Below are 144179 nucleotides of genomic sequence, written 5' to 3' on the forward strand. Positions count from 1 at the left end.
TCCTGCCACAGTCAATATAGAGATTAACCCCCCCCCCACCTAACACAGTTAATATAGAGATTAACCCCCCCCCACCTACAACGGTTAATATAGAGATTAACCCCCCCCCACCTACCACAGTTAATATAGAGATTAACCCCCCACCTACCACAGTTAATATAGAGATTAACCCCCCCCACCTACCACAGTTAATATAGAGATTAACCCCCCCCCACCTACCACAGTTACTATAGAGATTAACCCCCCCCCCACCTACCACAGTTAATATAGAGTTTAACCTCCCCACCTACAACGGTTAATATAGACATTAACACCCCCCCCCTCCTGCCACAGTCAATATAGAGATTAACCCCCCCCCCACCTAACACAGTTAATATAGAGATTAACCCCCCCCCCACCTACCACAGTTAATATAGAGATTAACCCCCCCCCCACCTACCACAGTTACTATAGAGATTAACCCCTCCCCACCTACCACAGTTAATATAGAGATTAACCCCCCCCCCACCTACCACAGTTAATATAGAGTTTAACCACCCCACCTACAACGGTTAATATAGACATTAACACCCCCCCCCCTCCTGCCACAGTCAATATAGAGATTAACCCCCCCCCCACCTAACACAGTTAATATAGAGATTAACCCCCCCCCCACCTACAACGGTTAATATAGAGATTAACCCCCCCCCCCACCTACCACAGTTAATATAGAGATTAACCTCCCCACCTACAACGGTTAATATAGAGATTAACCCCCCCCCCTCCTGCCACAGTTAATATAGAGATTAACCCCACCCACCTACCACAGTTAATATAGAGATTAACCCCCCACTTACCACAGTTAATATAGAGATTAACCCCCCCCCACCTACCACAGTTAATATAGAGATTAACCCCCCCCCCACCTACCACAGTTAATATAGAGATTAAACCCCCCCCACCTACCACAGTTAATATAGAGATTAACCCCCCCCCACCTACCACAGTTACTATAGAGATTAACCCCCCACCTACCACAGTTAATATAGAGATTAACCCCCCACCTACCAGAGTTAATATAGAGATTAACCCCCCCCCACCTACCACAGTTAATATAGAGATTAACCCCCCCACCTACCAGAGTTAATATAGAGATTAACCCCCCCCCACCTACCACAGTTAATATAGAGATTAACCCCCCCCACCTACCACAGTTAATATCGAGATTAACCCCACACCTACCACAGTTAATATAGAGATTAACCCCCCCACCTACCACAGTTAATATAGAGATTAACCCCCCCCCCACCTACCACAGTTAATATCGAGATTAACCCCCACCTACCACAGTTACTATAGAGATTAACCCCCCCACCTACCACCGTTAATATAGAGATTAACCCCCCCCACCTACCACAGTTAATATAGAGATTAACCCCCACACCTACCACAGTTAATATAGAGATTAACACCCCCACCTACCACAGTTAATATAGAGATTCACCCCCCCACCTACCACAGATAATATAGAGATTAACCCCCCCACCTACCACAGTTAATATAGAGATTAACCCCCCCCCACCTACCACAGTTAATATAGAGATTAACCCCCCCCCACCTACCACAGTTAATATAGAGATTAACCCCCCCACCTACCACAGTTAATATAGAGATTACCCCCCCCACCTACCACAGTTAATATAGAGATTAACCCCCCCCCACCTACCACAGTTAACATAGAGATTAACCCCCCCACCTACCACAGTTAATATAGAGATTACCCCCCCACCTACCACAGTTAACATAGAGATTAACCCCCCCACCTACCACAGTTAATATAGAGATTACCCCCCCACCTACCACAGTTAATATAGAGATTACCCCCCCCACCTACCACAGTTAATATAGAGATTAACCCCCCCCACCTACCACAGTTAACATAGAGATTAACCCCCCCACCTACCACAGTTAATATAGAGATTACCCCCCCCACCTACCACAGTTAATATAGAGATTAAACCCCCCACCTACCACAGTTAATATAGAGATTAACCCCCCCCCCACCTACCACAGTTAATATAGAGATTAAGCCCCCCCACCTACCACAGTTAATATAGAGATTACCCCCCCCACCTACCACAGTTAATATAGAGATTAACCCCCCCACCTACCACAGTTAATATAGAGATTAACCCCCCCCCCACCTACCACAGTTAATATAGAGATTAACCCCCCCCACCTACCACAGTTAATATAGAGATTAACCCCCCCCACCTACCACAGTTAATATAGAGATTAACCCCCCCACCTACCACAGTTACTATAGCGATTATCCCCCCCACCTACCACAGTTAATGTAGAGATAAACCCCCCCACCTACCACAGATAATCTCGAGATTAACACCCCCACCGACCACAGTTAATATAGAGATTAACCCCCCCACCTACCACAGTTAATATAGAGATTAACCCCCCCCCCCACCTACCACAGTAAATATAGAGATGAACCCCCCCCCCCCACCTACCACAGTTAATATAGAGATTAACCATCCCACCTACCACAGTTAATATAGAGATTAACCCCCCCCCCCACCTATCACAGTTAATATAGAGATTAACCCCCCCCCCACCTACCACAGTTACTATAGAGGTTACCCCCCCCCCACCTACCACAGTTAATATAGAGATTAACCCCCCCCCCCACCTACCACAGTTACTATAGAGGTTTCCCCCCCCACCTACCACAGTTACTATAGAGATTAACCCCCCCACCTACCACAGTTAATATAGAGATTAACCCCCACACCTACCACAGTTAATATAGAGATTAACCCCCACACCTACCACAGTTAATATAGAGATTAACCCCCCCCCACCTACCACAGTTAATATCGAGATTAACCCCCACCTACCACAGTTACTATAGAGATTAACCCCCCCACCTAACACAGTTAATGTAGAGATTAACCCCCCCACCTACCACAGTTAATATAGAGATTAACCCCCCCCACCTACCACAGTTAATATAGAGATTAACCCCCCCCCCACCTACCACAGTTAATATCGAGATTAACCCCCACCTACCACAGTTACTATAGAGATTAACCCCCCCACCTAACACAGTTAATGTAGAGATTAACCCCCCCACCTACCACAGTTAATATAGAGATTAACCCCCCCCACCTACCACAGTTAATATAGAGATTAACCCCCCCCCACCTACCACAGTTAATATAGAGATTAACCCCCCCACCTACCACAGTTAATATAGAGATTAAACGCCCCCCCCCACCTACCACAGTTAATATAGAGATTAACCCCCCCACCTACCACAGTTAATATAGAGGTTAACCCCCCACCCCCCCCCCACCTACCACAGTTAATATAGAGATGAACCCCCCCACCTACCACAGTTAATATAGAGATTAACCCCCCCACCTACCACAGTTACTATAGAGATTAACCCCCCCACCTACCACAGTTAACATAGAGATTAACCCCCCCACCTACCACAGTTAATATAGAGATTACCCCCCCCCCCACCTACCACAGTTAATATAGAGATTAACCCCCCGCCACCTACCACAGTTAATATAGAGATTAACCCCCCCACCTACCACAGTTAATATAGAGATTAACCCCCCCCCCACCTACCACAGTTAATATAGAGATTAAGCCCCCCCACCTACCACAGTTAATATAGAGATTACCCCCCCCACCTACCACAGTTAATATAGAGATTAACCCCCCCCCACCTACCACAGTTAATATAGAGATTAAGCCCCCCCACCTACCACAGTTAATATAGAGATTACCCCCCCCACCTACCACAGTTAATATAGAGATTAACCCCCCCACCTACCACAGTTAATATAGAGATTAACCCCCCCCCACCTACCACAGTTAATATAGAGATTAACCCCCCCACCTACCACAGTTACTATAGAGATTATCCCCCCCACCTACCACAGTTAATATAGAGATTAACCCCCCCACCTACCACAGTTAATCTCGAGATTAACACCCCCACCGACCACAGTTAATATAGAGATTAACCCCCCCACCTACCACAGTTAATATAGAGATTAACCCCCCCCCACCTACCACAGTAAATATAGAGATGAACCCCCCCCCCACCTACCACAGTTAATATAGAGATTAACCATCCCACCTACCACAGTTAATCTCGAGATTAACACCCCCACCGACCACAGTTAATATAGAGATTATCCCCCCCACCTACCACAGTTAATATAGAGATTAACCCCCCCACCTACCACAGTTAATCTCGAGATTAACACCCCCACCGACCACAGTTAATATAGAGATTAACCCCCCCACCTACCACAGTTAATATAGAGATTAACCCCCCCCCCACCTACCACAGTAAATATAGAGATGAACCCCCCCCCCCCACCTACCACAGTTAATATAGAGATTAACCCCCCCCCCCACCTACCACAGTTAATATAGATATTAACCCCCCCACCTACCACAGTTACTATAGAGGTTACCCCCCCCCCCACCTACCACAGTTAATATAGAGATTAACCCCCCCCCCACCTACCACAGTTACTATAGAGGTTACCCCCCCCACCTACCACAGTTACTATAGAGATTAACCCCCCCACCTACCACAGTTAATATAGAGATTAACCCCCCCACCTACCACAGTTAATATAGAGATTAACCTCCCCACCTACCACAGTTAATATAGAGATTAACCTCCACACCTACCACAGTTAATATAGAGATTAACCCCCACACCTACCACAGTTAATATCGAGATTAACCCCCACCTACCACAGTTACTATAGAGATTAACCCCCCCACCTACCACCGTTAATATAGAGATTAACCCCCCCACCTACCACAGTTAATATAGAGATTAACCCCCCCCACCTACCACAGTTAATATAGAGATTAACCCCCCCCACCTACCACAGTTAATATAGAGATTAAACCCCCCCCCACCTACCACAGTTAATATAGAGATTAACCTCCCCACCTACCACAGTTAATATAGAGATTAAACCCCCCCCCCACCTACCACAGTTAATATAGAGATTAACCCCCCCCCACCTACCACAGTTAATATAGAGATTAACCCCCCCCACCTACCACATTTAATATAGAGATTAACCTCCCCACCTACCACATTTAATATAGAGATTAAACCCCCCTCCACCTACCACAGTTAATATAGAGATTAACCTCCCCACCTACCACAGTTAATATAGAGATTAAACCCCCCCCACCTACCACAGTTAATATAGAGATTAACCCCCCCCACCTACCACAGTTAATATAGAGATTAAACCCCCCCCACCTACCACAGTTAATATAGAGATTAACCCCCCCCACCTACCACATTTAATATAGAGATTAACCTCCCCACCTACCACATTTAATATAGAGATTAACCCCCCCCACCTACCACAGTTAATATAGAGATTAACCCCCCCACCTACCACAGTTAATATAGAGATTAACCCCCCCACCTACCACAGTTAATATAGAGATTAACCCCCCCACCTACCACAGTTAATATAGAGATTAACCCCCCCACCTACCACAGTTAATATAGAGATTAACCCCCCCCCACCTACCACAGTTAATATAGAGATTGACCCCCCCACCTACCACAGTTAATATAGAGATTAACCCCCCCACCTACCACAGTTAATATAGAGATTAACCCCCCCACCTACCACAGTTAATATAGAGATTAACCCCCCCACCTACCACAGTTAATATAGAGATTAACCCCCCCACCTACCACAGTTAATATAGAGATTAACCCCCCCCACCTACCACAGTTAATATAGAGATTAACCCCCCCCACCTACCACAGTTAATATAGAGATTAAACCCCCCCCCACCTACCACAGTTAATATAGAGATTAACCTCCCCACCTACCACATTTAATATAGAGATTAACCTCCCCACCTACCACATTTAATATAGAGATTAACCCCCCCCACCTACCACAGTTAATATAGAGATTAACCTCCCCACCTACCACAGTTAATATAGAGATTAAACCCCCCCCCCCCACCTACCACAGTTAATATAGAGATTAACCTCCCCACCTACCACAGTTAATATAGAGATTAAACCCCCCCCCCACCTACCACAGTTAATATAGAGATTAACCTCCCCACCTACCACAGTTAATATAGAGATTAACCTCCCCACCTACCACAGTTAATATAGAGATTAACCTCCCCACCTACCACAGTTAATATAGAGATTAAACCCCCCCCCACCTACCACAGTTAATATAGAGATTAACCCCCCCACCTACCACAGTTAATATAGAGATTAACCTCCCCACCTACCACAGTTAATATAGAGATTAACCCCCCCCCCACCTACCACAGTTAATATCGAGATTAACCCCCACCTACCACAGTTACTATAGAGATTAACCCCCCCACCTACCACCGTTAATATAGAGATTAACCCCCCCACCTACCACAGTTAATATAGAGATTAACCCCCCCCACCTACCACAGTTAATATAGAGATTAACCCCCCCCACCTACCACAGTTAATATAGAGATTAAACCCCCCCCCACCTACCACAGTTAATATAGAGATTAACCTCCCCACCTACCACAGTTAATATAGAGATTAAACCCCCCCCCACCTACCACAGTTAATATAGAGATTAACCCCCCCCCCACCTACCACAGTTAATATAGAGATTAACCCCCCCCACCTACCACATTTAATATAGAGATTAACCTCCCCACCTACCACATTTAATATAGAGATTAAACCCCCCTCCACCTACCACAGTTAATATAGAGATTAACCTCCCCACCTACCACAGTTAATATAGAGATTAAACCCCCCCCACCTACCACAGTTAATATAGAGATTAACCCCCCCCACCTACCACAGTTAATATAGAGATTAAACCCCCCCCACCTACCACAGTTAATATAGAGATTAACCCCCCCCACCTACCACATTTAATATAGAGATTAACCTCCCCACCTACCACATTTAATATAGAGATTAACCCCCCCCACCTACCACAGTTAATATAGAGATTAACCCCCCCACCTACCACAGTTAATATAGAGATTAAACCCCCCCCACCTACCACAGTTAATATAGAGATTAACCCCCCCCACCTACCACAGTTAATATAGAGATTAACCCCCCCCACCTACCACATTTAATATAGAGATTAACCTCCCCACCTACCACATTTAATATAGAGATTAACCCCCCCCACCTACCACAGTTAATATAGAGATTAACCCCCCCACCTACCACAGTTAATATAGAGATTAACCCCCCCACCTACCACAGTTAATATAGAGATTAACCCCCCCACCTACCACAGTTAATATAGAGATTAACCCCCCCACCTACCACAGTTAATATAGAGATTAACCCCCCCCCACCTACCACAGTTAATATAGAGATTAACCCCCCCACCTACCACAGTTAATATAGAGATTAACCCCCCCACCTACCACAGTTAATATAGAGATTAACCCCCCCACCTACCACAGTTAATATAGAGATTAACCCCCCCACCTACCACAGTTAATATAGAGATTAACCCCCCCACCTACCACAGTTAATATAGAGATTAACCCCCCCCACCTACCACAGTTAATATAGAGATTAACCCCCCCCACCTACCACAGTTAATATAGAGATTAAACCCCCCCCACCTACCACAGTTAATATAGAGATTAACCTCCCCACCTACCACATTTAATATAGAGATTAACCTCCCCACCTACCACATTTAATATAGAGATTAACCCCCCCCACCTACCACAGTTAATATAGAGATTAACCTCCCCACCTACCACAGTTAATATAGAGATTAAACCCCCCCCCCCCACCTACCACAGTTAATATAGAGATTAACCTCCCCACCTACCACAGTTAATATAGAGATTAAACCCCCCCCCCACCTACCACAGTTAATATAGAGATTAACCTCCCCACCTACCACAGTTAATATAGAGATTAACCTCCCCACCTACCACAGTTAATATAGAGATTAACCTCCCCACCTACCACAGTTAATATAGAGATTAAACCCCCCCCCACCTACCACAGTTAATATAGAGATTAACCCCCCCACCTACCACAGTTAATATAGAGATTAACCTCCCCACCTACCACAGTTAATATAGAGATTAAACCCCCCCCCCACCTACCACAGTTAATATAGAGATTAACCTCCCCACCTACCACAGTTAATATAGAGATTAACCCCCCCCCCCCCACCTACCACAGTTAATATAGAGATTAACCTCCCCACCTGCCACATTTAATATAGAGATTAACCCCCCCACCTACCACAGTTAATATAGAGATTAACCCCCCCACCTACCACAGTTAATATAGAGATTAACCCCCCCCACCTACCACAGTTAATATAGAGATTAACCTCCCCACCTACCACAGTTAATATAGAGATTAACCTCCCCACCTACCACAGTTAATATAGAGATTAACCTCCCCACCTACCACAGTTAATATAGAGATTAAACCCCCCCCCCACCTACCACAGTTAATATAGAGATTAACCTCCCCACCTACCACAGTTAATATAGAGATTAACCTCCCCACCTACCACAGTTAATATAGAGATTAAACCCCCCCCCCACCTACCACAGTTAATATAGAGATTAACCTCCCCACCTGCCACATTTAATATAGAGATTAACCCCCCCACCTACCACAGTTAATATAGAGATTAACCCCCCCACCTACCACAGTTAATATAGAGATTAACCCCCCCACCTACCACAGTTAATATAGAGATTAAACCCCCCCCCCACCTACCACAGTTAATATAGAGATTAACCTCCCCACCTACCACAGTTAATATAGAGATTAAACACCCCCCCACCTACCACAGTTACTATAGAGATTAACCTCCCCACCTACCACAGTTAATATAGAGATTAAACCCCCCCCCACCTACCACAGTTAATATAGAGATTAACCTCCCCACCTACCACAGTTAATATAGAGATTAAACCCCCCCCCCACCTACCACAGTTAATATAGAGATTAACCCCCCCACCTACCACAGTTAATTTAGAGATTAACCCCCCCACCTACCACAGTTAATATAGAGATTAACCTCCCCACCTACCACAGTTAATATAGAGATTAACCCCCCCCCCACCTACCACATTTAATATAGAGATTAACCCCCCACCTACCACAGTTAATATAGAGATTAACCCCCCCACGAACCACAGTTAATATAGAGATTAACCCCCCACCTACCACAGTTAATATAGAGATTAAACCCCCTCCCCCTCACCTACCACAGTTACTATAGAGATTAACCCCGCAACCTACCACAGTTAATATAGAGATTAACCCCCACCCCCCACCTACCACAGTTAATATAGAGATTAACCTCCCCACCTACAACGGTTAATATAGACATTAACACCCCCCCCCCTCCTGCCACAGTCAATATAGAGATTAACCCCCCCCACCTAACACAGTTAATATAGAGATTAACCCCCCCCCCCCACCTACAACGGTTAATATAGAGATTAACCCCCCCCCACCTACCACAGTTAATATAGAGATTAACCCCCCCACCTACCACAGTTAATATAGAGATTAACCTCCCCACCTACAACGGATAATATAGAGATTAACCCCCCCCCCCCCTCCTGCCACAGTTAATATAGAGATTAACCCCCCCACCTACCACAGTTACTATAGAGAATAACCTCCCCACCTACAACGGTTAATATAGAGATTAACCCCCCCCCCACCTACCACAGTTAATATAGAGATTAACCCCCCACCTACCACAGTTAATATAGAGATTAAACCCCCCCACCTACCACAGTTAATATAGAGATTAACCCCCCCCCACCTACCACAGTTAATATAGAGATTAAACCCCCCCCCACCTACCACAGTTAATATAGAGATTAACCCCCCCCCACCTACCACAGTTAATATAGAGATTAACCCCCCCCCACCTACCACAGTTAATATAGAGATTAAACCCCCCCCACCTACCACAGTTAATATAGAGATTAACCCCCCCCCCCACCTACCACAGTTAATATAGAGATTAACCCCCCCCCCCTCCTGCCACAGTTAATATAGAGATTAACCCCCCCCACCTCCCACAGTTAATATAGAGATTAACCCCCCACCTACCACAGTTAATATAGAGATTAACCCCCCCCCCACCTACCACAGTTAATATTGAGATTAATCCCCCCCCCACCTACCACAGTTAATATAGAGATTAACCACCCCCCCACCTACCACAGTTACTATAGAGATTAACCCCCCACCTACCACAGTTAATATAGAGATTAACCCCCCCACCTACCACAGTTAATATAGAGATTAACCCCCCCACCTACCACAGTTAATATAGAGATTAAACCCCCCCACCTACCACAGTTAATATAGAGATTAACCCCCCCACCTACCTCAGTTAATATAGAGATTAACCCCCCCCCCACCTACCACAGTTAATATAGAGATTAACCCCCCCCACCTACCACCGTTAATATAGAGATTAACCCCCCCCACCTACCACAGTTAATATAGAGATTAACCCCCACACCTACCACAGTTAATATAGAGATTAACACCCACACCTACCACAGTTAATATAGAGATTCACCCCCCCACCTACCACAGTTAATATAGAGATTAACCCCCCCACCTACCACAGTTAATATAGAGATTAACCCCCCCCCCACCTACCACAGTTAATATAGAGATTAACCCCCCCACCTACCACAGTTAATATAGAGATTAACCCCCCCACCTACCACAGTTAATATAGAGATTACCCCCCCCCACCTACCACAGTTAATATAGAGATTAACCCCCCCCCCACCTACCACAGTTAACATAGAGATTAACCCCCCCACCTACCACAGTTAATATAGAGATTACCCCCCCCACCTACCACAGTTAATATAGAGATTAACCCCCCCCCACCTACCACAGTTAATATAGAGATTAAACCCCCCACCTACCACAGTTAATATAGAGATTAACCCCCCCCCCCACCTACCACAGTTAATATAGAGATTAAGCCCCCCCCACCTACCACAGTTAATATAGAGATTACCCCCTCCACCTACCACAGTTAATATAGAGATTAGCCCCCCACCTACCACAGTTAATATAGAGATTAACCCCCCCCCCACCTACCACAGTTAATATAGAGATTAACCCCCCCACCTACCACAGTTACTATAGAGATTATCCCCCCCACCTACCACAGTTAATATAGAGATTAACCCCCCCACCTACCACAGTTAATCTCGAGATTAACACCCCCACCGACCACAGTTAATATAGAGATTAACACCCCCACCTACCACAGTTAATATAGAGATTAACCCCCCCCCCACACCTACCACAGTAATTATAGAGATGAACCCCCCCCCCACCTACCACAGTTAATATAGAGATTAACCATCCCACCTACCACAGTTAATATAGAGATTAACCCCCCCCCCCACCTACCACAGTTAATATAGAGATTAACCCCCCCCCCACCTACCACAGTTACTATAGAGGTTACCCCCCCCCCACCTACCACAGTTAATATAGAGATTAACGCCCCCCCCACCTACCACAGTTACTATAGAGGTTACCCCCCCCCCACCTACCACAGTTACTATAGAGATTAACCCCCCCACCTACCACAGTTAATATAGAGATTAACCCCCCCACCTACCACAGTTAATATAGAGATTAACCCCCCCCCAACACCTACCACAGTAATTATAGAGATGAACCCCCCCCCCCCACCTACCACAGTTAATATAGAGATTAACCATCCCACCTACCACAGTTAATATAGAGATTAACCCCCCCCCCACCTACCACAGTTAATATAGAGATTAACCCCCCCCCCCCACCTACCACAGTTACTATAGAGGTTACCCCCTCCCCCCCACCTACCACAGTTAATATAGAGATTAACCCCCCCCCCCACCTACCACAGTTACTATAGAGGTTACCCCCCCCCCACCTACCACAGTTACTATAGAGATTAACCCCCCCACCTACCACAGTTAATATAGAGATTAACCTCCCCCCCCACCTACCACAGTTAATATCGAGATTAACCCCCACCTACCACAGTTACTATAGAGATTAACCCCCACACCTACCACAGTTAATATAGAGATTAACCCCCCCCCCACCTACCACAGTTAATATAGAGATTAACCCCCCCCCCACCTACCACAGTTACTATAGAGGTTACCCCCCCCCCCCACCTACCACAGTTACTATAGAGATTAACCCCCCCACCTACCACAGTTAATATAGAGATTAACCCCCCCACCTACCACAGTTAATATAGAGATTAACCCCCCCCCCCCACCTACCACAGTTAATATAGAGATTAACCCCCACACCTACCACAGTTAATATAGAGATTAACCCCCCCACCTACCACAGTTAATATAGAGATTAAACCCCCCCCCCACCTACCACAGTTAATATAGAGATTAATCCCCCCACCTACCACAGTTAATATAGAGATTAACCCCCCCCCACCTACCACAGTTAATATAGAGATTAACCCCCCCACCTACCACAGTTAATATAGAGATTACCCCCCCCACCTACCACAGTTAATATAGAGATTAACCCCCCCCACCTACCACAGTTACTATAGAGATTAACCCCCCCACCTACCACAGTTAACATAGAGATTAACCCCCCCACCTACCACAGTTAATATAGAGATTACCCCCCCCCACCTACCACAGTTAATATAGAGATTAACCCCCCGCCACCTACCACAGTTAATATAGAGATTAACCCCCCCACCTACCACAGTTAATATAGAGATTAACCCCCCCACCTACCACAGTTATTATAGAGATTAAGCCCCCCCACCTACCACAGTTAATATAGAGATTACCCCCCCCCCACCTACCACAGTTAATATAGAGATTAAGCCCCCCCACCTACCACAGTTAATATAGAGATTACCCCCCACCACCTACCACAGTTAATATAGAGATTAACCCCCCCCCACCTACCACAGTTAATATAGAGATTAAGCCCCCCCACCTACCACAGTTAATATAGAGATTACCCCCCCCCCACCTACCACAGTTAATATAGAGATTAACCCCCCCCCACCTACCACAGTTAATATAGAGATTAAGCCCCCCCACCTACCACAGTTAATATAGAGATTACCCCCCCCCCCACCTACCACAGTTAATATAGAGATTAACCCCCCCACCTACCACAGTTAATATAGAGATTAACCCCCCCCCCACCTACCACAGTTAATATAGAGATTAACCCCCCCACCTACCACAGTTACTATAGAGATTATCCCCCCCACCTACCACAGTTAATATAGAGATTAACCCCCCCACCTACCACAGTTAATCTCGAGATTAACACCCCCACCTACCACAGGTAATATAGAGATTAACCCCCCCCCCTCCTACCACAGTAAATATAGAGATGAACCCCCCCCCCACCTACCACAGTTAATATAGAGATTAACCATCCCACCTACCACAGTTAATATAGAGATTAACCCCCCCCCCACCTACCACAGTTAATATAGATATTAACCCCCCCCCCCACCTACCACAGTTACTATAGAGGTTACCCCCCCCCCCCACCTACCACAGTTAATATAGAGATTAACCCCCCCCCCCACCTACCACAGTTACTATAGAGGTTACCCCCCCCCACCTACGTCAGTTACTATAGAGATTAACCCCCCCACCTACCACAGTTAATATAGAGATTAACCCCCCCACCTACCACAGTTAATATAGAGATTAACCCCCACACCTACCACAGTTAATATAGAGATTAACCCCCACACCTACCACAGTTAATATAGAGATTAACCACCCCCCCCCACCTACCACAGTTAATATCGAGATTAACCCCCACCTACCACAGTTACTATAGAGATTAACCCCCCCACCTACCACAGTTAATATAGAGATTAACCCCCCCACCTACCACAGTTAATATAGAGATTAACCCCCCCCACCTACCACAGTTAATATAGAGATTAACCCCCACACCTACCACAGTTAATATAGAGATTAACCCCCCCCCCACCTACCACAGTTAATATAGAGATTAAACCCCCCCCCACCTACCACAGTTAATATAGAGATTAACCCCCCCCCACCTACCACAGTTAATATAGAGATTAACCCCCCCCCACCTACCACAGTTAATATAGAGATTAATCCCCCCACCTACCACAGTTAATATAGAGATTAACCCCCCCACCTACCACAGTTAATATAGAGATTACCCCCCCCCCACCTCCCACAGTTAATATAGAGATTAACCCCCCCCCCACCTACCACAGTTACTATAGAGATTAACCCCCCCACCTACCACAGTTAACATAGAGATTAACCCCCCCACCTACCACAGTTAATATAGAGATTAACCCCCCACCTACCACAGTTAATATAGAGATTAACCCCCCCACCTACCACAGTTAATATAGAGATTAACCCCCCCCCCCACCTACCACAGTTAATATAGAGATTAAGCCCCCCCACCTACCACAGTTAATATAGAGATTACCCCCCCCCACCTACCACAGTTAATATAGAGATTAACCCCCCCACGAACCACAGTTAATATAGAGATTAACCCCCCCCCCCACCTACCACAGTTAATATAGAGATTAACCCCCCCACCTACCACAGTTACTATAGAGATTAACCCCCCCACCTACCACAGTTAATATAGAGATTAACCCCCCCACCTACCACAGTTAATCTCGAGATTAACCCCCCCACCGACCACAGTTAATATAGAGATTAACCCCCCCCCACCTACCACAGTTAATATAGAGATTAACCCCCCCCCACCTACCACAGTAAATATAGAGATGAACCCCCCCCCCCACCTACCACAGTTCATACAGAGATTAACCCTCCCACCTCCCACAGTTAATAGAGAGATTAACCCGCCCCCACCTGCCACAGTTAATATAGAGATTAACCCCCCCCCCCCCACCTACCACAGTTTCTATAGAGGTTACCCCCCCCCCACCTACCACAGTTAATATAGAGATTAACCCCCCCCCACCTACCACAGTAAATATAGAGATGAACCCCCCCCCCACCTACCACAGTTAATATAGTGATTAACCCTCCCACCTACCACAGTTAATATAGAGATTAACCCCCCCCACCTACCACAGTTAAGATAGAGATTAACCCCCCCCCCCCACCTACCACAGTTACTATAGAGGTTACCCCCCCCACCTACCACAGTTAATATAGAGATTAACCCACCCCACCGACCACAGTTAATATAGAGATTAACCCCCCCCCACCTACCACAGTTAATATAGAGATTAACCCCCCACCCATCTACCACAGTTAATATAGAGATTAACAGCCCCCACCGACCACAGTTAATATAGAGATTAACCCCCCCACCTACCACAGTTACTATAGAGGTTCCCCCCCCCCACCTACCACAGTTAATATAGAGATTAACCCCCCCCCACCTACCACAGTAAATATAGAGATGAACCCCCCCCCCCCACCTACCACAGTTAATATAGAGATTAACCCTCCCACCTACCACAGTTAATATAGAGATTAACCCCCCCCACCTACCACAGTTAATATAGAGATTAACCCCCCCCCCCCAACCTACCACAGTTACTATAGAGGTTACCCCCCCCCCCCCCCCACCTACCACAGTTAATATAGAGATTAACCCACCCCACCGACCACAGTTAATATAGAGATTAACCCCCCCACCTACCACAGTTAATATGGAGATTAACAGCCCCCACCTACCACACCTAATATACATATTAACCCCACCCACCTACCACAGTTAATGTAGAGATTAACCCCCCACCCCCACCTGCCACAGTCAATATAGAGATTAACCCCCCCACCTTCCACAGTTAATATAGAGATTACCCCCCCCCCCCTCACCTACCACAGTTAATATAGAGATTAACCCCCCCACCTGCCACAGTTAATATAGAGATTAACCCCCTCCACCTACCACCATTAATAGAGAGATTATCCCCCCAACTACCACAGTTAATATAGAGATTAACCCCCCCCACCTACCACCATTAATAGAGAGATTATCCCCCCCAACTACCACAGTTATTATAGAGATAAACACCCCCCCCACCTACCACACCTAATATACATATTAACCCCCCCCCCACCTACCACTGTTAATATAGAGATTAACCCCCCCCACCTACCACAGTTAATATAGAGATTAACCCCCCCCACCTACCACCATTAATAGAGAGATTATCCCCCCCAACTACCACAGTTATTATAGAGATAAACACCCCCCCCACCTACCACACCTAATATACATATTAACCCCCCCCCACCTACCACAGTTAATATAGAGATTAACCCCCCCCTCCTGCCACAGTCAATATAGAGATTAACCCCCCCACCTACCACAGTTAATATAGAGATTTACCCCCCCCCCCCTTCTGCCACAGTCAATATAGAGATTAACCCCCCCACCTACCACAGTTAATATAGAGATTATCCCCCCCACGAACCACAGTTACTATAGAGATTAACCCCGCCACCTACCACAGTTAATATAGAAGATTAACCCCCACACCTACCTCAGTTAATATAGAGATTATCCCCCCCACGAACCACAGTTACTATAGAGATTAACCCCCCCACCTACCACAGTTACTATCGAGATTAACCCCCCCCACCTACCACAGTTACTATAGAGATTAACCCCCCCACCTACCACAGTTAATATAGAGATTACCCCCCCACCTACCACAGTTAATATAGAGATAACCCCCCCACCTACCACAGTTAATATAGAGATTAACCCCGCCACCTACCACAGTTAATATAGAGATTAACCCCCCCACCTACCACAGTTAATATAGAGATTAACCCCCCCACCTACCACAGTTAATATAGAGATTAACCCCCCCCCCACCTACCACAGTTAATATAGAGATTAACCCCCCACCTACCACAGTTAATATAGAGATTAACCCCCCCCACCTACCACAGTTAATATAGAGATTAACCCCCCCCCACCTACCACAGTTAATATCGAGATTAACCCCCACCTACCACAGTTACTATCGATATTAACCCCCCCACCTACCACAGTTACTATAGAGATTAACCCCCCCACCTACCACAGTTAATATAGAGATTAACCCCCCACCTACCACAGTTAATATGGAGATTAACCCCCCCACCTACCACAGTTAATATAGAGATTAACCCCCATACCTACCACAGTTAATATAGAGATTAACCCCCCCACCTACCACAGTTACTATAGAGATTAACCCCCCCCCCACCTACCACAGTTAATATAGATATTAACCCCCCCACCACCTACCACAGTTACTATAGAGATTAACCCCCCCCCCACCTACCACAGTTAATATAGAGATTAACCCCCCCACCTACCACAGTTAATATAGAGATTAACCCCCCCCCCACCTACCACAGTTAATATAGAGATTAACCCCCCCACCTACCACAGTTAATATAGAGATTAACCCCCCCAACCTACCACAATTAATATAGAGATTAACCCCCCCACCTCCCACAGTTAATATAGAGATTAACCCCCCCCCACCTACCACAGTTAATATAGAGATTAACCCCCCCACCTACCACAGTTAATATAGAGATTAACCCCCCCACCTACCACAGTTAATATAGAGATTAACCCCCCCACCTACCACAGTTAATATAGAGATTAACCCCCCCCCACCTACCACAGTTAATATAGAGATTAACCCCCCCACCTACCACAGTTAATATAGAGATTAACCCCCCCACCTAACACAGTTAATATAGAGATTAACCCCCCCACCTACCACAGTTAATATAGAGATTAACCCCCCCCCCACCTACCACAGTTAATATAGAGATTAACCCCCCACCTACCACAGTTAATATAGAGATTAACCCCCCCACCTAACACAGTTAATATAGAGATTAACCCCCCCACCTACCACAGTTAATATAGAGATTAACCCCCCCCCCACCTACCACAGTTAATATAGAGATTAACCCCCCACCTACCACAGTTAATATAGAGATTAACCCCCCCACCTAACACAGTTAATATAGAGATTAACCCCCCCCCCCACCTACCACAGTTAATATAGAGATTAACCCCCCACCTACCACAGTTAATATAGAGATTAACCCCCCCACCTAACACAGTTAATATAGAGATTAACCCCCCCACCTACCACAGTTAATATAGAGATTAACCCCCCCCCCACCTACCACAGTTAATATAGAGATTAACCCCCCACCTACCACAGTTAATATAGAGATTAACCCCCCCACCTAACACAGTTAATATAGAGATTAACCCCCCACCTACCACAGTTAATATAGAGATTAACCCCCCCCACCTAACACAGTTAATATAGAGATTAACCCCCCACCTACCACAGTTAATATAGAGATTAACCCCCCCACCTACCACAGTTAATATAGAGATTAACCCCCCCACCTACCACAGTTAATATAGAGATTAACCACCCCCCCCCACCTACCACAGTTAATATAGAGATTAACCCCCCCACCTACCACAGTTAATATAGAGATTAACCCCCCCACCTAACACAGTTAATATAGAAATTAACCCCCCCACCTACCACAGTTAATATAGAGATTAACCCCCCCCCCCACCTACCACAGTTAATATAGAGATTAACCCCCCACCTACCACAGTTAATATAGAGATTAACCCCCCCACCTAACACAGTTAATATAGAGATTAACCCCCCCACCTACCACAGTTAATATAGAGATTAACCCCCCCCCCCCACCTACCACAGTTAATATAGAGATTAACCCCCCACCTACCACAGTTAATATAGAGATTAACCCCCCACCCCCACCTACCACAGTTAATATAGAGATTAACCCCCCCCCCCCCCCACCTACCACAGTTACTATATCTAGCTAGCTGAATACCTAACTACCTATCTATCAATGGCCTGGCATTCGGTACACTGTGCTGCCAAGCCAGTGCACAGGACTGAAAGGTGGAAGCACTGCATGGACATGAGTCAGCCCCCAGCAATATTGGGCCATGGATCTCATTTGCATTAGACCAGCGAGTGAACACTGATTGCAAATGGCATTGTTACCTTCACTGGAGGTACCTTTTGCAGAAGAAAGGGTGATGAGGGGGGAGGGGTGATTTGCTGAGGACGGCGGTGGTTGGAGACAAGGTTGATCAGGAGAATGGTCACTTGAAAAGTGGACGACAGGGATTGAGCAGGACGGGGAAATCAGCAGCGGATCTGCTTGATGTAGGAATTGGTGTGGCTGACGAGGTCGAGTTTGCGAGAGGGACAAGCAGTGGCCCGTGGAGCTAATGTCGAGCCTGGAGGAGAACCTCTGCCCTGACCGAATCCACATTCAAGCAAACATTTTTAAAACTTGCTTTTTGTGACTGTCTGTAGCTGCCCTTTAAGTATTGCCCATTAGTTAGCATGTGCACTTAGTTCTTCTGAAAAGGCAGCGATCAGAGCAAACCAATTGTGTGAATTAAGTATAAAATGGGGATTAGAGTCTTAATCTACAGGTGCCTCATACTTCCTGGAATGCCTGTTTTTGATGCCCATATTCATATTGCAGGGCTCAGAATGTATGTGAACAAACTGCACGCCATTTCGGAAAGCTACGTCACCATTTGATGCCGATGCCTGTAAAACATACTTCCAAGTGTCGGATTTCTATCACTTCCTCAAGTCGTCCCTGAGCCCTCAGCCAATAAGTTACCCGTGAAGAGCAATCGCTTATTTTAACGAGAGTGTGAAAACCGTGTTTTATAACTGAAAGCAAATATCAAATTAGCCAATGTTTGTGGCAGTGAAATGAAGACAGGAAATGAAAGGAGGCTTAGTATTTATGAAGAAACAAAAATGAGAGAATAGAGAGTTTGAATGTTGAATTCTGAAGCTCCGGTGTGTGAGAGCACTTGTTGTTAAAATAAGTAAACGGTAGCTATCATTAGCAGAGATGAATTAATTCCTTGCATACTTTACATTATTTGAATTAACATGTATTACAGTGGGCTAGCTTCTGGGGCATCAATTCCTTTTGCTTTGGTCAAGGTCCGACACCCTCAGCTACAGTGTGGGGCTGTAATGGTATAGTGGTTAATTTCTGTGTTGTAGACACTGTACCCTCCAAGCCTGGCAGTGGCCGCACATAGAGTGGGACGGACCCGGCTTTCACAGTGGCGGCACAGTGGCGCAGTGGTTAGCACTGCAGCCTCACGGCTCCAGCGACCCGGGTTCAATTCCGGGTACTGCCTGTGCGGAGTTTGCAAGTTCTCCCTGCGTCTGCATGGGTTTCCTCTGGGTGCTCTGGTTTCCTCCCACAAGCCAAAAGACTTGCAGGTTGATAGGTAAATTGACCATTATAAATTGCCCCTAGTATAGGTAGGTGGTCGGGAAATATAGGGATAGGTGGGGATGCAGTAGGAATATGGGATTAGTGTAGGATTAGTATGAATGGGTGGTTGATGGTCGGCACAGACTCGGTGGGCCGAAGGGCCTGTTTCAGTGCTTTATCTCTAAACTAAACTAAACCACTGCCATGTGATGTTGACTCAACCCAAAACGGAGTAGGATGCCTCAGGCTTCATTCCACCCTTTGCTGAATTTTGTACTAGGTCAGGCACATGCAGAGCAGGGAAGGCCCAGGTTCTATCCCATTTTGTACTGAGTGACCAGATCCACCCTCCATTTTACTGAGCGCTACACAGATCAGAAAGCACTGTAAATCCATCCATAGCCTGTAACGTTAGTTCAATTGATCCAGTCTTTCACTGAGCCAAATATAGAGCAGGAAATGCCCCAGTTCCATCCTCGACCTGGGCAGTTATCTAATCTCACCCACTGTCTAGATAAGACTTACACAGATCTCGGAAAGGATGATAACTGATGACAGGCTGTGTGCTGCTGAGCCTTACATAGAGCAGCAAGGACCCCGAATTTATTAAAGACCTGTAGCAAATTTGATACTGGGTCACAGGCACACACAACAAGAGTGGCCTGCAGTCCATCTACAGTCTGCGCAAATTTAGATGATCTCAACCAATGTGGTACTTGGCACAAGAAAGAGGAGAGAGGCTCCAACTTCTAACCGCAAACACATCACCTGTCCTGTCATCTATATTGTTTTAATTAAATTAAACTTATTTTGCTTCATTAAGTTCTAGTTCCACTGTTCACCGAGCACCCTCATTCACCAAACTCCTTGCTTCACGTTCTGTGCATTCAAGCAGCACTCAGAGACCCCTGAATTTATACTCACCGAAAAACAGCTTTGCCAGAGCTCAGAAACCAGTTTAAGCTAGCTATCTAATTGACTAGCTACAGCTAATCTCAGAGAACTTGTATACCCTTGTGTAACACTGTAAGAAACTTAACTTGACTCTTAACTTAAACAGTAATTTTAGTTAATTGCTAAAGCAAAACAAAAACTAGACTTTAAAGAGATTCATACTTAAAATTCGGTCACTTACTGAACACCCTTCTTCACACTCAGTGCAGACAAGCAACACTCAGAGATCCCTGAATTTATGAAACAACGACCTTTGAGGTCCTACTCTTGAACTTCTTACCTATCTCATAAAAATCTGACCATAGGCTCTCAATACTTGCTCTCTCTATGTCCTTGGTACCAACTACTGGCCCATTGCCTTCTCCCTGCAGAATATACTGCACCCTCTCCGTGACGTCCTTTACCCTAGCACCAGGGAGGCAACACACCATGTGGGATTCACGATGAAGGTTATTGAAGTGCCTTTCTGTGCCCTTGACTATGGAATCCCCTACAAAAGCTGCATTTCTACTCTTTTCTGTGCTATTCTGTACAGTCCCTTGCCCATTGGTGCCATTATCTGGATCGCATTTTTGCAGGGTATCGTCACTCCCAGCGGTCTTCAATGCCGTGTACCTCTTTGATAGTGGTACAGACTCGCAACACTCTGATACCTCCTGCCTCTTCCTACTCTTCTGGATGGCCAGCCATGTGCTATCCTGATCTCTACTTTGTAGGTTGACTGCCGCCTGGAAAGTACAATCAGGAAACCCTTGCCCCCTGATGTTCCACAGTGCCTCCAGCTGCCCCTCAAGCTCAGAAATCCTGAGCTCAAGCTGAAGTAGCTGCAGACATTTCCTACACACATGATCCTCCAAGACGTGTGAAGTGTCCTGGAGTTCCCACATGACGCAGGAATGTATTAAAAAAATCCTCTATTCCCTCTTTAACAATCTAGTTAGTACCCTGTTTAAACTATTAATTTTAATTAATACCTGCTTTGTGTCTATACTGTTATTATATCACTTACCAACCCCCGATTGAATGTTTGTAATTCCCACCTCCTAATTGGAGCCAAATGCCTAGTTTAGAAAGAGAAAAGAGGAAAATACTCACCAACCAATCACTTACCTTCTTCTCCGTGACGTCACTATTTGATTTATTTCAGAATGCAGTCGGCCAGATCAGAAGTCACTCATGTCCCCCTGGGTCAGATACTTTATCCTGCCGGCATCTTGCTCTGCTTTCCCCCTGGGTCAGATACTTTATCCTGCCGGCATCTTGCTCTGCTTTCCCCCTGGGTCAGATACTTTAACCTGCCGGCATCTTGCTGTGCTTTCCCCCTGGGTCAGATACCTTATCCTGCCGGCATCTTGCTGTGCTTTCCCCCTGGGTCAGATACCTTATCCTGCCGGCATCTTGCTGTGCTTTCCCCCTGGGTCTGATACTTTATCCTGCCGGCATCTTGCTGTGCTTTCCCCCTGGGTCAGATACTTTAACTGGCCGGCATCTTGCTGTGCTTTCCCCCTGGGTCAGATACTTTATCCTGCCGGCATCTTGCTGTGCTTTCCCCCTGGGTCAGATACTTTATCCTGCCGGCATCTTGCTGTGCTTTCCCCCCGGGTCAGATACTTTATCCTGCCGGCATCTTGCTGTGCTTTCCCCCTGAGTCTGATACTTTATCCTGCCGGCATCTTGCTGTGCTTTCCCCCTGGGTCAGATACTTTATCCTGCCGGCATCTTGCTGTGCTTTCCCCCTGGGTCTGATACTTTATCCTGCCGGCATCTTGCTGTGCTTTCCCCCTGGGTCAGAGACTTTATCCTGCCGGCATCTTGCTGTGCTTTCCCCCTGGGTCAGATACTTTATCCTGCCGGCATCTTGCTGTGCTTTCCCCCTGGGTCAGATACTTTATCCTGCCGGCATCTTGCTGTGCTTTCCCCCCGGGTCAGATACTTTATCCTGCCGGCATCTTGCTGTGCTTTCCCCCTGAGTCTGATACTTTATCCTGCCGGCATCTTGCTGTGCTTTCCCCCTGGGTCAGATACTTTATCCTGCCGGCATCTTGCTGTGCTTTCCCCCTGGGTCTGATACTTTATCCTGCCGGCATCTTGCTGTGCTTTCCCCCTGGGTCAGAGACTTTATCCTGCCGGCATCTTGCTGTGCTTTCCCCCTGGGTCAGAGACTTTATCCTGCCGGCATCTTGCTGTGCTTTCCCCCTGGGTCAGAGACTTTATCCTGCCGGCATCTTGCTGTGCTTTCCCCCTGGGTCAGATACTTTATCCTGCCGGCATCTTGCTGTGCTTTCCCCCTGGGTCAGATACTTTATCCTGCCGGCATCTTGCTGTGCTTTCCCCCTGGGTCTGATACTTTATCCTGCCGGCATCTTGCTGTGCTTTCCCCCTGGGTCTGATACTTTATCCTGCCGGCAACTTGCTGTGCTTTCCCCCTGGGTCAGATACTTTATCCTGCCGGCATCTTGCTGTGCTTTCCCCCTGGGTCAGATACTTTATCCTGCCGGCATCTTGCTGTGCTTTCCCCCTGGGTCAGATACTTTATCCTGCCGGCATCTTGCTGTGCTTTCCCCCTGGGTCAGATACTTTATCCTGCCGGCAACTTGCTGTGCTTTCCCCCTGGGTCAGATACTTTATCCTGCCGGCATCTTGCTGTGCTTTCCCCCTGGGTCAGATACTTTATCCTGCCAGCATCTTGCTGTGCTTTCCCCCTGGGTCTGATACTTTATCCTGCCGGCATCTTGCTGTGCTTTCCCCCTGGGTCAGATACTTTATCCTGCCGGCACCTTGCTGTGCTTTCCCCCTGGGTCTGATACTTTATCCTGCCGGCAACTTGCTGTGCTTTCCCCCTGGGTCAGATACTTTATCCTGCCGGCATCTTGCTGTGCTTTCCCCCTGGGTCAGATACTTTATCCCGCCGGCATCTTGCTGTGCTTTCCCCCTGGGTCTGATACTTTATCCTGCCGGCACCTTGCTGTGCTTTCCCCCTGGGTCTGATACTTTATCCTGCCGGCAACTTGCTGTGCTTTCCCCCTGTCAGATACTTTATCCTGCCGGCAACTTGCTGTGCTTTCCCCCTGTCAGATACTTTATCCTGCCGGCATCTTGCTGTGCTTTCCCCCTGGGTCAGATACTTTATCCTGCCGGCACCTTGCTGTGCTTTCCCCCTGGGTCTGATACTTTATCCTGCCGGCACCTTGCTGTGCTTTCCCCCTGGGTCAGATACTTTATCCTGCCGGCACCTTGCTCTGCTTTCCCCCTGGGTCTGATACTTTATCCTGCCGGCATCTTGCTGTGCTTCCCCCCTGGGTCTGATACTTTATCCTGCCGGCATCTTGCTGTGCTTTCCCCCTGGGTCAGATACTTTATCCTGCCGGCACCTTGCTGTGCTTTCCCCCTGGGTCTGATACTTTATCCTGCCGGCACCTTGCTGTGCTTTCCCCCTGGGTCAGATACTTTATCCCGCCGGCACCTTGCTCTGCTTTCCCCCTGGGTCTGATACTTTATCCTGCCGGCATCTTGCTGTGCTTTCCCCCTGGGTCAGATACTTTATCCTGCCGGCATCTTGCTGTGCTTTCCCCCTGGGTCTGATACTTTATCCTGCCGGCATCTTGCTGTGCTTTCCCCCTGGGTCTGATACTTTATCCTGCCGGCATCTTGCTGTGCTTTCCCCTTGGGTCAGATACTTTATCCTGCCGGCATCTTGCTGTGCTTTCCCCCTGGGTCAGATACTTTATCCTGCCGGCATCTTGCTGTGCTTTCCCCCTGGGTCAGATACTTTATCCCGCCGGCATCTTGCTGTGCTTTCCCCCTGGGTCAGATACTTTATCCTGCCGGCATCTTCTGTGCTTTCCCCCTCAGCCCGATACTTTAACTGGCCGGCATCTTGCTCTGCTTTCCCCCTAGATCTGTTCCTTTATCCTGTTACCATCTCTCTGTGCTCTGTCTTTCAGGCCCACTCATTTCTACAAATCCATAAAAAGGAAAAAGTAGCTAAGAGGAGCATTGGTACCTTCGTGTGGTGAATGAATACTGGGAAACTAGGAAATGAACAAGTATTTTGTATCCGTCTTCACAGTAAAAGATTCAAAATGTATCCCAAGAATAGTAGAAAATCAGGAGGCAAAAGGGAGGATGAACTTCAATCAATGACGATCTCTGGAGAAAAAAAGTTGATGGTAATACTACTGGGTGTAAAGGCTGACAAGTTCCCTGGATTTGATGGACTGTATCCTAGGGTCTAAAAGGAGAGATAGTGGATACAGTGGTTGTAACCTTTCAAAATTTGCGAGATTCTGGAAAGGTCCCAGTGGATTGGGAAACTGCAAATTTAGCAACTCTGTTCTGGAGAGAGACAAAAACAGTAAACTCTCAGCCAGTTAGCCTAATTTCCATCATTGTGAAATGCTCGAATCCATTATTAAAGATGCAGTAGCAGTACATCAAGACTCTCACAATGCAATCAGGCAGAGTCTACATGGTTTTGCGAAAGGGAAATCATGTTTGACAAATTTATTAGAGTTCTTTGAGGATGTAACCAGCAGGGTGGATAAAGGGGAATCAACTGATGTAGTGTATTTCAATATCCAAAAGCATCAGATAGGTGAGAGCTCATGGGACTGGGAGGAATATATTAACATGCATAGAGGAATGGCGAATTAACACAAAACAGAGAATCAGGATAAATTGGCCATTTTCAGGATGACAAACTGCAACGTGTGGATTACCATAGGGATCAGTGCTGGGCTCTCAACTATCTTCAGCTGAGTTGATGATCCATCTCGGCCTCCTCCTGAAGTCCCCAGCATCACAGATGCCAGACTTCAGCCAATTCGATTCACTCTGCGTGACATTAAGAAATGACTGAAGGCACTGGATACTGCAAAGGCTATGGGTCCTGATAATATTCCGGCAATAGCACTGAAGACCTGTGCTCCAGAACTTGACACACCCCTAGCCAAGCTGTTCCAGTACAGCGACAACACTGGCATCAACCCGGCAATGTGGAAAATTGCCCAGGTCTGTCCTGTACACAAAAAGGCAGGACAAATCCAACCCGGCCAATTACCACCCCATCAGTCTACTCTCAATCATCAGTAAAGTGATGGAGAGGGTCATTGACAGAGCTATCAAGCTGCACTTGCTTGGCAATAACCTACTCAGTGATGCTCAGTTTGGGTTCCGCCAGGGCCGCTCAGCTCCTGACCTCATTACAGCCTTGATTCAAACATGGACAAAAGAGCTGAACTCAAGAAGTGAGGTGAGAGTGACTGCCCTTGACATCAAGGCAGCATTTGACTGAGTATGGCATCAAGGAGCCCTAGCAAAACTGAGGTCAATGGGAATCAGGGGGAAAACCCTCCGTCGGCTGGAGTCATTTCTAGCACAAAGGAAGATGGTTGTGGTTGTTGGAGGTCAGTCATCTCAACTCCAGGACATCACTGCAGGAATTCCTCAGGGTAGTGTCCTAGGCCCAACCATCTTCAGCTGCTTCATCAATGACCTTCCTTCAGTCATAAGGTCATAAGTGGGGATTTTTGCTGATGATTGCACAATGTTCAGCACCATTCACGACTCCTCAAATGATGAAGCAATCCGTGTAGAAATGCAGCAAGACCTGGACAATATCCAGGCTTGGGCTGATAAGTGGCAAGTAACATTGGCGCCACACAAGTGAGAGGCAATGACCATCTCCAACAAGAGAGAATCTAACCATCTCCCCTTGACATTCAATGGCATTACCATCACTGAATCCCCCACTATCAACATCCTGGGGGCTACCATTGACCAGAAACTGAATTGGAGTAGCCATATAAATACCGTGGCTACAAGAGCAGGTCAGAGACTAGGAATCCTGTGGCAAGTAACTCACCTCCTGACTCCCCAAAGCCTGTCCACCATCTACAAGACACAAGTCAGGAGTGTGATGGATTACTCTCCACTTGCCTGGATGGGTGCAGCTCCAACAACACTCAAGAAGCTCGACACCATCCAGAACAAAGCAGCCCACTTGATTGGCACCCCATCTACAAACATTCACTCCCTCCACCACCGACGCACAGTGGCAGCAGTGTGTACCATCTACAAGATGTACTGCAGCAATGCACCAAGGCTCCTTCGACAGCACCTTCCAAACCCACGACCTCTGCCACCTCAAAGGACAAGAGCAGCAGATGCATGGGAACACCACCACCTGCAAGTTCCCCTCCAAGTCACACACCAACCTGACTTGGAACTATATCACCGTTCCTTCACTGTCGCTGGGTCAAAATCCTGGAACTCCCTTCCTAACAGCACTGTGGGTGTACCTACCCCATATGGACTGCAGCGGTTCAAGAAGGCAGCTCACCAACACCTTCTCAAGGATAATTAGGGATGGGTCATAAATGCTGGCCTAGCCAGTGATGCCCACATCCCATGAATGAATGAAAAAAAATTATGATCTATGTTAAATGATTAGGATAACGGGACTGACTAATGTACCCAAATTTGGCGATGATGCAAAGATAGCGAGGAAAGAAAGTTGTGAGGAGGATACTAAGAGACTGCAAATGGATATAGATAGGTTAAGTCAGTGGACAACAATTTGCAAGATGTAGTACGTTGTGAGTAAATGTGAGGTTGTCCACATTGGCAGGAAGAATAGAAATGCAGAATACAATTTACATTGAGAGAAAGTGCAGAATGCTATTGTACAGAGGGAGCTATGTGTCCTTGTACATGAATCACAAAGACATCAGCATGCAGGTAAAGCAAGTAACTAGGACGGCATTGGAATATTGGCCTTTATTGCCAGGGGGATGGAGTATAAAAGTAGGGAAGTCTTGTTACAACTGTACAGGTCATTGTTGAAACTGCATCTGGAGTATTGTGTGCAGTTTTGGTCACTTTACTTAAGGAGGGATCTACCTGCATTGAACAAAGAACAAAGAACAGTACAGCACAGGAACAGGCCATTCGGCCCTCCAAGCCTGCGCCGATCTTGATGCCTGCCGAAACTAACACCTTTTGCACTTTCGGGGCCCATGTCCCTCTATTCCCTTACTATTCATATCTTTGTCAAGATGTCTCTTAAACATCGCTATCGTATCTGCTTCCACCACCTCCCCTGGCAGCAAGTTCCAGGCACTCACCACCCTCTGTGTAAAAAACTTGCCTCGCACATCCCCTCTAAACTTTGCCCCTCGCACCTTAAACCTATGTCCCCTAGTAACTGACTCTTCCACCCTGGGAAAAAGCTTCTGACTATCCACTCTGTCCATACCGCTCATAACTTTGTAAACCTTTATCATGTCACCCCTCCACCTCCGTCGTTCCAGTGAAAACAATCCGAGTTTTTCCAACTTCTCCTCATAGCTAATGCCCTCCAGACCAGGCAACATCCTGGTAAACCTCCTCTGTACCCTCTCCAAAGTCTCCACGTCCTTCTGGCAGTGTGGCGACCAGAATTGCACGCAATATTCTAAGTGTGGCCGAACTAAAGTTCTGTACAGCTGCAACATGACTTGCCTATTTTTATACTCTATGCCCCGACTGATGAAGGCAAGCATGCCGTATGCCTTCTTGAGTACCTTATCCACCTGCATTGCCACTTTTAGCGACCTGTGGACCTGTACGCCCAGATCTCTCTGCCTGTCAATACTCCTAAGGGTTCTGCCATTTACTGTATACCTCCCACCTGCATTAGACCTTCCAAAATGCATTACCTCATATTTGTCCGGATTAAACTCCATCTGCCATTTCTCCACCCAAGTCTCCAGCCGATCTATATCCTGCTGTATCCTCTGACAATCCTCATCATTATCCGCAACTCCACCAACCTTTATGTCGTCTGCAAACTTACTAATCAGACCAGCTACATTTTCCTCCAAATCATTTATATATACTATAAACAGCAAAGGTCCCAGCACTGATCCCTGCTGAACACCACTCGTCACATCCCTCCATTCAGAAAAACACCCATCCACTGTTACCCTCTGTCTTCTATGACTGAGCCAGTTCTGTATCCATCTTGCCAGCTCACACCTGATCCTGTGTGACTTCACCTTTTGTATCAGTCTGCCATGCGGGACCTTGTCAAAGGCTTTACTAAAGTCCATATAGATAACATCCACCACCCTTCCCTCATCAATCATCTTCGTCACTTCCTCAAAAAACTCAATCAAATTAGTAAGACACGACCTCCCCTTCACAAAACCATGCTGTCTCTCGCTAATAAGTTCATTTGTTTCCAAATGGGAGTAAATCCTGTCCTGAATAATCCTCTCTAATAGTTTCCCTACCACTGACATAAGGCTCACCGGCCTATAATTTCCTGGATTATCCTTACCACCCTTCTTAAACAAAGGAACAACATTGGCTATTCTCCAGTCCTCTGGGACCTCACCTGTAGCCAATGAGGATGCAAAGATTTCTGTTAAGGCCCCAGCAATTTCTTCCCTTGCCTCCCTCAGTATTCTAGGGTAGATCCCATCAGGCCCTGGGGACTTATCTACCTTAATGCTTTGCAAGACAGTTCAGAAGGTTCACTGGGTTGATTTGTGGGGATGTGGGGGTTGCTCTATAAGGATAGGTTAAACAGTTTGGGCCGATACTCATTGGAGTTTCAAAGAATGAGGTGATCATATTGAAATGCATAAGATTCTAAGGGGGCTTGAGAGGGTGGATGCTGAGAGGATGTTTCCCCACATGGAGGAATCTAGAATTTGGGGCACAGTTTCAAAGTAAGGGTCTCCATTTAATATGATTTGAGGAGGAATTTGTTCTCTCAGAGGGTCGTTAGGGTTTGGAATTATTTTCCTCAGTGAGTCGTGGAAGCTGAGTCATTGAGTCATTCATCGCTGAGTTAGACAGATTTTTGATTGACAAGGGAGCCAAGGGTTAGTGGGGGCAGGAAAATTGAGTGAAGGCCACAATTAGATCAGCCAAGATCTTATTTAATGGTGTTGCAGACTCGAAGTCTCAAGGGGTGAAATTACCTACTCCTGTTCCTATTTCTTATGTTCATATCCTGCAACTGGTCTCCCTGTGCTCACTCTCAGGTCCGCTCCTTTATCCTGCTGTTGGTCTCAGTCTGCTCACGTTCTCAAGACTGCCGTTTTATCCTGCTGTCTGTCTCACTGCGCTCTCACTCTCGGGCCTGCTCCTTAACTAGGCAAGCTGCTCACCTCATTAATGCCTCCGGGCCTCAACTTTCATGTCTCGCTGTCTCTGGCTTCCTTCTCTCCAATCACTCCATGTTCTGTAAAAGCCAAAACTGCACCTCCTCTCTCAGGGCACAGAATACTTCATGTGTGAGTGTAATCTCCTGTTATTATACTGGCTTCTATTCCAGAGAGGCGACTCAGGTCCTGCTAACTAAAGAACCAGTTAACATAGAAACATAGAAAATAGGAGCAGGAATAGGCCATTCGGCCCTTCAGGCCTGCTCCACCATTCAAAAAAGATCATGGCTGATGGTCTAATTCTGTACCCAGTTCCCACTTTCTCCCCATATCCCTTGATCCCTTTGGCATTAAAAAATATATCTATCTCCTTCTTGAATATATTTAATGACTCGGCCTCCACTGCCTTCTGCGGTAGAGAATTCCACAGGTTCACCACCCTCTGCGTGAAGAAATTTCTCCTCATCTCGGTTCTAAATGGCATACCCCGTATCCTGAGACTGTGACCCCTGGTTCTGGACTCCGCAGCCACCGGGAACATCCCCACCTGCATCTAGCCTGTCTAGTCATTTTAGAATTTTATAGATTTCTATACGGTCCCCTCTCATTTTCCTAAGCTCTAGTGAATATAGGCCTAATCGACCCAATCTCTCCTCATACGTCAATCCTGCCATCCCAGGAATCAGCCTAATAAATCTTCTTTGCACTCCCTCCATGGCAAGAACATCCTTCCTCAGATAAGGAGACCAAAACTGCACACAATACTCCAGATGTGGTCTCACCAAGGTCCTGTATAACTGCAGTAAGACATCCTTGCTCCTGTACTCAAATCCTCTTGTAATGAAGGCCAACATACCATTCACCTTCCTAACTGCTTGCAGCACGTGAATGCTTGCTTTCAGCGACTGGTGTACAAGGACACCCAGGTCTCGTTGCACCTCCCCCTTTCCCAATCTATCACCATTCAGATAATAATCTGCCTTTCTGTTTTTTTTCCAAGCAAAGTGGATAGCCTCACATTTATCCACATTATATGTGGCATCTGCCGTGCATTTGCCCACTCACCCAACTTGTCCAAATGACATTGGAGCCTCTTTTCCTCCTCCTCACAACTCAAATTCCGCCCCCCACCCCCCCACCCCCACTCCCCCACAAACAGCTTTGTGTTGTCTGCAAACTTGGAAATGTTACATTTAGTTCTCTCACCCAAGTCATTAACACATATTGTAAATAGCTAGGGTCCTAGCACTGATCCCTGCAGTTCCCCACCAGTCACTGCCAGCCACACGGAAAATGACCCATTTATTCCTACTCTCTGTTTCCTGTCTGTCAAACAATTCTCAATCCATGCAGGTATAGTACCCCCAATCCATGTGCTTTAATTTTGCACACTAATCTCTTATGTGAGACTTTATCAAAAGCCTTCCGAAAATCCAAGTACACTGCATACACTTGTTCACCCTTATCCATTCTACTAGTTACATCCTCAAAAAACTCCAGTCGATTTGTTAAGCATGATTTGCCTTTCGTAAACCCATGCTGACTTTGTCCAATTCCGTTTACGCTTTCCAGGTGTTCTGCTATCACATCCTTTATAACAGATTCTAGCATTTTCCCCACGACTGATGTAAGGCTGACTGGTATGTAATTCCCTGTTTTTTCTTTCCGTGCTATTTTAAATAGTGGGATTACATTTGCTACCCTCCAATCTGTAGGAACTGCTCCAGAGTCTATAGGATTTTTGTGGTGAAAGGGATCGGGCTTTCTAAAGGTTTTATCTAAAGTCAGAAGGAATAATTTTCTGTAAGATAACTGACTATTGTGTTGTTCAGATCATTACATTTTATCCTCCCGTAAATGCAACAAGTTTCAGAACAATGACATTTAAAATGGATAATACAAACCTCACCGTTCAGCTGGTGATGGAAGTGGTCCTTACACTAATTTATGATATATTATGTCTTGACCTGCTGAATGGAACCAATATTTGCTGACACCAACAACGTTCAGTTTACAAATGACCAGATATGTACCAACTCCTTAATAGTCTTTCAATTGCAAATAGATGAAGAATTTACCATCAAAGTGGAGCTGGGATTTACTGACACAATGACCGTGCTCTTTTGCTGCAACACATGAGATCGGGTTTCCAATTCCAGTTGGGTGAGCCAGTCTTGGGGAGCTCTGCACATGGTAACTATTCACTTCCCAAGAAATGACTTCCACATCTGACCTGTTCCCAGTGATGATTCTGTCATTGAATTTCCAAGTAATGTTTGCTGGTGGATTAGCACTGATGGTGCAGGTGCAATTTTTCCAATTCTCAGAGCTGATGCAGGTCGGGCATTGTCCAAATACAATTAATTTAATTGTGGATCTAACCGTAATGTTTCTGGCAGATTTCACTATAGTATGAAACACTTTACGTTGCACCCGTTGAGAGTCATAGAGTCGTACAGCACCGAAACAGGCCCTTCGGCCCACCGCGAGCTTATTATATTTTCATTTATAACAGGTTAGCATGTTACATAACAACTTCATATTGAATTCGAACTGTGCTCCATCGCAACATTTTTTTTCCTGGCTGATGTTGTGGGGCTTTCTTCAGTGGAAGGTAGCTCAGAGTGGCAATTCAGTATAAGACAGTCAAAACTCTGCCTCACACGCCAGTGTTTTAAAATATCAGGCAATATTCATTTATTCACTAGGTGACAGCTTCCGTGGTAGAGAACGTTGACATTTTCCTTCGAGAGATGCCCATTTAACATGTCGACATTTCAAAGGAACAAGTCTCTCATTGCTAACTCAACATTAATAGTATTAACAGAGATTGGTTTACCATAATTTTGTCAAATTTTGTTTGGGGGGAATATTTGTGATCATCAAGGTGCTGCATGTTAGTCCTAAGGATAGAAAGGTGTCTAATCCAGGATCTAATATTCATTATGAACAATTATATACGGAGTAAATATACTTCACTCCTAATCAGAACCTAATCAGAATCTGAATGGATTTATATTTCACAGTACCATCTTCAACTCCTGTCATCCTGAGCGCGATGACCATATTACCTTCTATTATTAGAGAGTGAGTTTGTTTTCGGCCAAATATGTACGGATCTGATGGCACTGTCCCAAACTCATGCCATATTGGTTCTTTGTAGCAAGCAAGTAAAAGGCATTTGAGATTTTTATCGTGAGTTCATGAGATCAAATTTAGAAATTTATACATTCTTACATTGTGCAGAAATCTGTGTGGTTCTACTTGCAGTAAGCGTGTTATTTTCATCCAGGCACTAATATTCATCATCATTTTCAGAATATGATGTTGTGCAATGTCTGCATTAGTTCACCACTGGAAGATCTGCCAATCCCTTTACCACTGTTCATCCTCTTAAACTAACCAGAGGATTCCACCGGGTTGTGCAGTATAAGAATAATGAGCAGCCCACTACCTCTACTACTGAGGGATTGATAGTTGAATTTTCCAGTCCATCTGACACATGCACTAATGCAAAATGTGAATGCCACATAAACATGATTTCGCTTTTAATGGAATCAGTATATTGGGAAAGAAGGTTACAAACTTATAGTTTTTACTGCCAGTCATTTAAAGTTGCATAAGAATGGCGATCTGATATCAAAGCAGAAACCAGTTTTAGAACCTTACTCTGCACAGTGTTTATATATCACTGTTTGCTGAATAAACTCAACATGTCACTGATGGGGATTGACTAAGTGCCATTTCCATTAATCGATTATCCACGTTAGTACTCACATTACACATGCCCATGTTTTCTCAATGCATTCCGTGCTGTGGTTCAAAACACCTGTTATAGTGTATGTAACGGAAGTACAAATAATCAATCTTTATTACATTTAGACAAAACACTTACATTTAATCTCCAAGGTAAGCATTTGTGCAGAAGACGTTTGGAAGTCACCAATTATAATTGTGCATCCCAGAATTGCTCCCTGATGAGCAGATGATGGAATCAATGTAAGCACAGATTAAACTGTCTGACAACCTGAAATGTCATTGATCATTTCTACTCCATCTTTCGTATCCCATGGAAGAGGAAGGGACATGTTAACATAAGAACTAGGAGCAGGAGTAAGGAAATGCAGCCCCTCAAGCCTGCTCCGCCATTCAATACGATCATGGCTGATCTCATCTCGGCCTCAACTCCACTTTCCTGCCTGTTCTCCATAACCCTTCAACCCACTTCTAATTAAAAATCGGTCTATCTCCTCTTTAAATGTACTCAATGTCCCTGTATCTGGGGTAGTGAATTCCATAGATTCGACCCTTCGAGAGAAGTAATTTCTCCTCATCTCTGTTTTAAATCTGCGACCCCTTATCCTAAAACTATGACCTCTTGTTCCAGATTGCCCCACAAGAGGAACCATCCTCTCGACGTCTACTTTGTCAATCCCCTTAATCATCTTATATACCTCAATTAGATCTCCTCTCATTCTTCTAAACTCTGGAGAGTAAAGGCCTAAACTGCTCAATCTCTCTTCATAAGACAAACCTCTCATCTCTGGAATCAATCTAGTGAACCTCCTCTGAACTGTCTCCAATGCAACTACATCCCTCCACAAGTAAGGGGACTAAAACTATACACAATACTCCAGGTGTGGTCTCACTAATGCCTTGTACAGTTGCAACAACACTTCGCTACTTTTATACTCTATTCGTTGAGCAATAAATGCCAAAATTCCATTTGCCTTCCTTATTACCTGCTGTACCTCATACTAGTTTTCTGCGATTCATGCACGAGGACACCCAGATCCCTCTGCACCGAAGCACTCTGAAGTTTCTCTCAATTTACATAATAATTTGCCTTTCTGTTCTTCTGACCAAAATGGATAACCTCACATTCTCCCTGTTAAACCCCATCTGCCAAATTTTGGCCCATTCACCTAACCTAGCCATGTCCATTTGTAAATTTCTTATTTCTTTATTGCAACTTACTGTCCTACCTATTTTAGTGTCATCTGCAAATTTGGCTATAGTACCTTCTATCCCTCCATCCAAGTCATTAATATAGATTGTAAGTAGTTGGGGCCCGAGGACCGACCCCTGTAGCAGCCCTAGTTACATCTTGCCAACAAGAAAAAGACTCATTTATCCCGTCTCTCTGTTTTCTGTTGGTTAGCCAATCCTCTATCCAAGGTAATAAATTGCCCCAAACCCCATGTGATCTTACCTTGTGTATTAACCTTTTGTGTGGCACCTTATCAAATGCCTTCTGGAGGTCCAGATATACTACATCTACAGGATCCCCATTATCCACTTTGCTTGTTACATCTTTGAAGAACTCCAGCAAATTAGTCAAACACGATTTACCCTTCATAAAACCATACTGACTCTGATGGATTGCGTTTTGACTTTCTAAATGTCCTGTTATTACTTCCTTAATAATGGATTCTAACAATTTCCCAACGACAGATGTTAAACTCACTGGTCTGTAGTTTCTTACTTTCTGCCTCCCTCCCTTTTTGAATAAGTGCATTATATTAGCTTTTTTTTCCAATTCACTGGAACCCTTCCCGCATGCAATAACTTTTGGAATATTATAACCAATGGATCCACTATCTCCGCTGTAATTACTGCATTTCACTTGCAGCTTGCTATTCGGGCAGTAGTCGGGGACTGAACAGGTCAGTTGTGGTTTGCATCCAGCAATCATTTCCTGAAACCCTGAAATCCGTGGCTTTTCTGTAGGAGCAGGAGCAAATTCACTTTAGATTCATTTCAATTTCAGAGTGGGAAACAGATCTGTTCTTTTTAAATCGGAGAAAGAGCCTTTGAAAATCCTATATATGTGTTTTGCTTGTTATGCATGACAGGAGTATTGTCGGGGCCCATAGCCTTTGCAGTATCCAGTGCCTTCAATCGTTTCTTGATATCATGCGGAGTAAATCGAATTGACTGAAGTCGGGCATCTGTAATGCTGGGAAATTCAGGAGGAGGCCGAGATGAATGATCAACCCGGCACTCCTGGCTAAAAATTGTCGCAAATGCTTCAGCCTTATCTTTCGCACTGATGTGCTGGGCTCCACCTCCTCCAGTTAGTTGTGTAATTGCCAACTACTGTTCATGGCTGGATGTGGCAGGACTGCAAAGCTTAGATCTGATCCGTTGGTTATGGGATCGCTTAGCTCTGTCTATCGCATGCTGCTTACACTGTTTGGCAAGCAAGTAGTCCTGGGTTGTAGCTTCACCAGGTTGACACCTCATTTTGAGGTATGCCTGGTGCTGCTCCTGGCATGCCTTCCTGCACTCTTCATTGAACCAGGGTTGGTCTCCTGGCTTGGTGGTAATGTTAGAGATATGCCGGGCCATGAGGTTACAGATTATGATTGAGTACAGTTCTGCTGCTGCTGATGGCCCACAGTGCCTCTTGGATGCCCAGTTTTGCATTGCTAAATCTGTTGGAAATCTATTCCATTTAGCACAGTGGTGGTGCCACACAACACAATGGAGGGTATCCTCAATGTGAAGGTGGGACTTCCTTTCCACAAGGACTGTGCAGTGGTCACTTCTAACAATACTACCATTGACAGATGGACCTGCGGCAGGCAGATTGATGAGGAGGAGGTCAAATATGTTTTTCCCTCTTGTTAGTTCCCTCACCACCAGCTATGTCCTTTAGGACGTGACCAACTCGGTCAGTAGTGGTGCTACCGAGCCACTCTTGGCGATGGACATTGAAGTCCCCCACCCAGAGTACATTCTGCACCCTTGCCACCCTCAGTGCTTTCTCCAAGTCGTGATCAATGTGGAAGAGTACTGATTCATCAGCTGAGGGAGGGCAGTAGGTGATGATCAGCAGGAGGTTTCCTTGTCCATGTTTGATCTGATGTCATAAGACTTCATGGGGTCCGGAGTCGATGTTGAGGACTCCCAGGGCAATTCCCTCCCGACTGTATACCACTGTTCGCCACCTCTGTTGGGTCTGTCCTCCTGGTGGGACAGGACATACCCGAAGATGGTGATGGCAGAGTCTGGGACAATGTGTGTCAGGTGTGATTCCGTGAGTATGACTATGTCAGGCTGTTGCTTGACTAGTCTGTGGGACAGCTCTCCCAACTTTGGCACAAGCCCCCAGATGTTAATAAGGAGGACTTTGCAGGGTCGACAGGGCTGGGTTTGCCATTGTTGTTCCTGATGCCGAGGTCAATGCCGGGTGATCTGTCTGCTTTCACCCTGTTTTATTTACTTCGTAGCGGTTAGGTACAACTGAGTGGCTTGCTACGCCATTTTAGAGGGCATGTAAGAGTTAACCACATCGCTGTGGGTCTGGAGTCACATGTAGGCCAGACCAGGTAAGTACAGCAGATTTCCTTCCCTCAAGGACATTAGTGAACCAGATGGGTTTTTACAACAATCGACAATGGTTTCATGGCCATCATTAGACTAGCTTTTAATTCCAGATTTATTAATTGAATTCAAATTTCACCTTCTGCTGTGGTGGGATTCGAACCAATGACCCCAGAGAAATACCCTGGGTCTCTGGGTTACCAGTCCATTGAAAAGACCACTTTTCCACCACTTACCCTGCAAAGGCGATGGGCCCTGAAAATATTCTGGCAATAGTACTGAAGACCTATACTCCAGAACTTGCTGTGCCCCGAGCCAAGGTGTTCCAGTCCAGCTACAGAACTGGCATCTACCCGGCAATGTGGAAAATTGTCCAGGTATGTCCTTTACACAAAAAGCAGGACAAGTCCAACAAGTCAATTCCCACCCTATCAGTCTGCTCTCAATCATCAGTAAAGTGATGGAAGGTGACATCAACTGTGCTATCAAGCGGCACTTGCCTACAAATAACCTGCTCAGTGATGCTCAGCTTGGGTTCCGCCAGGGGCACTCAGCTTCTGACCTCATTACAGCCTTGATTCAAATTTGGACAGAAGAGCTGAATCAAGAGGTGAGGTGAGAGTGACTGCCCTTGACACCAAGGCAGAATTTGACCGAGTATGGCAACAAGGAGCCCTAGCAAAACTGAAGTCAATGGGAAGCAGGGGGGAAACTCTCTGCTGGTTGGAGTCATACCTAGCACAAATGTAGATAGTTGTGGTTGTTGGAGGTCAATCATCTGAGCTCCAGGACATCACTGCAGGAGTTCCTCAGGGTAGTGTCCTAGGCCCAACCATGTTCAGCTGCTTCATCAATGACCTTCCTTCAATCATAAGGTCAGCAGTCAGGTTAGTCGCTGATGATTGCACCATTTGTGACTCCTCAAATACTGAAGCAATCCATGTAGAAATGCAGCAAGACCTGGACAATATCCAGACTTGGGCTGATATGGCAAGTAACATTCACGCCACACAAGTGCCAGGCAATGACCATCTCCAACATAAGAGAATCTAACCATCTCCCCTTAATGTGCAATGGTATTACGGTCACTGAATCCCCCACTTTCAACATCCTGGGGGTTACCATTGACCAGAAACTGAACTGGAGTAGCCATATAAATACCGTGGCTACAAGAGCAGGTCAGAGGTTAGGAATCCTGCGGCGAGTAATTCACCTCCTGACTCCCCAATGCCTGTCCACCATCTACAAGGCACAAGTCAGGAGTGTGATGGAATACTCTCCAGTTGCCTGGATGGGTGCAGCTCCAACAACACTCAAGAAGCTCAACACCATCCAGGCCAAAGCAGCCCGCTTGATTGGGACCCCATCAACAAAGATTCACTCCCTCCACCACCAATGCACAGTGGCAGCAGTGTGTACCATCTACAAGATGCACAGCAGCAATGCACCAAGGGTCCTTAGACAGCACCTTCCAAACCCGCGACCTCTACCAACTAGATGGGACAAGGACAGCAAATGCATGGGAATACCACCACCTGCAAGTTCCTCTCCAAGTAACACACCATCCTGACTTGGAACTATATCACCGCCCTTCACTGTCACTGGGTCAAAATCCTGGAACTTCCTTCCTAACAGCACTGTGGGTGTACCTACCCCACATGGACTGCAGCAGTTCAAGATGACATCTCATCACCACCTTCTCAAGGGCAATTAGGGATGGGCAATAAATTCTGGCCTAGCCAGCGACGCCCACATCCCATGAATGAATGAAAAAAAACAAGTGAGTTCTCGACTCTGGATTATTCCTTAAAGCTATAAAGTATTTTACTGCATCACTGTGCAATGTATGACCATACTTAATTAATCATTCCTTTTTCACCAAAGTTATTCAAATCATCACAGAAACATTTGCGCGTTTTGAATATGAACCATTGTGTCTCTTAATAGTATCCCTGCATCCTGTGTTTCAACTGCCCCTTGAGAGCGAACAGTATATTATAGTAGTTACCTAATTTGTACACATGAAGATTCACATTGAAAGAATGGACTGAAATGTGCAAAAAGAACAAAGGGAAAACTCACCTGAAACAGAAAGAAAGACTTGAGAATGTTTTATGCACCTATGGAAGATTTTACAATTCCGTTTTTTATGTTTTTTGCTAGTTTACATTCATATTCTATTCTCCCTTTCTTTATCAGTTTCTTGGTCCTCCTTTGCTGAATTCTAAAATCTCCCAATCCTCAGGTTTACTACTATTTCTGGCAACTTTATTGGCCTTTTCTTTTTATTTTACACAATCCTGCACTTTGTATGTTAGCTACAGTTGACTGCCTTTACTTTTGGGGGTTTTGTGCCTTAAAAGAACAGTTGCTGTAAACACTGTCATACTTATTATTTCCATTTTCCTAATCCATCTCAGGCAATTTTCCCCTCATACCTCCGTCATTTCCTTTGTTCAAATTGAACTCCCTCGCTTTCAAACATAATGTAAAATTCTATTCTATTATGATCACTCATCCCTAAATGTTCTTTTACAAGATTATTAGCCCTTTCTCATTCCATAATACTAGATGTAAAATAGCCTGTTCTCTAGTCAGTTCCTCAACATATTCCTCTAAAAAACCATCCCTAACACACTCCAAAAACTCGTCCTCCACAGCACCATTGCTCATTAGGTTTACCCAGTCTACGTGCATATTAAACTCACCCATAATTACTGTATTACCCATGCTACATGCTTTTCTAATCTCCTGATTAATACCATGCCCCACACTACCACTACAGTTTGGTGGTCTATAAACAATTCTTACCAATGTTTGCTGCCTCTTGCTGTTTCACAGCTCCACCCAAACACATACCATATTTTGTTTTTCTGATCTGAGATCCTCCCTTACTAATGTACTGATCCCATCCATTATCAGCCCAACATGGACTAAAATCACTCACCATGACAGCTGCCAACTCCGTCTCCTACCCAGGGTAACTTAAGTTGATGAATTGTAACCAGGGGTTAAAAACCTGTCTCCAGGTGACATCAGAAAGGGAGCCAGGAGCCAATCACACAGCAGCCAGCACAAGCCCCACCCACTGGCAGTAATGCAAGATCACATGACCAGGCTCTGCTTCCAGCGCAGGCTCACTGGACTGGAGGGACGATGACAGAATCAACCCAATACAGTGAAGGCTGTGTCAGGTACCCCAGTTATCATCTAAAGATACCCCTTGTAAGGAGTACAGCCTCCCATAATTGGCCTTCATCTCCCAACCTCGTAATGTGAAGTCTCAAAATTCCATGTCTGCCCCACCACTCTTTCTTCATTGAACTAAAGAAATGGCAAACTGATTTTTTTGAAACAGGATGTAGCAAGGAGATGCTCTGCAGTTTATGGAGGAAAATGTTCCAAGGACAGTGCTGGTGCATTTCCATTTAAACTGGTCTCTTTGGCTTCAGTCTCTTGTTTCTTGCCCTGCTCTGAAAATGAGCAGTCGGGAAATATATGACATCTGAAGGAGGAACAGGGTCATCAAAGGGAAACTAAAATAAAAATTGAGGAGGTAAACGGTGGAATATTACCTGGCAGTATTAGTCCAGAAGCAACCACAAGAAATGGGGAATAGGAGAGAATCGGAGCCACAGGGCTGATCTATCAAGGTTGCAAATGGAACCACAGTGCTAGTGCTGCACCCTTCCAGGGTCAGTTGCTGTGACTGGGACGTTTCGTGCTGTCATGTCATTGTGTGGAATATACCAGATAAAAAGCCAATCTGGGTGCATGAATTAAATGGTCAATCATGGTGTCAGACAGTCAAATCAAGGAGGAAACTACTTCCCCCAAAGATCAATCTCCAGCACTTGTTATCCATCTTTGGGAAAGGTGGCAGGACATTTACCATCTTTTGTTGAGATTTTGCCTGGTATAGTTTTATTTTCCATTGAGCATTTATTTTTATACCAATCCAGTATCTAACAGCATCGTGGGTTGACACCTCTCTCTCTGTTTCTGCCCGACTCAGCTATTTTGATTGACAGCTCTCTCCCTTTCAAGATGCAGATGAGCAAACACTTTTTTTTTCTCGCAGAGTTGTTATTCTGTGGAATTCTCTTCCCCAGAAAGCAGTGGGTATGGGTCATTGAGGTTATTCAAGGCAGCCTTAGATACATTTTTGATAGGCAAGGGAGTCAACGGGAATGAGGGCCGGACAGGAGAGTGGAGCTGAGACCACAACTAGATCAGCCATGATCTTATTGAATGGTGGAGCAGGCTTGAAGGGTCAAATGGCCTACGCCTGCTTCTAAATCCGAGCTTCTTACGTTCTTCTCTGTTCCTGACCACGGTAGCTGCTACGATTCTCTCTCTCTCTTCTTGCCCATTGAGGAGCTTTGATTGACAGCCCTCTCTGTGCCTGTTCCTGCCCACTGCAGAAGATTTGATTGACAGCTCTCTAGCTCTCTGTTCCTGCCCACTGAAGCTGCTTTCATGGAATTAGAGAAAGTTTACACCACAGAAACAGGCCACCTGGCCCATTGCGTCGTCACCGGCGGAAAATGAGCCACCCAGTCTAATCCCACCGTCCAGCTTTTGGTCCGTACACCTGCAGGTTACAGCACTTGAAATGCATGTCCAGACACCTTTTTAAATGATTTGAAGGTTTCTACCTCTCCTCCTCTTTCAGGCAGTGAGTTGCAGACACCCACCACCCTCTAAGTGAAAAATATTTCCTCATCTCCCCTCTAATTATTCTACCAATAACATTAATCTCTGCTAAAGTCAATAGGCCCTTCACCTCCACTCTATCCAGGCTCCTCACAATTTTGTGCATTTCAAGCAGATTTCCCCTCAGACTTCTCTGTTGCAAGGAGTACAACCCCAGGCTATCTAATCTTTCCTCATAGTTGTATGTTTCCAGTCCTGGCAACATCCTCGTAAATCTCCTCTGTACCCTGTCTAGTGCAATTACATCCTTTCTGTAGTGAGGTGACCAGAACTGCACACAAGTTGTGGCCGAACCAATGAGTTATACAGTTCCAGCATAACATCCCTGCTCTTATATTCAAAACCTCGGTGAATAAAGGAAAGGATTCCACTTTCTTAACCACATTATCGACCTGTCCTGCTACCTTCAGGGATCTGCGGACATTCACTCCAAGGTCCCTCACTTCCTCTACACCTCTCAGTATTCTCCCATTAATCGTGTATTCCTTTGCCTTGCTTGACCTCCCCAAATGCATCACCTCACACTTCTCTAAGTTGAATTCCTTTTCCACTTTTCTTCCCACCTGACCAGTCCATCACTATCTTCCTGTAGCCTACAGCCATCCTCCTCGCTATCTACCACATGGCCAATCTTTGTGGTGTCTGCAGACTTCTTGATTATGCCCCTACATTTATATCCACATTGTTAACATAGACTGCAAAATGCAGGGGACCCAGTACTGAGCCCTGTGGAACGCCACTGGAAACAGCCCTCCAGATGCAAAAACACCCGCCAACAATTACCCTTTATTTCCTGCTACTCAGCCAATTTTATATCCACATTGCTATATTTGCCTGGATCCCATGGGCTTTTTTTTTTAAACCCATCTGCCATGTGGAACCTTGACAAAAGTCTTGCTAAAATCCAAGTAGACCACATCAACCACACTACCCTCATCACTCTTCCTTTTCATTTTTTTCAAAAAATTTGATCAAGTAGGTCAGACAAGATGTTCAGGTAGTCTGACCTGTTGATGAAGGGAGCAAAGGATCGGTCGGCCCAGTTCCCAAAGAACATGGCCTCGCTCTTGCCGCCATTTACTTTGGCTCCTGAGGCCAGTTCGAACTGGTCGCAGATGATCATCAATCTGTGAGCAGAAAGTGGATCCGAGCAGAAAATGGCAACACTTCCTGGGATTGTCAGCCCTCTTATGCCTGCATCCTTCCTAATGGACTCAGCAAAAGGTTTGATGCAGCAAACAAACAAGATGGGAGAGAGGACAGCCCTGTCTGACTCCAGATTGGATCGGGAAACTTTCTGATTCCCACCTATTGATTGAGACTGCGCTACTGATGTTTGTGCACAGCAGTTTGATCCAATTGCAGATTCCCTCCCCAAACCCCATTTCGGAAAGCACATCCATCATGTAGGTGTGCGATATCCTGTCAAAAGCCTTCTCCTGGTCCAAGCTGATGAGGGAGTTGTCCACCCTCCTGTCCTGTACATAGGCGATCGTATCCTTGGTTTTATACCCCTTTCTCACTCTGGCGCCTTGGCATATCAGGTAATGTTTTGAATTGGGTGATCCGATTGGGTTTCAGTGCCTGATCAATCCGCCCTGGCTATGCAAGACCACTTGCATGTGATTATAACCTGTTCTCAGTAGGGGGAGCTCTTAGGTACATATGGATATGATAGCTGCATCTTGGGAAGGCAAGAAGGAAACCATTCACACACATTTCAAAAGGCCATTGTCCATGAGTGTGGTTGTAGACAGGCTGTTTGATGTCTTAACAGCCCAGGCTTCCACATCAGTGGTATGTCCTGACTTGTCTGCCTGTGTGTGTATGTGGTGGTCCTTGTACAGTTAGACTGTCATTTATTTTATAACAAGTCCAATATGAGCCCCAGCGATGATGTTATCAGTTAGAATTCTTCTTCCTTCATTCCAACGTCCTCCACCTCCATATTCTTACCACCCGGCAAGTCCCACCCGCTGGTCCACACCGCAAACTGGTTCCATTTTACTCAGGAGCAGAAATGCAAGAGATATTAACAAATGCCTCACGGCATAACAAAAATACAAAAGATATCCAAATGCCTTACGATGGCCTCTCTTAGCTTTCCTAATTTCCTTTTTTGTTTTCACCCCTCCACTTTCTATACTCCTCGCGGCTTTCTCTAGTATTGAGTTCTTGGTGTCAGACATGAGCTTTCCTTTTCTGCCTTATCTCAACCTGTAGGCTTCCTGACATCCACGGAGCTCTAGATTTGGCCGCCCCACCCTTTTTCTTTGTGGGGACATGTTTACTCTGAACCCCTGGAATCTGCCCTTTGAATGCGTCGCACTGCTCTTCAAGTAGCTGTTTCCAGTCCACTTTTGCTAAATCACTCCTCAGCTTAGTAAAATTGGCTTTGCCCCAATTGAGAACTCTAATTCCTGTTCTCTCTCTGTCCTTTTCCATAATTATGTTAAAACTGACTGAATTATGATCACGATCACCAAAATGCTCTCCCACTGCCATTCCTTCCACCTGGCCCAGCCTCATTTCCGAAAACTAAGTCTAAAACTGCACCCTCTCTTAGTTGGACTTGCTATATACTGGGCAAAAAAAGTTCTCCTGAATGCACCGCAAGAATTCTGCTTCCTCAATTCCTTTCAGACTAAAACTATCCCAGTTAATATTGGAGTGGTAAACATCCCATAATATTACTGCCCTATTGTTCTTGCACTTCTCAGAGATTTACCTCCATATCTGCTCTCCTATCTCCCTGTGACTGTTTGGGGGTCGATAGTACACACCCAGCAGTGTGATTGTCCATTTTTTGTCCATTAGCTCGATACGTATGGCCTTATTGATGAACCTTTCAATGTTTAGTTTTTAGTTTAGAGATACAGCACTGAAACAGGCCCTTCAGCCCACCGAGTCTGTGCTGACCATCAACCACCCATTTAGACTAATCCGACACTAATCCCATATTCCTACCACATCCCCACCTGTCCCTATATTTCCCTACCACATACCTATACTAGGAGCAATTTATAATGGCCAATTTACCTACCAACCTGCATGTCTTTTGGCTTGTGGGAGGAAACCGGAGCACCCGGAGGAAACCCACGCAGACACAGGGAGAACTTGCAAACTCCACACAGGCAGTACCCAGAATTGAACCCGGGTCGCTGGAGCTGTGAGGCTGCAGTGCTAACCACTGCGCCACTGTGCCGCCCTAATGTATCAGCCCTCCTCACGGCTGTACTTGTCTCTTTGAGCAAAATTGCCACTCCCCCTCCCCTCTTATCTCATCCCTATCGCAGCTGAAATCCTGTAACCAGCAACGTTGAGCTGCCATTCCTGTGCCTCCTTAAGCTCTCTCTCTGTTCCTGCCCACCTCACGGACATTGAATTACAGTTCTCTCTCTGTTCCTCTCCCCCTGCTTTGGGGGAGACAGTGGCGTAGGTGGGAACGTCACAAGACTAGCAATCCAGACGCCTCGGCTCTGTGGACATGGGTTCAAATTGCACCATGGCAGACGTTGGAATTTCAGTTCAATAAATTAATAAAAAAGTCTGGAATTGAAAGATTGTCTGCGTAAAGCGTAAAGCCGTCTGGTGCACAAACGTCCTTTAGGGAATCTGCATTTGTTACCTGGTCTGGACGACATGACTCCTGATCCACAGCAGTGTCGTTGACTCTTAACTGCCCACTGAAATGGCCGAGCAAGCCACTCAATTGTCAAGGGCAATGAGGGATGGGCTACAAATACTGGCCTTGCCCTTTCTTTCTTTGGCCTCCTTGTCTCGACAGACAATGGGTAAGCGTCTAGAGGTGGTCAATGGTTTGTGAAACAGTGCCTGGAGTGGCTATAAAGGCACATTCTAGAGTGACAAACTCTTCCACAGGTGCTGCAGATAAAATTGGTTGTCGGGGCTGTTACACATTTGGCTCTCCCCTTGCGCTTCTGTCTTTTTTCTGCCAACTGCTAAGTCTCTTTGACTCGCCACTCTTTAGCCTCGCCTTTATAGCTGCCCGCCAGCTCTGGCGATCATTATCAACAGGCTCCCACGACTTATGGTCAATGTCACAGGACTTCATGTCACAAAAAGAACAAAGAACAAAGAAAATTACAGCACAGGAACAGGCCCTTCGGCCCTCCAAGCCTGCGCCGATCCAGATCCTCTATCTAAACCTGTCGCCTATTTTCTAAGGGTCTGTATCTCTTTGCTTCCTGCCCATTCATGTATCTGTCTAGATACATTTTAAAAGGCGCTATCATGCCCGCGTCTACCACCTCCGCTGGCAACGCGTTCCAGGCACCCACCACCCTCTGCGTAAAGAACTTTCCACGCATATCCCCCCTAAACTTTTCCCCTCTCACTTTGAACTCGTGACCCCTAGTAATTGAATCCCCCACTCTGGGAAAAAGCTTCTTGCTATCCACCCTGTCTATACCTCTCATGATTCTGTACACCTCAATCAGGTCCCCCCTCAACCTCTGTCTTTCTAATGAAAATAATCCTAATCTACTCAACCTCTCTTCATAGCTAGCGCCCTCCATACCAGGCAACATCCTGGTGAACCTCCTCTGCACCCTCTCCAAAGCATCTACATCCTTTTGGTAATGTGGCGACCAGAACTGCACACAGTATTCCAAATGTGGCCGAACCAAAGTCTTATACAACTGTAACATGACCTGCCAACTCTTGTACTCAATACCCCGTCCGATGAAGGAAAGCATGCCGTATGCCTTCTTGACCACTCTATTGACCTGCGTTGCCACCTTCAGGGAACAATGGACCTGAACACCCAAATCTCTCTGTACATCAATTTTCCCCAGGACTTTTCCATTTACTGTATAGTTCACTCTTGAATTGGACCTTCCAAAATGCATCACCTCGCATTTGCCCGGATTGAACTCCATCTGCCATTTCTCTGCCCAACTCTCCAATCTATCTATATTCTGCTGTATTCTCTGACAGTCCCATTCACTATCTGCTACTCCACCAATCTTAGTGTCGTCTGCAAACTTGCTAATCAGACCACCTATACTTTCCTCCAAATCATTTATGTATATCACAAACAACAGTGGTCCCAGCACGGATCCCTGTGGAACACTACTGGTCACAGGTCTCCATTTTGAGAAACTCCCTTCCACTGCTACTCTCTGTCTCCTGTTGCCCAGCCAGTTCTTTATCCATCTAGCTAGTACACCCTGGATCCCATGTGACTTCACTTTCTCCATCAGCCTACCATGGGGAACCTTATCAAACGCCTTACTGAAGTCCATGTATATGACATCTACAGCCCTTCCCTCATCAATCAACTTTGTCACTTCCTCAAAGAATTCTATTAAGTTGGTAAGACATGACCTTCCCTGCACAAAACCATGTTGCCTATCACTGATAAGCCCATTTTCTTCCAAATGGGAATAGATCCTATCCCTCAGTATCTTCTCCAGCAGCTTCCCTACCACTGACGTCAGGCTCACCGGTCTATAATTACCTGGATTATCCCTGCTACCCTTCTTAAACAAGGGGACAACATTAGCAATTCTCCAGTCCTCCGGGACCTCACCCTGTTTAAGGATGCTGCAGAGATATCTGTTAAGTCCCCAGCTATTTCCTCTCTCGCTTCACTCAGTAACCTGGGATAGATCCCATCCGGACCTGGGGACTTGTCCACCTTAATGCCTTTTAGAATACCCAACACTTCCTCCCTCCTTATGCCGACTTGACCTAGAGTAATCAAACATCTGTCCCTAACCTCAACATCCGTCATGTTCCTCTCCTCGGTGAATACCAATGCAAAGTACTCGTTTAGAATCTCACCCATTTTCTCTGACTCCACGCATAACTTTCCTACTTTGTCCTTGAGTGGGCCAATCCTTTCTCTAGTTCCCCTCTTGCTCCTTATATATGAATAAAAGGCTTTGGGATTTCCCTTAACCCTGTTTGCTTAAGATATTTCATGATCCCTTTTAGCCCTCTTAATTCCTCGTTTCAGATTGGTCCTCTATTCCCGATATTCTTTCAAAGCTTCGTCTTTCTTCAGCACCCTAGACCTTATGTATGCTTCCTTTTTCCTCTTAGCTAGTCTCACAATTTCACCTGTCATCCATGGTTCCCTAATCTTGCCATTTCTATCCCTCATTTTCACAGGAACATGTCTCTCCTGCACGCTAATCAAACTCTCTTTAAAAGCCTCCCACATATCAAATGTGGATTTACCTTCAAACAGCTGCTCCCAATCTACATTCCCCAGCTCCTGCCGAATTTTGGTATAGTTGGCCTTCCCCCAATTTAGCACTCTTCCTTTAGGACCACTCTCGTCTTTGTCCATGTGTATTCTAAAACTTACGGAATTGTGATCACTATTCCCAAAGTGGTCCCCTACTGAAACTTCAACCACCTGGCCGGGCTCATTCCCCAACACCAGGTTCAGTATGGCCCCTTCCCGAGTTGGACTATTTACATACTGCTCTAGAAAACCCTCCTGGATGCTCCTTACAAATTCTGCTCCATCTAGATCTCTAACACTAAGTGAATCACGTTTGCAGACATCTTTAAAGCGGAGACATGGACGGCTGGTGGGTCTGATACCAGTGACGAGCTCGCTGTATAATGCGTCCTTGGGGATCCTGCCATCTTCCATGCGGCTCACATGGCCAAGACATCTCAAGCGCCGCAGGCTCAGTAGGGTGTATATGCTGGGGATGTTGGCCGCCTCGAGGACTTCTGCGTTGGAGATACGGTCCTGCCACCTGATGCCAAGGATTCTCCGGAGGCAGCGAAGATGGAATGAGTTGAGACGTCGCTCTTGGCTGCTGACATACATTGTCCAGGCCTCGCTGCCGTAGAGCAAAGTACTGAGGACACAGGTCTGATACACTCGGACTTTTATGTTCCGTGCCAGTGCGTCATTATCCCACACTCTCTTGGCCAGTCTGGACATAGCAGCGGACGCCTTTCCCATGTGCTTGTTGATTTCCGCATCGAGAGACAGGTTACTGATGATAGTTGAGCCTAGGTAGGTGAACTCTTGAACCACTTCCAGAGTGTGGTCGCCGATATTGATGGATGGAGCATTTCTGACATCCTGTCCCATGATGTTCGTTTTCTTGAGGCTGATGGTCAGGCCAAATTCGTTGCAGGCAGGCGCAATCCTATCGATGAGTCTCTGCAGACACTCTTCTGTGTGGGATGTTAATGCAGCAGCGTCAGCAACGAGGAGTTCCCTGATGCGGACTTTCCGTACTTTGGTCTTCGCCCACATCCATTGAAAGAATGTTAAAAAGCTGCTTTGATTGACAGATCTCTTACTCTTCCCCACAGCAGAAGCTTTGATTGACAGATCTCTCTTAGTTCCTGCTCTCTGCAGTTGCTTTCATTGAGGCTCTCTCTCTGTTCATGCCCACAGCTGCTGCTTTGATTAACAACTTTCTCGCTTCTTGCCAATTGCAGAAGCTTTGATTGACAGCTCTCTCCCCGGTCCTGCCCATTGCCGATGTTTTGATTGACAGCTCTCTCCCCGGTCCTGCCCATTGCCGATGTTTTGATTGACAGCTCTCTCCCCGGTCCTGCCCATTGCCGATGTTTTGATTGACAGCTCTCTCCCCGGTCCTGCCCATTGCCGATGTTTTGATTGACAGCTCTCTCCCCGGTCCTGCCCATTGCCGATGTTTTGATTGACAGCTCTCTCCCCGGTCCTGCCCATTGCCGATGTTTTGATTGACAGCTCTCTCCCCGGTCCTGCCCATTGCCGATGTTTTGATTGACAGCTCTCTCCCCGGTCCTGCCCATTGCCGATGTTTTGATTGACAGCTCTCTCCCCGGTCCTGCCCATTGCCGATGTTTTGATTGACAGCTCTCTCCCCGGTCCTGCCCATTGCCGATGTTTTGATTGACAGCTCTCTCTCTGGATCACTCGCTCTCACTCATGCGCGCTGACGTCACAACCTGCACGTTGCCCCCTCCGGCCTGGTTACTGCGCGCCTGCGCCCGGTTTCCTGGGTAACGGGCCAGGTCCACGCGCTGATGGCGGTGGCGGCCTCGGGTGGTTGGACGCTGCGCTGGGCCCTGTGGGCGCTGCTTTGGGCGACGCGGATAGAGGGAGGTGTGGGCCGCGGGCCTGGAGCTGTGAGAGCGGCAACTCCGACTGCCCCAGACCCCGGGGGCAGTGAAACAGCGACCACTGACCCTGTGATCGCTGGCAGTGAAACCGTGACCCCGGGCGGCGAGACTGTGACCCCTGGGCCCGTGACCCCGGGCGGCGAGACTGTGACCCCTGGGCCCGTGACCCCGGGCGGCGAGACTGTGACCCCTGGGCTCGTGACCCCGGGCGGCGAGACTGTGGCCCGTGACCCCGGGCGGCGAGACTGTGACCCCTGGGCTCGTGACCCCGGGCGGCGAGACTGTGGCCCGTAACCCCGGGCGGCGAGACTGACCCCTGGGCCCGTGACCCCGGGCGGCGAGACTGACCCCTGGGCCCGTGACCCCGGGCGGCGAGACTGTGGCCCCTGGGCCCGTGACCCCGGGCGGCGAGACTGTGGCCCCTGGGCCCGTGACCCCGGGCGGCGAGACTGTGACCCCTGGGCCCGTGACCCCGGACGGCGGAGCGGTGACTCGATCTGCCGACCATGCAACAGCTCAAAACCTGACGGCAGGTAACATGAACACGGGAGCAAGAGGAGGCCATTCAGCTGCTCGAGCCTGTTATCATAGCAACAGGGAGGTGGAGTTAATTTCCATAGTAACTGGGAGGTGGAGTTAATCTCCATAGTAACTGGGAGGTGGAGTTAATCTCCATAGTAACTATGGGAGGTAGGAGTTAATCTCCATAGTAACTGTGGGAGGTGGAGTTAATCTCCATAGTAACTGTGGGAGGTGGAGTTAATCTCCATAGTAACTGTGGGAGGTGGACTTAATCTCCATAGTAACTGGGAGGTGGAGTTAATCGCCATAGTAACTATGGGAGGTAGGAGTTAATCTCCATAGTAACTGTGGGAGGTGGAGTTAATCTCCATAGTAACTGTGGGAGGTGGAGTTAATCTCCACAGTAACTGGGAGGTGGAGTTAATCTCCATAGCAACTGGGAGGTGGAGTTAATCGCCATAGTAACTGTGGGAGGTGGAGTTAATCTCCATAGTAACTGTGGGAGGTGGAGTTAATCTCCATAGTAACTGTGGGAGGTGGAGTTAATCTCCATAGTAACTGTGGGAGGTGGACTTAATCTCCATAGTAACTGTGGGAGGTGGAGTTAATCTCCATAGTAACTATGGGAGGTAGGAGTTAATCTCCATAGTAACTGTGGGAGGTGGAGTTAATCTCCATAGTAACTGTGGGAGGTGGAGTTAATCTCCATAGTAACTGGGAGGTGGAGTTAATCTCCATAGTAACTGTGGGAGGTGGACTTAATCTCCATAGTAACTGGGAGGTGGAGTTAATCGCCATAGTAACTATGGGAGGTAGGAGTTAATCTCCATAGTAACTGTGGGAGGTGGAGTTAATCTATCTCCATAGTAACTGTGGGAGGTGGAGTTAATCTCCATCGCAACTGTGGGAGGTGGAGTTAATCTCCATCGCAACTGTGGGAGGTGGAGTTAATCTCCATCGTAACTGTGGAAGGTGGAGTTAATCTCCATCGTAACTGTGGGAGGCAGAATTAATCTCCATAGTAACTGTGGGAGGCGGAGTTAATTTCCATAGCAACAGGGAGGTGGAGTTAATCTCCATAGTAACTGTGGGAGGTGGAGTTAATCTCCATAGTAACTGTGGGAGGTGGAGTTAATCTCCACAGTAACTGTGGGAGGTAGGAGTTAATCTCCATAGTAACTGTGGGAGGTGGAGTTAATCTCCATAGTAACTGGGAGGTGGAGTTAATCTCCATCGCAACTGTGGGAGGTGGAGTTAATCTCCATCGCAACTGTGGGAGGTGGAGTTAATCTCCATCGTAACTGTGGGAGGCAGAATTAATCTCCATAGTAACTGTGGGAGGCGGAGTTAATTTCCATAGCAACAGGGAGGTGGAGTTAATCTCCATAGTAACTGTGGGAGGTGAAGTTATTCTCCATCGTAACTTGGAAGGTGGAGGGGAGTCAATCTCCATAGTAACTGTGGGAGGTGGAGTTAATATCCATCGTAACTGTGGGAGGTGGAGTTAATCTCCATAGTAACTGTGGGAGGTGGAGTTAATCTCCATAGTAACTGTGGGAGGTGGAGTTAATCTCCATAGTAACTTTCGGAGGCGGAGTTAGTCTCCATAGTAACTGTGGGAGGTGGAGTTTATCTCCATAGTAACTGTGGGAGGTGGAGTTTATCTCCATAGTAACTGTCGGAGGTGGAGTTAATCTCCATAGTAACTGTGGGAGGTGGAGTTTATCTCCATAGTAACTGTCGAAGGCGGAGTTAATCTCCAGCGTAACTGTCGGAGGCGGAGTTAGTCTCCATAGTAACTGTCGGAGGCGGAGTTGGTCTCCATCGTAACTGTGGGAGGTGGAGTTTATCTCCATAGTAACTGTGGGAGGTGGACTTAATCTCCATAGTAACTGTGGGAGGTGGAGTTAATCTCCATGGTAACTGTGGGAGGTGGAGTTAATCTCCATAGTAACTGTGGGAGGTGGAGTTAATCTCCATAGTAACTGTGGGAGGTGGAGTTAATCTCCATAGTAACTGTGGGAGGTGGAGTTAATCTCCATTGTAACTGTGGGAGGTGGAGTTAATCTCCATAGTAACTGTGGGAGGTGGAGTTAATCTCCATAGTAACTGTGGGAGGTGGAGTTAATCTCCATAGTAACTGTGGGAGGTGGAGTTAATCTCCATAGTAACTGTGGGAGGTGGAGTTAATCTCCATAGTAACTGTGGGAGGTAGGAGTTAATCTCCATAGTAACTATGGGAGGTAGGAGTTAATCTCCATAGTAACTGTCGGAGGTGGAGTTAATCTCCATAGTAACTGTGGGAGGTAGGAGTTAATCTCCATTGTAACTGTGGGAGGTGGAGTTAATCTCCATAGTAACTGTGGGAGGTGGAGTTTATCTCCATAGTAACTGTGGGAGGTAGGAGCTAATCTCCATAGGAACTGTGGTAGGTGGAGTTAATCTCCATAGTAACTGTCGGAGGTAGGAGTTAATCTCCATAGTAACTGTGGGAGGTAGGAGTTAATCTCCATAGTAACTGTGGGAGGTGGAGTTAATATCCATAGTAACTGTGGGAGGTGGAGTTAATCTCCACAGTAACTGTGGGAGGTGGAGTTAATCTCCACAGTAACTGTGGGAGGTAGGAGTTAATCTCCATAGTAACTGTGGGAGGTGGAGTTAATCTCCGTAGTAACTGTGGGAGGTGGAGTTAATCTCCATAGTAACTGTGGGAGGTGGAGTTAATCTCCATAGTAACTGTGGGAGGTGGAGTTAATCTCCATCGTAACTGTGGGAGGCAGAATTAATCTCCATAGTAACTGTGGGAGGCGGAGTTAATTTCCATAGCAACAGGGAGGTGGAGTTAATCTCCATAGTAACTGTGGGAGGTGAAGTTATTCTCCATCGTAACTTGGAAGGTGGAGGGGAGTCAATCTCCATAGTAACTGTGGGAGGTGGAGTTAATATCCATCGTAACTGTGGGAGGTGGAGTTAATCTCCATAGTAACTGTGGGAGGTGGAGTTAATGTCCATAGTAACTGTGGGAGGTGGAGATAATGTCCATAGTAACTTTCGGAGGCGGAGTTAGTCTCCATAGTAACTGTGGGAGGTGGAGTTTATCTCCATCGTAACTGTGGGAGGTGGAGTTTATCTCCATAGTAACTGTCGGAGGTGGAGTTAATCTCCATAGTAACTGTGGGAGGTGGAGTTTATCTCCATAGTAACTGTCGGAGGTGGAGTTAATCTCCATCGTAACTGTCGGAGGCGAAGTTAGTCTCCATAGTAACTGTCGGAGGCGGAGTTGGTCTCAATCGTAACTGTGGGAGGTGGAGTTTATCTCCATAGTAACTGTGGGAGGTGGACTTAATCTCCATAGTAACTGTGGGAGGTGGAGTTAATCTCCATGGTAACTGTGGGAGGGGGAGTTTATCTCCATAGTAACTGTGGGAGGTGGAGTTTATCTCCATAGTAACTGTGGGAGGTGGAGTTAATCTCCATAGTAACTGTGGGAGGTGGAGTTAATCTCCATAGTAACTGTGGGAGGTGGAGTTAATCTCCATAGTAACTGTGGGAGGTGGAGGTAATCTCCATAGTAACTGTGGGAGGTAGGAGTTAATCTCCATAGTAACTGTGGGAGGTAGGAGTTAATCTCCATCGTAACTGTGGGAGGTAGGAGTTAATCTCCATAGTAACTGTGGGAGGTGGAGTTAATCTCCATAGTAACTGTGGGAGGTGGAGTTAATCTCCATAGTAACTGTGGGAGGTGGAGTTAATCTCCATAGTAACTGTGGGAGGTAGGAGTGAATCTCCATAGTAACTGGGAGGTGGAGTTAATCTCCATAGTAACTGTGGGAGGTGGAGTTAATCTCCATAGTAACTGTGGGAGGTTGAGTTAATCTCCATAGTAACTGTGGGAGGTGGAGTTAATCTCCATAGTAACTGTGGGAGGTGGAGTTAATCTCCAAAGTAACTGTGGGAGGTAGGAGTTAATCTCCATAGTAACTGTGGTAGGTGGAGTTAATCTCCATAGTAACTGTCGGAGGTGGAGTTAATCTCCATAGTAACTGTGGGAGGTGGAGTTAATCTCCATCGCAACTGTGGGAGGTGGAGTTAATCTGCATAGTAACTGTGGGAGGCGGAGTTAATCTCCATAGTAACTGTGGGAGGAGGAGTTCATCTCCAGAGTAACTGTGGGAGGCAGAATTAATCTCCATAGTAACTGTGGGAGGCGGAGTTAATTTCCATAGCAACAGGGAGGTGGAGTTAATCTCCATAGTAACTGTGGGAGGTGAAGTTATTCTCCATCGTAACTTGGAAGGTGGAGGGGAGTCAATCTCCATAGTAACTGTGGGAGGTGGAGTTAATATCCATCGTAACTGTGGGAGGTGGAGTTAATCTCCATAGTAACTGTGGGAGGTGGAGTTAATCTCCATAGTAACTGTGGGAGGTGGAGTTAATCTCCATAGTAACTGTGGGAGGTGGAGTTAATCTCCATAGTAACTGTGGGAGGTGGAGTTAATCTCCATAGTAACTGTGGGAGGTGGAGTTAATCTCCATAGTAACTGTGGGAGGTGGAGTTAATCTCCATAGTAACTGTGGGAGGTGGAGTTAATCTCCATAGCAACTGGGAGGTGGACTTAATCGCCATAGTAACTATGGGAGGTAGGAGTTAATCTCCATAGTAACTGTGGGAGGTGGAGTTAATCTCCATAGTAACTGGGAGGTGGAGTTAATCTCCATAGTAACTGTGGGAGGTGGAGTTAATCTCCATAGTAACTGTGGGAGGTGGAGTTAATCTCCATAGTAACTGTGGGAGGTGGAGTTAATCTCCATAGCAACTGTGGGAGGTGGAGTTAATCTCCATAGTAACTGTGGGAGGTGGAGTTAATCTCCATAGTAACTGTGGGAGGTGGAGTTAATCTCCATAGTAACTGTGGGAGGTGGAGTTAATCTCCATAGTAACTGTGGGAGGTAGGAGTTAATCTCCATAGTAACTATGGGAGGTAGGAGTTAATCTCCATAGTAACTGTCGGAGGTGGAGTTAATCTCCATAGTAACTGTGGGAGGTAGGAGTTAATCTCAATAGTAACTGTGGGAGGTGGAGTTAATCTCCATAGTAACTGTGGGAGGTGGCGTTAATCTCCATAGTAACTGTGGGAGGTAGGAGTGAATCTCCATAGTAACTGGGAGGTGGAGTTAATCTCCATAGTAACTGTGGGAGGTGGAGTTAATCTCCATAGTAACTGGGAGGTAGGAGTTAATCTCCATAGTAACTATGGGAGGTAGGAGTTAATCTCCATAGTAACTGTCGGAGGTGGAGTTAATCTCCATAGTAACTGTGGGAGGTAGGAGTTAATCTCAATAGTAACTGTGGGAGGTGGAGTTAATCTCCATAGTAACTGTGGGAGGTGGAGTTAATCTCCACAGTAACTGTGGGAGGTAGGAGTTAATCTCCATAGTAACTGTGGGATGTGGAGTTAATCTCCATAGTAACTGGGAGGTGGAGTTAATCTCCATAGTAACTGTGGGAGGTGGAGTTAATCTCCATCGCAACTGTGGGAGGTGGAGTTAATCTCCATAGTAACTGTGGGAGGTGGAGTTAATCTCCATAGCAACTGTGGGAGGTGGAGTTAATCTCCATAGTAACTGTGGGAGGTGGAGTTAATCTCCATAGTAACTGTGGGAGGTGGAGTTAATCTCCATAGTAACTGTGGGAGGTGGAGTTAATCTCCATAGTAACTGTGGGAGGTAGGATTTAATCTCCATAGTAACTATGGGAGGTAGGAGTTAATCTCCATAGTAACTGTCGGAGGTGGAGTTAATCTCCATAGTAACTGTGGGAGGTAGGAGTTAATCTCAATAGTAACTGTGGGAGGTGGAGTTAATCTCCATAGTAACTGTGGGAGGTGGCGTTAATCTCCATAGTAACTGTGGGAGGTAGGAGTGAATCTCCATAGTAACTGGGAGGTGGAGTTAATCTCCATAGTAACTGTGGGAGGTGGAGTTAATCTCCATAGTAACTGGGAGGTAGGAGTTAATCTCCATAGTAACTATGGGAGGTAGGAGTTAATCTCCATAGTAACTGTCGGAGGTGGAGTTAATCTCCATAGTAACTGTGGGAGGTAGGAGTTAATCTCAATAGTAACTGTGGGAGGTGGAGTTAATCTCCATAGTAACTGTGGGAGGTGGAGTTAATCTCCACAGTAACTGTGGGAGGTAGGAGTTAATCTCCATAGTAACTGTGGGAGGTGGAGTTAATCTCCATAGTAACTGGGAGGTGGAGTTAATCTCCATAGTAACTGTGGGAGGTGGAGTTAATCTCCATCGCAACTGTGGGAGGTGGAGTTAATCTCCATCGCAACTGTGGGAGGTGGAGTTAATCTCCATCGTAACTGTGGAAGGTGGAGTTAATCTCCATCGTAACTGTGGGAGGCAGAATTAATCTCCATAGTAACTGTGGGAGGCGGAGTTAATTTCCATAGCAACAGGGAGGTGGAGTTAATCTCCATAGTAACTGTGGGAGGTGGAGTTAATCTCCATAGTAACTGTGGGAGGTGGAGTTAATCTCCACAGTAACTGTGGGAGGTAGGAGTTAATCTCCATAGTAACTGTGGGAGGTGGAGTTAATCTCCATAGTAACTGGGAGGTGGAGTTAATCTCCATCGCAACTGTGGGAGGTGGAGTTAATCTCCATCGCAACTGTGGGAGGTGGAGTTAATCTCCATCGTAACTGTGGGAGGCAGAATTAATCTCCATAGTAACTGTGGGAGGCGGAGTTAATTTCCATAGCAACAGGGAGGTGGAGTTAATCTCCATAGTAACTGTGGGAGGTGAAGTTATTCTCCATCGTAACTTGGAAGGTGGAGGGGAGTCAATCTCCATAGTAACTGTGGGAGGTGGAGTTAATATCCATCGTAACTGTGGGAGGTGGAGTTAATCTCCATAGTAACTGTGGGAGGTGGAGTTAATCTCCATAGTAACTGTGGGAGGTGGAGTTAATCTCCATAGTAACTTTCGGAGGCGGAGTTAGTCTCCATAGTAACTGTGGGAGGTGGAGTTTATCTCCATAGTAACTGTGGGAGGTGGAGTTTATCTCCATAGTAACTGTCGGAGGTGGAGTTAATCTCCATAGTAACTGTGGGAGGTGGAGTTTATCTCCATAGTAACTGTCGAAGGCGGAGTTAATCTCCAGCGTAACTGTCGGAGGCGAAGTTAGTCTCCATAGTAACTGTCGGAGGCGGAGTTGGTCTCCATCGTAACTGTGGGAGGTGGAGTTTATCTCCATAGTAACTGTGGGAGGTGGACTTAATCTCCATAGTAACTGTGGGAGGTGGAGTTAATCTCCATGGTAACTGTGGGAGGCGGAGTTAATCTCCATAGTAACTGTGGGAGGTGGAGTTAATCTCCATAGTAACTGTGGGAGGTGGAGTTAATCTCCATAGTAACTGTGGGAGGTGGAGTTAATCTCCATTGTAACTGTGGGAGGTGGAGTTAATCTCCATAGTAACTGTGGGAGGTGGAGTTAATCTCCATAGTAACTGTGGGAGGTGGAGTTAATCTCCATAGTAACTGTGGGAGGTGGAGTTAATCTCCATAGTAACTGTGGGAGGTGGAGTTAATCTCCATAGTAACTGTGGGAGGTAGGAGTTAATCTCCATAGTAACTATGGGAGGTAGGAGTTAATCTCCATAGTAACTGTCGGAGGTGGAGTTAATCTCCATAGTAACTGTGGGAGGTAGGAGTTAATCTCCATAGTAACTGTGGGAGGTAGGAGTTAATCTCAATAGTAACTGTGGAGGTGGAGTTAATCTCCATAGTAACTGTGGGAGGTGGCGTTAATCTCCATAGTAACTGTGGGAGGTAGGAGTGAATCTCCATAGTAACTGGGAGGTGGAGTTAATCTCCATAGTAACTGTGGGAGGTGGAGTTAATCTCCATAGTAACTGTGGGAGGTAGGAGTTAATCTCCATAGTAACTATGGGAGGTAGGAGTTAATCTCCATAGTAACTGTCGGAGGTGGAGTTAATCTCCATAGTAACTGTGGGAGGTAGGAGTTAATCTCCATTGTAACTGTGGGAGGTGGAGTTAATCTCCATAGTAACTGTGGGAGGTGGAGTTTATCTCCATAGTAACTGTGGGAGGTAGGAGCTAATCTCCATAGGAACTGTGGTAGGTGGAGTTAATCTCCATAGTAACTGTCGGAGGTAGGAGTTAATCTCCATAGTAACTGTGGGAGGTAGGAGTTAATCTCCATAGTAACTGTGGGAGGTGGAGTTAATATCCATAGTAACTGTGGGAGGTGGAGTTAATCTCCACAGTAACTGTGGGAGGTAGGAGTTAATCTCCATAGTAACTGTGGGAGGTGGAGTTAATCTCCATAGTAACTGTGGGAGGTGGAGTTAATCTCCATAGTAACTGTGGGAGGTGGAGTTAATCTCCATAGTAACTGTGGGAGGTGGAGTTAATCTCCATCGCAACTGTGGGAGGTGGAGTTAATCTCCATCGCAGCTGTGGGAGGTGGAGTTAATCTCCATCGTAACTGTGGAAGGTGGAGTTAATCTCCATCGTAACTGTGGGAGGCAGAATTAATCTCCATAGTAACTGTGGGAGGCGGAGTTAATTTCCATAGCAACAGGGAGGTGGAGTTAATCTCCATAGTAACTGTGGGAGGTGAAGTTATTCTCCATCGTAACTTGGAAGGTGGAGGGGAGTCAATCTCCATAGTAACTGTGGGAGGTGGAGTTAATATCCATCGTAACTGTGGGAGGTGGAGTTAATCTCCATAGTAACTGTGGGAGGTGGAGTTAATGTCCATAGTAACTGTGGGAGGTGGAGATAATGTCCATAGTAACTTTCGGAGGCGGAGTTAGTCTCCATAGTAACTGTGGGAGGTGGAGTTTATCTCCATCGTAACTGTGGGAGGTGGAGTTTATCTCCATAGTAACTGTCGGAGGTGGAGTTAATCTCCATAGTAACTGTGGGAGGTGGAGTTTATCTCCATAGTAACTGTCGGAGGTGGAGTTAATCTCCATCGTAACTGTCGGAGGCGAAGTTAGTCTCCATAGTAACTGTCGGAGGCGGAGTTGGTCTCAATCGTAACTGTGGGAGGTGGAGTTTATCTCCATAGTAACTGTGGGAGGTGGACTTAATCTCCATAGTAACTGTGGGAGGTGGAGTTAATCTCCATGGTAACTGTGGGAGGGGGAGTTTATCTCCATAGTAACTGTGGGAGGTGGAGTTTATCTCCATAGTAACTGTGGGAGGTGGAGGTAATCTCCATAGTAACTGTGGGAGGTGGAGGTAATCTCCATAGTAACTGTGGGAGGTAGGAGTTAATCTCCATAGTAACTGTGGGAGGTAGGAGTTAATCTCCATAGTAACTGTGGGAGGTAGGAGTTAATCTCCATAGTAACTGTGGGAGGTGGAGTTAATCTCCATAGTAACTGTGGGAGGTGGAGTGAATCTCCATAGTAACTGTGGGAGGTGGAGTTAATCTCCATAGTAACTGTGGGAGGTAGGAGTGAATCTCCATAGTAACTGGGAGGTGGAGTTAATCTCCATAGTAACTGTGGGAGGTGGAGTTAATCTCCATAGTAACTGTGGGAGGTTGAGTTAATCTCCATAGTAACTGTGGGAGGTGGAGTTAATCTCCATAGTAACTGTGGGAGGTGGAGTTAATCTCCAAAGTAACTGTGGGAGGTAGGAGTTAATCTCCATAGTAACTGTGGTAGGTGGAGTTAATCTCCATAGTAACTGTCGGAGGTGGAGTTAATCTCCATAGTAACTGTGGGAGGTGGAGTTAATCTCCATCGCAACTGTGGGAGGTGGAGTTAATCTGCATAGTAACTGTGGGAGGCGGAGTTAATCTCCATAGTAACTGTGGGAGGCGGAGTTCATCTCCAGAGTAACTGTGGGAGGCAGAATTAATCTCCATAGTAACTGTGGGAGGCGGAGTTAATTTCCATAGCAACAGGGAGGTGGAGTTAATCTCCATAGTAACTGTGGGAGGTGAAGTTATTCTCCATCGTAACTTGGAAGGTGGAGGGGAGTCAATCTCCATAGTAACTGTGGGAGGTGGAGTTAATATCCATCGTAACTGTGGGAGGTGGAGTTAATCTCCATAGTAACTGTGGGAGGTGGAGTTAATCTCCATAGTAACTGTGGGAGGTGGAGTTTATCTCCATAGTAACTGTCGGAGGTGGAGTTAATCTCCATAGTAACTGTGGGAGGTGGAGTTTATCTCCATAGTAACTGTCGGAGGTGGAGTTAATCTCCATCGTAACTGTCGGAGGCGAAGTTAGTCTCCATAGTAACTGTGGGAGGTGGAGTTTATCTCCATAGTAACTATCGGAGGTGGAGTTAATCTCCATCGTAACTGTCGGAGGCGGAGTTAGTCTCCATCGTAACTGTCGGAGGCGGAGTTAGTCTCCATCGTAACTGTCGGAGGCGGAGTTAGTCTCCATCGTAACTGTGGGAGGTGGAGTTTATCTCCATAGTAACTGTGGGAGGTGGACTTAATCTCCATCGTCACTGTGGGAGGTGGAGTTAATCTCCATGGTAACTGTGGGAGGTGGAGTTTATCTCCATAGTAACTGTGGGAGGTGGACTTAATCTCCATCGTCACTGTGGGAGGCGGAGCTAATCTCCATAGTAACTGTCGGAGGTGGAGTTAATCTCCATAGCAACTGGGAGGCGGAGTTAATCTCCATAGTAACTATTGGAGGCGGAGTTAATCTCCATAGTAACTATTGGAGGCGGAATTAATCTCCATATGCACTGTGGGAGGCGGAATTAATCTCCATATGCACTGTGGGAGGCGGAGTTAATCTCCATAGTAACTGTGGGAGGCGGAGTTAATCTCCATAGTCACTGTGTGAGGCCGAGTTAATCTCCATACAAACTGGGAGTCGGAGTTAATCTCCACAGTAACTGTGGGTGGTGGAGTTAATCTCCATAGTAACTGTGGGAGCCGGAGTTAATCTCCATAGTAACCGTGGGAGGCGGAGTTAATCTCCATTGAAACTGTGGGAGGTGGTGTTAATCTCCATAGTAACTGTGGGAGGCGGAGCTAATCTCCATAGTAACTGTGGGAGGCATAGTTAATCTCCATAGTAACAGGGAGGTGGAGTTAATCTCCATAGTAACTGGGAGATGGAATTAATCTCCATCGTAACTGTGGGAGATGGAGTTAATCTCCATCGCAACTTGGAAGGTGGAGGGGAGTCCATCTCCATAGTAACTGTGGGAGGTGGAGTTAATATCCATCGTAACTGTGGGAGGTGGAGTTAATCTCCATAGTAACTGTGGGAGGTGGAGTTTATCTCCATAGTAACTGTCGGAGGTGGAGTTAATCTCCATCGTAACTTGGAAGGTGGAGGGGAGTCCATCTCCATAGTAACTGTGGGAGGTGGAGTTAATATCCATCGTAACTGTGGGAGGTGGAGTTAATCTCCATAGTAACTGTGGGAGGTGGAGTTTATCTCCATAGTAACTGTCGGAGGTGGAGTTAATCTCCATCGTAACTTTCGGAGGCGGAGTTATTCTCCATCGTAACTGTGGGAGGTGGAGTTTATCTCCATAGTAACTGTGGGAGGTGGAGTTTATCTCCATAGTAACTGTCGGAGGTGGAGTTAATCTCCATAGTAACTGTGGGAGGTGGAGTTTATCTCCATAGTAACTGTCGGAGGTGGAGTTAATCTCCATAGTAACTGGGAGATGGAATTAATCTCCATCGTAACTGTGGGAGATGGAGTTAATCTCCATCGCAACTTGGAAGGTGGAGGGGAGTCCATCTCCATAGTAACTGTGGGAGGTGGAGTTAATATCCATCGTAACTGTGGGAGGTGGAGTTAATCTCCGTAGTAACTGTGGGAGGTGGAGTTAATCTCCATCGTAACTTTCGGAGGCGGAGTTAGTCTCCATAGTAACTGTGGGAGGTGGAGTTTATCTCCATAGTAACTGTGGGAGGTGGAGTTTATCTCCATAGTAACTGTCGGAGGTGGAGTTAATCTCCATAGTAACTGTGGGAGGTGGAGTTAATCTCCATAGTAACTGTGGGAGGTGGAGGTAATCTCCATAGTAACTGTGGGAGGTAGGAGTTAATCTCCATAGTAACTGTGGGAGGTAGGAGTTAATCTCCATAGTAACTGTGGGAGGTAGGAGTTAATCTCTATAGTAACTGTGGGAGGTGGAGTTAATCTCCATAGTAACTGTGGGAGGTGGAGTTAATCTCCATAGTAACTGTGGGAGGTGGAGTTAATCTCCATAGTAACTGTGGGATGTAGGAGTGAATCTCCATAGTAACTGGGAGGTGGAGTTAATCTCCATAGTAACTGTGGGAGGTGGAGTTAATCTCCATAGTAACTGTGGGAGGTTGAGTTAATCTCCATAGTAACTGTGGGAGGTGGAGTTAATCTCCATAGTAACTGTGGGAGGTGGAGTTAATCTCCAAAGTAACTGTGGGAGGTAGGAGTTAATCTCCATAGTAACTGTGGTAGGTGGAGTTAATCTCCATAGTAACTGTCGGAGGTGGAGTTAATCTCCATAGTAACTGTGGGAGGTGGAGTTAATCTCCATCGCAACTGTGGGAGGTGGAGTTAATCTGCATAGTAACTGTGGGAGGCGGAGTTAATCTCCATAGTAACTGTGGGAGGCGGAGTTCATCTCCAGAGTAACTGTGGGAGGCAGAATTAATCTCCATAGTAACTGTGGGAGGCGGAGTTAATTTCCATAGCAACAGGGAGGTGGAGTTAATCTCCATGGTAACTGTGGGAGGTGAAGTTATTCTCCATCGTAACTTGGAAGGTGGAGGGGAGTCAATCTCCATAGTAACTGTGGGAGGTGGAGTTAATATCCATCGTAACTGTGGGAGGTGGAGTTAATCTCCATAGTAACTGTGGGAGGTGGAGTTAATCTCCATAGTAACTGTGGGAGGTGGAGTTTATCTCCATAGTAACTGTCGGAGGTGGAGTTAATCTCCATAGTAACTGTGGGAGGTGGAGTTTATCTCCATAGTAACTGTCGGAGGTGGAGTTAATCTCCATCGTAACTGTCGGAGGCGAAGTTAGTCTCCATAGTAACTGTGGGAGGTGGAGTTTATCTCCATAGTAACTGTCGGAGGTGGAGTTAATCTCCATCGTAACTGTCGGAGGCGGAGTTAGTCTCCATCGTAACTGTCGGAGGCGGAGTTAGTCTCCATCGTAACTGTCGGAGGCGGAGTTAGTCTCCATCGTAACTGTGGGAGGTGGAGTTTATCTCCATAGTAACTGTGGGAGGTGGACTTAATCTCCATCGTCACTGTGGGAGGTGGAGTTAATCTCCATGGTAACTGTGGGAGGTGGAGTTTATCTCCATAGTAACTGTGGGAGGTGGACTTAATCTCCATCGTCACTGTGGGAGGCGGAGCTAATCTCCATAGTAACTGTCGGAGGTGGAGTTAATCTCCATAGCAACTGGGAGGCGGAGTTAATCTCCATAGTAACTATTGGAGGCGGAGTTAATCTCCATCGTAACTTTCGGAACGGAGTTAGTCTCCATCGTAACTGTGGGAGGTGGAGTTTATCTCCATAGTAACTGTGGGAGGTGGAGTTTATCTCCATAGTAACTGTCGGAGGTGGAGTTAATCTCCATAGTAACTGTGGGAGGTGGAGTTTATCTCCATAGTAACTGTCGGAGGTGGAGTTAATCTCCATAGTAACTGGGAGATGGAATTAATCTCCATCGTAACTGTGGGAGATGGAGTTAATCTCCATCGCAACTTGGAAGGTGGAGGGGAGTCCATCTCCATAGTAACTGTGGGAGGTGGAGTTAATATCCATCGTAACTGTGGGAGGTGGAGTTAATCTCCGTAGTAACTGTGGGAGGTGGAGTTAATCTCCATCGTAACTTTCGGAGGCGGAGTTAGTCTCCATAGTAACTGTGGGAGGTGGAGTTTATCTCCATAGTAACTGTGGGAGGTGGAGTTTATCTCCATAGTAACTGTCGGAGGTGGAGTTAATCTCCATAGTAACTGTGGGAGGTGGAGTTAATCTCCATAGTAACTGTGGGAGGTAGGAGTTAATCTCCATAGTAACTGTGGGAGGTAGGAGTTAATCTCCATAGTAACTGTGGGAGGTAGGAGTTAATCTCCATAGTAACTGTGGGAGGTAGGAGTTAATCTCTATAGTAACTGTGGGAGGTGGAGTTAATCTCCATCGTAACTGTGGGAGGTGGAGTTAATCTCCATAGTAACTGTGGGAGGTGGAGTTAATCTCCATAGTAACTGTGGGATGTAGGAGTGAATCTCCATAGTAACTGGGAGGTGGAGTTAATCTCCATAGTAACTGTGGGAGGTGGAGTTAATCTCCATAGTAACTGTGGGAGGTTGAGTTAATCTCCATAGTAACTGTGGGAGGTGGAGTTAATCTCCATAGTAACTGTGGGAGGTGGAGTTAATCTCCAAAGTAACTGTGGGAGGTAGGAGTTAATCTCCATAGTAACTGTGGTAGGTGGAGTTAATCTCCATAGTAACTGTCGGAGGTGGAGTTAATCTCCATAGTAACTGTGGGAGGTGGAGTTAATCTCCATCGCAACTGTGGGAGGTGGAGTTAATCTGCATAGTAACTGTGGGAGGCGGAGTTAATCTCCATAGTAACTGTGGGAGGCGGAGTTCATCTCCAGAGTAACTGTGGGAGGCAGAATTAATCTCCATAGTAACTGTGGGAGGCGGAGTTAATTTCCATAGCAACAGGGAGGTGGAGTTAATCTCCATGGTAACTGTGGGAGGTGAAGTTATTCTCCATCGTAACTTGGAAGGTGGAGGGGAGTCAATCTCCATAGTAACTGTGGGAGGTGGAGTTAATATCCATCGTAACTGTGGGAGGTGGAGTTAATCTCCATAGTAACTGTGGGAGGTGGAGTTAATCTCCATAGTAACTGTGGGAGGTGGAGTTTATCTCCATAGTAACTGTCGGAGGTGGAGTTAATCTCCATAGTAACTGTGGGAGGTGGAGTTTATCTCCATAGTAACTGTCGGAGGTGGAGTTAATCTCCATCGTAACTGTCGGAGGCGAAGTTAGTCTCCATAGTAACTGTGGGAGGTGGAGTTTATCTCCATAGTAACTGTCGGAGGTGGAGTTAATCTCCATCGTAACTGTCGGAGGCGGAGTTAGTCTCCATCGTAACTGTCGGAGGCGGAGTTAGTCTCCATCGTAACTGTCGGAGGCGGAGTTAGTCTCCATCGTAACTGTGGGAGGTGGAGTTTATCTCCATAGTAACTGTGGGAGGTGGACTTAATCTCCATCGTCACTGTGGGAGGTGGAGTTAATCTCCATGGTAACTGTGGGAGGTGGAGTTTATCTCCATAGTAACTGTGGGAGGTGGACTTAATCTCCATCGTCACTGTGGGAGGCGGAGCTAATCTCCATAGTAACTGTCGGAGGTGGAGTTAATCTCCATAGCAACTGGGAGGCGGAGTTAATCTCCATAGTAACTATTGGAGGCGGAGTTAATCTCCATAGTAACTATTGGAGGCGGAATTAATCTCCATATGCACTGTGGGAGGCGGAATTAATCTCCATATGCACTGTGGGAGGCGGAGTTAATCTCCATAGTAACTGTGGGAGGCGGAGTTAATCTCCATAGTCACTGTGTGAGGCCGAGTTAATCTCCATACAAACTGGGAGTCGGAGTTAATCTCCACAGTAACTGTGGGTGGTGGAGTTAATCTCCATAGTAACTGTGGGAGCCGGAGTTAATCTCCATAGTAACCGTGGGAGGCGGAGTTAATCTCCATTGAAACTGTGGGAGGTGGTGTTAATCTCCATAGTAACTGTGGGAGGCGGAGCTAATCTCCATAGTAACTGTGGGAGGCAGAGTTAATCTCCATAGTAACAGGGAGGTGGAGTTAATCTCCATAGTAACTGGGAGATGGAATTAATCTCCATCGTAACTGTGGGAGATGGAGTTAATCTCCATCGCAACTTGGAAGGTGGAGGGGAGTCCATCTCCATAGTAACTGTGGGAGGTGGAGTTAATATCCATCGTAACTGTGGGAGGTGGAGTTAATCTCCGTAGTAACTGTGGGAGGTGGAGTTAATCTCCATCGTAACTTTCGGAGGCGGAGTTAGTCTCCATAGTAACTGTGGGAGGTGGAGTTTATCTCCATAGTAACTGTGGGGGGTGGAGTTTATCTCCATAGTAACTGTCGGAGGTGGAGTTAATCTCCATAGTAACTGTGGGAGGTGGAGTTAATCTCCATAGTAACTGTGGGAGGTGGAGTTTATCTCCATAGTAACTGTCGGATGTGGAGTTAATCTCCATCGTAACTGTCGGAGGCGGAGTTAGTCTCCATAGTAACTGTGGGAGGTGGAGTCTATCTCCATAGTAACTGTCGGAGGTGGAGTTAATCTCCATCGTAACTGTCGGAGGTGGAGTTAATCTCCATCGTAACTGTTGGAGGCGGAGTTAGTCTCCATCGTAACTGTGGGAGGTGGAGTTTATCTCCATCGTAACTGTGGGAGGTGGAGGTAATCTCCATGGTAACCGTGGGAGGCGGAGCTAATCTCCATAGTCACTGTGGTAGGCCGAGTTAATCTCCATACAAACTGGGAGTCGGAGTTAATCTCCACAGTAACTGTGGGAGGTGGAGTTAATCTCCATAGTAACTGTGGGAGGTGGAGTTAATCTCCATAGTAACTGTGGGAGGTGGAGTTAATCTCCATAGTAACTGTGGGAGGTGGAGTTAATCTCCATAGTAACTGTGGGAGGTGGAGTTAATCTCCATTGTAACTGTGGGAGCCGGAGTTAATCTCCATAGTAACTGTGGGAGGCAGAGTTAATCTCCATAGGAACAGTGAGGTGGAGTTAATCTCCATAGTAACTGGAGATGGAATTAATCTCCATCGTTACTGTGGGAGATGGAGTTAATCTCCATCGCAACTTGGAAGGTGGAGGGGAGTCAATCTCCATAGTAACTGTGGGAGGCGGAGCTAATCTCCATAGTAACTGTGGGAGGCAGAGTTAATCTCCATAGGAACAGGGAGGTGGAGTTAATCTCCATAGTAACTGTGGGAGGTGGAGTTTATCTCCATAGTAACTGGGAGATGGAATTAATCTCCATAGTAACTGTGGGAGGTGGAGTTTATCTCCATAGTAACTGTGGGAGGTGGACTTAATCTCCATAGTAACAGGGAGGTGGAGTTAATCTCCATTGTCACTGTGGGAGGCAGAGTTAATCTCCATAGTAACAGGGAGGTGGGGTTAATCTCCTTAGTAACTGGGAGATGGATTTCATCTCCATCGTAACTGTGGGAGGTCGACTTAATCTCCATAGTAACAGGGAGGTGGAGTTAATCTCCAAAGTAACTGTGGGAGGCGGAGTTAATCTCCATAGTAACTGTGGGAGGTGGAGTTCATCTCGATAGTAACTGTGGGAGGCGGAGTTACTCTCCAAAGCAACTGTGGGAGGTGGAGGGGAGTCAATCTCCACGATAACTATTGGAGGCGGAGTTAATCTCCATAGTAACTGTGGGAGGTGGAGTTAATCTCCATAGTAACTGTGGGAGGTGGAGTCAATCTCCATCGTAACTGTGGGAGGTGGAGTCAATCTCCATCGTAACTGTGGGAGGTGGAGTTAATCTCCATCGTAACTGTGGGAGGTGGAGTTATTCTCCATCGTAACTTGGAAGGTTGAGGTGGAGTCAATCTCCATCGTAACTGTGGGAGGTGGAGTTAATCTCCATCGTAACTGTCGGAGGCGGAGTTAGTCTCCATAGTAACTGTGGGAGGTGGAGTCTATCTCCATAGTAACTGTCGGAGGTGGAGTTAATCTCCATCGTAACTGTCGGAGGTGGAGTTAATCTCCATCGTAACTGTTGGAGGCGGAGTTAGTCTCCATCGTAACTGTGGGAGGTGGAGTTTATCTCCATAGTAACTGTGGGAGGTGGACTTAATCTCCATCGTAACTGTGGGAGGTGGAGGTAATCTCCATGGTAACCGTGGGAGGCGGAGCTAATCTCCATAGTAACTGTCGGAGGTGGAGTTAATCTCCATAGCCACTTGGAGGCGGAGTTTATCTCCATAGTAACTATTGGAGGCGGAATTAATCTCCATATGCACTGTGGGAGGCGGAATTAATCTCCATAGTAACTGTGGGAGGCGGAGTTAATCTCCATAGTCACTGTGGGAGGCCGAGTTAATCTCCATACAAACTGGGAGTCGGAGTTAATCTCCACAGTAACTGTGGGAGGTGGAGTTAATCTCCATAGTAACTGTGGGAGGTGGAGTTAATCTCCATAGTAACTGTGGGAGGTGGAGTTAATCTCCATTGTAACTGTGGGAGCCGGAGTTAATCTCCATAGTAACTGTGGGAGGCAGAGTTAATCTCCATAGGAACAGTGAGGTGGAGTTAATCTCCATAGTAACTGTGGGAGGTGGAGTCAATCTCCATCGTAACTGTGGGAGGTGGAGTTAATCTCCATCGTAACTGTGGGAGGTGGAGTTATTCTCCATCGTAACTTGGAAGGTGGAGGGGAGTCAATCTCCATCGTAACTGTGGGAGGTGGAGTTAATCTCCATAGTAACTGTGGGAGGTGGAGTTAATCTCCATGGTTACTGTGGGAGGTGGAGTTCATCTCCATCGTAACTGTCGGAGGCGGAGTTAGTCTCCATAGTAACTGTGGGAGGTGGAGTTTATCTCCATAGTAACTGTGGGAGGTGGACTTAATCTCCATAGTAACTGTGGGAGGCGGAGTTAATCTCCATCGTAACCGTGGGAGGTGGAGTTTATCTCCATCGTAACTGTGGGAGGTGGACTTAATCTTCATAGTAACTGTGGGAGGCGGAGTTAGTCTCCATCGTAACTGTGGTAGGTGGAGTTTATCTCCATAGTAACTGTGGGAGGTGGACTTAATCTCCATAGTAACTGTGGGAGGTGGAGTTAATCTCCATGGTAACCGTGGGAGGCGGAGCTAATCTCCATAGTAACTGTCGGAGGTGGAGTTAATCTCCATAGCAACTGGGAGGCGGAGTTAATCTCCATAGTAACTATTGGAGGCGGAATTAATCTCCATATGCACTGTGGGAGGCGGAATTAATCTCCATAGTAACTGTGGGAGGCGGAGTTAATCTCCATAGTAACTGTGGGAGGCGGAGTTAATCTCCATCGTCACTGTGGGAGGCCGAGTTAATCTCCATACAAACTGGGAGTCGGAGTTAATCTCCACAGTAACTGTGGGAGGTGGAGTTAATCTCCATAGTAACTGTGGGAGGCAGAGTTAATCTCCATAGTAACAGGGAGGTGGAGTTAATCTCCATAGTAACCGTGGGAGGTGGAGTTTATCTTCATCGTAACTGTGGGAGGTGGACTTAATCTTCATAGTAACTGTGGGAGGCGGAGCTAATCTCCGTAGTAACTGTCGGAGGTGGAGTTAATCTCCATAGCAACTGGGAGGCGGAATTAATCTCCATAGTAACTGTGGGAGGTGGAGTTAATCTCCATAGTAACTGTGGGAGGTGGAGTTAATCTCCACAGTAACTGTGGGAGGTGGAGTTAATCTCCACAGTAACTGTGGGAGGTGGAGTTAATCTCCATAGTAACTGTGGGAGGTGGAGTTAATCTCCGTAGTAACTGGGAGGTGGAGTTAATCTCCATATGAACTGTGGGAGGCGGAATTAATCTCCATAGTAACTGTGGGAGGCGGAGCTAATCTCCGTAGTAACTGGGAGGTGGAGTTAATCTCCATATGAACTGTGGGAGGCGGAATTAATCTCCATAGTAACTGTGGGAGGTGGAGTTAATCTCCATAGTAACTGTGGGAGGTGGAGTTAATCTCCACAGTAACTGTGGGAGGTGGAGTTAATCTCCACAGTAACTGTGGGAGGTGGAGTTAATCTCCATAGTAACTGTGGGAGGTGGAGTTAATCTCCACAGTAACTGTGGGAGGTGGAGTTAATCTCCACAGTAACTGTGGGAGGTGGAGTTAATCGCCACAGTAACTGTGGGAGCCGGAGTTAATCTCCATAGTAACCGTGGGAGGCGGAGCTAATCTCCATAGTAACTGTGGGAGGCGGAGCTAATCTCCATAGTAACTGTGGGAGGCAGAGTTAATCTCCATAGTAACTGTGGGAGGCGGAGCTAATCTCCGTAGTAACTGTCGGAGGTGGAGTTAATCTCCATAGCAACTGGGAGGCGGTGTTAATCTCCATATGAACTGTGGGAGGCGGAATTAATCTCCATAGTAACTGTGGGAGGCGGAGTTAATCTCCACAGTAACTGTGGGAGGTGGAGTTAATCTCCATAGTAACTGTGGGAGGTGGAGTTAATCTCCACAGTAACTGTGGGAGGTGGAGTTAATCTCCATCGTAACTTTCGGAGGCGGAGTTAGTCTCCATCGTAACTGTGGGAGGTGGAGTTTATCTCCATAGTAACTGTGGGAGGTGGAGTTTATCTCCATAGTAACTGTCGGAGGTGGAGTTAATCTCCATAGTAACTGTGGGAGGTGGAGTTTATCTCCATAGTAACTGTCGGAGGTGGAGTTAATCTCCATAGTACCTGGGAGATGGAATTAATCTCCATCGTAACTGTGGGAGATGGAGTTAATCTCCATCGCAACTTGGAAGGTGGAGGGGAGTCCATCTCCATAGTAACTGTGGGAGGTGGAGTTAATATCCATCGTAACTGTGGGAGGTGGAGTTAATCTCCGTAGTAACTGTGGGAGGTGGAGTTAATCTCCATCGTAACTTTCGGAGGCGGAGTTAGTCTCCATAGTAACTGTGGGAGGTGGAGTTTATCTCCATAGTAACTGTGGGAGGTGGAGTTTATCTCCATAGTAACTGTCGGAGGTGGAGTTAATCTCCATAGTAACTGTGGGAGGTGGAGTTAATCTCCATAGTAACTGTGGGAGGTGGAGGTAATCTCCATAGTAACTGTGGGAGGTAGGAGTTAATCTCCATAGTAACTGTGGGAGGTAGGAGTTAATCTCCATAGTAACTGTGGGAGGTAGGAGTTAATCTCCATAGTAACTGTGGGAGGTGGAGTTAATCTCCATAGTAACTGTGGGAGGTGGAGTTAATCTCCATAGTAACTGTGGGAGGTGGAGTTAATCTCCATAGTAACTGTGGGATGTAGGAGTGAATCTCCATAGTAACTGGGAGGTGGAGTTAATCTCCATAGTAACTGTGGGAGGTGGAGTTAATCTCCATAGTAACTGTGGGAGGTTGAGTTAATCTCCATAGTAACTGTGGGAGGTGGAGTTAATCTCCATAGTAACTGTGGGAGGTGGAGTTAATCTCCAAAGTAACTGTGGGAGGTAGGAGTTAATCTCCATAGTAACTGTGGTAGGTGGAGTTAATCTCCATAGTAACTGTCGGAGGTGGAGTTAATCTCCATAGTAACTGTGGGAGGTGGAGTTAATCTCCATCGCAACTGTGGGAGGTGGAGTTAATCTGCATAGTAACTGTGGGAGGCGGAGTTAATCTCCATAGTAACTGTGGGAGGCGGAGTTCATCTCCAGAGTAACTGTGGGAGGCAGAATTAATCTCCATAGTAACTGTGGGAGGCGGAGTTAATTTCCATAGCAACAGGGAGGTGGAGTTAATCTCCATGGTAACTGTGGGAGGTGAAGTTATTCTCCATCGTAACTTGGAAGGTGGAGGGGAGTCAATCTCCATAGTAACTGTGGGAGGTGGAGTTAATATCCATCGTAACTGTGGGAGGTGGAGTTAATCTCCATAGTAACTGTGGGAGGTGGAGTTAATCTCCATAGTAACTGTGGGAGGTGGAGTTTATCTCCATAGTAACTGTCGGAGGTGGAGTTAATCTCCATAGTAACTGTGGGAGGTGGAGTTTATCTCCATAGTAACTGTCGGAGGTGGAGTTAATCTCCATCGTAACTGTCGGAGGCGAAGTTAGTCTCCATAGTAACTGTGGGAGGTGGAGTTTATCTCCATAGTAACTGTCGGAGGTGGAGTTAATCTCCATCGTAACTGTCGGAGGCGGAGTTAGTCTCCATCGTAACTGTCGGAGGCGGAGTTAGTCTCCATCGTAACTGTCGGAGGCGGAGTTAGTCTCCATCGTAACTGTGGGAGGTGGAGTTTATCTCCATAGTAACTGTGGGAGGTGGACTTAATCTCCATCGTCACTGTGGGAGGTGGAGTTAATCTCCATGGTAACTGTGGGAGGTGGAGTTTATCTCCATAGTAACTGTGGGAGGTGGACTTAATCTCCATCGTCACTGTGGGAGGTGGAGTTAATCTCCATGGTAACTGTGGGAGGTGGAGTTTATCTCCATAGTAACTGTGGGAGGCGGAGCTAATCTCCATAGTAACTGTCGGAGGTGGAGTTAATCTCCATAGCAACTGGGAGGCGGAGTTAATCTCCATAGTAACTATTGGAGGCGGAGTTAATCTCCATAGTAACTATTGGAGGCGGAATTAATCTCCATATGCACTGTGGGAGGCGGAATTAATCTCCATATGCACTGTGGGAGGCGGAGTTAATCTCCATAGTAACTGTGGGAGGCGGAGTTAATCTCCATAGTCACTGTGTGAGGCCGAGTTAATCTCCATACAAACTGGGAGTCGGAGTTAATCTCCACAGTAACTGTGGGTGGTGGAGTTAATCTCCATAGTAACTGTGGGAGCCGCAGTTAATCTCCATAGTAACCGTGGGAGGCGGAGTTAATCTCCATTGAAACTGTGGGAGGTGGTGTTAATCTCCATAGTAACTGTGGGAGGCGGAGCTAATCTCCATAGTAACTGTGGGAGGCAGAGTTAATCTCCATAGTAACAGGGAGGTGGAGTTAATCTCCATAGTAACTGGGAGATGGAATTAATCTCCATCGTAACTGTGGGAGATGGAGTTAATCTCCATCGCAACTTGGAAGGTGGAGGGGAGTCCATCTCCATAGTAACTGTGGGAGGTGGAGTTAATATCCATCGTAACTGTGGGAGGTGGAGTTAATCTCCGTAGTAACTGTGGGAGGTGGAGTTAATCTCCATCGTAACTTTCGGAGGCGGAGTTAGTCTCCATAGTAACTGTGGGAGGTGGAGTTTATCTCCATAGTAACTGTGGGAGGTGGAGTTTATCTCCATAGTAACTGTCGGAGGTGGAGTTAATCTCCATAGTAACTGTGGGAGGTGGAGTTAATCTCCATAGTAACTGTGGGAGGTGGAGTTTATCTCCATAGTAACTGTCGGAGGTGGAGTTAATCTCCATCGTAACTGTCGGAGGCGGAGTTAGTCTCCATAGTAACTGTGGGAGGTGGAGTCTATCTCCATAGTAACTGTCGGAGGTGGAGTTAATCTCCATCGTAACTGTCGGAGGTGGAGTTAATCTCCATCGTAACTGTTGGAGGCGGAGTTAGTCTCCATCGTAACTGTGGGAGGTGGAGTTTATCTCCATCGTAACTGTGGGAGGTGGAGGTAATCTCCATGGTAACCGTGGGAGGCGGAGCTAATCTCCATAGTAACTGTCGGAGGTGGAGTTAATCTCCATAGCAACTTGGAGGCGGAGTTTATCTCCATAGTAACTATTGGAGGCGGAATTAATCTCCATATGCACTGTGGGAGGCGGAATTAATCTCCATAGTAACTGTGGGAGGCGGAGATAATCTCCATAGTCACTGTGGGAGGTGGAGTTAATCTCCATAGTAACTGTGGGAGGTGGAGTTAATCTCCATAGTAACTGTGGGAGGTGGAGTTAATCTCCATAGTAACTGTGGGAGGTGGAGTTAATCTCCATAGTAACTGTGGGAGGTGGAGTTAATCTCCATAGTAACTGTGGGAGGTGGAGTTAATCTCCATAGTAACTGTGGGAGGTGGAGTTAATCTCCATAGTAACTGTGGGAGGTGGAGTTAATCTCCATTGTAACTGTGGGAGCCGGAGTTAATCTCCATAGTAACTGTGGGAGGCAGAGTTAATCTCCATAGGAACAGTGAGGTGGAGTTAATCTCCATAGTAACTGGAGATGGAATTAATCTCCATCGTTACTGTGGGAGATGGAGTTAATCTCCATCGCAACTTGGAAGGTGGAGGGGAGTCAATCTCCATAGTAACTGTGGGAGGCGGAGCTAATCTCCATAGTAACTGTGGGAGGCAGAGTTAATCTCCATAGGAACAGGGAGGTGGAGTTAATCTCCATAGTAACTGTGGGAGGTGGAGTTTATCTCCATAGTAACTGGGAGATGGAATTAATCTCCATAGTAACTGTGGGAGGTGGAGTTTATCTCCATAGTAACTGTGGGAGGTGGACTTAATCTCCATAGTAACAGGGAGGTGGAGTTAATCTCCATTGTCACTGTGGGAGGCAGAGTTAATCTCCATAGTAACAGGGAGGTGGGGTTAATCTCCTTAGTAACTGGGAGATGGATTTCATCTCCATCGTAACTGTGGGAGGTCGACTTAATCTCCATAGTAACAGGGAGGTGGAGTTAATCTCCAAAGTAACTGTGGGAGGCGGAGTTAATCTCCATAGTAACTGTGGGAGGTGGAGTTCATCTCGATAGTAACTGTGGGAGGCGGAGTTACTCTCCAAAGCAACTGTGGGAGGTGGAGGGGAGTCAATCTCCACGATAACTATTGGAGGCGGAGTTAATCTCCATAGTAACTGTGGGAGGTGGAGTTAATCTCCATAGTAACTGTGGGAGGTGGAGTCAATCTCCATCGTAACTGTGGGAGGTGGAGTCAATCTCCATCGTAACTGTGGGAGGTGGAGTTAATCTCCATCGTAACTGTGGGAGGTGGAGTTATTCTCCATCGTAACTTGGAAGGTTGAGGTGGAGTCAATCTCCATCGTAACTGTGGGAGGTGGAGTTAATCTCCATCGTAACTGTCGGAGGCGGAGTTAGTCTCCATAGTAACTGTGGGAGGTGGAGTCTATCTCCATAGTAACTGTCGGAGGTGGAGTTAATCTCCATCGTAACTGTCGGAGGTGGAGTTAATCTCCATCGTAACTGTTGGAGGCGGAGTTAGTCTCCATCGTAACTGTGGGAGGTGGAGTTTATCTCCATAGTAACTGTGGGAGGTGGACTTAATCTCCATCGTAACTGTGGGAGGTGGAGGTAATCTCCATGGTAACCGTGGGAGGCGGAGCTAATCTCCATAGTAACTGTCGGAGGTGGAGTTAATCTCCATAGCCACTTGGAGGCGGAGTTTATCTCCATAGTAACTATTGGAGGCGAAATTAATCTCCATATGCACTGTGGGAGGCGGAATTAATCTCCATAGTAACTGTGGGAGGCGGAGTTAATCTCCATAGTCACTGTGGGAGGCCGAGTTAATCTCCATACAAACTGGGAGTCGGAGTTAATCTCCACAGTAACTGTGGGAGGTGGAGTTAATCTCCATAGTAACTGTGGGAGGTGGAGTTAATCTCCATAGTAACTGTGGGAGGTGGAGTTAATCTCCATTGTAACTGTGGGAGCCGGAGTTAATCTCCATAGTAACTGTGGGAGGCAGAGTTAATCTCCATAGGAACAGTGAGGTGGAGTTAATCTCCATAGTAACTGTGGGAGGTGGAGTCAATCTCCATCGTAACTGTGGGAGGTGGAGTTAATCTCCATCGTAACTGTGGGAGGTGGAGTTATTCTCCATCGTAACTTGGAAGGTGGAGGGGAGTCAATCTCCATCGTAACTGTGGGAGGTGGAGTTAATCTCCATAGTAACTGTGGGAGGTGGAGTTAATCTCCATGGTTACTGTGGGAGGTGGAGTTCATCTCCATCGTAACTGTCGGAGGCGGAGTTAGTCTCCATAGTAACTGTGGGAGGTGGAGTTTATCTCCATAGTAACTGTGGGAGGTGGACTTAATCTCCATAGTAACTGTGGGAGGCGGAGTTAATCTCCATCGTAACCGTGGGAGGTGGAGTTTATCTCCATCGTAACTGTGGGAGGTGGACTTAATCTTCATAGTAACTGTGGGAGGCGGAGTTAGTCTCCATCGTAACTGTGGTAGGTGGAGTTTATCTCCATAGTAACTGTGGGAGGTGGACTTAATCTCCATAGTAACTGTGGGAGGTGGAGTTAATCTCCATGGTAACCGTGGGAGGCGGAGCTAATCTCCATAGTAACTGTCGGAGGTGGAGTTAATCTCCATAGCAACTGGGAGGCGGAGTTAATCTCCATAGTAACTATTGGAGGCGGAATTAATCTCCATATGCACTGTGGGAGGCGGAATTAATCTCCATAGTAACTGTGGGAGGCGGAGTTAATCTCCATAGTAACTGTGGGAGGCGGAGTTAATCTCCATCGTCACTGTGGGAGGCCGAGTTAATCTCCATACAAACTGGGAGTCGGAGTTAATCTCCACAGTAACTGTGGGAGGTGGAGTTAATCTCCATAGTAACTGTGGGAGGCAGAGTTAATCTCCATAGTAACAGGGAGGTGGAGTTAATCTCCATAGTAACCGTGGGAGGTGGAGTTTATCTTCATCGTAACTGTGGGAGGTGGACTTAATCTTCATAGTAACTGTGGGAGGCGGAGCTAATCTCCGTAGTAACTGTCGGAGGTGGAGTTAATCTCCATAGCAACTGGGAGGCGGAATTAATCTCCATAGTAACTGTGGGAGGTGGAGTTAATCTCCATAGTAACTGTGGGAGGTGGAGTTAATCTCCACAGTAACTGTGGGAGGTGGAGTTAATCTCCACAGTAACTGTGGGAGGTGGAGTTAATCTCCATAGTAACTGTGGGAGGTGGAGTTAATCTCCGTAGTAACTGGGAGGTGGAGTTAATCTCCATATGAACTGTGGGAGGCGGAATTAATCTCCATAGTAACTGTGGGAGGCGGAGCTAATCTCCGTAGTAACTGGGAGGTGGAGTTAATCTCCATATGAACTGTGGGAGGCGGAATTAATCTCCATAGTAACTGTGGGAGGTGGAGTTAATCTCCATAGTAACTGTGGGAGGTGGAGTTAATCTCCACAGTAACTGTGGGAGGTGGAGTTAATCTCCACAGTAACTGTGGGAGGTGGAGTTAATCTCCATAGTAACTGTGGGAGGTGGAGTTAATCTCCACAGTAACTGTGGGAGGTGGAGTTAATCTCCACAGTAACTGTGGGAGGTGGAGTTAATCGCCACAGTAACTGTGGGAGCCGGAGTTAATCTCCATAGTAACCGTGGGAGGCGGAGCTAATCTCCATAGTAACTGTGGGAGGCGGAGCTAATCTCCATAGTAACTGTGGGAGGCGGAGCTAATCTCCGTAGTAACTGTCGGAGGTGGAGTTAATCTCCATAGCAACTGGGAGGCGGTGTTAATCTCCATATGAACTGTGGGAGGCGGAATTAATCTCCATAGTAACTGTGGGAGGCGGAGTTAATCTCCACAGTAACTGTGGGAGGTGGAGTTAATCTCCATAGTAACTGTGGGAGGTGGAGTTAATCTCCACAGTAACTGTGGGAGGTGGAGTTAATCTCCACAGTAACTGTGGGAGGTGGAGTTAATCTCCACAGTAACTGTGGGAGGTGGAGTTAATCTCCACAGTAACTGTGGGAGGTGGAGTTAATCTCCATAGTAACTGTGGGAGGTGGAGTTAATCTCCACAGTAACTGTGGGAGGTGGAGTTAATCTCCACAGTAACTGTGGGAGGTGGAGTTAATCTCCATAGTAACCGTGGGAGGCGGAGCTAATCTCCATAGTAACTGTGGGAGGCGGAGCTAATCTCCATAGTAACTGTGGGAGGCAGAGTTAATCTCCATAGTAACAGGGAGGTGGAGTTAATCTCCATAGTAACTGGGAGATGGAATTAATCTCCATCGTAACTGTGGGAGCTGGAGTTAATCTCCATAGTAATTGTGGGAGGTGGAGTTAATCTCCATAGTAACTGGGTGATGGAATTAAACTGCATCGTAACTACGGCACGGTCCAAATGGTTGGAGCGTTCCACGGGAATGTGACCAGACCCATCCTTCACAACACCGGGGACAGATTGAACCTCAGCACGTAGTAACTCTTGGTGTTTGCATACTGGGCTCTAGGCACAGCTTGATCCAGCTACACACGAAGGTAGTCATCAGGATGAGGGTGACGTTGGGTACATTTTTCCCGCCCCTGTCCAGAGGTTTGAACATCGTGTCCAACTGGACCCGCTCCATTTTGCATCTCCAGATAAAGTGGAAATTGGCTCGGGTCACCACCACGGCACAGGAGTGGGGTCTGGGCCAGACCTGCGTCACATACAGCAACAACGTGAGTGCCTCGCACCTGATGACCAGATTCTTACCCACAATGGAGAGAGATTGCTGCTCCCACATGCTCAGTTCATGGTGTACCATGGCTACTCGCTCCTTCCAGGTTTTGTCACACGCCCTGGCCCTTCCGAACCATATCCCCAGCATCTTTAGGTAGTCTGACCTGTTGGTGAAGGGGGCAAAGGATCGGTCGGCCCAGTTCCCAAAGAACATGGCCTCATTCTTGCCCTGGTTAACTTTGGCTCCCGAGGCCAGTTCGAACTTGTCGCAGTTCCTCATCAGTCTGCAAACGGACAGCGGGTCCCAGCAGAAGATGGTGACATCGTCCATGTCCAGGGAGGTTTTTTAACCTGAGTGCGTCCGCTGCCTGGGATTGTCACCCCTCTTATGCCCCCATCCTCCCTAATGGACTCAGCAAAAGGTTCGATACAGCAAACAAACAAGACAGGGGAGAGAGGACAGTCCTGTCTGACTCCAGATTGGATCGGGAAACTTTCTGATTCCCACCCATTGATTCAGACTGCGCTGCTGATGTTTGTGTAGAGCAGTTTGATCCAATTGCGGAATCCATCCCCAAACCCCATTTTGGAGATCACATCCATCATGTAGGTGTGCGATATCCGGTCAAAAGCCTTCTCCTGGTCCAAGCTGATGAGGCAGGTGTCCACCCTCCTGTCCCGTACATAGGTGATCGTATCCCTGAATAGCACAAGTCTATCAGAGATATTTCTGCCGGGTATAGTACAGGTCTGATCAGGGTGAATCACCAACTCCAGAGCAGACTTGACTCGACTGGCGATGACTTTGGACAGAATCTTGTCGTCTACGTTAAGCAGTGAGATGGGCCGCCAATTTCTGATTTCCGCCCTCTCCCCCTTCCGCTTGTAGATGATGGTGATGATGCCTTTCCTCATGGATTCTGACATGCTGCCGGCCAGAAGCATACTCTCGTATACTTCCAGCAGGTCTGGGCCGATCCAATCCCACAGAGTCAAACACAACTCAACTGGTAAACCGTCGCTTCCGGGAGTTTTACTCATCTCAAAAGACCTGAAGGCCTTTGCCAGCTCGTCCAGAGTTAGCGGTTTGTTCAGACTCTCCTTCGTGCTGTCATCTAAGACCTCCGTGATAGATGACGGGAAGGACTGGGAGGCTCTGCTGTCCATGAGCTTCATGATGTACAGACCAGCATAAAAGGATTTGCTGATCCTTAGTATGTCAGACTGTGAAGACGTCACTGGTACGTCCTCTTCCTTCAGGCTGCTGATCACAGAGCTCTCTCTCTCTCTGTGTACATTGTGGAAGAAGTAACACGAGCACATCTCATCCTGCTCAATGGAGCGGACTCTGGAGCAGAAGATGATCTTGCAGGCATCCATGGCAAAGAGTGAGGCCTGCTGTCTCTTCACCTTGTGGAGGTCCTCCTTGACCTCGACCCCCATCGACTGCAGCCGGAGGAGATTTAGCATTCTTTTCTGGAGTCGGGACATTTCCCTCTGTCTCGCTCTCTCGCCCTCTGAACACCTTTGAAGATAAAGAACCTCTTGATGTTCTCCTTGATCACCTCCCACCAGTGAACTGGAGACTCAAAGAGGGGTTTCATGGTCCTCCAACCTTTGTAATCCCTTTTGAGTTCCTCAATGTTCTCTGGGGTTAGCAGTGTAACATTCAGCTTCCACGTCCCCCTGTCAACCCACTGGTCATCCTGTAAGTGACAGTCAGCCAGTAAGAGGCAGTGGTCAGAGAAAAACACCGGCTTGATGTCGGTGGATCTGACCATGAAAACACGGGACACAAACAGGAAGTGAATCCTGGAACAGGCAGACCAGTCCGGTCTTGACGTCCTGCAGTTTGGCATCTTTTACTGTTTCCATTAGGAATGTGGACGTGTATCCAGTTTGCTGATGTCACTGCCAGATCGTCCAGCTGCATTAATGATGCAGTTGAAGTCACCATCTAGAATGATCGGTCTGGACATCACCAGCAGTAGTGGGAGCTGCTGGAGGTCAGCCAGCCGCTCGGTGTTTTGGACAGGGGTGTACATGTTGATTAACCGGAGCGGAGAATTGTTGTACATTACGTCTTCTATGAGAAGGCGACCGCCCGCCACCTCCTTAACTTGGGAGATGGTGAAGTTGCCTCCCTGCAGCAGAATACTCAGGCCGGAGGAACAGCAATCATTTCCCCCAGACTAGATCAATGGCCCGTGGGACCACCGTCACGTAGTGGACTTAACGCTATGCACGTTAATTCTACAGTCCATTCACCCCACAACTGGATCCTCATCCCCAGGGACTCTAAGGAAGAAAGTGCAGGGTGGCAGGGAGAAGGTGGGGAATGTCACTCAGTAAATTGCTCTTTGAAGACCCAGTACAGAGACAATGGGCCGAATGGCTGCCTCTGTGTTGTAAGAATTCAGTGATCCTGTAACGATCCAAATACTGAAGTGACTCTGACCTCATTCTTCAAACACACAGCAATAACTGGGGAATGTTCAACATGCTAATACAGGTGACTCCATGGCTCAGGGGTTAGAGCACTGGTCCTGTAAACCAGGGGTCATGAGTTTAAATCTCATTGGGGCCTCAGTGCATTCAATTGAACTTTCTAAACTCACCATCAAACAGCCAATCATTTGTATTTAAATATTAAACAGTTCCCATGCTGACCTTGGAAAAACAGGTTCTCTCGCTCTCCATTTCTCCTTCTATCACGACCCAACCTGCTCTCTCTCCTGTCTGTACCCTCTCTCTCCACTTCCCCCTCTCTCAGTAACCAGAGAACAGAGGTTGAATGTAGAAAGATTTTCGTACAGGAGGAGGCCATTTGTCCCATCGTGTCCATGCTGGCTGTAAAAGAGTTATTCAGTCGAATCCCACCTTCCAGTTCTTGGCAAGAATTGGTCAAAGAGCCAGCGAGAAGGGAGATGAGGTGATTGTTTTTTTACACAGTGAGTTGTTGTGATCTGGAATGTGCTGAAAGGCAGGTGAAAGCAGATTCAATAGAATTACACAGAAACAGGCCATTCGGCCCAGCTGGTCCCTGCTGGTGTTAATGTTCCACACGATCCTCCTCCCACCCCTCTCCATCTCACCCCATCAACATATCCTTCTATTCCCTTCTCCCTCTGGTGTTTATCCAGCTTCCCCTTAAATGTATCGATACTATTCACCTCAACCACTCCCTGTGGTAGTGAGTTCCACATTCTCAGCACTCTCTGGGGAAAGAAGTTTCTCCTGAATTGCTGATTTGAACAGCAAGTTTCAACAGGGAATTGGATAAATAGTGAAAAGGAAACATTTGCAGCTCTATGGGGAAAGAGCAAGGAGGTACTGGGTGAAATTGGATAGGTCTTCCAATGAGCCAGCACAGGCAGGATGGGCTGAATGGCCTCCCTGTGGAATGTGTTATTCTTGGATTGTTTAGTGTTTCAAACATTAAGTATTAAAATAGGATTTTGTAGGGCAGGTGGTTTCATAGTTTGCAAGTTAGAGCCCTGGACTGATAAAGCAGAGGTCAAAAGTTCACATTTCACTGGGACCTGATTTCAGTTGTTTTTCGAAGATCCCTGTTTATTGATCAGCAGGAATGTGTTGGTGTGTGAACAGAGCACTTTATTAATGGTCAACATTGTTCCCAAAGCAGCAGAAACACACAGATTCCACCACTTCCAACTTTCCTACTCACTTATTCTCACTGCCTCTGTCTCTCTTTCTCTGTTATAGGAACAGGAGGAGGCCATTCAGCTCCTTGATCCTGTTCCCCATTCAATGACATCTCAGCTGATCTGGATCTGTCTGCACAGAGTCCTGTTTGAGTTCAGATGAAAGGTCACTGACCTGAAACGTTAACTCTGTTTCTCTCTCCACAGATGCTGCCAGACCTGCCGAGTATTTCCAGCGTTTCTTGTTTGAATTTGATTTCCAGCCTCTGAAGAATTGGGAAGGTTGGGAAAGAGTTTGGCAGATGGAATATAATGTGGTGAAGTTCTTCACTTTGGCAGTAATTCCAGGCCCACACCTGCAGAGGGAAGTTCTCCTCTTCATTTCCCATTTCAGACTCTGTCTCTGTTGCGTCGTTAGAATTTTCACTGACTCAGTTCCCACTTTTTATTCATTCAGCAAAAGCTTCTTCAATGCCTTGACAGAATTGTTCTCATTTCAAATCAAGTGAAACAAAAATACTAAATATATAGAGAGACCCCCTCTTTAAACAGGGACCCTGACGGAGAGACCCCCTCTTTAAACAGGGACCCTGACAGAGAGACTCCATCTTTAAAGACTGACCCTGACGGAGTTACTCCCTCTTTAAACAGTGACCCTGACGGAGAGACTCCCTCTTTAAGCAGTGACCCTGATGGAGAGACTCCCTCTTTAAACAGTGACCCTGACGGAGAGACTCCCTCTTTGAACAGTGACCCCGACGGAGAGACTCCCTGTTTGAACAGTGACCCCGACGGAGAGACGCCCTCTTTAAACAGTGACCCTGACGGAGAGACTCCCTCTTTAAGCAGTGACCCTGATGGAGAGACTCCCTCTTTAAACAGTGACCCTGACGGAGAGACTCCCTCTTTAAACAGTGACCCCGACGGAGAGACTCCCGCTTTGAACAGTGACCCCGACGGAGAGACGCCCTCTTTAAACAGGGGCCCTGACGGCGAGACCCCCTCTTTAAACGGTGACCCTGACGGAGAGACTCCCTCTTTAAACAGTGACCCTGACGGAGAGACTCCATCTTTAAACAGGGGCCCTGACGGAGAGACTCTCTCTTTGAACATTGACCCTGACGGAGAGACTCCATCTTTAAACAGGGGCCCTGACGGCGAGAACCCCTCTTTAAATAGTGACCCCGACGGAGAGACTCCATCTTTAAACAGTGACCCTGACGGAGAGACTCCCTCTTCAAACTGTGACCCTGATGGAGAGACTCCCTCTTTAAACTGTGACCCTGATGGAGAGACTCCCTCTTTAAACTGTGACCCTGATGGAGAGACTCCCTCTTTAAACTGTGACCCTGATGGAGAGACTCCCTCTTTAAACTGTGACCCTGACGGAGAGACGCCCTCTTTAAATAGGGGCCCTGACGGCGAGACCCCCTCTTTAAACGGTGACCCTGACGGAGAGACTCCCTCTTTAAGCAGTGACCCTGATGGAGAGACTCCCTCTTTAAACAGTGACCCTGACGGAGAGACTCCATCTTTAAAGACTGACCCTGACGGAGAGACGCCCTCTTTTAACAGGGGCCATGACGGCGAGACCCCCTCTTTAAACGGTGACCCTGACGGAGAGACTCCCTCTTTAAACAGTGACCCTGACGGAGAGACTCCATCTTTAAACAGGGGCCCTGACGGCGAGAACCCCTCTTTAAACAGTGACCCCGACGGAGAGACTCCCTCTTTAAACAGGGGCCCTGAAGACGAGACCCCCTCTTTAAACAGGGACCCTGACAGAGAGACTCCCTCTTTAAGCAGTGACCCTGACGGAGAGACTCCCTCTTTAAACAGTGACCCTGACGGAGAAACTCCCTCTTTAAGCCGTGACCCTGACGGAGAGACTCCCTCTTTAAGCCGTGACCCTGACGGAGAGACTTCCTCTTCAAACTGTGACCCTGACGGAGAGACTCCCTCTTCAAACTTTGACCCTGACGGAGAGACTCCCTCTTTAAACTGTGACCCTGATGGAGAGACTCCCTCTTTAAACTGTGACCCTGATGGAGAGACTCCCTCTTTAAACTGTGACCCTGACGGAGAGACGCCCTCTTTAAATAGGGGCCCTGACGGCGAGACCCCCTCTTTAAACAGTGACCCTGACGGAGAGACTCCATCTTTAAACAGGGGCCCTGACGGCGAGTACCCCTCTTTAAACAGGGGCCCTGACGGAGAGACTCCCTCTTTAAATAGTGACCCCGATGGAGAGACTCCCTCTGACCCCCTCTTTAAACAGTGACCCTGACAGAGAGACTCCATCTTTAAACAGGGGCCCTGACGGCGCGACCCCCTCTTTAAACAGTGACCCTGACGGAGAGACGCCCTCTTTAAACAGTGACCCTGACGGAGAGACTCCCTCTTTAAACAGGGACCCTGACGGAGAGACTCCCTCTTTAAACAGGGACCCTGACGGAGAGACTCCCTCTTTAAACAGGGACCCTGACGGAGAGACTCCATCTTTAAACAGGGGCCCTGACGGAGAGACTCCCTCTTTAAACAGTGACCCTGACAGAGAAACTCCCTCTTTAAACAGTGACCCTGACGGAGAGACTCCCTCTTTAAACAGTGACCCTGACGGAGAGACTCCCTCTTAAAACAGTGACCCTGACGGAGAGACTCCCTCTTTAAACAGTGACCCTGACGGAGAGACTCCCTCTTTAAAAAGTGACCCTGACGGCGAGACTCCCTCTGTAACCAGGGTCGCTGACAGAGAGACGCCCTCTTTAAGCAGTGACCCTGACGGAGAGACTCCCTCTTTAAACATTGACCCTGACGGAGAGACTCCCTCTTTAAGCAGTGACCCTGACGGCGAGACTCCCTCTTTAAACAGGGTCCCTGACGGAGAGACTCCCTCTTTAAACAGGGTCGCTGACGGAGTGACGCCCTCTTTAAGCAGTGACCCTGACGGGGACACTCCCTCTTTAAACAGGGTCGCTGACGGAGAGACTCCCTCTTTAAGCAGTGACCCTGACGGCGAGACTCCCTCTTTAAACAGGGTCGCTGACGGAGAGACTCCCTCTTTAAGCAGTGACCCTGACGGCGAGACGCCCTCTTTAAGCAGGGTCGCTGACGGCGAGACTCTCTCTTTAAACAGGGGCCCTGACAGAGAGACTCCCTCTTTAAGCAGTGACCCCGACGGAGAGACTCCCTCTTTAAGCAGTGACCCTGACGGAGCGACTCCATCTTTAAACAGGGGCCCTGACGGCGAGACTCCATCTTTAAACAGGGGCCCTGACGGAGAGACTCCATCTTTAAACAGGGGCCCTGACAGAGAGACTCCCTCTTTAAGCAGTGACCCCGACGGAGAGACTCCCTCTTTAAGCAGTGACCCTGACGGAGAGACTCCATCTTTAAACAGGGGCCCTGACGGCGAGACCCCCTCTTTAAACAGTGACCCTGACGGAGAGACTCCATCTTTAAACAGGGGCCCTGACGGCGAGACCCCCTCTTTAAACAGTGACCCTGACGGAGAGACGCCCTCTTTAAACAGGGGCCCTGACGGAGAGACTCCCTCTTTAAGCAGTGACCCCGACGGAGAGACTCCCTCTTTAAACAGTGATCCCGACGGAGAGACTCCATCTTTAAACAGGGGCCCTGACAGAGAGACTCCCTCTTTAAACAGTGACCCCGACGGAGAGACTCCCTCTTTCAGCAGTGACCCTGACGGAGAGACTCCATCTTTAAACAGGGGCCCTGACGGCGTGACCCCCTCTTTAAACAGTGACCCTGACGGAGAGACTCCCTCTTTAAACAGGGGCCCTGACGGAGAGACTCCATCTTTAAACAGGGGCCCTGACGGGGAGACTCCCTCTTTAAACAGTGACCCCGACGGAGAGACGCCCTCTTTAAACAGGGGCCCTGACGGCGAGACTCCCTCTTTAAACCCGGCCAGGTGTTCGATTTAGATGTAGGTGAGCACTTTGGCGATAGTGATCACAATTCGGTTAGGTTTACCTTAGCGATGGGCAGGGACAGGTATATACCGCAGGGCAAGAATTATAGCTCGGGGAAAGGAAATTATGACGCGATTAGGCAAGATTTAGGATGTGTAGGATGGGTAAGGAAACTGCAGGGGATGGGCACAAACGAAATGTGGAGCTTATTCAAGGAGCAGCTAATGCGTATCCTTGATAAGTATGTACCTGTCAGGCAGGGAGGAAGTTGACGAGTGAGGGAGCCGTGGTTTACTCAAGAAGTTGAAGCGCTTGTCAAGAGGAAGAGGGCGGCTTATGTTAGGATGAGACGTGAAGGCTCAGTTAGGGCGCTTGAGAGTTACAAGGTAGCCAGGAAGGATCTAAAGGGAGGGCGACGAAGAGCACGGAGAGGACACGAGAAGTCATTGGCGGATAGGATCAAAGAAAACCCTAAGGCTTTCTGTAGGTATATCAGGAATAAAAGAATGATAAGAGTTAGAACAGGGCCAATCAAGGATAGTAGTGGGAAGTTGTGTGCGGAATCAGAGGAGATAGGGGAAGCGTGAAATGAATATTTTTCGTCAGTATTTACAGTAGAGAAAGAAAATGTTGCCGAGGAGATTACTGAGATACAGCTTACTAGGCTAGATGGGATTGAGATTCACAAGGAGGAGGTGTTAGCAATTTTGGAAAGAGTGAAAATAGATAAGTCCCCTGGGCCAGATGGGATTTATCCTAGGATTCTCTGGGAAGCCAGGGAGGAGATTGCAGAGCCGTTGTTGTTGATCTTTATGTCGTCATTGTCGACAGGAGTAGTGCCGGAAGACTGGAGGAAAGCAAATGTTGTCCCCTTGTTCAAGAAGGGGAGTAGAGACAGCCCTGGTAATTATAGATCTGTGAGCCTTACTTCGGTTGTGGGTAAAATGTTGGAAAAAGTTATAAGAGATAGGATTTATAATCATCTTGAAAAGAATAAGTTCATTTGCGATAGCACGGTTTTGTAATAGGTAGCTCGTGCCTCACAAACCTTATTGAGTTTTTCGAGAAGGTGACCAAACAGGTGGATGAGGGTAAAGCCGTGGATGTGGTGTATATGGATTTCAGTAAGGCGTTTGATAAGGTTCCCCACGGTAGGCTATTGCAGAAAATACGGAAGTATGGGGTTGAAGGTGATTTAGAGCTTTGGATCAGAAATTGGCTAGCTGAAAGAAGACAGAGGGTGGTGGTTGATGGCAAATGTTCATCCTGGAGTTTAGTTACTAGTGGTGTACCGCAAGGTTCTGTTTTGGGGCCACTGCTGTTTGTCATTTTTATAAATGACCTGGATGAGGGTGTAGAAGGGTGGGTTAGTAAATTTGCGGATGACACGAAGGTCGGTGGAGTTGTGGATAGTGTCGAAGGGTGTTGCAGGGTACAGAGGGACATAGATAGGCTGCAGAGCTGGGCTGAGAGATGGCAAATGGAGTTTAATGCGGAGAAGTGTGAGGTGATTCACTTTGGAAGGAGTAACAGCAATGCAGAGTACTGGGCTAATGGGAAGATTCTTGGTAGTGTAGATGAGCAGAGAGATCTTGGTGTCCAGGTACATAAATCCCTGAAAGTTGCTACCCAGGTTAATAGGGCTGTTAAGAAGGCATATGGTGTGTTAGCTTTTATTAGTAGGGGGATCGAGTTTCGGAGCCACGAGGTCATGATGCAGCTGTACAAAACTCTGGTGAGGCCGCACCTTGAGTATTGCGTGCAGTTCTGGTCACCGCATGATAGGAAGGATGTGGAAGCTTTGGAAAGGGTGCAGAGGAGATTTACTAGGATGTTGCCTGGTATGGAAGGAAGGTCTTACGAGGAAAGGCTGAGGGACTTGGGGTTGTTTTCGTTAGAGAGAAGGAGGAGGAGAGGTAACTTAATAGAGACATACAAGATAATCAGAGGGTTAGATAGGGTGGACAGTGAGAGTCTTTTTCCTCGGATGATGATGGCAAACACGAGGGGACATAGCTTTAAGTTGAGGGGTGAAAGATATAGGACAGATGTCAGAGGTAGTTTCTTTACGCAGAGAGTAGTAGGGGCGTGGAACGCCCTGCCTGCAACAGTAGTAGACTCGCCAACTTTAAGGGCATTTAAGTGGTCATTGGATAGACATATGGATGAAAATGGAAAAGTGTAGGTCAGATGGTCGGCGCAACATCGAGGGCCGAAGGGCCTGTACTGCGCTGTAATGTTCTAATTCTAATTCTAATAAACAGTGACCCTGACGGTGAGACTCCATCTTTAAACAGGGGCCCTGACGGAGAGACTCCATCTTTAAACAGGGGCCCTGACGGCGAGACCCCCTCTTTAAACAGGGGCCCTGATGGCGAGACCCCCTCTTTAAACAGTGACCCTGATGGAGAGACTCCATCTTTAAACAGGGGCCCTGACGGAGAGACTCCCTCTTCAAACAGTGACCCTGACGGAGAGACGCCCTCTTTAGACAGGGGCCCTGACGGCGAGACCCCCTCTTTAAACAGTGACCCTGACAGAGAGACTTCTTCTTTAAACAGTGACCCTGATGGAGAGACTCCCTCTTTAAACAGGGTCGCTGACGGAGAGACGCCCTCTTTAAACAGCGACCTTGACAGAGAAACTCCCTCTTTAAAAAGTGACCCTGACGGAGAGACTCCCTCTTTAAACAGGGTCGCTGACGGAGAGACTCCCTCTTTAAACAGGGTCGCTGACGGAGGGACCCCCTCTTTAAACAGTGACCCTGACAGAGAGACTCCCTCTTTAAACAGTGACCCTGACGGAGAGACTCCCCCTTTAAACAGGGTCCCTGACGGAGAGACTCCCTCTTTAAACAGTGACCCTGACAGAGAGACTCCCTCTTTAAACAGTGACCCTGACGGAGAGACTCCCTCTTTAAACTGGGTCGCTGACGGAGAGACGCCCTCTTTAAATAGCGACCTTGACGGAGAGACGCCCTCTTTAAACAGGGTCGCTGACGGAGAGACTCCCTCTTTAACAGTGACCCTGACGGAGAGACGCCCTCTTCAAACAGGGTCCCTGACGGAGAGACGCCCTCTTTAAACAGGGACACTGACAGAGAGACCCCCTCTTTAACCAGTGACCCTGACGGAGAGATGCCCTCTTTAAGCAGTGTCGCTGATGGCGAGACTCCCTCTTTAAACAGTGTCGCTGACGGAGAGACGCCCTCTTTAAACAGGGTCGCTGATGGAGAGACTCCCTCTTTAAGCAGTGACCCTGACGGAGAGACTCCCTCTTTAAACTGGGTCACTGACGGAGAGACTCCATCTTTAAACAGTGACCCTGACAGAGAAACTCCCTCTTTAAAAAGTGACCCTGACGGAGAGACTCCCTCTTTAAACAGGGTCACTGACGGAGAGACTCGCTCTTTAAACAGGGTCGCTGATGGAGAGACCCCCTCTTTAAACAGTGACCCTGACGGAGAGACTCCCCCTTTAAACAGTGAACCTGACGGAGAGACTCCCCCTTTAAACAGTGAACCTGACGGAGAGACTCCCTGTTTAAACTGGGTCGCTGACGGAGAGACGCCCTCTTTAAACAGCGACCTTGACGGAGAGACGCCCTCTTTAAATAGGGTCGCTGACGGGGAGACTCCCTCTTTAACAGTGACCCTGACGGAGAGACGCCCTCTTTAAACAGGGTCGCTGACGGAGAGACGCCCTCTTTAAACAGGGTCGCTGATGGAGAGACGCCCTCTTTAAGCAGTGACCCTGACGGAGAGACTCCCTCTTGAAGCAGGGTCGCTGGCGGAGAGACTCCCTCTTTAAGCAGTGACCCTGACGGCGAGACTTCCTCTTGATACAGGGTCGCTGACGGAGAGACGCCCTCTTTAAACAGGGTCGCTGACGGAGAGACTCTCTCTTGAAACAGTGACCCTGACGGAGGGACTCCATCTTTAAACAGGGGCCCTGACGGCGAGACGCCCTCTTTAAATAGTGACCCTGACGGAGAGACGCCCTCTTTAAACAGGGGCCCTGACGGAGAGACCCCCTCTTTAAACAGGGGCCCTGACGGCGAGACCCCCTCTTTAAACAGGGGCCCTGACAGAGAGACTCCCTCTTTAAACAGTGACCCCGACGGAGAGACTCCCTCTTTAAGCAGTGACCCTGACGGAGGGACTCCATCTTTAAACAGGGGCCCTGACGGCGAGACCCCCTCTTTAAACAGTGACCCTGACGGAGAGACGCCCTCTTTAAACAGGGGCCCTGACGGAGAGACTCCCTCTTTAAGCAGTGACCCTGACGGAAAGACTCCCTCTTGAAACAGGGTCGCTGGTGGAGAGACTCCCTCTTGAAACAGGGTCGCTGGCGGAGGGACGCCCTCTTGAAACAGGGTCGCTGACGGAGAGACGCCCTCTTTAAACTGGGTCACTGTGCGAGAGTCGCCCTCTTTAAGCAGTGACCCTGAAGGCGAGACTCCATCTCTAAACAGGGGCCCTGACGGCGAGACTCCATCCTTAAACAGGGGCCCTGACGGAGAGACCCCCTCTTTAAACAGTGACCCTGACGGAGAGACTCCATCCTTAAACAGGGGCCCTGACGGAGAGACTCCATCCTTAAACAGGGGCCCTGACGGAGAGACCCCCTCTTTAAACAGTGACCCTGACGGAGAGACTCCCTCTTTAAACAGTGACCCTGACGGAGAGACTCCCTCTTTAAACTGGGTCACTGACGGAGAGACTCCATCTTTAAACAGTGACCCTGACAGAGAGACTCCCTCTTTAAACAGTGACCCTGATGGAGAGACGCCCTCTTTAAACTGGGTCGCTGACGGAGAGACGCCCTCTTTAAACAGTGACACTGACAGAGAAACTCCCTCTTTAAAAAGTGACCCTGACGGAGAGACTCCCCCTTTAAACAGGGTCGCTGACGGAGAGACTCCCTCTTTAAACAGGGTCGTTGACGGAGAGACCCCCTCTTTAAACAGGGACCCTGACGGAGAGACTCCCCCTTTAAACAGGGTCCCTGACGGAGAGACTCCCCCTTTAAACAGGGTCCCTGACGGAGAGACTCCCTCTTTAAACAGTGACCGTGACAGAGAGACTCCCTCTTTAAACAGTGACCCTGACGGAGAGACTCCCTCTTTAAACTGGGTCGCTGACGGAGAGACGCCCTCTTTAAACAGCGACCTTGACGGAGAGACGCCCTCTTTAAACAGGGTCGCTGACGGAGAGACTCCCTCTTTAACAGTGACCCTGACGGAGAGACCCCCTCTTTAAACAGTGACCCTGACGGAGAGACTCCCTCTTTAAACAGGGACACTGACAGAGAGACTCCCTCTTTAAACAGTGACCCTGACGGAGAGACTCCCTCTTTAACAGTGACCCTGACAGAGAGACTCCCTCTTTAAACAGTGACCCTGACGGAGAGACGCCCTCTTTAAACAGGGTCACTGACGGAGAGACTCCCTCTTTAACAGTGACCCTGACAGAGAGACTCCCTCTTTAAACAGTGACCCTGACGGAGAGACTCCCTCTTTAAACAGTGTCGCTGACGGAGAGACGCCCTCTTTAAGCAGTGACCCTGATAGAGAGACTCCCTCTTGAAGCAGGGTCGCTGGCGGAGAGACGCCCTCTTTAAGCAGTGACCCTGACGGCGAGACTCCCTCTTTAAACAGGGTCGCTGACGGAGAGACTCCCTCTTTAAGCAGTGACCCTGACGGAGAGACTCCCTCTTTAAACAGTGACCCTGACGGAGAGACTCCCTCTTGAAGCAGGGTCGCTGGCGGAGAGACGCCCTCTTTAAGCAGTGACCCTGACGGAGAGACTCCCTCTTGAAGCAGGGTCGCTGGCGGAGAGACGCCCTCTTTAAGCAGTGACCCTGACGGCGAGACTCCCTCTTTAAACAGTGTCGCTGACGGAGAGACGTCCTCTTTAAGCAGTGACCCTGACGGAGAGACTCCCTCTTGAAGCAGGGTCGCTGGCGGAGAGACGCCCTCTTTAAGCAGTGACCCTGACGGAGAGACTCCCTCTTGAAGCAGGGTCGCTGGCGGAGAGACGCCCTCTTTAAGCAGTGACCCTGACGGCGAGACGCCCTCTTTAAACAGGGTTGCTGACGGAGAGACGCCCTCTTTAAACAGGGTCGCTGACGGAGAGACTCTCTCTTGAAACAGTGACCCTGACGGAGGGACTCCATCTTTAAACAGGGGCCCTGACGGCGAGACGCCCTCTTTAAATAGTGACCCTGACGGAGAGACGCCCTCTTTAAACAGGGGCCCTGACGGAGAGACCCCCTCTTTAAACAGGGGCCCTGACGGCGAGACCCCCTCTTTAAACAGGGGCCCTGACCGAGAGACTCCGTCTTTAAACAGGGGCCCTGACAGAGAGACTCCCTCTTTAAACAGTGACCCCGACGGAGAGACTCCCTCTTTAAGCAGTGACCCTGACGGAGGGACTCCATCTTTAAACAGGGGCCCTGACGGCGAGACCCCCTCTTTAAACAGTGACCCTGACGGAGAGACGCCCTCTTTAAACAGGGGCCCTGACGGAGAGACTCCCTCTTTCAACAGTGACCCTGACGGAGAGACTCCCTCTTGAAGCAGGGTCGCTGGCGGAGAGACGCCCTCTTTAAGCAGTGACCCTGACGGCGAGACTCCCTCTTGATCCAGGGTCGCTGACGGAGAGACTCCCTCTTTAAACAGCGACCCTGACGGAGAGACTCCCTCTTGAAACAGGGTCGCTGACAGAGAGACTCCCTCTTTAAACAGCGACCCTGATGGAGAGACTCCCTCTTGAAACAGGGTCGCTGGCGGAGATGCGCCCTCTTGAAACAGGGTCGCTGACGGAGAGACGCCCTCTTTAAACTGGGTCACTGACCGAGAGTCGCCCTCTTTAAACAGGGGCCCTGACGGCAAGACCCCCTTTTTAACCAGTGACCCTGACGGAGAGACACCCTCTTTAAACAGTGTCCCTGACGGAGAGACTCCCTCTTTAAACAGGGACCCTGACGGAGAGACTCCCTCTTGAAACAGGGTCGCTGACGGAGAGACTCCCTCTTTAAACAGCGACCCTGACGGAGAGACTCCCTCTTGAAACAGGGTCGCTGGCGGAGAGACGCCCTCTTGAAACAGGGTCGCTGACGGCGAGACTCCCTCTTTAAACAGCGTCGCTGGCGGAGAGACGCCCTCTTTAAGCAGTGACCCTGATGGCGAGACCCCCTCTTTAAACAGGGGCCCTGACGGCGAGACCCCCTCTTTAAACAGGGGCCCTGACCGAGAGACTCCGTCTTTAAACAGGGGCCCTGACAGAGAGACTCCCTCTTTAAGCAGTGACCCCGACGGAGAGACTCCCTCTTTAAGCAGTGACCCTGACGGAGGGACTCCATCTTTAAACAGGGGCCCTGACGGCGAGACCCCCTCTTTAAACAGTGACCCTGACGGAGAGACGCCCTCTTTAAACAGGGGCCCTGACGGAGAGACTCCCTCTTTCAACAGTGACCCTGACGGAGAGACTCCCTCTTGAAGCAGGGTCGCTGGCGGAGAGACGCCCTCTTTAAGCAGTGACCCTGACGGCGAGACTCCCTCTTGATCCAGGGTCGCTGACGGAGAGACTCCCTCTTGAAACAGCGACCCTGACGGAGAGGCTCCCTCTTGAAACAGGGTCGCTGACAGAGAGACTCCCTCTTTAAACAGCGACCCTGATGGAGAGACTCCCTCTTGAAACAGGGTCGCTGGCGGAGAGGCGCCCTCTTGAAACAGGGTCGGTGACGGAGAGACGCCCTCTTTAAACTGGGTCACTGACCGAGAGTCGCCCTCTTTAAACAGGGGCCCTGACGGCAAGACCCCCTTTTTAACCAGTGACCCTGACGGAGAGACACCCTCTTTAAACAGTGTCCCTGACGGAGAGACTCCCTCTTTAAACAGGGACCCTGACGGAGAGACTCCCTCTTGAAACAGGGTCGCTGACGGAGAGACTCCCTCTTTAAACAGCGACCCTGACGGAGAGACTCCCTCTTTAAACAGCGACCCTGACGGAGAGACTCCCTCTTGAAACAGGGTCGCTGGCGGAGAGACGCCCTCTTGAAACAGGGTCGCTGACGGCGAGACTCCCTCTTTAAACAGCGTCGCTGGCGGAGAGACGCCCTCTTTAAGCAGTGACCCTGATGGCGAGACTCCCTCTTTAAACAGGGTCGCTGACGGAGAGACGCCCTCTTGAAACCGGCTCCAACTCCTTCATCAATAACCTTCTTTCCATTGTTATGTCAGATGTGATGTTCGTTGATTATTGCACAGTGTTCAGTTCTATTCGCAATTCCTCTGATAATGAAGCAGTCCATCTCGGTATGCAGCAAGACCCCTCCCTATCTCTGTCACCTCCTCGAGCCCCTCCAATACTCCCTATCTCTGTGACCACCTCCAGTCCCTACAACACTCCCTATCTCTGCAACCTGCTCCAGACCCTACCACCATCCTTACCTCTGTAATCTCCTCCAGACATTACCACCCTCCCTATCTCTGTAACCTCCTCCGGACCCTGCAGCCCTCTGAGATGTCTGCACTCCTCTAGTTCTGGCCTCTTGTGAATTCCAAGTTCAGTTGCTCCAACATTGGCGGCCGTGACTTCAGTTGACACAGGCCCTGAGCTCTGGAATTCCCTCCTTAAACCTCTCCTCCTCTCTCTCCTCCTTGAATACACTTTTTAAAACCTCCCTCTTTGACCGAGCTGTTGGTCACCTGTCCTATCATCTCATCGTGTGTCTCCGGGGATAGTGTGGGACGGTAGAGTTGAGGTAGAAGATCAGCCATGATCTTATTGAATAGCAGAGCAGGCTCGAGGGGCCGAATGGCCTATTGCTTTTCCTTTTCCTTATGTTCTTATGGCAATTGGCAAAAGAACGGGAGGTGACTGGAGTAGTACCAGATGATTGGAGGGTGGCAAATGTTATTCCCTTGTTCAAGAAAGGGAATAGGGATAACCCTGGGAATTATAGACCAGTCAGTCTTACGTCGGTAGTGGGCAAATTATTGGAGAGGATTCTGAGAGACAGGATTTATAATTATTTGGAAAAGCATAGTTTGAGTAGAGACAGTCAGCATGGCTTTGTGAGGGGCAGGTCATGCCTCACAAGCCTTATTGAATTCTTTGAAGATGTGACAAAACACATTGATGAAGGAAGAGCAGGGGATGTGGTGTATATGGATTTTAGCAAGGCGTTTGATAAGGTTCCCCATGGTAGGCTCATTCAGAAAGTAAGGAGGCATGGGATACAGGGAAAGTTGGCTGTCTGGATACAGAATTGGCTGGCCCATAGAAGACAGAGGGTGGTAGTAGATGGAAAGTATTCAGCCTGGAGCTCGGTGACCAGTGGTGTTCCGCAGGGATCTGTTCTGGGACCTCTGCTCTTTGTGATTTTTATAAATGACTTGGATGAGGAAGTGGAAGGCTGGGATAGCAAGTTTGCCGATGACATGAAGGTTGCTGGAGTTGTGGATAGTGTGGAAGGCTGTTGTAGGTTGCAACGGGACATTGACAGGATGCAGAGCTGGGCTGAGAAGTGGCAGATGGAGTTCAACCTGGAAAAGTGTGAAATGATTCATTTTGGAAGGTCGAATTTGAATGCAGAATACAGGCTTAAAGACAGGATTCTTGGTAGTGTGGAGGAACAGAGGGATCTTGGGGTCCACGTCCATAGATCGTTCAAAGTTGCCACCCAAGTTGATAGGGTTGTTAAGAAAGCGTATGGTGTGTTGGCTTTTATTAACAGGGGGATTGAGTTTAAGAGCCGCGAGGTTATGCTGCAGCTCGATAAACCCCTGGTTCGACCACACTTGGAATATTGTGTTCAGTTCTGGTCGCCTCATTATAGGAAGGATGTGGAAGCTTTAGAGAGGGTACAGAGGAGATTTACCAGGATGCTGCCTGGACTGGAGGGCATGTCCTACGAAGAAAGATTGAGGCAGCTAGGGCTTTTCTCATTGGAGCGAAGAAGGATGAGAGGTGACTTGATAGAGGGGTACAAGATGATGAGAGGCATAGATAGAGTGGATAGCCAGAGACTTTTTCCCAGGGCGGAAAGGGCTATCACCAGGGGGCATAATTTTAAGGTGATTGGAGGAAGGTTTCGGGGAGATGTCAGAGGTAGGTTCTTTACACAGAGAGTGGTGGGTGCGTGGAATGCGCTGCCAGCGGTGGTAGCAGAAGCAGATACATTAGGGACATTTAAGCGATTCTTGGATAGGTACATGGATGATAGTAGTATGAAGGGAATGTCGGTGGTTTGATCCTAGAGTAGGTTAAAAGTTTGGCACAACATTGTGGGCCAAAGGACCTGTACTGTGCTGTACTGTTCTATGTTCGAGACGGGATTCTTTCTGTTAACAGTGTTTTTTTATTTATTCATGGGATGTAGGTGTCACTGGCCAGGCCAACATTTATTGCCCATCCCTAATTGCCCTTGAGAAGCTGGTGGTGAGCTGCCTTCTTGAACCGCTGCAGTCCATGTGGGGTAGGTACACCCACAGTGCTGTTAGGAAGGGAGTTCCAGGATTTTAACCCAGCGACAGTGAAGGAACGGCGATATAGTTCCTAGTCAGGGTGGTGTGTGACTTGGAGGGGAACTTGTAGGTGGTGGTGTTCAAATGCATTTGCTGCCCTTGTCCTTTTAGTTGGGAGAAGTCGTGGGTTTGGAAGGTGCTGTCCAAGGAACCTTGGTGTGTTGCTGCAGTGCATCTTGTAGATGGTACACACTGCTGCCACTGTGCGTCGGTGGTGGAGGGAGTGAATGTTTGTAGATGGGGTGCCAATTAGAGACCTGGGCAGGTCTGGATTTAAAAACCCCGACTTGAACCCGATAGAACCACATTGGACCCGAACCCGATCCGGCATGACTCCTTCCTTCCATTTTATCCCGCGCCCGACCCCACTCGACCCGACCAGACCCAACCACCGGAATGTTCACTTTACCTACCATCCAATTCCCGATTCTGAATCCGTTTTTCACTTTTTCAGTTTGTGCAGCTAAGCAACAAAAACTGTAATTGGACTTGAAAGATTGTTTAAAATGATGAAGATTGGAGCCAGGAAGTCAGTGATTGTTTGGTCATGAGTTAAACAGAAACCCTCGGAGTTGTGCCCAGACAGGTTGTGTCACACAGTACCAGTATTGCTTAAAATAAACACAATAATTGCCTGAAGGCTCAGTACTGTATGTGTGTAGACTAGAGTCCTGACAGTGATCATTGTATCTTTTTTATATAAATACTGGATACTGAATGTAAGATTGGTGAAGACAAATGTAGGTTCCTTACAGTCAGAAACAGGGGAATTTATTATGGGGAACAAAGACCAACTAAATGCATACTTTGGTTCTGCCTTCACAAAAGATGGACACAAATATCATCCCAGAAATGTTGGGGAACACAGGGCTTCGTGAGAGAGAGGAACTGAAAGAAATCAGTATGAGTAGAGAAATGGTGTTGGGGAAATTGATGGGATTGAAGGCCAATAAATCCTCAGGGCCTGATGGTCTGCATCCCAGAGTGCTTAAGGAAGTGGAAGTGGCCCTAGAAATAGTGGATGCATTGGTGGTCATCTTCCAAGATTCTATAGACTCTGGAACAGTTCCTACTGATTGGAGGGTAAATAATGTAACCCCACTATTTAAAAAAGGAGGTAGAGATAAAGCAGGAAATTATAGACCAGTCAACTGATGTCAGTAGTGGGGAAAATTTTTGAGTCCATTATCAAAGATTTTACAGCAAAGCACTGAAAGAACAGTGGTAGAATCGGACAGAGTCAGCATGGATTTACAAACGGGAAATCATGCTTGACAAGTCTACTGGAATTCTTCAAGGATGTAACTAGTAGAGTTGATGAGGGGGAGCCAGTGGATGTGGTTTATTTGGACTTTCAGAAGGCTTTTGACAAAAGTCCCACATAAGAGATTCGCGTGTAAAGTTAAAGCGCATGGGATTGGGGGTAGTGTATTGCGATGGATAGAAAATTGGTTGGCAGACAGGAAACAAAGAGCGGAGATAAATGGGTCTTTTTCCGAATGGCAGGCAGTGATTAGTGGAGTACCGCAGGGATCGGTGCGAGGACCCCAGCTATTCACAATATACATGAATGATTTAGATGAGGGAACGAAATGTAATATCTCCAAATTTGCAGATGACACAAAACTGGGTGGGATTACAGACATAGCAAATGAGTAGTCTCCGTCACAGACACGGCAAGTGAGTAGTCTCAGTTACAGACACGGCAAGTGAGTAGTAGTCTCAGTGACAGACACAGCAAGTGAGTAGTCTCAGTGACAGACACAGCAAGTGAGTAGTCTCAGTGACAGACACAGCAAGTGAGTAGTCTCAGTCACAGACACAGCAAGTGAGTAGTCTCAGTCACAGACACAGCAAGTGAGTAGTCTCAGTGACAGACACAGCAAGTGAGTAGTCTCAGTGACAGACACGGCAAGTGAGTAGTCTCAGTGACAGACACGGCAAGTGAGTAGTCTCAGTGACAGACACGGCAAGTGAGTAGTCTCAGTCACAGACACGGCAAGTGAGTAGTCTCAGTTACAGACACGGCAAGTGAGTAGCCTCAGTTACAGACACGGCAAGTGAGTAGTCTCAGTCACAGACACGGCAAGTGAGTAGTCTCAGTTACAGACATGGCAAGTGAGTAGTAGTCTCAGTCACAAACACAGCAAGTGAGTAGTCTCGGTCACAGACATGGCAAGTGAGTAGTCTCAGTCTCAGTCACAGACACGGCAAGTGAGTAGTCTCAGTTACAGACACGGCAAGTGAGTAGTAGTCTCAGTGACAGACACAGCAAGTGAGAACATTCCCACTTCAGACCTTATGAGTGAAGGAAGGTCATTGATGAAGCATTTGAAGATGGTTGGGCCAAGGACACTTCCCTGAGGAACTCCTGCAGTGATGTCCTGGAGCTCAGATGATTGACCTCCAACAACCACAACCATCTTGCTTTGTGCTAGGTATGACTCCAACCAGCAGAGAGTTTACCCCCTGCTTCCCATTGACTTTAGTTTTGCTCGGGCTCCTTCGTGCCATACTCGGTCAAATGCTGCCTTGATGTCAAGAGCATTCACTCTTACCTCACCTCTTGAGTTCAGCTCTTTTGTCCATGTTTGAACCAAGGTTGTAATAAGGTCAGGAGCTGAGTGACCCTGGCGGAATCCACACTGAGTGTCACTGAGCACATTATTGCTAAGCAAATGCCGCTTGATAGCTCTGTCAATGACCCTCTCCATCACTTTACTGATGATTGAGAGTAGACGGATGGGGTGGTAATTGGCCGGTTGGATTTGTCTTGCCTTTTGTGTACAGGACATACCTGGGCAATCTTCCATATTGCTGGGTAGATGCCAGTGTTGTAGCTGTACTGGAACAGCTTGGCTAGGGACGCGGCAAGTTCTGGAGCTCAAATCCTCAGTACTGTTGCAGGAATACTGTCAGGGCCTTTAGCCTTTGCAGTATCCAGTGTCTTTATTCGGTCCTTGACATCAAGTGGAGTGAATCGAATTGGCGAAAGTCTGGTATCTGTGATGGTGGGGACTTCACAAGGAGGCCGAGATGGATCATCAACTGGGCACTTCTGGCTGAAGATTGTTGCAAATGCTTCAGCCTTATCTTTCACACTGATGTGCTGGTCTCCCCCATCATTGAGGATGGGGATATTTGTGAAGCCACCTCCTCCATTTAGTTGTTTAATTATCCACCACCATTCACGTGGTCAAAGGTCGTTGGAAGCAGATTCAATAGTAAATTACAAAAGGGGAATTGGAGAAATACTTGAAGGGAAATAAAGTTCCAGGGCTGTGGGGAAAGAGCAGGGGAGTGGGACTAATTGGAGAGCTGTTTCAGAAAGCCAGCACAGGCACGATGGGCCGAAAGGCCCCACCACTCCAGCATCATCCTGGATTGTAAAGATAACCCCTGGCTTCTTTTCTCTACTGCAAATCATCATCTTAAACTCATCTCCCCGTCTCCTCCACCCTCACCTCCAACAACAACTGCCAGGAGCTCATGGATTTCTTTGTCATTCCGATCGAGACCATCCAATCATCTGCCTCTGCCACTTCCCTACTTTCCCCTCGGCCACTGAACCAAACCTCCTCTAAGGTTCCCCCCTCCCCTAACCCTGAACTCATATCTTTCTCTAGTTTCTCTCCTCTCTCCCCTCATGCCCTCTCTGACCTCATCTTGTCCATGAGACCCACCTCCTGCTCCCTCGACCCTATTCCCATTAAACTGCCGACCCTCCACTTAACCCCCTGGCTCCCATGTTAGCTGATATTGTTCAAGATTCTCTCTCTTCATGTTCTGTCCCTCTCTCCTTCAAATCTCCCACCATCACCCCCTCTCAATAAAATCAGACCTTTCACCCCTCCGTCCTTGCAAACTCCCATCCCATCTCCAACCTTCCTTTCCTCTCCAAAGTCCTCGTTGTCGCTTCCCAAATCCGTTCCCATCTTTCCTGCCAATCAGGTTTCTGTCTGTGCCACTGTAACTGAAACAGCTCTTATCAAAGTCACAAATGCCATCCAAGTGACAGTGACAAAGATAAACGATCCCTCCTCATCTTTCTCGACCTATTGCAGCCTTTGAAACTGTTGACCACACTATCCTCCTCTAACACCTCTCCACTGTCATCCAGCTGGGTGGGACTGCACTCACTGGGTTCATTGTTATTTATCTCACTGTAGACAGAGAATCATTTATAATGGCCTCTCTTCCCAGCCCCACAACTTTCCAAGATCTCTGTGCTCCTCCAAATCCGGCCTCTTGAGCATCCCAATTTTAATCACTCCGCCATTGTTTTTTTTCCAACAGTATGCTTTATTCCTAAAAATCTGTAAAAAAAAAAAAAATACAGAACCGTTCAAAACAGCACCAGGTTGACATTCCAAAAAGTGTGAAGGAAATCAGGATGTCTTTCACCGAATTGATAGTCCTCCAGCAGCAGTTGATGTTTATCTCGGTGTGTGTCCCTGGGAACAGCCCGTACAGCACAGACTCCTGTGTTACAGAACTGCTCGGGATGAACCTCGACAAAATCCACTGCATCTCTTTCCACACCTGCTTTGCAAAGTCACATTCCAGAAGGAGGTGGGCAACAGTTTCCTCCCCACCACAGCCACCTCGAGGGCAGCATGCGGAGGGAGTGAGACTCCGGGCGTGCAGGAAGGTTCTGACAAGGAGGGCCCTTCTCACCACCAGCCGAGCTACGTATTGGTGCTTGTTTGAAAGTTCTGGCGATGAGGCATTCTGCCAAATGATTTTGGCAGTCTGCTCGGGGAACCATCCGACAGGATCCACCATCTCCTTTTCCTGTAGGGCCTTGAGGACATTCCGTGCAGACCACTGCCTGATGGATCGGTGTTTTCCCACAGAAACCTTTCCATGAAGGATAGGTGGTACGGCACGGTCCAACTGGATGGAGTGTTCCGCAGCAATGTGACCAGACCCATCCTTCACAACACCGGGGACAGATAGAACCTCAGCACATAGTGACTCTTGGTGTTTGCATACTGGGCTCTAGGCACAGCTTGATGCAGCTACACACGAAGGTAGTCATCAGGATGAGGGTGACGTTGGGTACATTTTTCCCGCCTTTATCCAGAGGTTTGAACATCGTGTCCCTCCGGAACTGGTCCATTTTGCATCTCCAGATAAAGCAGAAAATGGCTCGGGTCACCACCACGGCACAGGAGTGGGGTCTGGGCCAGACCTGCGTCACGTACAGCAACAATGTGAGCACCTCGCACCTGATGACCAGATTCTTACCCACAATGGAGGGAGATTGCTGCTCCCACATGCTCAGTCTATGGTGTACCCTGGCTACTCGCTCCTTCCAGGTTTTGTCACACGTCCCAGCCCTTCTGAACTATATCCCCAGCACCTTAAGATAGTCAGACCTGACGGTGAAGGGGGCAAAGGATCGATCTGCCCAGTTCCCAAAGAACATGGCCATACTCTTGTCGTGGTTATCTTTGGCTCCCAAGGCCAGTTCGAACTGGTCACAGATGCTCATCAGTCTGCAAATGGACAGTGGATCCGAGCAGAAGACGGTGACACCATCCATGTACAGGGAGGTTTTAACCTGAGTGCCTCCACTGCCTGGGATTGTCACCCCTCTTATGCTCGCATCCTTCCTAATAGACTCAGCAAAAGGTTCGGTACAGCAAACAAACAAGACAGGGGAGAGAGGACAGCCCAGTCTGACTACAGATTGAATCGGGAAACTCTGATTCCCACCCATTGATTGTGACTGTGCTACTGATGTTTGTTTAGAGCAGTATATTTTCGGGTACCCCACTCCTACATGATGTACCTGCTCTCCAAAATGGGGTTTGGGGAGAGAATCTGCAGGTAAATCTGCACTCATGATCTGGAGGCATGAGTTTAAATCTCACCACAGTAGCCTTTTCCGAGGGCAGTAAAGAGTCACCCACATTGACTGTGGGTCTGGAGTCACATATAGGCCAGACTGGGGAAGGACATTAGTGAACCCCATGAGTTTTTCTGACAATCCAGCAGTTTCAGGTCACTATTACTGAGACTAGCAGTAGCCAAAGTGCAATTAAACTCACTTTACAATTTGCAGAGCATTCACTTTTGTGTTAAACAGCTGAAACCAAACCTGGAACAACAGGCCCTTTCCCTGTTACAGAATACAGTAACTAAGGTGGGAGTACAAGCAAATTGCTCTTTCACCTGGAAGGAGTGTTTGGGGCCCTGGACAGTGAGAAGCAGGGAGGTCAAAAAGAACAGATGCTGCATCTCCTGTGCTTGTACAGGAAGGTGCTGGGGGAAAGGGAGAGGGTGTTGAGGGTAATTGAGGAGTGAACCAGGGTGTCACAATGAGGGACGGGATGGGAGGGGAGCAGAATATCTGGTTGGTGGTGGACTTAGCTGGATGTGGCAGAAATGTTGGAGGCTGGTGGGATGGAAGGTGAGGACAAGGGAACCTTATAGTGGGTCTGGCAGGGAGGGGAAGGGGTGAAGGCAGTAAGGTGGGAAATGGGATGGACACGGCAGAGGGCCCTGTTCACCACAGTGGAGGGGAATCCTCAGCCGAGGTAAAATGAGATCGGTCAATGTGTCACGTGTAGAGACCCTGAATCATAGATAAGAACTGATCCGTCAAACTTTAATCAGTTACAGAAGTGGATGATTCAATAACTAGAGCCCAGTATTAACCCTGTGTCATAGCAGGACAATAAAACACAGCACTCATGACCCACAGATTCTCAGGACTGGATTGGGGAAGGGAATTAAACAACACTAAAACAAATAAAGTGTTTACAGTAAGTATACTGAGAGGAAGAAACATCATTATACAGAGGATTTGAACACAGTAACAGTGCTGTCCTGCTCTTTACCTGTCAGTAAATAGTAAATATCTGTTTCTGTTGGAGCAATATCAAATCTATCAATATATATATCAATAACCCTGTTCACCACAGTGGAGGGGAATCCTCAGCTGAGAGAAAATGAAGATATTTCAGAAGCACTGGATAAAAAGCTACAGTTAATTGCTAAAGTTGGACTTGATAACGAACAGATCGGGTATAAAGTTAAAGTTGATTGTTAAATTGGGTTGATAACCAATACTGAGGGAAATAATTTTGAGTTAATTGTTAAATAGTTCATGATAAACAATACGCGAGGGAACAAATTGACATTTAATTGTTAAATTGGGTGAAATAATCAACGCAGGGGCAGAAAGTTGCAGTTATTTGTTATGTTGGACACGATTACTAATACACAGGGTATAAAGTTACAGTTAATTGTTAAATTGAGCTTAAAAACCAATAAACGGGAAAAATTACAAGTAATTCCGAATTGGACCCAACAAACAAAACACCGTGTATACAGTTGCAGTGAATTGTTAAATTGGGTTTGATAAAAGTTGGACAGCTTTCAAAGAGTCAGCACAGGTACGATGGGCTGAATGGCCTCCTCCTGTGCTGTAAGATCCATGATTCTGTAACCACTGTAAATATCAATGTGAGCAGAGATAATGGGAATTTCCCATGTAAACAGGTAACACTGTAGTTACTGACTGTGACCAACAGGCAGCATCGTAGCCTCACTGTGTCCTGCATCCTCAGCATCTGTTGGTATTGAATACATTTCTGTCCCTAGCAACAGCGACACAGCTAACACACAAATGTTCTGGTGATTTCTTTCCAGGCTGGTTCAGAGCCCGGAGTCGAGATGAAGCACACGCAGCAGGTGAGGGAAAACATCTTTACTAAATCAGAACAGTCTCCCTCACGTCACAGCTTTCTGAGGATATGCAGATGCTCATTTATCATGTAGCTGTTTGTGGGATCTTGCTGTGCACATATTGCCAGCCGTGTTTCTCTACATTACAACAGTGACTGTGCACAGAAAGATCTTCATAGTCTGGGAAAGGCTTGGGGACATCCTGAGGTGGTGAAAGGTGTGACAGAAATGGGAGACCTTTCTTCCTTGTAGCTGTTAGCTGTGACTCAGTGGGTCACACTCTCTGTCTCTCTCTCTCTCTCTTTCATCTCTGAGGCTGAAGGTCGTAGGTTCCAGGCCTCAATCCGGACATTCCAGATCCAGATTCCAGGTCGGCATTCCCCAGTCCCAGTACAGAGAGAGCACTGCAGTGTTGGAGTGTCAATACTGAGGGAGTGCTGCACTGTCAGAGGGTCAGTACTGAGGGAGTGCTGTACTGTCAGAGGGTCAGTACTGAGTGGGTGCTGTACTGTCGGAGGGTCAGTACTGAGGGAGTGCTGCAGTGTCGGAGGATCAGTACTGAGGGAGTACTGCAATGTCGGAGGGTCAGTACTGAGGGAGTGCTCCACTGTCAGAGGATCAGTACTGAGGGAGTACTGCAATGTCGGAGGGTCAGTACTGAGGGAGTGCTGCAATGTCGGAGGATCAGTACTGAGGGAGTGCTGCACTGTCGGAGGGTCAGTACTGAGGGTGTGCTGCACTGTCGGAGGATCAGTACTGAGGGAGTGCTCCACTGTCGGAGGATTAGGACTGAGGGAGTGCTGCACTGTCAGAGGATCAGTACTGAGGGTGTGCTGCACTGTCGGAGGATCAGTACTGAGGGAGTGCTCCACTGTCGGAGGATCAGTACTGACGGAGTGCTGCAATGTCAGAGGGTCAGTGCTGCACTGTCAGGATCAGTACTGAGGGAGTGCTGCACTGTCGGAGGATCAGTACTGAGGGAGTGCTGCACTGTCGGAGGATCAGTACTGAGGGAGTGCTGCACTGTCGGAGGATCAGTACTGAGGGAGTGCTGCAATGTCAGAGGATCAGTACTGAGGGAGTGCTGCACTGTTGGAAGTGCCATCATTCGGGATGTGATGTTAACCTGAGGCCTCCATCTGCCCCCTCAGGTGAATGTAGAAGTTAACATGGTCACTATTGGAAGAACAGGTGATTCCTCCTTGTCTGCTGGGTCCTGATAACTTTCTCTCAAACAATATCACTGAAAAAATACAATGACTTGGTCATTGTCAATTTTGTGGGATCTTGCTGTGTGGTATTTAGCTGCCATGTCTCCTGCTTTACAACATTGAGTTCACGTCAAAAAAAGAAACTATTTCATTGGCGGCTGAAACACTTTGGAACGTCTTGCAGTGCTGAAAGACTTTAAATAAGAACAAATCTTTCTCTCCTTTCGTGACCCCTATTTACCCCTTGTACTCCCTGAACCCACTTTAACCCTTGTTCTCCGTGACCCTATTTAAGGAGTTTCGCTCTGGGTGTTACACAATCAGTTCACTGACCTGAGTTATACTCTTGAGCGTGCAACAGCTACACAACCTACACCTGTGTCCAGCAGCAGAAATAATGGCCCAATACATGAGGTCAACAGGACTGGAGAAATTCCTGCAGCCAATGAGGTGAAAGGTCAACCTGAGACATAAGAACATAAGAAATAGGAGCAGGAGTAGGCCATTCAGCCCCTCAAGCCTGCCCCGCCATTCAATAAGATCATGGCTGATCTGTCCCAGGCCTCAACTCCTCTTTCAGGCAGGCTCCGCCTAACCCTCATCTCCCCGAGATTTCAAAAATCAATCTACCTCCTCCTTAAATACATGTAGTGACCTAGCCTCCATAACTCTGTGAGGTAGAGAATTCCAGAGATTTATCACCCTCTGAGAGAAGAAATTCCTTCACATCTCAGTTTTACATGTGTGACCCCTTATTCTGTAATTATGTCCCCTAGTTCGATTTCTCCCACCAGGGGAAACAGCTTCTCAACATCCACCCTGTCAAGAATCACAGAATAATTCAGTGCAGAAGAGGCCCTTCGGCCCATCGAGTCTGCACCGATGCATGAAAACACCTGACCTGTCTACCTCAAGCCCCCTTAAAATCTTATACGTTTCAATAAGATCACCTCTCATTCTTCTAAACTCCAATGAATAAAGGCCTAAACTGTTTAGCCGTTCTTGATAAAAGAACCCCTTCATCCCTGGAATCGGCCGAGTGAATCTTTTCTGAAATGCCTCCAATTCTAGTATATCAAACAAAGAACAAAGATAATTACAGCACAGGAACAGGCCCTTCGGCCCTCCAAGCCTGCGCCGATCCAGATCCTCTCTCTAAACATGTCGCCTATTTTCTAAGGTTCTGTATCTCTTTTCTTCCTGCCCATTCATGTATCTGTCTAGATACATCTTAAAAGACGCCATCGTGCCCGCATCTACCACCTCCGCTGGCAACGCGTTCCAGGCACCCACCACCCTCTGCGTAAAGAACTTTCCACGCATATCCCCCCTAAACTTTTCCCCTTTCACTTTGAACTCGTGTCCTCTAGTAATTGAATCCCCCACTCTGGGAAAAAGCCTCTTGCTATCCACCCTGTCTATACCTCTCATGATTTTGTACACCTCAATCAGGTCCCCCCTCAACCTCCGTCTTTCTAATGAAAATAATCCTAAGCTACTCAACCTCTCTTCATAGCTAGCGCCCTCCATACCAGGCAACATCCTGGTGAACCTCCTCTGCACCCTCTCCAAAGCATCCACATCCTTTTGGTAATGTGGCGACCAGAACTGTACGCAGTATTCCAAATGTGGCCGAACCAAAGTCCTATACAACTGTAACATGACCTGCCAACTCTTGTACTCAATACCCCGTCCGATGAAGGAAAGCATGCCGTATGCCTTCTTGACCACTCTATTTACCTGCGTTGCGACCTTCAGGGAACAGTGGACCTGAACACCCAAATCTCTCTGGACATCAATTTTCCCCAGGACTTTTCCATTTACTGTATAGTTCACTCTTGAATTGGATCTTCCAAAATGCATCACCTCGCATTTGCCCTGATTGAACTCCATCTGCCATTTCTCTGCCCAACTCTCCAATCTATCTATATTCTGCTGTATTCTCTGACAGTCCCCTTCACTATCTGCTACTCCACCAATCTTAGTGTCGTCTGCAAACTTGCTAATCAGTCCACCTATACTTTCCTCCAAATCATTAATGTATATCACAAACAACAGTGGTCCCAGCACGGATCCCTGTGGAACACCACTGGTCACACGTCTCCATTTTGAGAAACTCCCTTCCACTGCTACTCTCTGTCTCCTGTTGCCCAGCCAGTTCTTTATCCATCTAGCTAGTACACCCTGGACCCCATGCGCCTTCACTTTCTCCATCAGCCTGCCATGGGGAACCTTATCAAACGCCTTACTGAAGTCCATGTATATGACATCGACAGCCCTTCCCTCATCAATCCTTTCTTAAAGACGGGAACCAAAACTGTACGCAGTATTCCAGGTGTGGCCTCACCAACACCCTGTCCAGCTGTAACAAGACTTCCCTATTTTTAAACTCTAACCCCTGAGCAATAAAGAACAAAATTCCATTTGCCTTCCTAATTACTTGCTGCACCTGCATGTTAACTTTTTGTGTTTCATGTACAAGAACACCCAGATCCCTCTGTACTGCAGTATTTTGTAGTCTTTCTCCATCTAAATAATAATCTGCCTTTTTATTCTTCCTACCAATGTGGATGACCTCACACTTTCCCACATTGAACTTCATCTGCCAAGTTTTGCCCACTCACTTAACCTATCTGTATCCCTTTGCAGATTCTGTGTCCTCATCACAACATGCCTTCCCACCTATTTTTGTATTGTCAGTGAATTTGGATACACTACACTCTGTCCCTTCCTCTAAGTCATTAATATAGATAGTAAATAGTTGAGGACCGAGCACCGATCCTTGTGGCACTCCACTAGTTACGGCTTTCCAACCTGAAAAAGACCCATTCCATTCCATAGATTACAAACAGATTTATTGTGAAGTGGTTAAATGAACAGAAATGTGACAAGGAATGGTAAAGCTTTACATTCCAGGCAGCAGTTTACCAGCACATGAGGTTTGGTTAAAATATACCAACATTTCCAATTTCTCCATGTCAGCAACAACAATAACTTGCATTTATATAGCACCTTTACTACAGAAAAAAAATCAGTGGAATTCAGAGAGAATCTGACACCGAGCCACAGAAGGAGATATTTGGAGAGACGATTAAAAGCTTGACCAAAGAAGTTGATTTCAATAAATGACTGAAAGGAGGAGAGAGAGGTGAAGAGGTTCAGGGAGGGATATTCCAGAGCTTAGGACCCAGGAAGCTGATAGCACAGGCGACAATGATGGAGCGATTAAACTCAGGGGATGTGCAAGAGCCAGAACTGGAGGAGCACAGAGATCTCCAAGGGTTGTCGGGACTGGAGCAGGTCACAGAGAGAGGGAGGGTTGTAGGGGCTGGGGAAGGTTACAGAGATAGGGAGGGTGACAGAGATAGGGAGGGTTCCAGGGGCTGGAGGTTCCAAAGATAGGGAGGGTTTTAAGGACTGGAGGAGGTTACAGAGATAGAGAGGACTCTAGGGGCTGGAGGAAGTTACAGAGATGGTGAGGGTACTAGGGGCTGGGGAAGGTTTCAGAGATAGAGAGGGTTGTAGTGGCTGGAGGAGGATGCAGAGATAGGGAGGGTTGAAGGGGCTGGGGAAGGTTACAGAGATAGGGAGGGTTGTAGGGGTTGGAGATGGTTACAGAGATAGGGAGGGTTGTAGGGGCTGCAGGAAGCTACAGAGATCGGGAGGGTTGTCGGGGTTGGAGATGGTTACAGAGATAGGGAGGGTTGTAGGGCTTGGAGACGGTTACAGAGATAGGGAGGGCTACAGAGATAGGGAGGGTTCCAGGGGCTGGAGAAGGTTACAGAGATAGGGAGGGTTGTAGGGGTTGGAGACGGTTACAGAGATAGGGAGAGTTACAGAGATAGGGAGGGTTCCAGGGGCTGGAGAAGGTTACAGAGATAGGGAGGGTTGTAGGGGTTGGAGACGGTTACAGAGATAGGGAGAGTTACAGAGATAGGGAGGGTTCCAGGGGCTGGAGAAGGTTACAGAGATAGGGAGGGTTGTCGGGGTTGGAGATGGTTACAGAGATAGGGAGGGTTGTAGGGGTTGGAGATGTTTACAGAGATAGGGAGGGTTACAGAGATAGGGAGGGTTCCAGGGGCTGGAGAAGGTTACAGAGAGAGGGAGGGTTGTAGGGGCTGGGGAAGGTTTCAGAGATAGGGAGGGTTGTAGGGGTTGGAGACGGTTACAGAGATAGGGAGGGTTGTAGGGGTTGGAGACGGTTACAGAGATAGGGAGGGTTGTAGGGGTTGGAGAAGGTTACAGAGATAGGGAGGGTTGAGGCCATGTAGTATTTGAAAACAAGAATGATAATTTTAATATCTAGATGTTTCTTACCCGGAAGCCATTGTAGGTCAGTGATTACAGGGGTTTCTGGGTGAATGGGACTATGTCCGAGGAAGAACAAAGGTAACAGAGTTTTAGAAGAACTGAACTTTATAAAGGGTAGAATGTGGGAGAGCAGCTGGGAGAGCGGTGGAATAGTCAAGTCTGGAGGTATCAAAGGCATGGATGAGGGTTCCAGCAGCAGATGAGCTGAGACAGGGTGAAGTCGGGTAATGTTACAGAGGTGGAATTAGGCGTCTGAGTGATGGACAGATGTGTGGTCAGAAACTCATCGCGGGGTCAAATAGGACAACAAGGTTCAAACAGACTGGGTCAGCTTCAGAGAGTTACCAGGGGGAGGGATGGAGTCAGTGGCTCCGGAATCACCTGAAGAAGCTGGATTAAAGATGGGATGGATTAATGGGCCCACAGTGACAACCAGATATCGTTTCTAACTCCTTTCCCCACAGAGAACTGAGGCAGCAAGGGCATCCTGTGAAAATTCAGGACTTGGGTTAAATGCACTCAGAACAGGAGAACAAAGACTCCCTGTTAGAAGGTCAGTACTGAGGGAGTGCTGCACTGTCAGAGGATCAGTACTGAGGGGGTGCTGCACTGTCAGAGGATCAGCACTGAGGGGGTGCTGCACTGTCAGAGGATCAGTCCCGAGGGAGTGCCACACTGTCGGAGGATCGGCACTGAGTTAGTACTGCACTATCGGAGGGTCATGACTGAGGGAGTGCTGCACTGTCAGAGGGTCAGTACTGAGGGAGTGCTGCACTGTCGGAAGGTCAGTACTGAGGGAGTGCTGCACTGTCAGAGGGTCAGTACTGAGGGAGTGCTGCACTGTCGGAAGGTCAGGACTGAGGGAGTGCTGCACTGTCAGAGGGTCAGTACTGAGGGAGTGCTGCACTATCGGAGGGTCAGTACTGCGGGAGAGCTGCACTGTTGGAGGGTCTGCACTGAGAGCGCGCTGCACAGAGGGAGCGCCGCACTGTCGGAGGGTCAGTACTGAGGGAGTGCTGCACTGTCAGAGGATCAGTACTGAGGGAGTGCCACACTGTCGGAGGGACAGTCCCGAGGGAGTGCCACACTGTCGGAGGATCGGCACTGAGTTAGTACTGCACTATCGGAGGGTCATGACTGAGGGAGTGCTGCACTGTCAGAGGGTCAGTACTGAGGGAGTGCTGCACTGTCGGAAGGTCAGTACTGAGGGAGTGCTGCACTGTCAGAGGGTCAGTACTGAGGGAGTGCTGCACTGTCGGAAGGTCAGTACTGAGGGAGTGCTGCACTGTCAGAGGGTCAGTACTGAGGGAGTGCTGCACTATCGGAGGGTCAGTACTGCGGGAGAGCTGCACTGTCAGAGGGTCAGTACTGAGGGAGTGCTGCACTGTCAGAGGGTCAGTACTGAGGGAGTGCTGCACTGTCAGAGGGTCAGTACTGAGGGAGTGCTGCACTGTCAGAGGGTCTGCACTGAGGGAGCGCTGCACTGTCAGAGGGTCAGTACTGAGGGAGTGCTGCACTGTCAGAGGGTCAGTACTGAGGGAGTGCTGCACTGTCAGTGTGTCAGTACTGAGGGAGTGCTGCACTGTCAGAGGGTCTGCACTGAGGGAGCGCTGCACTGTCAGAGGGTCAGTACTGTGGGAGTGCTGCACTGTCTCCCTCTCAAATGAATGGAAAAGAACACTCGGCTGTTATTGGGAGAATAGGTGCTAGAGAAATGCAACTTCTATTTTACAAAATAGCCTCACTTTTTAACCTGTGACTGACATTTCAAGTGGAGCCAAACTGAGCAGAAGAAGAAAAAGAAAACAAAAAGACAAATCGCACAGGAAGATCCCGAGCAACGTCCGGTCTTTTGGTTGGAGCGACAACTCGTTTGCTCATACTTTGCGATGATGTGATCTCCAGATTGAGGTTGGAAATTACCAACTCCTGTTAGTGAAAAAGAATAGAAAATACTGATTGGTATCAATATAACACTATCTCTGTAACCTCCTCCAGTCCCCACAACACTCCCTATCACTGTAACCTCCTCCAGTCCCCACAACACTCCCTATCACTGTAACATCCTCCAGTCCCCACAACACTCCCTATCACTGTAACCTCCTCCAGTCCCCACAACACTCCCTATCTCTGTAACATCCTCCAGTCCCGACAACACTCCCTATCTCTGTAACCTCCTCCAGTCCCTACAACACTCCCTATCTCTGTAACCTCCTCCAGTCCCTACAACACTCCCTATCTCTGTAACCTCCTCCAGTCCCCACAACACTCCCTATCTCTGTAACATCCTCCAGTCCCTACAACACTCCCTATCTCTGTAACCTCCTCCAGTGCCCACTACACTCCCTATCTCTGTAACCTCCTCCAGTCCCTACAACACTCCCTATCTCTGTAACCTCCTCCAGTCCCTACAACACTCCCTATCTCTGTAACCCCCTCCAGTCCCTACAACACTCACTATCACTGTAACATCCTCCAGTCCCTACAACACTCCCTATCTCTGTAACCCCCTCCAGTCCCTGCAACACTCCCTATCTCTGTAACCCCCTCCAGTCCCTACAACACTCCCTATCTCTGTAACCCCCTCCAGTCCCTACAACACTCACTATCACTGTAACATCTTCCAGTCCCTACAACACTCCCTATCTCTGTAACCCCCTCCAGTCCCTACAACACTCCCTATCTCTGTAACCTCCTCCAGTCCCTACAACACTCCCTATCTCTGTAACCTCCTCCAGTCCCCACAACACTCCCTATCTCTGTAACCTCCTCCAGTCCCCACAACACTCCCTATCTCTGTAACCCCCTCCAGTCCCTACAACACTCACTATCACTGTAACATCCTCCAGTCCCTACAACACTCCCTATCTCTGTAACCCCCTCCAGTCCCTACAACACTCCCTATCTCTGTAACCCCCTCCAGTCCCTACAACACTCCCTATCTCTGTAACCCCCTCCAGTCCCTACAACACTCACTATCACTGTAACATCCTCCAGTCCCTACAACACTCCCTATCTCTGTAACCCCCTCCAGTCCCTACAACACTCCCTATCTCTGTAACATCCTCCAGTCCCTACAACACTCCCTGTCTCTGTAACCCCCTCCAGTCCCTACAACACTCCCTATCTCTGTAACCTCCTCCAGTCCCAACAACACTCACTATCACTGTAACCTCCTCCAGTCCCAACAACACTCCCTATCTCTGTAACCCCCTCCAGTCCCCACAACACTCCCTATCTCTGTAACCTCCACCAGTCTCCACAACACTCCCTATCTCTGTAACCTCCTCCAGTCCCTACAACACTCCCTATCTCTGTAACCCCTCCAGTCCCTCCAACACTCCCTATCTCTGTAACCTCCTCCAGTCCCCACAACACTCCCTATCTCTGTAACCTCCTCCAGTCCCGACAACACTCCCTATCACTGTACCCTCTTCCAGCCCCTACAACCATCCCTATCTCTGTAACATCCTCCAGTCCCTACAACACTCCCTATCACTGTAAACTCCTCCAGTCCCTTCAACACTCCCTATCTCTGTACCCTCTTCCAGCCCCTCCAACCCTCCTATTCTCTGTAACCCCCTCCAGTCCCGACAACCCTCTCTATCTCTGGAACATCCTCCAGTCCCAACAACACTCACTATCACTGTAACCTCCTCCAGTCCCCACAACACTCCCTATCTCTGTAACCCCCTCCAGTCCCTACAACACTTCCTATCTCTGTAACCCCTCCAGTCCCAACAACACTCACTATCACTGTAACATCCTCCAGTCCCTACAACAGTCCCTATCTCTGTAACATCCTCCAGTCCCTACAACACTCCCTATCTCTGCAACATCCTCCAGTCCCTACAACATTCCCTATCACTGTAACCTTCTCCAGTCCCCACAACACTCCCTATCTCTGTAACCCCCTCCAGTCCCCACAACACTCCCTATCACTGTAACCTCCTCCAGTCCCCACAACACTCCCTATCTCTGTTACCTCCACCAGTCCCCACAACACTCCCTATCTCTGTAACCTCCTCCAGTCCCTACAACACTCCCTATCTCTGTAGCCCCTCCAGTCCCTCCAACACTCCCTATCTCTGTAACCTCCTCCAGTCCCCACAACACTCCCTATCTCTGTAACCTCCACCAGTCCCCACAACACTCCCTATCTCTGTAACCTCCTCCAGTCCCGACAACACTCCCTATCACTGTACCCTCTTCCAGCCCCTACAACCATCCCTATCTCTGTACCCTCTTCCAGCCCCTACAACACTCCCTATCTCTGTAACCTCCTCCAGCCCCTACAACACACCCTATCTCTGTAACCTTTTCCAGTCCCTAAACACTCCCTGTCTCTGTAACCTCCTCCAGTCCCTACAACACTCCCTATCACTGTAAACTCCTCCAGTCCCTTCAACACTCCCTTTCTCTGTACCCTCTTCCAGCCCCTCCAACCCTCCTATTCTCTGTAACCCCCTCCAGTCCCGACAACCCTCTCTATCTCTGGAACATCCTCCAGTCCCAACAACACTCCCTATCTCTGTAACCTCCTCCAGTCCCTACAACACTCCCTATCTCTGTAACCCCCTCCAGTCCCTACAACACTTCCTATCTCTGTACTCTCCTCCTGCCCCGATAACCCTCTCTGTATCTGTAACCTCCTCCATCCCCACAACCTTCTGTGTTTCCTGAACTTCTCTAATTCTGCCCTCTTGAGCATTCTCAGATTTTAATGATTTCTCCATTGGTGGACAGGCCTTCACTTTCCTCAGCCTGAGCTCTGGAATACCCTCCCTAAAGCTCTCCACTTCGCTTTCCTCCTTTGAGGCACTCCTTAAAACCTACCTCTTTGACCTAGGTTTTGGCCATTTGATTTAATATCTCCTTATGTGACTCAGTGTGATATTGTTTTATAAAGCTCCTCTGACGGTCCTTGTGGTGTTTTATATTAACGGCACTATATAAATATAAATTGTTATTGAATACTAGTCTAGTTGATGGAATCTCTCCACATTATCTAACCCTCGGAGTTCTGCTCACATTATGATGAATCTTCACTGCACTCCTTCCAAATCCAATATCTCCTTTCTCCAGTTCCCAGAACTGTCCACATTGCTCCAGATGTGCTCGAACTCAGGCTTTGTACAACTGGAGCAAAACTTCCTCCCTTTATATTCCAGCCCGATAGTTACCAAGGCAACATTCCCTTCGCCTTTTAAATTAGTTTTAATATCTGATGACAATGTTTTACTGATCTCCCCATACTTATAAAAACATAGACAATTTATAGTCCAGAAGGAGGCCATTCAGCCCATCATGTCCATACCGGCCAGATAAGAGCCAACCAGTCTAATCCCAACGTCCAGCTCTTGTCTGTAGCCCTGTCAGTTTCAGCAGCTCAAGAGCATCCCCAAAGGTTTTTTAACCGTGATGAGGGTTTCTGCCTCTATCACCCTTTCAGCCAATGAGATCCAGAGCCCCGTCACCCTCTCGGTGAAAACAAATACTCCTCAACTCCCCTCTAATCCTTCAGTCAGTTACTTTAAATATCTGCCACCTGGTTATTGACCCCTCTGCTACTGGAAATCGGTCCTTCCTATCCACTCTATCCAGGTCCCTTATAATTTTATACAGCTCAATTAAATCTCCCCTCAGCCTTCTCTGTTCCAAAGAAAACAACCCCAGCCTATCCAATCTCTCCTCATAGCTAAAATTCTCCATTCCTCACAACATCCTCTGTAAATCCCCTCTGTACCCTCTCTCGTGTGATCACATCCTTCCTGTAATGTGGTGACCAGAACTGTACACAGTACTCTAGCTGTGGTCTAACTAGTGTTTTATACATTTCGAGCATAACCTCTCTGCTCTTATATTCTATACATTGGCCAATGAAGGAAAGTATCCCATATGCCTTCTTAACCACTCATCCACCTGTCCTGTTATCTTCAGCGATCCATGGAGATGCACTCCAAGGTCCCTCAGTCCCACTGCACTTTTCAGATTCCTGCTATTTATTGTATATTCCTTTACCTTCTTTGCCCTCCCAAAGGTATTACCTCACTTTTTTTAATTCAGTCATGAGATGTGACTATCTCTGGTTAGACCAGCATTTATTGTCCATTCCTAATTGCCCTTGTGAAGGTGGTGGTGAGCTACCTTCTTGAACCACTGCAGTCCATGTTCTGTAGGCACACCACAGTACTGTTAGGAAGGCAGTTCCAGGATTTTGACCCAGAGACAGTGAAGGAACATTGATGTATTTCTGATTCAGAATGGTGTATGACTTGGAGAGGAACTTACAGGTGGTCGTGTTTCTATGCATCTACAGTCCTTGTCCTTCTAGGTGTTAGAGTTGCAGGTTTGGAAGGTGCTATCAATGGAGCCTTTGAGTTTCTGCAGTACATCTTGTAGATGGTACACACTGCTGCCACTGTACATCGGTGGTGCAGGGAGTGAATGTTTAATGTGCTGGATGGGGAGTCAATCAAGCGTGCTGATTTTTCCTGGATGATGTTGAGAATCTTGAGTATTTTTGGAGCCAAACTCATCCAGACAAGTGGAGAGTATTCCATCACACTCGTGACTTCTGTCTTGTAGATAATGAACAGACTTTGGGGATTCAGGAAATGAGTTACTCGCTGCAGAATTCCCAGCCTCTGACCTGCTTTAGTAATTACAATATTTATATGGTTGGTCCATGGAAACTTCTGATCAATGGTAACCCCCAGGATGTTGATGGTGGAGGATTCAGTGATGGTAATGCCATTGATCTTCTCTGCATTGAATTCCATTTGCCACTTTTCTGTCTACCTGACCAGGTCATTGATATCTTTCTGCTGTCTACAGCTTTCTTCCACACTCTCAACCACGCAGGCCATACTCGTAACATCCGCAAAACTTCTTAATCATCCTCTAGATTTAAGTCTATATCATTAATTATATAAAACAAACAGCAAGGGACCCAGTAATGAGCCCTGTGGAACCCCACTGAAAACAGCCTTCCAGTCACAACAACACCCATCGACCATTATCCTTTGCTTCCTGCCACTCAGCCAATTTTGGATCCAACTTGCCACTGTCCCTTGGATCCCATGAGCTTCTAGTTTTCTGACCAGTCTGCGATGTGAAACCTTCTCAAAAGCCTTGCTAAACCCTTGTCGCCAATACCAAACGAACTTCCCTCATCTACCCTTCTTGTTATCTTCTCCAAAACTTCAGTCCAGTTAGTCAGAAACAACCTTCCCTTAACAAATCCACTCTGACTGTGCTTCATTAACCTGTGTGTTTCTAAATGACCATTTATACTGCCTCTTTGAACTGTTTCCAATAATTTGCCCCCCTCCGAGGTAAGGCTGAGTGGCCTGTAATCACTCAGTCTATCCCTTCCTCCCTTTTTAAACAGTGGTACAATGTTAGCAGAATCCAGTCCTCCGTCACCACACCTGCAGCCAGAGAGGATTGGAAAATGATGGTCACAGCCTCCTTCTTCACTTGCTTCTCTGAACTGCATTTCATCCGGGCCTGGTGATTTATCCACTTTCAAAGATTCTAAACCTCTCAATATTTCCTCTCTATGTTTCACTGTCCTCCTCCTTAACTCCAATTTCTGCTTTGTCCTTCTCTCTTGTTAAAACAGTCATGCAGTATTCATTAAGAGTCATGCCCACATCTTCCATTCCATACACAAGTTCTCTCTAATCGGCCCTACTCTTGGCAGTTATTTCTTTCTTTCTTTTTATCCCTCTTTCTCTTTCTTTCTCTCTTCCTTTTCCTGGCCCACTTTGGATGACCTCAGGTTTCACAGTGCCTCAGTGCAGTTATCACAGTGTGAACATGTTCTTACCCTTGGAGAGCAATGTGTCGCCTTTGTAGAACATCCAATTTACATACTTGTTCTCAAAGAGGTGGTTGATGCTGTTAATATATTTTCCAAGTTTTGGATATATTTCGTAGGTGAATCTGGAAGGAAGAAGCAGAGCCTTTCACACTACAGGAAAATCACCAGAATGGGCCCAGTCCAGACAACCAACCACAGCAGAATGAAGATTCTTGGACATGTGAGAGATGTCACTCACCCCCCAATCCACACTTGACCCAGACTCCGGCCTCTTGACCAAGGGCCTCAATCCCACATGCCAAGTCACGATCACTGATCCAGGCATGACCTCCTACCCCCTGGCCCAGGCTCCCACCTTCACCCTCACCCCCCAGCCTAGCTCACTTCCGAGCCCCAATAACTTACCTGACAGCCCAAACTTAGCCTCCTCTACAACAGCAACAGTGAAACCAGGCCTGAGGCCCAATATCTGGATAAGTCTGGGTCTCACCATTCAGGCTTCCCTCCCCCCCTCCCCCGCTGGCCCTCATTCCATCCCCGACAACACATCCACCCAAACAATGGCCATATTCCTGGGTCACTAATTCTAATTGGCCACTTACGTGAAGTGTTCTGGTTCCTTCTTCATGGCCTCTTGCATGAACTGGAAGAGATTTGCTCCATGAGGCTGCGACACATCAATGTTGTAAGTGAAGGAATTCTCCACAGTCTCGGTGATACAATAGTTTATGGTGATGGACATGTCTGGTGATGGAAGCTCAGCACAATTAGGTTAACTGGAGTGAGATTGACACGGTGTGAACAGTCACTCAATCACCAGTATCTCTGGAGCACTGGGAAATGTCCTGTGCTGGTGAAAGACACAATATCAATGGGAACTCTTCCTTCCTCTTTTATCTGTACAGTAAGCAGTCACTCCCAGTTTCTGATGCAATTAATTGGCCCAGAGACGGATTTTACAGAAATGTGTTTCTCAATTGATGAAACCGCTGATATCTCAGAGAGTTCCACCCGTAAGACTGACAGAGGGAGTGAAAGCAAGAGGTCCCATTTCTATAGTGCCTTTAACAGCTAAAGGCATTATCCCCTATATAGAGTCTAAGAGTCATTTACGACACAGAAGGAGGCCATTCAGCCTATCAAGTCCATGCTGACTCCCCGTGGAGCATTCCAGACAGTCCCACACCCCTGCTCGATCCCTGTAACCCTGCAAGTTTATTTCCTTGAAGTGCCTATCCAATTTCCTGTTCAAATTATTGATTGTCTCCGCTTCCACCACCCTCATAGGCAGCGATTTCCAGGTCATTACCACTCGCTGTATAAAGAAAAAAGTGCTTTCTCACATTCCCTGCATCTCTTGCCCGAAACCTTCACTCTGTGTCCCCTTGTCCTTGTCCTATCAGTTAATGGGAACAGTCTTTCCTTGTCTAATTTATCAAAACTGTCATAATCTCGTACACCTCGATCAAATCTCCCCTCAATCTCCTTTGCTCCAGTGTGAACAATCCTAACTTTTTGAACCTAACATTTTAACTAAAATCCCTCATTCCTGGAACCATTTGGGTAAATCTCCTCTGCACCCTCTCAAGGACCCTCACCTCCTTCCTAAAGTGTGGTGACCAGAACTGGACACAATACTCCAGTTGGCACCCAAGCAGAGCTTTCTGAAGGTTCAGTTTAACATCCCTCCAGGATTTGAAAGCTTCAGGCGGGATAGAGGGGGAAGTAGAAGGGGCGGGGGAGTTGGATTACTTGTTAAGGAGAATATCACAGCTGTACTGCGGGAGGACACCTCGGAGGGGTCATGCAGCTAGGCAATATGGGTGGAGCTCAGGAATAGGAAGGGTGCAGTCACGATGTTGGGGGTTTTCTACAGGCCTCCCAACAGCCAGCGGGAGGTAGAGGAGCAGATATGTAGACAGATTTTGGAATGATTTAAATGTAACAGGGTTGTGGTGGTGAGTGATTTTAACTTCCCCTATATTGACTGGGACTCACTTAGTGCTAGGGGCTTGGATGGGGCAGAATTTGTAAGGAGCATCCAGGAGTGCTTCTTGAAACAATATATAGATAGTCCAACTAGGGATGGGGCCATACTGGATCTGGTATTGGGGAATGAGCCCGGCCAGGTGGTCGAAGTTTCAGTAGGGGAGCATTTCGGGAACAGTGACCATAATTCCATAAGTTTTAAGGTACTTGTGGATAAGGATAAGAGTAGTCCTCGGGTGAAGGTGCTAAATTGGGGGAAGGCTAATTATAACAATATTAGGCAGGAACTGAAGAATTTAGATTGGGGGCGTCTGTTTGAGGGTAAATCAACATCTGACATGTGGGAGTCTTTCAAATGTCAGTTGATTAGAATCCAGGACCAGCAGGTTCTGGTGAGGAAGAAGGATAAGTTTGGCAAGTTTCGGGAACCTTGGATAACGCGGGATATTGTGAGCCTCGTCAAAAAGAAAAAGGAAACATTCAAAAGGGCTGAAAGGCCAGGAACAGATGAATCCCTTGAGGAATATAAAGACTGGAGGAAGGAACTTAAGCAAGGAGTCAGGAGGGCTAAAAGGGGTTATGAAAAGTCATTGGCAAACAGGATTAAGGAAAATCCCAAGGCTTTTTATACATATATAAAGAGCAAGAGGGTAACCAGGGAAAGGGTTGGCCCACTGAAGGACAGAGAAGGGAATCTATGTGTGGAGCCAGAGGAAATGGGCGAGGTACTAAATGAGTACTTTGCATCAGTATTCACCAAGGAGAAGGACTTGGTGGATGATGAGCCTAGGGAAGGGAGTGTAGATAGTCTCAGTCATCTCATTATCAAAAAAGAGGAGGTTTTGGGTGTCTTGCAAAGCATTAAGGTAGATAAGTCCCCAGGGCCTGATGGGATCTACCCCAGAATACTGAGGGAGGCAAGGGAAGAAATTGCTGGGGACTTGACAGAAATCTTTGCATCCTCATTGGCTACAGCTGAGGTCCCAGAGGACTGGAGAATAGTCAATGTTGTTCCTTTGTTTAAGAAGGGTAGCAAGGATAATCCAGGAAATTATAGGCCGGTGAGCCTTACGTCAGTGGTAGGGAAATTATTAGAGAGGATTCTTCGGGACAGGATTTACTCCCATTTGGAAACAAATGGAATTATTAGCGAGAGGCAGCATGGTTTTGTGAAGGGAAGTTCGTGTCTTACGAATTTGATTGAGTTTTTTGAGGAAGTGACGAAGATGATTGATGAAGGAAGGGCAGTGGATGTTATCTATATGGACTTCAGTAAAGCCTTTGACAAGGTCCCTCATGGCAGACTGGTCCAAAAGGTGAAGTCACATGGGATCAGAGGTGAGCTGGCAAGATGGATACAGAACTGGCTCGGTCATAGAAGACAGAGGGTAGCAGTGGAAGGGTGATTTTCTGAATGGAGGGATGTGACTAGTGGTGTTCCGCAGGGATCAGTGCTGGGACCTTTGCTGTTTGGAGTATATATAAATGATTTGGAGGAAAATGTAGCTGGTCTGATTAGTAAGTTTGCGGACGACACAAAGGTTGGTGGAGTTGCGGATAGTGATTAGGATTGTCAGAGGATACAGCAGGATATAGATCGGTTGGAGACTTGGGCGGAGAAATGGCAGATGGAGTTTAATCTGGACAAATGTGAGGTAATGCATTTTGGAAGGTCTAATGAGATGGGAAGTATGCAGTAAATGGCAGAACCCTTAGGAGTATTGACAGGCAGAGAGATCTGGGCGTACAGGTCCACAGGTCACTGAAAGTGGCAACGCAGGTGGATAAGGTAGTCAAGAAGGCATACGGCATGCTTGCCTTCATCGGTCGGGGCATAGAGTATAAAAATTGGCAAGTCATGCTGCAACTGCACAGAACTTTAGTTAGGCCACACTTAGAATATTGCATGCACTTCTGGTCACCACACTACCAGAAGGACGTGGAGGCTTTGGAGAGGGTACAGAAGAGGTTTACCAGGATGTTGCCTGGTCTGGAGGGCATTAGCTATGAGGAGAGGTTGGATAAACTCAGATTGTTTTCACTGGAACGACGGAGGTGGAGGGGCGACATGATAGATGTTTACAAAGTTATGAGCGGCATGGACAGAGTGGATAGTCAGAAGCTTTTTCCCAGGTTGGAAGAGTCAGTTACTAGGGGACATAGGTTTAAGGTGCGAGGGGCAAAGTTTAGAGGGGATGTGCGAGGCACGTTCTTGACACAGGGGGTAGTGAGTGCCTGGAACTTGCTGCCAGGGGAGGTGGTGGAAGCAGGTACGATAGCGACGTTTAAGAGGCATCTTGACAAATACATGAATAAGATGGGAAGTGCAGAAGCTTTTAGTTTAGGCAGGCATCAAGATCGGCGCAGGCTTGGAGGGCCGAATGGCCTGTTCCTGTGATGTAAAGTTTTTTGTTCTTTGTTCTTTATAACATCCCTGCTTTTGTATTCAATACCTCTTCCTATAAAGGCCAAAATCCCATATGCTTTACTAACCACTCTCTCAATATTTCCTGCCACCTGCAAAGGTCAATGCACATGCAGTCCCAGGTCCCTGCTCACGTTATTGAAGTGGACCATGAATTCTATATTCTCTCATCCTATCCCTTCTGCTCACATTTCCCTGTATTAAATTCCATCTTCCACTTGTCTGTCCATTCTGCTAGTCTATTTATGTCCTGTTGTAGGTAGTTTGTATCATCCTCCCTGTTTGCAACTCCTCCAAGTTTGGTATCATCAACCAATTTTGAAATTCTGCTCTGTATTCCTAGATCCTAGTCATTTACATATAGCAAAAAAAAAAGCCGTGGTCCCAGCACTGACCCTTGGGGAACATCACTGTTTACCATTCTCCAGTCTGAAAAGCAAACATTTATCACCACTCGCTGTTTTCCGTCCTGAAGACAGTTTTTAAAATGGAATTGGACACTGACCCTCTATTCCAACAGCCTCAATTTTGTTAACCAGCCTTTTATGTCGTACTTTGTTGAGTGATTTCTTAAAATCCAAATAGACAACATCCACTGCATTCCCTTCATCAACCTTCTCTGTTACTTCATCAAAAATTCAATTCGATTAGTCAAGTTTGATCTGCCTTTTACAAATCCATGCTGGTTATCCTTAATTAACTCAAATCTCTCCAACAGCCTGTTGATTTTTTCCCCTGCATATTGTTTCTAAAACCTTACCCACCATTGATTTTAAACTAACTGGCCTGTTGATACTAGGACTGTCCTTACACCTTCTCTTGAATAAGGGAGTTATAATAATGGAATTACATTTGTCACTCTCCAATCCTCTGATACCTCCCTGATGTCTATTGAAGATTGGAAGATTATGACAAGCCCTTCCACTATCTCCATCCCTATTTCCTTTCGCAGCCTGGGATACAAGCCATCCGGACCAGATGACGTATCTACCCGAAGCATAGCCAGCCTTTCCAGTACTACCTCCCTCTCAATTTTTACCCTATCCGTTACCGTTACTCTCTCTGCTTCTGTGGGTATTTTGTCAGATTCCTCTACCTTCGTGAACACTGATACAAAGTACTCATTAAGCATATATTACCCTCTTTGTCCCAAATAGGCCCCATTCCACCTGCTTACTATTTATTTGCCATTAGAAGATCTTTGGGTTCCCTTTTATGTTGACTGCCATCTATTCTCATTTCCTCTCTTTGCCAGTCTATTTTCCTCTTCACTTTCCCTCTCAACTTCGAGAGAGGGGAAATTTTAGCGATGGAATGTGAAAGAGTGAATGTAGGAGAGACAAGGGGGTGTGTCGGAGGGAGAGATGGAATGAGAGAGAAATAAAGAGGGGCATGTGAGGGAGGGAATGCAACAGAGAGTCAGAGAGAGAGAGGGTGGGAGGAGTGAGATTAACAGAGACAACGTGAACGTGTAAGAATGGAGGAGGGAGAGAGTGAGTGAGAAAGAGGTGGGGAGGAAAATGTGATTGGTGAAGACCGCTGCAGCTCAAGAGCCAGCTGGAGTGCATCCCCCCCCCCCCCCCCCGCCCCCCTCCCCACCGATTGGTATTATATCTATTTTGCATGTCAAGATCTCTCTCGTTCTTCCAAACGTTGGTTGGTCATCCAGCGAGCTGAATCTTTACCAGGCAAACCCGGAGAGCAGATAGGTCGAAGCCTGGACCCCTCCGACACTGCAGTACCAGCTGTGGAATATTCACCCATACGGCAGTCCCCCCACTCCCCCCCCCCCCCAGGCAGTGAAAGGAGCCCCAGTTAATGCAATTCCCCCAAACACCCTCCCCCCTCAGATCCTCCCTCTGCCATAAATCCCAGCCATTGGAAGTAAGAACGATGATGAGTGAAAGCTCCAGAATTCTTTGATTGAGCGCTGTGTGATGCCACGACAGTTGAATAGTTTGATAATTGGGTATAAGGTTTTTCAGGGGACTTTTAGTGGCAGAGGCACGGTTCAGATCTTCAAAATTCCTTCAGTGAGATGTGTTACATGGAGATGGAGCCAGCTTTACACACAGCAAGATTCCCAGAGCACATCATTGATCTTTCTTTATTGCTGACAGCGTTTTCTCTTGACAGAAGAACAGGGAACTTTCTCTTTGATCAGCCATTGGGGGGCAGTGTGGGCATCGCTAGCAAGGCCTGGCATTTATTGTCCATTCCTAATTGCCCTTGAGAAGGTGATGGTGAACCGCTGCAGTCCGTGTGGTGTAGGTAAACCCACAGTGCTGTTAGGAAGGGAGTTCCAGGATTATGACCCAGTGTCCTAGTTATTCCATTCACCAGGACACTGGTCCCATCCTGGTTTAAGTGGAGCCCGTCCCAGTGGAACATCTCCCTCTTTCCCCCAGTACTGGTGCCAGTGGCCCAGGAAGTGAAATCTCTGCCTCTCATACCACTCTTTCACACCCACATTTAACCTTCTAATCTGCTTCTCCCTGTGTCAATTGACCGGCTGGTGAGACTGGAGCTCAGCTGAAAATGTCCAAACTGAGACTGATCGATTTTTGTTAGACACGGGGATTAAGGATGATGGAACCAAGGCAGGCAGATGGGTTTAAGATCCAGATCAGCTGAGATGTCATTGAATGGGGAACAGGATCAAGGAGCTGAATGACCTCCTCCTGTTCCTATAACAGAGAGAGAGAGACAGAGGCAGTGAGAATAAGTGAGTAGGAAAGTTGGAAGTGGTGGAATCTGTGTGTTTCTGCTGCTTTGGGAACAATGTTGACCATTAATAAAGTGCTCTGTTCACACACCAACACATTCCTGCTGACCAATAAACAGGGATCTTAGAAAAACAACTGAAATCAGGTTCTATTGAGATTTAAACTCATAACTCCGGGGTTTACAAGAATCGTGATCCAACCTGCAAACTATGAAACCACCTGGCCTGTGAATTGTTATTTTAATGTTTAATGATTTTAACAAGAAGGTGTGTTACAAACTCAGCTTCACAATCAAAATATAACCGCAAAATACTGCAGGTGCTGAAAATCTGAAAGAGAAGCAGAAAGTAGTGGAAATATTCAGCAGGTTTGGCAGCATCTGTGGAGAGAGAAACAGAGTTAATGTTTCAGCTCACTGATCTTTCATCAGAACACATCGGAGTATTTCCAGTACTTTCTGTTTTTATTACACCTTCACAATCCTTCATCACTAAACAATCCAGCAGAAGCAGCAAGTAATAGACAGAGTGAAACCATCCCAAATCCAACTGATCAGATCTAAGCTCTGCAGTCCTGACACATCCAGCTGTGAATGGTGGTGGACAATTAAACAACTAATTGGAGGAGGAGGCTCCACAAATATCCCCATCTTCAATGATGGAAGATCCCAGCACATCAGTGCAAAAGAAAAGGCTGAAGCATTCGCAACCATCTTCAGCCAGAAGTGCTGAGTGGATGATCTATTTCAGCCTCCTCCTCAGGTCCCCAGCAACACAGATGCCAGTCTTCAGCCAATCGATTCACTCCACGTTATATCAAGAAATGGCTGAAGACACTGGATACTGCAAAGGCTATGGGTCCTGACAACATTCCGGCAATAGTACTGAGGATTTGTGCTCCAGAATGGGCCGCACCCTTAGCCAAGCTGTTCCAGTACAGCTACAACACTGACATCTATCCAGCAATGTGGAGAATTGACAGGGTATGTCCTGTTCACAAAACGCAGGTCAAATCCATCCCGACCAATTACTGCCCCATCAGTCTACTCTCAATCATCAGAAAAGTGATGGAAAGTGTCATCGACAGTGCTGTCAAGCGGCACTTAAACAGCAGTGAATTGCTCACTGAGACTCAGTTTGGATTCCGCCAGGGCCACTCAGCTCCTGACCTCATCACAGCCTTGGTCCAAACATGGACAAAAGAGCTGAACACCAGAGGTGAGGTGAGAGTGACTGCACTTAACATCAAGGCAGCTTTAGATAGAGTTTGGCATCAAGGAGTCTTAGGAAAACTGGAGTCAATGGGAATCAGGAAAAAAAACTCTCTGCTGGTTGGAGTCATTCCTAGCACAAAGGAAGATGGTTGTGGTTGTTGGAGGTCAATCATCTCAGTCCCAGGACATCACTACAGGAGTTCCTCAGGGTAGTGTCCTAGGCCCAACCATCTTCAGCTGCTTCATCAATGACCTTCCCTCCATCAGAAGGTCAGAAATGGGGATGTTTGCTGATGATTGTACGATGTTCAGTAACGTTTGTAACTCCTCAGATACTGAAGCAGTCCATGTCCATATACAGCAAAACCTGGAGAACATTCAGGCTTGGGCAGATAAGTGACAAGTAACATTGGCATCACACAAGTGTCAGGCAATGACTATCTCCAACAAGAGAGAATTTAACCATCTCCCCTTGACATTCAACTGCATTCCCACCACTGAATCCCCCACTATCAACATCCTGGGGGTTACCATTGACCAGAAACTGAAGTGGAGCAGCCACATAAATACTGTGACTACAAGAGCAGGTCAGAAGCTGTGAGTAACTCACCTCCTGCCTCCCCAAAGCCTGTCCACTATCTACAAGACACAAGTCAGGAGTGTGATGGAATACTCTCCACTTGCCTGGATAAGTGCAGTTCCAACAATACTCAAGAAGTTCAACACCATCCAGGATAAAGCAGCCCACTTGATTGGCACCCCATCCATCACATTAAACATTCACTCCCTCCACCACTGACGCACAGTGGCAGCAGTGTGTACCATTGACAAGATGCACTGCAGCAACTCACCAAGCCTCCTTCAACAGCACCTTCCAAACCCACGACCTCTACCACCTAGAAGAACAAGGGAAGTACCACCTGGAAGTTCCCCTCCAAGTCACACACCATCCTGACTTGGAACTATATCACCGTTCCTTCACTGTCACTGGATCAAATCCTGGAACTCCCTCCCTAACTGCACTGTGGGTGTACCTACACCACACGGACTGCAGCGGTTCAAGAAGGCAGTTCACCACCACCTTCTCAAGGGCAATTAGGGATGGGCAACAAGTGCAGGCTTTGCCAATGACTGAAGGAGGCCATTCAGCCCATCCTGCCTGTGCTGGCCCTTTGGAAGATCTATCCAATTTCTCCCACTACCCCCTTGCTCTTTCCCCTAGACCTGCAAATGTTTCCTTTTCACTATTTATCCAATTCCAATTCGAAACTTGCGGTTCAAATCAGGAATTCAGGAGAAACTTCTTTCCCCAGAGAGTGCTGAGAATGTGGAACTCACTACCACAGGGAGTGGTTGAGGTGAATAGTATCGATGCATTTAAGGGGAAGCTGGATAAATACAAGAGGGAGAAGGGAATAGAAGGATATGTTGATGGGGTGAGATGGAGAGGGGTGGGAGTAGGATCGTGCAGTGCATTAACACCAGCAGGGACCAGCTGGGCCGAATGGCCTGTTTGTGTGTAATTCCATTGAACCTGCTTCCACCTGCCTTTCAGGCAGTGCATTCCAGATCACAACAACTCACTGTGTAAAAAACAATCACCTCTTCTCCCCGGCTATTTGGCCAATAGCTGCCCAAGAGCTGGTAGGTGGGATTAGACTGAATAACTCTTTTACAGCTGGCACGGTCATGATGGGCCGAATGGCCTCCTGTGTGAGAGTCTTTCTATGTTTCTACATTGAGTCTCTGTCCTTCGGTCACTGTGGGGGTGGAGGGAAGGTGAGAGATAAGGAAGAGGGAAGTGGGGAGAGAGAGAGAGAGAAAGAGGATGACCAGGAGAGAGAGCAGGGAGGTTAGCGAAAGAAGGAGAAATGGAGAGGGGAAGAGCCTGTTGTTCCAGGGTCAGCCTTGGAGATGTTTAATATTTAAATAGCAGTGCTTTGCAAATTGATGGTGAAATTTAAAACTGAGCTGAAGTGTGGCGAGGCCCCAGTGTGATGTGAATTCGTGACCCCTACTTTCTCAGGTCAGTTCCCTAACCCCAGAGCTAAAGAGCAACTGCCCACAGGGTGTTGGACATTCCCCAGTTAGTGTTCTGTGTCTGAAGAATGAGGTGGAGGGTCAGATTGTGATTCATCCCCCAGACACCTGCCTCTATCTCCTCAATATTCACTTCCCAATACAGAGTGCCTTTCATTTCATAAAACCTCCCAAGGAAACTCTGTTATTCTGTCTCTTTCAGTCTCTCTCTCTCTCTGACTCTATTTCTCTTTCTCTCTATCTTTGTTACTCTCTGTATCTCCGTCATGTTCTTGCTGTCTTTCTGAATCTGTATTTCTCTGCTCTTTTTTTCTCGGCCTCCTTCATTCTCTGTCTGTCTCTCAATTTCACTGTCTTTCTCTTTTTCCCTCATTCTCTAACTCTCACGTTCTCTGTCCATCTCTCCCACTTCCGTTCTCCTTGTTTATCCCTCTCTCTCTCTCTCTAACTTCCCTTCTTTTCGCCCTGTCTCTATCTGGTGTGTGTTGTTTCAGGATCGATCTGGGAACAAAACTGTTTGAAACTCAAATCAAAAGCAATCTGAAGAATAGAAAAATCTTCCACCTTATTCAAGTTAAACTGGCTTGTTGTTGGCTCTTAAATTTTATGCATTTATTCTTTAATTCATTCACAGGATGATAAGACCAGCATTTATTGCCCTTGTGAAGGTGGTGGTGAACCATCTTCCAAAATACAGTGGAGTGGCTTGCTGGGCTATTTCTGAGGGCAGTTAAGAGTCAAGAACAAAGAACAGTACAGCACAGGAACAGGCCATTCGGCCCTCCAAGCCTGCGCCGATCTTGATGCCTGCCTAAACTAACACCTTCTGCACTTCCGGGGTCCGTATCCCTCTATTCCCATCCTATTCATGTATTTGTCAAGATGCCTCTTAAACGTCGCTATCGTATCTGCTTCCACCACCTCCCCCGGCAGCAAGTTCCAGGCACTCACTACCCTCTGTGTCAAGAACTTGCCTCGCACATCCCCTCTAAACTTTGCCCCTCTCACCTTAAACCTATGTCCCCTAGTAACTGACTCTTCCAACCTGGGAAAAAGCTTCTGACTATCCACTCAGTCCATGCCACTCATAACTTTGTAAACCTCTATCATGTCGCCCCTCCACCTCCGTCATTCTAGTGAAAACAATCTGAGTTTTTCCAACCTCTCCTCATAGCTAATGCCCTCCAGACCAGGCAACATCCTGGTAAACCTCTTCTGTACCCTCTCCAAAGCCTCCACGTCCTTCTGGTAGTGTGGCGACCAGAATTGCATACAATATTCTAAGTGTGGCCTAACTAAAGTTCTGTACAGATGCAACATGACTTGCCAATTTTTATACTCTATACCCCGACTGATGAAGGCAAGCATGCCGTATGCCTTCTTGACTACCTTATCCACCTGCGTTGCCACTTTCAGTGACCTGTGGACCTGTACACCCAGATCTCTCTGCCTGTCAATACTCCTAAGGGTTCTGCCATTTACTGTATACCTCCCACCTGCATTAGACCTTCCAAAATGCATTACCTCACATTTGTCCGTATTAAACTCCATCTGCCATTTCTCCGCCCAAGTCTCCAACCGATCTGTTTCCTGCTGTATCCTCTGACAATCCTCATCATTATCCGCAACTCCACCAACCTTTGTGTCGTCTGCAAACTGACTAATCAGACCAGCTACATTTTCCTCCAAATCATTTATATATACTCCAAACAGCAAAGGTCCCAGCACTGATCCCTGCGGAACACAACTCGTCACATCCCTCCATTCAGAAAAACACCCATCCACTGATACCCACATTGCTGTGGTTCAGGAGTCACATATCGGCCAGACCGGGTAAGGATGGCAGATTTCCTTCCCTGAAAGGGCATGAGTGAACCAGATGGGTTTTTAAGACAATCCAGTAGTTTTGTGATCATCATCACCAAGGGAGGAGATAGCAGGGGCTCTGACATAAATTTTCAAATTCTCTCTGGCCACAGGAGAGGTGCCAGAGGACTGGAGGACAGTGAATGTGGTACCATTATTCAAGAAGGGTAGCAGGGATAAACCAGGTAATTACGGGCCAGTGAGTCTAACATCAGTGGTAGGGAAACTATTGGGAATAAATTCTGAGAGACAGGATTAATCTCCACTTGGAGAGGCAGGGATTCATAATGGATAGTCAGCATGGCTTTGTCAGGGGGAGATCATGTCTGATAAACTTGATTGAATTTGCCGAGGAGGTGACGAGATGTGTAGATGAGGGGAAAGCAGTTGATGTAGTCTACATGGACTTCAGTAAGGCTTTTGATAAGTCCCACATGGGAGATTGGTTAAGAAGTTTAGATCCCATGGGATCCAGGGCAATTTGGCAAATTGGATCCAAAATTGGCTTAGTGGCAGGAGGTAGAGGGTAATGGTCGAGGGTTGTTTTTGTGAATGGAAGCCTGTGACCAGTGGTGTGACCAGGGATCGGTGCTAGGACCCTTACTGTTTGTAGTGTACATTAATGATTGTGACGTAAATATAGGAGGTATGATCAGTAAGTTTGCAGATGACATGTGAATTGGTGGTGTAAATAGTGAGGAGGAAAGCCTCAGATTACAGGACAATATAGATGGGCTGGTAAGATGGGCAGAGCAGTGGCAGATGGAATTTAATCCTGAGAAGTGTGAGGTGATGCACTTTGGGAGGACTAACAAGGCAAGGGAATATACAATGGGTGGTAGGACCCTAGGAAGTACAGAGGGTCAGAGGGACCTTGGTGTACTTGTCCATAGATCATTGAAGGCAGCAGCACAGGCAGATATTGTGGTTAGGAAGGCATATGGGATACTTGCCTTTATTAACCGAGGCATAGAATATAAGAGCAGGGAGGTTATAATGGAGCTGTATAAAACACTAGTTAGGCCACAGCTGGAGTACTGTGTACAGTTCTGGTCACCACACTATAGGAAGGATGTGATTGCACTGGGGAGGGTGCAGAGGAGATTCACCAGGACGTTGCCTGGGCTGGAGCATTTCAGCTATGAAGAGAGACTGGATAGGCTAGGGTTGTTTTCCTTAGAGCAGAGAAGATTGAGGGGGGACCTGATTGAGGTATACAAAATTATGAGGGGCATTGATAGGTTAGATAGGAAGAAACTTTTTCCCTTAGCGGAGGGGCCAATGACCAGGGGGCATAGATTTAAGGGAAGGAGCAGGAGATTTAGAGGGTAGTTGAGGAAAAAGTTTTTTCACCCAGAGGGTGGTTGGAATCTGGAACAAACTGCCTGAAGAGGTGGTACGGGCAGGAAGCCTCACAATATTTAAGAAGTATTTCGATGAGCACTTGAAACACCATAGCATACAAGGCTACGGGCCAAGTGCGGGAAAATGGGATTAGATTGGATGGGTGCTTGATAGTTGGCACAGACATGTTGGGCCAAAGAGCCTGTTTCTGTGCTGTATGACTCTGTGACTCGACTGAGACGAGTTTTTTTTATTCCCAATTGATTAACCTGCAGTGGGATTTGATCACATGTCTCTGGTTTATGAGTCCAGATCTGTGAATTACTAATCCAGTAACATAACCACTATTACAGCAGAGTGTTATTGGAGTGAGTGAGGAATTCACACATTGTGAGTTCAAATCCCACTGATATTGAGTTTTGACAATTTGATAATTTACAGACTGACACTCGGGGTTAAAACAAATGGTCACAGGATGAATTATTGATTAAAAACCCAATCTTACTTCCTTCTCCACATCTTGAGAATCAAAGGCAGGAATGTGGAATATCAGGATATATTGGCGTGTCTAAGACTAAACATGAAAGAGGTGGGATTCAGACTGGTGATGGAAACTTTCGATTATAATGCTGTTGTTTTTGCTGAGCAGGTGGGGCTTAAATAAACATTCATGATGAATCATCACTGAACAGTCCCAGCATGTTACAGCTCAGGAGGCAGCCACTCGGCCCATCATTTGTGTGCTGGCTCTTTGAAAGATACAATCAGTCCCACTTCTACTCCAGTCTTTACTCAAAGGCCTGTAAATGTTTCCTTTTCAAGTATTTATGTGATTCCCCTTTGGAAAGTTACTATTACAATAAGGAATTCAGGAGAAACGTCTTTACCCAGAGTGTGGTGAGAATGTGGAACTCGGTCCCACAGGGAGTGGTTGAAGTGAACAGTACAGACACATTTAAGAGGAAGCTGGATAAACACATGAGGGAGAAGGGAATAGAAGGATATGTTTATCGGGTGAGATGACGAACGGGTGGGAGGTGCAGAACCCAGTTGGGCCGAACAGCCTGTTTCTGTGTAATCTGAGTTGAGACGGAATTTCCCTCTGTATCTAACCCCGTTTATTAAAATATTTTTGTTGAGGGGTCCTTTATTCCCAGGGCCCCTTTATATACATTTTAAAATAACTATTAAAAACAGATAAATAAACCAAAACACTCAAATTAAAATGCCATTCTCAGCATCGATGATGAACTCCAGGCCCTGCAGTACTCACCGATTGGGGGAGGCCTCAAGCGTACCACCGGACACTGCATGCTCCTTCGCGAGGGACACCCGGGCGCGAACGTAAGCACGGAAAAGGGGTAGGCAATCAGGGTCGGACGGACCCCACCCCCCACCACCACCAGCCCACAGCCTGGACCTGTGAATTGCCACCTTGGCCAGGCCCAGGAGCAGACCGACGGGGAGATCCTCCTCCCGGCCCACGCCCCTCCACTCCGGGTGCCCAAAGATCAGGAGCGTGGGGCTGAAGTGCAGCAAGAACTTGAGGAACAGTCCCTTTAAATATGAAAACAGGGGCTGCAACCTCACACTCCATATAGAACATGGACTGGTCCAGGCCGCAGGAATTACAGGTGGCCTGAGAGTCCGTGAACCTGTTTGAAAGTCTACTGCAAAGGACTGCCTTGTGCAGCACCCTCCACCCCAGGGCCCCGATGTAAAGGGGGAGGACTCCCGCGTAGAGAGCCTTCCACCAGGGTTTCCACTCACCGCCAGCAACACGGACCGCCAGGGCGTGTCCGGCCGGCTGCCGAGGAAGTGGAGCGTGTGCAGGATCAGCCCATACAGGAAACCCCTCCACACCGACTGGAATGGCACGGAGGGCATTTTCGCGAGGCGGCTCCAGTTGTACGTGACCAGTTCCCGAGGAGGGTTTCTGGGCCTGGGTCCGATGAGCAGTTCCGGCCGAACAGGGGTCAGCCTGCCGAGAGCTCTCCCTACTCCTGAGCCCCCTCGTCACCCGCAGTGAGGGGCAGCCTGGGGGCTTCAGCTACTCCTCCGCCTGTCAGTCCGTCCCCAGAGCAGGCTGCCTGAACAACCAAGGTGCTCTGCCAGTGGGGGAGCGTCCTGACTTGGGTCAACCATATTCCAGACTCTGAATGGATCCCGGTAAAAGACAGGCATCTTCCTCAGAGAGGTGCAGCTAATGTCCTGACCTACCGGGAGCAGAGCGGAGCGGACCTGTGGGGAGAATGCCGAGAGCGGAGCCTAAAAATTGAACCCAAGGATCGAGGCCCAGTCTCCTACCTTCTGGGAATGGGGAGGAGCGGAGCGGACCTGTGGGGAGAACGCCGAGAGCAAAGCCTATAAATCGAACCCGGGGATCGAGGTCCAGTCTCCTACCTTCCGGGAATGGAGAGAAGAGGAGTGGAGCGGACCTGTGGGGAGAACGCCGAGAGCGGAGCCTATAAATTGAACCAGAGGATCGAGGCCCAGTCTTCCCCCCTTACAGGAATGGAGAGCAGAGGAGCGGAGAGGAGCCGGACCTGTGGGGAGAACGCCGAGAGCGGAGCTTATAAATTCAACCCAAGGATCGAGGCCCAGTCTCCTACCTTCCAGGAGCGGAGAGGAGCCGGACCTGTGGGGAGAACGCCGAGAGCGGAGCCTATAAATTGAACCCGAGGATCGAGGCCCAGTCTCTTAACTTCTGGGAATGGAGAGGAGAGGAGCGGAGCGGAACTGTGGGGAGAACGCCGAGACCGGAGCTTATAAATTCAACCCGAGGATCGAGGCCCAGTCTCCTACCTTCCAGGAGTGGAGAGGAGCCGGACCTGTGGGGAGAACGCAGAGAGCGGAGCCTATAAATTGAACCCGAGGATCGAGGCCCAGTCTCCTACCTTCTGGGAACGGAGAGGAGTGGACCTGTGGGGAGAACGCTGAGAGCGGAGCCTACAAATTGAACCCGAGGATCGAGGCCCAGTCTCCTACCTTCCGGGAGCGGAGAGGAGAGGAGAGGAGCGGAACTGTGGGGAGAGCGCCGAGAGTGGAGCCTATAATTTCAACCCGAGGATCGAGGCCCAGTCTCCTACCTTCCGGGAGCGGAGAGGAGCTGGACCTGTGGGGAGAACACCGAGAGCGGAGCCTATAAATTGAACCCAAGGATCGAGGCCCAGTCTCCTACCTTCTGGGAATGGGGAGGAGCGGAGCGGACCTGTGGGGAGAACGCCGAGAGCAAAGCCTATAAATCGAACCCGGGGATCGAGGTCCAGTCTCCTACCTTCCGGGAATGGAGAGAAGAGGAGTGGAGCGGACCTGTGGGGAGAACGCCGAGAGCGGAGCCTATAAATTGAACCAGAGGATCGAGGCCCAGTCTCCCCCCCTTACAGGAATGGAGAGCAGAGGAGCGGAGAGGAGCCGGACCTGTGGGGAGAACGCCGAGAGCGGAGCTTATAAATTCAACCCGAGGATCGAGGCCCAGTCTCCTACCTTCCAGGAGCGGAGAGGAGCCGGACCTGTGGGGAGAACGCTTAGAGCGGAGCCTATAAATTGAACCCGAGGATCGAGGCCCAGTCTCTTAACTTCCGGGAATGGAGAGGAGCGGAGCGGAACTGTGGGGAGAACGCCGAGACCGGAGCTTATAAATTCAACCCGAGGATCGAGGCCCAGTCTCCTACCTTCCAGGAGCGGAGAGGAGCCGGACCTGTGGGGAGAACGCAGAGAGCGGAGCCTATAAATTGAACCCGAGGATCGAGGCCCAGTCTCCTACCTTCTGGGAACGGAGAGGAGTGGACCTGTGGGGAGAACGCTGAGAGCGGAGCCTACAAATTGAACCCGAGGATCGAGGCCCAGTCTCCTATCTTCCGGGAGCGGAGAGGAGAGGAGAGGAGCGGAACTGTGGGGAGAGCGCCGAGAGTGGAGCCTATAATTTCAACCCGAGGATCGAGGCCCAGTCTCCTACCTTCCGGGAGCGGAGAGGAGCTGGACCTGTGGGGAGAACACCGAGAGCGGAGCCTATAAATTGAACCCAAGGATCGAGGCCCAGTCTCCTAACTTCCGGGAGCGGAGAGGAGCTGGACCTGTGGGGAGAACGCCGAGAGCGGAGCCTATAAATTGAACCCGAGGATCAAGGCCCAGTCTCCTACCTTCCGGGAGTGGAGAGGATTCGGACCTGTGGGGAGAACGCCGAGAGCGGACCCTATAAATTGAACCCAAGGATCGAGGCCCAGTCTCCTACCCTCCGGTAGTGGAGAGGAGCTGGTCCTGTGGGGAGAACGCCGAGAGCGGACCCTATAAATTGAACCCAAGGATCGAGGCCCAGTCTCTTAACTTCCGGGAATGGAGAGGAGAGGAACGGAGCGGAACTGTGGGGAGAATGCTGAGAACGGAGCCTATAAATTGAACCCGAGGATCGAGGCCCAGTCTCCTACCTTCTGGGAATGGGGAGGAGCGGAGCGGACCTGTGGGGAGAACGCCGAGAGCAAAGCCTATAAATCGAACCCGGGGATCGAGGTCCAGTCTCCTACCTTCCGGGAATGGAGAGAAGAGGAGTGGAGCGGACCTGTGGGGAGAACGCCGAGAGCGGAGCCTATAAATTGAACCAGAGGATCGAGGCCCAGTCTTCCCCCCTTACAGGAATGGAGAGCAGAGGAGCGGAGAGGAGCCGGACCTGTGGGGAGAACGCCGAGAGCGGAGCTTATAAATTCAACCCAAGGATCGAGGCCCAGTCTCCTACCTTCCAGGAGCGGAGAGGAGCCGGACCTGTGGGGAGAACGCCGAGAGCGGAGCCTATAAATTGAACCCGAGGATCGAGGCCCAGTCTCTTAACTTCTGGGAATGGAGAGGAGAGGAGCGGAGCGGAACTGTGGGGAGAACGCCGAGACCGGAGCTTATAAATTCAACCCGAGGATCGAGGCCCAGTCTCCTACCTTCCAGGAGTGGAGAGGAGCCGGACCTGTGGGGAGAACGCAGAGAGCGGAGCCTATAAATTGAACCCGAGGATCGAGGCCCAGTCTCCTACCTTCTGGGAACGGAGAGGAGTGGACCTGTGGGGAGAACGCTGAGAGCGGAGCCTACAAATTGAACCCGAGGATCGAGGCCCAGTCTCCTACCTTCCGGGAGCGGAGAGGAGAGGAGAGGAGCGGAACTGTGGGGAGAGCGCCGAGAGTGGAGCCTATAATTTCAACCCGAGGATCGAGGCCCAGTCTCCTACCTTCCGGGAGCGGAGAGGAGCTGGACCTGTGGGGAGAACACCGAGAGCGGAGCCTATAAATTGAACCCAAGGATCGAGGCCCAGTCTCCTACCTTCTGGGAATGGGGAGGAGCGGAGCGGACCTGTGGGGAGAACGCCGAGAGCAAAGCCTATAAATCGAACCCGGGGATCGAGGTCCAGTCTCCTACCTTCCGGGAATGGAGAGAAGAGGAGTGGAGCGGACCTGTGGGGAGAACGCCGAGAGCGGAGCCTATAAATTGAACCAGAGGATCGAGGCCCAGTCTCCCCCCCTTACAGGAATGGAGAGCAGAGGAGCGGAGAGGAGCCGGACCTGTGGGGAGAACGCCGAGAGCGGAGCTTATAAATTCAACCCAAGGATCGAGGCCCAGTCTCCTACCTTCCAGGAGCGGAGAGGAGCCGGACCTGTGGGGAGAACGCCGAGAGCGGAGCCTATAAATTGAACCCGAGGATCGAGGCCCAGTCTCTTAACTTCTGGGAATGGAGAGGAGAGGAGCGGAGCGGAACTGTGGGGAGAACGCCGAGACCGGAGCTTATAAATTCAACCCGAGGATCGAGGCCCAGTCTCCTACCTTCCAGGAGTGGAGAGGAGCCGGACCTGTGGGGAGAACGCAGAGAGCGGAGCCTATAAATTGAACCCGAGGATCGAGGCCCAGTCTCCTACCTTCTGGGAACGGAGAGGAGTGGACCTGTGGGGAGAACGCTGAGAGCGGAGCCTACAAATTGAACCCGAGGATCGAGGCCCAGTCTCCTACCTTCCGGGAGCGGAGAGGAGAGGAGAGGAGCGGAACTGTGGGGAGAGCGCCGAGAGTGGAGCCTATAATTTCAACCCGAGGATCGAGGCCCAGTCTCCTACCTTCCGGGAGCGGAGAGGAGCTGGACCTGTGGGGAGAACACCGAGAGCGGAGCCTATAAATTGAACCCAAGGATCGAGGCCCAGTCTCCTACCTTCTGGGAATGGGGAGGAGCAGAGCGGACCTGTGGGGAGAACGCCGAGAGCAAAGCCTATAAATCGAACCCGGGGATCGAGGTCCAGTCTCCTACCTTCCGGGAATGGAGAGAAGAGGAGTGGAGCGGACCTGTGGGGAGAACGCCGAGAGCGGAGCCTATAAATTGAACCAGAGGATCGAGGCCCAGTCTCCCCCCCTTACAGGAATGGAGAGCAGAGGAGCGGAGAGGAGCCGGACCTGTGGGGAGAACGCCGAGAGCGGAGCTTATAAATTCAACCCAAGGATCGAGGCCCAGTCTCCTACCTTCCAGGAGCGGAGAGGAGCCGGACCTGTGGGGAGAACGCTTAGAGCGGAGCCTATAAATTGAACCCGAGGATCGAGGCCCAGTCTCTTAACTTCCGGGAATGGAGAGGAGCGGAGCGGAACTGTGGGGAGAACGCCGAGACCGGAGCTTATAAATTCAACCCGAGGATCGAGGCCCAGTCTCCTACCTTCCAGGAGCGGAGAGGAGCCGGACCTGTGGGGAGAACGCAGAGAGCGGAGCCTATAAATTGAACCCGAGGATCGAGGCCCAGTCTCCTACCTTCTGGGAACGGAGAGGAGTGGACCTGTGGGGAGAACGCTGAGAGCGGAGCCTACAAATTGAACCCGAGGATCGAGGCCCAGTCTCCTATCTTCCGGGAGCGGAGAGGAGAGGAGAGGAGCGGAACTGTGGGGAGAGCGCCGAGAGTGGAGCCTATAATTTCAACCCGAGGATCGAGGCCCAGTCTCCTACCTTCCGGGAGCGGAGAGGAGCTGGACCTGTGGGGAGAACACCGAGAGCGGAGCCTATAAATTGAACCCAAGGATCGAGGCCCAGTCTCCTAACTTCCGGGAGCGGAGAGGAGCTGGACCTGTGGGGAGAACGCCGAGAGCGGAGCCTATAAATTGAACCCGAGGATCAAGGCCCAGTCTCCTACCTTCCGGGAGTGGAGAGGATTCGGACCTGTGGGGAGAACGCCGAGAGCGGACCCTATAAATTGAACCCAAGGATCGAGGCCCAGTCTCCTACCCTCCGGTAGTGGAGAGGAGCTGGTCCTGTGGGGAGAACGCCGAGAGCGGACCCTATAAATTGAACCCAAGGATCGAGGCCCAGTCTCTTAACTTCCGGGAATGGAGAGGAGAGGAACGGAGCGGAACTGTGGGGAGAATGCTGAGAACGGAGCCTATAAATTGAACCCGAGGATCGAGGCCCAGTCTCCTACCTTCTGGGAATGGGGAGGAGCGGAGCGGACCTGTGGGGAGAACACCGAGAGCGGAGCCTATAAATTGAACCCAAGGATCGAGGCCCAGTCTCCTACCTTCTGGGAATGGGGAGGAGCGGAGCGGACCTGTGGGGAGAACGCCGAGAGCAAAGCCTATAAATCGAACCCGGGGATCGAGGTCCAGTCTCCTACCTTCCGGGAATGGAGAGAAGAGGAGTGGAGCGGACCTGTGGGGAGAACGCCGAGAGCGGAGCCTATAAATTGAACCAGAGGATCGAGGCCCAGTCTTCCCCCCTTACAGGAATGGAGAGCAGAGGAGCGGAGAGGAGCCGGACCTGTGGGGAGAACGCCGAGAGCGGAGCTTATAAATTCAACCCAAGGATCGAGGCCCAGTCTCCTACCTTCCAGGAGCGGAGAGGAGCCGGACCTGTGGGGAGAACGCCGAGAGCGGAGCCTATAAATTGAACCCGAGGATCGAGGCCCAGTCTCTTAACTTCTGGGAATGGAGAGGAGAGGAGCGGAGCGGAACTGTGGGGAGAACGCCGAGACCGGAGCTTATAAATTCAACCCGAGGATCGAGGCCCAGTCTCCTACCTTCCAGGAGTGGAGAGGAGCCGGACCTGTGGGGAGAACGCAGAGAGCGGAGCCTATAAATTGAACCCGAGGATCGAGGCCCAGTCTCCTACCTTCTGGGAACGGAGAGGAGTGGACCTGTGGGGAGAACGCTGAGAGCGGAGCCTACAAATTGAACCCGAGGATCGAGGCCCAGTCTCCTACCTTCCGGGAGCGGAGAGGAGAGGAGAGGAGCGGAACTGTGGGGAGAGCGCCGAGAGTGGAGCCTATAATTTCAACCCGAGGATCGAGGCCCAGTCTCCTACCTTCCGGGAGCGGAGAGGAGCTGGACCTGTGGGGAGAACACCGAGAGCGGAGCCTATAAATTGAACCCAAGGATCGAGGCCCAGTCTCCTACCTTCTGGGAATGGGGAGGAGCGGAGCGGACCTGTGGGGAGAACGCCGAGAGCAAAGCCTATAAATCGAACCCGGGGATCGAGGTCCAGTCTCCTACCTTCCGGGAATGGAGAGAAGAGGAGTGGAACGGACCTGTGGGGAGAACGCCGAGAGCGGAGCCTATAAATTGAACCAGAGGATCGAGGCCCAGTCTCCCCCCCTTACAGGAATGGAGAGCAGAGGAGCGGAGAGGAGCCGGACCTGTGGGGAGAACGCCGAGAGCGGAGCTTATAAATTCAACCCGAGGATCGAGGCCCAGTCTCCTACCTTCCAGGAGCGGAGAGGAGCCGGACCTGTGGGGAGAACGCTTAGAGCGGAGCCTATAAATTGAACCCGAGGATCGAGGCCCAGTCTCTTAACTTCCGGGAATGGAGAGGAGCGGAGCGGAACTGTGGGGAGAACGCCGAGACCGGAGCTTATAAATTCAACCCGAGGATCGAGGCCCAGTCTCCTACCTTCCAGGAGCGGAGAGGAGCCGGACCTGTGGGGAGAACGCAGAGAGCGGAGCCTATAAATTGAACCCGAGGATCGAGGCCCAGTCTCCTACCTTCTGGGAACGGAGAGGAGTGGACCTGTGGGGAGAACGCTGAGAGCGGAGCCTACAAATTGAACCCGAGGATCGAGGCCCAGTCTCCTATCTTCCGGGAGCGGAGAGGAGAGGAGAGGAGCGAAACTGTGGGGAGAGCGCCGAGAGTGGAGCCTATAATTTCAACCCGAGGATCGAGGCCCAGTCTCCTACCTTCCGGGAGCGGAGAGGAGCTGGACCTGTGGGGAGAACACCGAGAGCGGAGCCTATAAATTGAACCCAAGGATCGAGGCCCAGTCTCCTAACTTCCGGGAGCGGAGAGGAGCTGGACCTGTGGGGAGAACGCCGAGAGCGGAGCCTATAAATTGAACCCGAGGATCAAGGCCCAGTCTCCTACCTTCCGGGAGTGGAGAGGATTCGGACCTGTGGGGAGAACGCCGAGAGCGGACCCTATAAATTGAACCCAAGGATCGAGGCCCAGTCTCCTACCCTCCGGTAGTGGAGAGGAGCTGGTCCTGTGGGGAGAACGCCGAGAGCGGACCCTATAAATTGAACCCAAGGATCGAGGCCCAGTCTCTTAACTTCCGGGAATGGAGAGGAGAGGAACGGAGCGGAACTGTGGGGAGAATGCTGAGAACGGAGCCTATAAATTGAACCCGAGGATCGAGGCCCAGTCTCTTAACTTCCGGGAATGGAGAGGAGAGGAGCGGAGCGGAACTGTGGGGAGAACGCCGAGAGCGGAGCCTATAAATTGAACCCGAGGATCTTGGCCCAGTCTCTTACCTTCCGGGAACAGAGAGGAGAGGAGCGGAGCGGAACTGTGGGGAGAACACCGACAGCGGAACCTATAAATTGAACCTGAGGATCGAGGCCCAGTCTCCTACCTTCCGGGAGCGGAGAGGAGCCGGACCTGTGGGGAGAACGCAGAGAGCGGAGCTTATAAATTGAACCCGAGGATCGAGGCCCAGTCTCCGAACCTTCTGGAACGGAGAGGAGCCGGACCTGTGGGGAGAACACTGATAGCGGAGCCTACAAATTGAACCCGAGGATCGAGGCCCAGTCTCCTACCTTCCGGGAGTGGAGAGGATTCGGAACTGTGGGGAGAGCGCCGAGAGTGGAGCCTATAATTTCAACCCGAGGATCGAGGCCCAGTCTCCTACCTTCCGGGAGTGGAGAGGAGCTGGACCTGTGGGGAGAACACCGAGAGCGGAGCCTATAAATTGAACCCAAGGATCGAGGCCCAGTATCCTAACTTCCGGGAGCGGAGAGGAGCTGGACCTGTGGGGAGAACGCCGAGAGCGGAGCCTATAAATTGAACCCGAGGATCAATGCCCAGTCTCCTACCTTCCGGGAGTGGAGAGGATTCGGACCTGTGGGGAGAACGCCGAGAGCGGACCCTATAAATTGAACCCAAGGATCGAGGCCCAGTCTCCTACCTTCCGGGAGTGGAGAGGAGCCGGACCTGTGGGGAGAACGCCGAGTGCGGAGCCTATAAATTGAACCCGAGGATCGAAGCCCAGTCTCCTACCTTCCGGGAGCGGAGAGGATTCGGACCTGTGGGGAGAGCGCCGAGAGCGGAGCCTATAAATTGAACCCGAGGATCGTAGCCCAGTCTCCTACCTTCTGGGAGCGGAGAGGATTCGGACCTGTGGGGAGAGCGCCGAGAGCGGAGCCTATAAATTGAACCCGAGGATCGAAGCCCAGTCTCCTACCTTCCGGGAGCGGAGAGGATTAGGACCTGTGGGGAGAGCGCCGAGAGAGGAGCCTATAAATTGAACCCGAGGATCGAAGCCCAGTCTCCTACCTTCCGGGAGCGGAGAGGATTCGGACCTGTGGGGAGAGCGCCGAGAGCGGAGCCTATAAATTGAACCCGAGGATCGAAGCCCAGTCTCCTACCTTCCGGGAGCGGAGAGGATTCGGACCTGTGGGGAGAACGCCGAGAGCGGAGCCTATAAATTGAACCCGAGGATCGAAGCCCAGTCTCCTACCTTCCGGGAGCGGAGAGGATTCGGACCTGTGGGGAGAACGCCGAGAGCGGAGCCTATAAATTGAACCCGAGGATCGAAGCCCAGTCTCCTACCTTCCGGGAGCGGAGAGGATTCGGACCTGTGGGGAGAACGCCGAGAGCGGAGCCTATAAATTGAACCCGAGGATCGAAGCCCAGTCTCCTACCTTCCGGGAGCGGAGAGGATTCGGACCTGTGGGGAGAGCGCCGAGAGCGGAGCCTATAAATTGAACCCGAGGATCGAAGCCCAGTCTCCTACCTTCCGGGAGCGGAGAGGATTCGGACCTGTGGGGAGAACGCCGAGAGCGGAGCCTATAAATTGAACCCGAGGATCGAAGCCCAGTCTCCTACCTTCCGGGAGCGGAGAGGATTCGGACCTGTGGGGAGAACGCCGAGAGCGGAGCCTATAAATTGAACCCGAGGATCGAAGCCCAGTCTCCTACCTTCCGGGAGCGGAGAGGATTCGGACCTGTGGGGAGAGCGCCGAGAGCGGAGCCTATAAATTGAAGCCGAGGATCGAAGCCCAGTCTCCTACCTTCCGGGAGCGGAGAGGATTCGGACCTGTGGGGAGAACGCCGAGAGCGGAGCCTATAAATTGAAGCCGAGGATCGAAGCCCAGTCTCCTACCTTCTGGGAGCGGAGAGGATTCGGACCTGTGGGGAGAACGCCGAGAGCGGAGCCTATAAATTGAAGCCGAGGATCGAAGCCCAGTCTCCTACCTTCCGGGAGCGGAGAGGATTCGGACCTGTGGGGAGAACGCCGAGAGCGGAGCCTATAAATTGAAGCCGAGGATCGAAGCCCAGTCTCCTACCTTCCGGGAGCGGAGAGGATTCGGATCTCTTCCAGTGCGCCGGAGTTTTGAAAAAAAAAGCCAAGAGTGACATCACAGAAGACCTGCAAGGTGATTGGTTGATGAGTCACTGCTATTAAGGAATAGCTCTAAATATCTCAGGGAAGAAAAGTTTTAAAGTTTAAAGTTTCTCACAAATATAGTAAACACTGTTTTTTTTTTAGGGAGTTCTGTAGTATCGAGGACCAGGGAAGTTGGGCCCTAGAATAACTGATATTATTGGACATTAGGATCTTCCAGAAGGTTTAAT

General features: G+C 48.2%; 1 non-coding gene across 1 annotated transcript; it reads left to right on the forward strand.

The window, feature by feature from the left end:
• Positions 1–81849: 81849 nt before the first annotated feature.
• trnat-ugu (transfer RNA threonine (anticodon UGU)) lies at positions 81850–81924 on the forward strand. Its single transcript has one exon. It is a non-coding gene; the product is annotated as a tRNA-Thr (tRNA).
• Positions 81925–144179: the final 62255 nt, after the last annotated feature.

This window comes from Heterodontus francisci, unplaced genomic scaffold, assembly GCF_036365525.1.
Source record: "Heterodontus francisci isolate sHetFra1 unplaced genomic scaffold, sHetFra1.hap1 HAP1_SCAFFOLD_849, whole genome shotgun sequence".
In the NCBI taxonomy this organism is placed as follows: Eukaryota; Metazoa; Chordata; class Chondrichthyes; order Heterodontiformes; family Heterodontidae; genus Heterodontus; species Heterodontus francisci.